This window comes from Uloborus diversus, chromosome 6 (assembly GCF_026930045.1).
Source record: "Uloborus diversus isolate 005 chromosome 6, Udiv.v.3.1, whole genome shotgun sequence".
Taxonomy (NCBI): Eukaryota; Metazoa; Arthropoda; class Arachnida; order Araneae; family Uloboridae; genus Uloborus; species Uloborus diversus.
In genome coordinates this window covers 58,685,170-58,803,794 of record NC_072736.1, presented here as the reverse complement: position 1 = coordinate 58,803,794, position 118,625 = coordinate 58,685,170, and the positions used below count along the sequence as shown (strand labels likewise).

At 33.3% G+C, this 118,625-nt stretch overlaps 2 protein-coding genes across 5 annotated transcripts; one reads left to right on the top strand and one right to left on the bottom strand.

The window, feature by feature from the left end:
- Positions 1-4,857: 4,857 nt before the first annotated feature.
- LOC129224671 (general transcription factor IIH subunit 3-like) lies at positions 4,858-66,146 on the bottom strand. Of its 3 annotated transcripts, none has more exons than XM_054859214.1 (13): positions 66,025-66,146; positions 65,417-65,486; positions 58,082-58,155; positions 50,341-50,447; positions 36,957-37,084; positions 35,444-35,506; positions 30,308-30,366; positions 30,130-30,204; positions 27,061-27,114; positions 26,665-26,733; positions 15,559-15,694; positions 12,266-12,302; positions 4,858-5,058 (listed from the first exon to the last, which is right to left on the bottom strand). In XM_054859214.1, the coding sequence occupies exons 2-13, from the start codon at positions 65,427-65,429 to the stop codon at positions 4,983-4,985; spliced, it is 891 nt and encodes a 296-aa protein (XP_054715189.1). In that variant the 5' UTR covers positions 65,430-65,486; positions 66,025-66,146; the 3' UTR covers positions 4,858-4,982. The 3 variants fall into 3 exon arrangements, with proteins under 3 accessions (XP_054715189.1, XP_054715190.1, XP_054715191.1); XM_054859215.1 differs by lacking the exon at positions 66,025-66,146 and adding an exon at positions 65,597-65,864; XM_054859216.1 differs by lacking the exon at positions 66,025-66,146 and adding an exon at positions 65,657-65,864.
- LOC129224666 (uncharacterized) lies at positions 66,064-117,899 on the top strand. 2 transcript variants are annotated; one of them, XM_054859206.1, is made up of 8 exons: positions 66,064-66,298; positions 66,570-66,671; positions 84,570-86,816; positions 93,817-93,989; positions 99,540-99,706; positions 109,123-109,333; positions 112,522-112,665; positions 117,565-117,899. In XM_054859206.1, exons 3-8 carry the CDS (start codon positions 84,617-84,619, stop codon positions 117,724-117,726), a joined length of 3,057 nt encoding a protein of 1,018 aa, XP_054715181.1. In that variant the 5' UTR covers positions 66,064-66,298; positions 66,570-66,671; positions 84,570-84,616; the 3' UTR covers positions 117,727-117,899. The 2 variants fall into 2 exon arrangements, with proteins under 2 accessions (XP_054715181.1, XP_054715182.1); XM_054859207.1 differs by having other exon boundaries at positions 66,095-66,250.
- The last annotated feature ends 726 nt before the right edge of the window (positions 117,900-118,625 follow it).

Here is a 118,625-nt window from a genome sequence, read left to right as displayed (position 1 = left end):
CATAGTGCTATATTTTCAAATTGAAAATACTTATTTTGAGTATTTTCAATAACAAATAAAGATACAAAGAAATACAAAAGTAATTTAGTTTTTTAAAAATAAAATTAAATAATATAATCTGAGGTAGCACATGTGAAAATAGCTTCCAGTTTCCAAAAATATAAAAATAATTCCAAGATGCAAAAGGATTGAAATCTCGAAGACGAGAATCAATTTTTCGCGAAGTACTGGCATGTTTTCCAAAAATAAATTTATTTATTATTTAATAAAATTAAACATGAAATATGCTAGTCTAAAATAGCATATGTAAAAATAACATTCGATTAAAATATTTACAAGATGGAAAAAGATTGAAATCTGAAACACAAGAAGCAATTTTTCGCGAAGTTCGAGGAAATGCAATGTTGCCATGTTCCAAAAATAAGAAAGTTTATTATCTATTAATATTAAACAAAAAATAAGTTAATCTATGGTGGCGTACAACGAAATAACTTCTGATTGCCACATTGTGCGGCGACGCAACCGAACTCGGAGACACCGACGGAGGACCCGGGGAAGAGTTGTCTTGGTTAGTGGTTTGGTTTTAGAGGCTTCAGAATCAAAAAACTAAGTTGGAATGGGGGGCATGGTTTAAGGAGCAGAATTCGAAAGGGTACTAACTATCGGGATTTTAGTAGAAACAGAAATAGGGTGGCTAATAAGAGAAAAGATTTTAACACTTGGGATTCAAACAATCGTGCAGCATTAAATAAAAGTAAGATGGGCTTACTTAAGGTTTTTTATACAAATGCTCGTAGTATTAGGAACAAGATGGAAGAATTGAAAAGCATAATTATAGATGAGAGATTGGATATTATTGGAGTTACCGAGACATGGGCTACCGAAAGTGATGATGATTTATTATCTATTGCTGGGTATAATTTGTTTAGACAAGATAGAGTAGGTAAAAGAGGTGGTGGGGTTTTATTTTATGTCAGAGACACTTTAATTTGCAACGAATTGGTAATTAATGATAAACCTAATGAGATTGATATGATTTGGCTGGAGTTGATTAGTAATAGGGGCAAAAAACTACGTTTGGGGAATATTTATAGGCCACCCAACTTAAGCCAGGGTCAAGACGAACAGATGTTTAGTATTATTAGTGACATTTCTAGCAAGGGGTCAGTCATCATAATGGGAGATTTTAATTTTCCAGGAATTGATTGGAATAATTTTTACCATAGTAATAGCAGAGAAGAGGATTTTTTGAAAGTAATTGGTGACTGTTTCTTAGATCAAATTGTAACTCAGGGTACTCGACAGGACGCGATTTTAGATCTAGTTTTCTGCGACATGGAAGGCTCTGTTCAGGGGTTATGTGTAGGGGAACACATTGAAGATAGTGACCACAACAGTATTAGGTTTGGGATTAAATTTGATATGCACAAAGTAGAGAATTTTAGGTTTGTGCCCAATTTCAGAAATACTGACTTTGTGGCACTTCGGCAGAGTTTGAAAGCAGTTTTTTCTTCTGGATTGGACAATAGCGATGTGAATCTTCAGTGGGCAGAGTTTAAGGAAAATCTAGCGAATACGGTTAGGGATCATGTTCCTTTTAGGAGAAAGGGTGTCAACACTAAAATTTGGCCAATGTGGTTCTCCAGGAAAACTAAAGACGCTCTAAATTACAAGCAAGCTGCTTTTTATAGGTTTAGAGAAACAGGTCACAGTGCAGATAGGCTCCAATATTGTAAGGCAAGGCGTAAATTTAAGTATTTGGTACGGATTCAGAAAAGAGAGTTGGAGCAAAGACTGGCAGATAACATAAACAGGAATCCCAAGAGGTTTTTTGCATACGCTAATTCGGGGAAAGTTCGAATTAGTCATATTGGGTCACTGGTTGATGAGCACGGAATTTTAATTCAGGACGATAGTGATATTGCTAATGTTCTTAATAACTTTTTTTCGAGTGTTTTTAACGATAACTGTATCTCAACAGTTGACACCAACAAGACACAAGCTATAGTACAGCTTGAGGACTTTGTATTTTCCAGGGATGACGTTTTACTTCATTTGAAAAAAATTAAAGAGACTAAGGCTCCGGGGCCAGATAATATTTATCCGAAAATTTTAGTTGAATGTGCAGAGGAATTAGCAGATGTAATCGCAAACATTTTCAATGCTTCTTATAATTCGGGGACAGTGCCAGAGGACTGGAAGCTGGCTAACATTACACCGCTCTTCAAGAAAGGGTCTAAAGGGAGTGCGGAAAATTATAGACCTGTGAGTCTAACTTCGGTGGTTTGCAAAATTTTTGAAACATTGATGAAAATTAAGATAGTAAATTTTCTAGAGACTAATAATCTATTGACTAGTTTTCAGTACGGTTTCAGGAAAGGTAAATCTTGTGCAACTAATTTATTACATTTCTATGACAAAGTTACCATGGCTTTGGACAATAAGAAGCCTGTAGATGTTGTTTACATTGATTTTCAAAAAGCTTTCGATAAGGTACCACATGTTGCTCTACTTAGCAAATTAGCTGATATAGGAATAGGAGGGAAAACTTTCATTTGGGTAAAAAATTGGCTGACCGGAAGGAAACAAAGAGTAGTTGTAAGGGGAAATTATTCTAATTGGAGTGAGGTCTTAAGCGGGGTTCCTCAAGGATCAGTGTTAGGGCCTGTTTTGTTCATTGTCTTTATGAACGATATTCACAAAAATATTTCTGGGAACATGAATTGTTTTGCTGATGATGTCAAAGTTATGGGGACTGTAGAAAATGAAGAACAAGCAAATCAGCTGCAAGAGGATCTAGATAATATTACGGAGTGGGCTGATAAATGGGGTATGGCTGTTAATGTTGGGAAATGTCAAGTGCTACATTTAGGGCATGGAAATAAGTGTACAAGTTATTATTTGCAAGGTTCAGTCATTAGTCAGGCAGACAAAGTTACTGATCTGGGGGTCCTAATAAGTCAGGATTTAAAGTTTAGCCAACAGTGCAGCATTGCTAGCAACAAAGCCAATAAGATGCTTGGGTTTATCAATAGATCTATTTCAAATAAATCTAAAGAAGTTCTTCTGCCCTTATATAGAAGTTTGGTAAAACCCCATTTGGAGTATGCTGTTCAGTTTTGGTCTCCTTATCTTAAGAAAGACATTAATGTATTGGAAAGGGTTCAAAGGCGGGCTACAAGGCTAATAAGTGGACTTTCCCACTTAGATTATGATTCCAGGCTTAGAAGGCTAAAAATGTACAGTCTTGAGCAAAGAAGAGACCGAGGGGACATGATTCAGCTGTTTAAATTTATTAAAACGAAAGATGTTACGGGGCTAAAGTTTAGCACTGAAAACAGGACAAGGGGTCATTGTTTTAAGCTATTTAAATCTCAGGCAAACATGGATATTAGGAAAAATTATTATTTTAGCAGGGTAGTGGAACCTTGGAACAGCTTACCGGAAGAGGTGGTAATGAGCAAAGGAGTAGACAGTTTTAAGAGGGCCATTGATCTTCACTGGGGATTGTAAATTGACTAGGACCAGTCTAGCTGGGCCCAGAGCCTGTTGCTGGTCATCACTTTTGTATTTGTATTTGTATAAATATCAAATTATTTACAAAATGTAAAAAGATTGAAATCTCAAACACGACAAGCAATTTTCCGCAAAGTCCATGTAAGTGCAATGCTGCCAAGGCTCCAAAAAAAGGAAAGTTCATTATCTATTAAAATTAAACATAAATAAGCTAATCTAAGGTGGAGTATGTCAAAATATTTACTAGATGCAAAGAGATTAAAATCTCTCTACAAGCAATTTTCGGCAAAGTCCGCGTAAGTTTGATGTTGCCATGGTTCTGGAAAAAAAAGTACTTTATTATCTATTGAAATTAAGCATGAAATAAGTTACTCTAAGGAAAGGTATGTTAAAATAGCTTTTGATTGTCAAAAATGTCAAAATATTAACAAGATAGAACTCGCAAACATAGGAAGCTATTTTTCGCGATGCTGCATATCGAAGCACTAAAAAAAACTTTCACATTTTTTTAAGCATTCTTCAAGAGCGAAGGAAAGCGTCATAACTCCTCCCCCAACCCTCTCCATTTGCTAGATTTCCATGCTGCAGCTGTTGAAGGAGGAGTAATGCTGTCAATCCGAAGCGAAATAATACAGGAAAGTCAGGTTGAATAGAAACAAGGGGCCGTGGTCGTGTGTTCAGGTGTAAAAAAACATCAGCACACACTATCTTTTAACGTAATGAAAACTTTTAAAATCTGATTTTTAAGAAAAACAATACACAAGCGAACTAAATGGACCAAAATGTTAAAAAGCAGTCGAAAGCGGACTTTACCCTTAAAAACGAGCTTTGGCGGGAAAAGCATTGGGAGCCCTGTCTAACTAATACAATTATTTCATAAAATTGACAATTTACAGAATTTAAATTTCAATTGTTTAATGTTTTGAAAAAAAAATTTAACTTGGGGCAAATATGCGAATTTGCACACTTACCCCGAAAAAAGCTCGACAACTAGCCCCAACTTGCCCTACTGAAATCAAGTTACACTGGTTTAAAAATGGTTTCATAGAATAATCCAAAAAACTGTCATTTGTTGCGTAAACAACTATCTCTTGTGGAACATGTTTGGTTTGGCAGATTTCATTGAAAATACACTGACGGTAGCAAGGCATCTACGTGGTTACGAGACAGCTCACTCAGAGCTGTCAAACCAAAAATGAGAAAATTATTTAACATTCGCACACTTACCCCTTTGCATACTAGCCCTGGTCTCCCCCAATTGATTTCAAAATCCTTGGATTTTTGAAAGCTCAGCAAAATGTGAAAAATGATAGATAAGACAAGATTTTTATCAAGCCTAATTTTAATTTCAAGGCATCTTTAAAAAAATACATTTCATTTTAATACATTGATTTTTTACAATCTTCAAAAGAAAATCTCTTTTATGAAAGACAAATTTATATGTACAACATATAACAGCAAAACAATCAATTTCTCAATGGAACTTGTTTTCTCTTTTTCTTGCCGATTATGTTCGGGAGTGGTCCGAGTTTAAAGGCAGTTCTAAATTGAAATAATAAAAATCTTATTAACAACTTTTAAAAAGAAGGCTAATTTTTAAAAATATTTTGAGTGATCATTCAGTTACTTGTAATAAAGTACACAAATTTATCATAAAGCATTTTTTTTCATCAGAATAAAAGTACAGGGATCTAGTGGGTGCAATTTTACATTTGTTACATTGAAAGCGTCTTCAGAAATTGTAGGCTTTTCAATATCAAATGTGAATGGTTTTCACTGTTTATTACAAGCAGTTTGGTTTCAAAATGATAAGCATTTAATAATGCAATTAATTTTTAGTTCTCATCTAGTAACTCATAAAAGCGTATGCAAACCATAGACACCTTAGAGCACACATACTGAAAAGAAGAACATACTCCAACTCCATAAGAAGATTGAACTATTTGATACATAGTTATTGCTTATCATAAGAGCTGTGTAATTGGAGGGGGAAAAACAATATATATCATTGCATCAGAGCAACAGTAAGATATCTAGTCCCAAGAAATAACACTAAGATATCTTAATATTGCTCTGATGCAATAATATATATATATATTCAGAGGGCAAACCTTTTTTAAAAGGTAAATGTAATGGTTGAGGGATCTTTGTTTGGCCAATAAAAGTCAGTTAAGATTATTTAGCAAGTTTTAATTTAAAAAAAAAATTAATGGAGTTTTAAATCAACTTAGAGTAAACGTGCATTATTTTTTAAATAAAAAACTAAATATTGCAGAGGCTGGTAATATCCCCCCCCCCCCAATACAACACTGCTTATCAGTAGTTTTTCTCAAGTGTGTAAATAAGGTTTAACACATGTTTGAACCTCAAAACATTGTCAATTTTTTAATACAGCAGAGGTTTCACAGCAGTAGTTTTATTCTGCTGATGTTCAGTCAACAGGAAAAATAAATTAATATTGTTTCAAATATAGTTCAATAAAAACACAAGAAAAAAAACTTAATTTTTGAAACAATGATTAAAAAAAAAAATCTTTTTCTAAAACTGTCTCCCCCCCCTCAAAAAAAAAAAAAAGAGAGAGAGAGAGAGAGAGAGACAGCTTGATACCGGGAAATCCAGCTTACTTGGGGCATCAGGATGCTCTTTAACAAAGAGATGATTTTATATTTACTATTAACAAATTTCATAAATAATATTAGTTGAACAGTCAACAGTTAATTCCTTGCATAAAATGAAGTTAGATAGCTTTAACAATAAAATAAAGTATTGAATTTTCCACTGTTTTCTGTCTTAATACGAGGGCAAATTAAAAAGTCTTTGCACCTATTTTTTTAGCCAAAATACAGCTGTGAATACAAAGCAAACATATACATTTCTAGAAGTGACAGTTTCTTGAACCGTACCAGCCGTATCTGGTTTTTGCTCGGAAGTGCGGAGCTGCTATCAGTCATTCAAGATGACAGTTGTTCTTCAGACGTCCACAGCTTATGAGCAGCGAAGTGTTATTCGTTTTGTATAGAGCAAGGGACAAAAGTCCATAGCAATTCACAGGGAAATGAACCTACAGACCTTTCCCCACAGATTTTCACATTTTCGCTCCACTAAAGAAGTTTCTGGCAGGACAGAGATTCACATGTGACGAAGAAGCCAATGACACGGTCTGACGGTGGTTCCACAAGCAGCCGGAAAAAATTTACCACAGGGTCTAATTTAGAGCTGCAATGGGACAAATGTCTGAACTGGTGTGGTGACTATGTGGAGAAGTAATTTAAGGGTCGTAGTACACTATGTATATTTGAAAATACTTGTATGTACCTGTTTTTTGGCGAATAAAAAATAGGCGCAAAGACTTTTTGATTTATCCTCGTATTTAAGTAGTAATGTGAACAGCAGAAAAGAGTATTATATCTAAATAACACCTAAATAAAGTAATCCCGTTTTGGTTCTCGCCAAGCTATACTGTGCATTTAGCATGTAACCCTGATACTGCCCAACTGAAGAATAGTTAAAATAAAAAGAAAAAAAAAACCTTTTTGCTTCTCTATTCTACTGCTAGCATTTATTTTGAGTTTGATATATAATGCACATTATTTTTCTTACACCCGATGCATCCAAGTTGATTAAAATTGATTATAAATCAATTGCAATAAGTTCATTCCATTCACTAACAAGCTTTCCAAGCAAGAAGTTGAATTTCACTGAATTTGCAGACAAGTTTCCCCAAATGTAAAAATTTATTTAAAAAAATTATATAAATTTGAATTTTTGGCACCTTGAATTCAAATTATGTTTTTTGCAATCACAAGCGTGTGTGTATGAATGCGCGTGTGTGTTTGTGTAGGCGCATGCGTGTGGGTGCGTGTGTATGTGTGCATGTTGTGTATGCAGTGCTGTGTGTGTAGGCGTTCGTGTTTGTGTATGTAGGCATATGTGTTTGTGTGCAGGCATGAGTGTGTGTATGTGTATGTGTGTGTTTGTGTCTGTGCGCAGGCATGAGTGTGTATGTGTGTAGGCGTGTGTATGTGTAGGATATGGACCCAACCTGAAGATGGTTTTCGCGAGAGGAGCAGCATCGTGAGGAGCCGGTCGACGGTGGTGCTGGCAGAGGGTGCTGGCGGGAAAATAAAATGATAGGAATTCAAAACAGTCAAATGAGAACAATAAGCAATCGTGATTGCTCAAAAAAAAAAAAAGAGCGTTGATTTTTTAAACATATGTAAAAATTAAAAACCAATAAATTGATTTATTTTTCCAAAGGGAAGACTTATGTTGTAATAATATGAAGTTTTAACAAAATGGTGAAAAAATTTACAATGGTTTCTAGTGATCTTTATACAAATATTTACCAACAGCAATCATGTACAGAAAAAAGGTGACCCAATGTAATACATGTAATTGGATTGTCCTAAAACGTTTTTTTTTCTCCTATAACTGAGCTAATTTTTTTATGGTGGCATGACGATTTATTTATGTATATTTCATCATTTGAATCGATTATTTCAGAAAGGGCATAAGTCACATTTTTTTCAAAATTGAGTTAGCTGTGGTTTTCCCATATTAGTATGTAGAGCAGGGGTCTCCAAACTTTTTCACTTGCGGGCCAGATTGTAAATTTGTGGAGGCTAGGTGGGCCAGTCCAACAAAGTTTTAGCTCAGATAGTCTATTTCCTGCTATCCCCCCCCCTCCACCCATACATTGCGAATATATATATTTTTTAGTTAAGCGCTCAGTGGTGGTTTTTCAAAATTTCTGGGCTTGCTTCTAAATTGCTATATTTCCTTATACGAATTTGCTATTAGTTAAATTAAGTTATTTTTTAAGGGCCCGCAAATCTATAATAATATATCGTTAGGAAGTCTTATAAAATTTAGAATAGTTCAGAAAACTGAAATAAAAAGCATTCATTGTCACAAAATAAATTGAAGTTTTTTTTTAAAAAAAGGCTAATGAGTGAGTGATACAAGACAAAATTATTGCAATGTACTACAAATTTATTTTATTACATTAATGATGATTAAAAACTTGGAAATAAATGAGAACACAACACGTGTATAACATTTAAAATTTTTTAAAAAGTTAAAAAAATAATGAGAAGAGATTACATTTATTTAACGATTAAAATTTCAGTCCATTCAGAGACAAACTTCGTAGTTCCGATCATTAAAAGAGATTTTAAATGTTCGTCTAATAAAAAAGATCTATACTTAGATTTAACGTACTTCAATTTTGAAAACGTCTGTTCACACTTGCAAGTGGATGCAAAAAGAGAAAACATAGCTCTAGCATGATTTTTTAAGTTCTTAAAGTCTTTTTCTGGCAGAGAACTGTGAAATGGAGGTAGATTACCTTCCTTGTGACATTCCTGGAAAGCTGTCTTGAGTAAGTCATTAGTTGTTATTTGTTAACTCGATGACTTCAAGTTGAATTTCAGAAGCCACCTTGCCAATATCACACTTAAAAGGGTTTTGAAAGAGTTCAATTTCGTCTGATGCACGGTCAAAGTCTTCAAAGCGGTTTTCAAAATCATGTCGTAGCTGAAACATGACTTCCAAAACGTAATCCTTGGAAAAGGTAGCAGTGCTTAGTGCACTTAAGTTCTTACATGTTTCAAAATGGTCAAACTTCGTAGATCCCAAATACTTTTCGAAAAGTATGAGTTTTTGTCTGAAAGCTTTGACATGGTAGTATAAGTCACAAACTGAAGAGTTTTCACCTTGCAGTTTCAAACACAGAAAATTAATATGAGTCGGGAGAACAACAACATAAGCCAATTTCCATACAAATACACTGTCAGAAAGTTCAAGTACAGGACGATGCTACTCAGTCATAAAAATGTCAATTACTTCTCGAAGTTCAAAAAACCGCCTCAATACTTTGCCTCTGCTCAACCAGCAAACTTCGCAATGGCACAGAACATTTGGGTAAATACTGTCGATTTAAGGTAAAAAAAAAATGAATTGAAAGTGTTTGAGGGAACTTGATCTGATGAAGTTAACTGTTTTGACAACTACGTTCATTACTTCAGCTACTTTCCAGTGTTTCCCACACAAGGCTTGTTGATGAAAAGTGCAGTAAAAAAACATGGGGTGAACACCCGCAGATCGAACAAAATCTGTTCGCAAGCCGTAGGTTGGAGAGCCCTGATGTAGACCCATCGACTAGTGTAACAGGGAAGTCAATCTTTGTACAACACAGCACTTTTTTTAAGGGTCATGTTTTTCGTTTAGTGCAGAAAGGGCATAACTCCCGGACTTATGCCCTTTTAGCACTAAATGGGAAGGAAGAAATAGTAAGACGCAATGGGCAAGATCATAGAAGAACTAGATTTTTTTGGTGTAATGAAGTAAAAATAAATAACTCCTTTGATCTAGCATAATTTCGGCAATGGTAGGTTTGTCAGTTCAGGGGGTTAAAGGGGAATTCGAAATCACAGAATCGGAATGGAATGCGCTAAAATCTCAGGGGTTTTATTAAAATCACACTAGGAACTGCGAAAAAACTGTATGCTTCCAGTGAGATATATGCTGGTCAAAATAAGAACAACACTGCAGGAGACTTTTTCTTGAAATAACACTGGAGAAATTTAACAAGATTGCCAAAGATTTTCCTCTGAGAGGACATTTGTTTTGTCCTTCATGACTGGGATTTTAGGGCAGTAAAACGAAAGTTTTACTGCCCTAGATTGTAAGATTACTTACAATAAAACCTGTAACTGCTAAGAGGACTTATCCCCTAAATTGAGATTTTGGATAAAGATTCTACTGGGCAACAAATGTTTTCAATTATCAACATTCATGATATTTATGTATTCGATAGAACATCAAAGGAACAGTTTCAGGCTAGCTTTTTTACAGACGATTTTCAAAAGAATATTGCAAAGTAATGTTGCCGGCTGAACTACCTCTGCCAATATTGAGTTTAAAGGGAAAATTTTCATGTTGTTATAACAACTATCAAGATGATTATTCAGTGCAATTTTGAACATAGTCATACAAATATGTACATCAAACTTGGTACACAAAACTAGACAAGAGAAGGATAGAAGAATTCCACGGAGGATGTATTTGATGAATATGAATATAGTTTTATAAGTAATTCGTAAAACTTTTGCTTTTTATCAATTTGTTAGTTTTTGTATTTTTAATTTTTTTACACCAGACTTCATTATTTTACTAAAACAAGATGAGAGAAAGAGGAAAATACACAATACATTTTCATAAGATAATGAATTTATGAATACGGACTTCACTAATTATTTTTGTCGCTTTGTTATGTTATTTTTTATTATCATAAATCAGTTTGAAACAAGTCTGTTTCACCTTATTTACATTTTCATCACTCTAAATTAGTCTTTCAGGATATTTATTGAAGAAAAGGCATAAGTCCAAATCAAAAAAATTTTTACAATCAATTTCAGTGATGAAATGAAACGCAATTTAAGGTGAGATAATGATCCTACTCATGGCTAGATTAGTCATAAAAAGTTTTGCAGAATTTAGTTCATTTTTCAATGAAACAATCACTTTTTATTGATTCCTGAAAAGTTTCATTAGTTAGACTTATGCCCTTTCTGAAATAATCGATTCATTTATTGTAACATACAGTACCCGCAACTAATAAAATCACTGGATTATAAAATCAGCTGCTTTTTAAAATCAAGTCTGGAAAAACAGAATCATTGCAATGCCAAAACATGTTAAAACCATCCTTTAATAAAATCACTATCGCCGTTTTATAAAATCAAAATGTTGGACATCATACAATACGCAAAAAATTGATGAAAAAGCACCCAAAAGTGAAGGAATTGGGTCTCAGAAGATGAGGAAATCTCAGCGTCAAATTTGTCTCTTCAATGGATGTCATAAAAGCGCTTGATGATATACAATGCACTTTAGAGCAAAGAATAAAATATAATGTTGAATGTTACAAAACATTTAGTAAACTTTCAAGCAATACTGAATCTTTACTCTCTAATTCTGTTAATCTAACTGCAATACGCCAATATTTTAAGATCCTTGTGTAAAAAAAAAACTTCTCATGTTTAGTTAAAATGACAACTGTTTTTTGAAGTACTTAAAACAAAAATAAATGACGTAATTCCTTTTGTTTTTTAAAGTATTTAACCTTCAAAATCTTTCATTTCTTTGAATGTAGGTATGCCGCTTTACAAAATCAAATGTCCTGAGAACAATTTAGGTAGTGAGAAGCAAAGGGATGCAAGTGGCAAAATTAAAAATTTGGAGATAATCAGTACAAATAGTAGGGGAATCCCTTCTCTGTCTTGGGGCAAGAGAAAGTACTAGTAGCACTGGTAAATGCTGCTGTACATCATGATTTAGAGAAAAAAAGAATCAATAAAAGCCTACCTAGGATGTTATCCTTAAAGTCGTTTTACTCAAAACTTGAAAATGTCCACTTACATCCCTTTGCTTCTCACTGCCTCAAATGTGATTTTAATAAGCGACAGTTATTGTACTAATTTTTTTAAAAATTAAAGTTCAGATAATCCGCCAAAATAATGATTTAACTTAGAATAAAATTCCTAAATTTCAAGATCTGAATATTTTTCAATAATTTGATAGCAGGTGAAGAATGAAAATATTCAATGTTAGTTAAAGTACAGGATATTTTTAAAAATTGAATAAAAATCCTTCGATAGTGCTAAATCACTGAAGAAAATATTTCAAATATTTTAAATCATGATTTATGTTTCGAACATAATATTGTGATAGTTGAAAAAATACTTACTGGCAAGTAGAGCATATTGGACTGAATGTACAAAAAACTGTAAAAAGATAAATAAAAATTGTCAATGTAATATTTTAATTCAGAATATAATCAGAAATATTATTACATGTTTAGCATAAGCTAAAAATGAAACAGCCAAAGTTAAAACATTTTACAAAAACCAATTGCCTTGCAATATAAAAAACATTTTAGAATATTGAAAGGCAATTAAATAACTTTCTAAACAGACAAATACACAACAGTAAATTTGGGAGCACTCTAGAGAACTGCGCAAATAGAGAACCATTTGACATATGAAGACATATCTCATAAGATGTGTTCATTAATGAGCCTGAAAATTAAAATGGCATTATAACACATATAAGTAGAGTCCTTATTTGTTATACAGTTCATGCAATTAAAAGGATCTAATACATTTGGAGTCTTCATAGGGTGTTTTGTGAAACAATTGATAAGTCTATTAAAATGGACATCAATGTCCGTAGCCTCGTAGGTTTTGTTGTTCTTTGTCACTTTTGAAAGCTCTTCTCCCAGTGGGCTCTGAATTGTTTGAGTTTAATAACTTTACTTCTGGAAATAACTCTAGAACCAATCTCAAAAAATGTTTCTGGTGGCCTAAGCTCACTTATTATCACAACCAAAAGCAGTTTATTATGGGTTGTCTGTAATCTCAGGAATTTGGGTTTTGTAAGACAGGAAAATGTTATCTGTTTGCAATATCACATATGCGTAAAATCAAAACTCATCCATGCAAAATAAAATAAAAGTGTCGAATCTTAAACCCTGTATAATCAAATCCGTGTAACAAAAATCATTGGTTTTTACTTTTTTTCCCTTTCTCATACTCTGTTTGGGAGGGGATTATGATTAATACCTGGCTTTGGAACTTTGAATAAATCATGCCTTGTCATAGAGCAAGACGTTTTTTTCTTCATTGCAGACTACTGTTGGGGTATGGTTTGGGAAATAATAGTGAAGGGGGATGGTTTCCAGACTTTTTTGAGTTAGGGTGCCTCTTTGGAATGAAGATTTACTGACGGTGAACTTCTCTAATTAAAAATATAACTAATCACAGAGAGCTGGGGCAGCTTGTCACTATGGGCTCGGTGGATCAAGCCCACCCAGAAAAATTGTACACAATTAAATAGATTATTTAAAAATAACGTTTTGTATTTCAGCTAATAAGTTTTTAAAAAAACAATGAATAGTGGACATGAAACACATTTTGAATCTCTAGTACCCTGCATATTGCTTCTAAAATATGAGAAGTTTTCCATCTATTAGCATTTGCGCTTGCAAGCTCCGACAATGATTCTTTGGGCATGTCCCGATTGTGCCCCTGCCACACCTCCGCTCTTAATCAATCACGGTGATTCAACCAGACACCAAAACTGCAAGTCCGTGTCACTCCGATTTCTGCTGCGTGGGCACCAGCTCCTCAGTCCTCGGAAAAATAGCTTTACCCAATAGCAGTAGAAGGCAATAGCAGATTGGGAAGAATTTGACACGTCACTTGTACGAAACAACAGCTCTCCAAAGGGCAAAAAACAGCTGGCCCACTGAATAAAAGAAAGTACTCTTATCATTTTCCTCAGTCCCGCTTTTGTCTCTAGTCTTAAACGGCTGTTAATGTCTGGAACTGGCATTTACCATTTTACGGGTTCCCCCCGATTGTATCACATCGCATTGCATGTATATTTTTATTTATTTATTTTTCTGTTCAGAACTAATATGAGCAGAATTATCGGAATTTCAGAATGAAGAGTTTGTTTTTGAATAGCATACAGCACAGATCAGTTGGTTTTGAGTGTGGTGCAAATAAAAGTTCTGAATTGGTCCAAAACTTTTACAAAAAACTTCGATTGGGTGATGTATTCAAATTTCTTTTTTGTTCCGATATTTGGCCGCAATTAATCGTATAATAGGTCTTATTGTTAGGTGTTTTCTGTTCTGTATTATTCTAAGGCGGAACAAACCTAAATTATTTCAACTTGATCCGGTACATTGCCGGTACAGTCCTTAAAGGTGTAGGACCACATTACTTCAAAAATGACCAAACTATTGATTTTTTATTGTTTATTTTAAAACTTCAGATTGTTCCAATTTTTATGAAAAGAGTTTCAACACTCTAGTTTAATTATTTAAAGAGTTATTGGATTCAGGTCACTCACACTAGGTGCGCTTTTTCTCGATTTCGTATTGTTTTTGAGCAATCACGAATTGCTATTTGCTTTACACTTGATGGTTGAATGAAATCTGGCTTTGATTTTATTTTTCTATTCTTATAATGCAGGTGTCCATGTGCCTCGGAATCAAATTATTTATTATCGTCCTTCACAACTTTGCACAATCCTTTTTACGCAAAAATAGTATCTAGCACATAGCATCCAGCCCCTGCCATTCATTTGAATTTTGATGTCATGAATTTGAACTATGGTTGCGATAAAAGTCATTAGTAGAAAAAAGAAATTCCTCCTATCGTAATCCGCGATAGTGAAAACCATAATTTGAACTCAAGATCTCAAAATTTAAACTTTTAAAAATTGAAGTATTTTTCAGTGTTTTGATTTTTGTTTAAAGGATATGAAAATTAATTATTGGTTAGTAAATAAGTGCATACACAGGATCCAAGGAATTACACATTTTATTTAAATGTTTTAAAAAATGCTATGAATGTGGTGTGACCCCTAGGTATTGTGATGTAGTTTCACACAGTAAAAATTGAAGGTAATTCTAATTTTGATATATGAAGAATACACTGGCAATTGAGGAAACTGTTTGTGTTTCCAGAAAAAAATAGTTACCGATTTCGTAATTTGATATAAGGAAGCATGCTAAAATGAAAGTTAATGCTGCTGCGTGATCGTGTTGGCATCAAAAGTGTAATGTAGTAGTTTGATTAATGCTGTGTGTTGTTTATTACTAGTTGCATGGGGTGGGTGTCCTTAAATTTTGGTTGTTTACCTTGAAATTATAAAAAAAAAAAAATGCTCAAGCGGATATTTTTCTAAACAATTTCAACTTTGACGCTAGAAGAGAAGTTTGAAATAAAGAAACTGCAAGTTCAGCATTACTAACTGCAGTTCTCTCCATTTTATCTGTATAAATATTATTGTGAAAATTTTATGCAGAGAGTCCACCCGCTAAATTAAGGTATGAGCCGCCACTGGCTGCATGACACGCTTTGGGAATCACTGGTGCACACAAAGGGACCGACTTTTCTGGCTGAAATGTTATAACAAGCATTTTCAAACTCAGCTATGTTAAATTGAAAACCATATTTCAGTACTCACTGGAAAGACAAACTGAACAAACATAACCAATCTCAATGAGATTTCGATGGCAGAAGCATGCTGCTCGATAATCCACATGAACCCGAGGAGGAAGAATCATCTGTTTGCGGATTTCTGTGCCAGGCAAAAAGATCCACTGGAATAAAAAATATACTTCAATTTTACTAACAAAAACTATGGAAACATGAGAGTTTTAACTTTTTCCCGATAAGACTGTGTAGCAGACAGAATAATGGAGTTTAAAATTATAGAAACAAATAGTTAAATATTATTAACAGCAAAATTTGGAACAAAAAACTTTAATTTTCAGATAAAAATAAAGAACAAAACAAACACTTGGCTTTTACATCAAAAGTGTTGTACATGTGTTATGCTACCTCTAAAATTTCCAAGACACCAAATTTTTGATACATTCAATGAATCTGACTCAACAACTAAAATAAGAAAAGGTGACAAGTCCAAAATCTATCAGTATAAAGAGCAATTTAAAAATATATACATATATATATTTGACGTAATTTAAAAATAAATAGCAAGACCATATTTATTTTAACTGATTTTTCAGGGGATTTGTTACATGGAATCATATTTTACAAATTAATCATTTTTCCTACTTGTTGACTGATAAAATGTTCTGTCAGTCTCAAAATTGTTTTGATCAGATTGTTAATGCAGTGGCGCCCCAATTTTACGCTGTCCATTTCATATGTTATCCTGCTTCTGATGTCATTTATGCTGGTCCCTGAGAAAGGCTGTATTGATAATGCTAAAATATTCCGAATTTTCTGTTACTCCCTTTCAGAAAGTCTACTTAAAATATTCTTCTGTAAAAAGATCAAAATAATTTTTCATCTACAAGACTCATACAAACTTTTTTTCCAGATTTTGATTTTTACAGGATGAATTTGTTTTATACCTGTTTGAAGCTACTCTGGCATTCTATTTGTTCTCTTTGTCCTTTGTCTGTGAGAGGGATTTTCCTCTGGTCCTCTAATTTTCTTTCACAGGGTTGGTAAAAACCCGGTTTTTTTTACAAAAGCCCATGGATCCAGGGTTTTTTAAAAATAAAACCAAAAAAAAAAAACAACTAAAGCTGAGTTTTTTTAAAAAAGAAATGTGGGTTTTTTGTCTTTTTTTAGGGAAAATGTGGGGTACTTGTAGCCTATCGTAGCCTAAGTATATGGACAAAGCGCAAAAATTGTCTTGGGGTAAAAAAAGCTGGAAAACTAGTTAAAACTCAGCGTTTTCTGAAGAAAAGTATAAAAGACTACAAAACCCAAGAATGGTGAAGTTTCAGATTTTTTAGTTTCCATGATTACTAACAGTTAAGGCAAAGTTACTTTTTGAGTGATAAAATCTATTATTCGTTTTTAATTACTACATTTTTATTTTTTGCATTTTACTTTATTGTATTTCATTTTGTTATGCAAAACTACTGTAGAACCTCAAGTAGTTTAAATCCTTTTTTACTGAATTTCAGTTTAATCGAGAAACTTCTTTGAATTTTACGTAGACTGTTTTTGTATACAGAATAACAAATACTAAACTTTTTCGTAAGATAATGAAAATACTGTACATCCTATTCTGCTTTCTGTCTGACCCTTTGTAACAGCTGTTAATTTCTAAAAAAAATACCTTGTTTATTCAAGATTTGTGACATCTTGGTTTGCAGAAAATAATTCAAGTGAAAGCCTTTCAGCTAGAGTAGTTTCCTCTGTACAATCGATAAATATTGAAAAAATCAGACGTGACAGGACTTAGTCAAGATAGTTTGAGTTAGTTGAGAGTTAGTTTGAGTCAGTTAAAGAAAAAAGTTAAATATATTTATTTTAAATCTTTGAAGTATTTTTTAATGCCATTAAGAGTTAAGAAATACTATTAAAGTTCAAAATTCATTTTGTATGTCCATTGTCTGTGGTAAAGAACAAATTTAATTAATTATTTTAAAAAAAAACTTCTCAGAAAATTTTAAAAAAACCCCAAAAATGGGCTGAATAATGGGTATATTCAGAAAAAAATAAATAAATAAAAACCATTGGGTCCAATCCGGCCAACCCTGTTCTTTCATGGTAATTGAGGACAAGATCTGCTGATACTCCCTTTGAAAATTTTAAAAGAAGTTGGTGACAAACCCCCCCCTCCCCTCCCCGAGTAGCATCCACTGTGAACGAGCAGTAGGCTCTTTACCCAGTTAGACTGGTCCTCATCAACTTATCAATCGCCCAGGAAGATTAAGAGCCTTACGAAAGCTATTCTGCACATTGTAAGTAACAGCTGCCTTTGGTAAACTATTCCGAATGCCAGGGCCGATCCCAGGGTGTCGGCCGCCCGTGTGCAAAGACCTAGTGTGCCGCCCCTCAAGAGTAATTTGCATATTTTGACTAAGCTTTAACGTCTATATAAATCTTTCTTTAAATTTCTATGCCAAGTTCGAATTTAAAAAAGGGGGGGGGGAGACAAAAGAATGATCTTATAAAAAGAAAGAAATTTTTTATAGTAAGAAACTCCTTAGGTACAGTTTATATCTTTGAAGAAAGTAATAGATACCAAAATTTACTAGTCGTAAAAACGCATTTTATAGTCTTTCTTCGGTGACATCAGAGAAGGGACGGAGGAAGGGTAAGCGTTGGGGGAGGTGTCAGGGGTTCAGGGGAGGAGGATTGCTCCACGAAAATTATCGAATTGGCGTATGAAAAATATTTTTAGTTAATCTTTAGTTGTGTTTGGCTGCAAGGACAAAAGAGTCAAGTATATTCAAGGTGCATGGAGAAATTTTCAAAATTGACGTGAAAATATCGCAATTTTAGGAACTTTTTCGAGACTTTAGGTGAAAGTAATGTTGCAGTTCTTTCCTAAAATTCTTTCAAAATTGAAATCAAATTGAAGCTATTTTTTAAGACCGTAACTTAGGAAGGATCGGCGTTCTTCCAGAAAAATCTCCGAAACTTAAGTTTTAAACCCGCAGGTTTGGGTTACCTTTGTTGACGTTGCAAGAGGGAGGGACATTCAATCGTCTCCCATCGAAAGATTTCGAAATATAAGTTTAAAACGCAAATTTAGGCCGTCTTTGGTGACGGTAGGGAATCTGGCGGCTATCCTCCGGGGCTATCCTCCGGTAATTTCTCGCCACTATTTTTCCAAAAACCCGTTAGATTTGAAAACAATAGGGGAAACATGAAAATATTCCGAACCAAAATATTTTCGGAACAGAAATCCTTTACAGGCTATTTTTGGGAAGGAAGGATTTTGGGGCTCTTAAGCGGATATATCTAAAATCGCAGTTTTATATCATCTTTGGTGACGTTAACAAAACTGGGAAGCTTATGCGGATCTTTCGGATATTTTTCAACGTTAGTATCTGAAAAAATATAACTATAGACTTTTGTCCACCTCACCTCGACGATTGATGGATATGCCCCAGCGCCGTGAAAAGTTACATAAGCCTGGCAGTTCTCCTCCGGAATTCTTTAGAAATATAAGTCCCAAAGTCGTATTTTAAGCATTGTTTGATAACGATGGGACTAAGAGCGAACGGGGGTTCAGTGTGCTCTCACGAACTGTGTTTTTGAACCTGAAGTCAACTTCAGGCTAGTTTAGGCAGGAAGCTGTGGCTCCACGGAATCGTCTAAAAACGAAATTTTCAGGTATAGTGATTGCGTTGGAGAAAAGAGGGATCCGGGATCTTTCCACAAAAGTTCTTGACTCTGATGTTTGAAAAACGCAATTTTAGTTTGTTTTTCAATACGTTAAGTGAGAAGGGGTGGAATTAGGGGCTTCTCGAAAGACGCTAATTGAGACTGTATTTGGTAGTAATGTTTGCGAATGGATTTCGGGGTCCTCCACTGCAAAAATTTCGAAAAATGCCAAAGCAATTTTATATGACGTTTGATGATAGGAAGGGCTGTCGTCTGTAAACACGTTTTGGATTTTGGAGCCAGCACTTTTAGGCTATGTTTGATTAAGTTAAGGTGGAAGAGGTGAATCAGAAGCTTAATTGGGTCCTTAAGATCGATGGTTCAACCAGCGAAATTTTCCGAAAGTAAAGTCCTAGAAACGCAATTTTAAGCCTTTGTTGCGTAAGAACCTCCTCCAGCTGAGAGTTACTCCGAAAATAACACCTAAGCAACATATTACAAATGAGTGGCAACACTCTAAGTAAGGCGGGGAGAGTAAGAATTACGCAGAACTATGTACGACTACGTTGCTGAACGAGGTTCTCCTTTTAAGTACTACAATAAGGCGTAACAAACAGTACGTTTTCATTTATTTGTGTGGATATGACTTTTGTAAAGCTTCATGTACATTTTTTTAAATAAATAGCCTCAATTGTTTTTGCTCCTGGACTTTTAAAGTACGACACAACATTTATTGGCGAGCCAGCCAGGATGTACGGAAATCAGAAGATTTCAGAGGCTTTGTAAGGATATATAAGTAAGTGTTTGTAAGAATAATTAGTACGTAAATTGATATTCTTTATACGAAAATGGACATTTTGAAGCAGGAGCGTTCAATTTTACGAAGTGCCTTCACAAGAGCTATAAATAATTTTGATAAGTTAACGGAATCAAACGAGACAAGCAGTGAAGAAAAACAAGTAGAATTTGAACTGTTATCTGAGAAATACAAGCAGTTAAAAGAGTGTGACGCCGAAATCTTAGAACTATTACCGACGGAAAAATGCACAGAAAAACAGTACGAAGAGGAATTCGAATCGTGTGAAAGATACGATAGAAACTTTCTTTTTGCGAAAATGAAAGTAAAACGAACATTTTCCGTGCAAGCTCCGAGAAACTACGAAGAAACGCCCCTTCAATCGGTACAGGGTACCGAAACAGTATCCCAGTATCAGCTACCGAAAATTGAGCTCCGGAAGTTTGATGGAAATCCGAGGGAATGGTTAAACTTTTGGTCCCAATTTGAGCAAATTCATCAAAATACGAGAATAGACGAACGGGACAAATTCCAATATTTAATACAGGCGACAGTTGCGGGCTCCAAGGCGAGAGACATCGTAGACAGTTTTCCCCCCACGATTGAAAACTATCCCAAGGCCATCGAGTATTTGAAAGAAAGATTTGGAAAAGAAAGCGTTTTGATTCAAGTGTATATACGAGATCTATTGCAGCTGGTAATGACGAAGAACAAAAGTGATTTATCGACATTGTATGATAAACTCCAGACACAGTTACGTTCGCTTGAATCGCTAGGACTCACAAAAAATAAGTACGCGGATATTTTGTTTCCACTCGTTGAGTCAGCATTGCCAGTGGATATTATTAAGTTATGGGAAAGGCAGCGAAGTACTGCTGCAGATACAGTGGGTAAGACTGATTTAGATTTATTAATTGATTTTGTTAAGAATGAGGTTGATAGTGAATTCAGAGTAAAAATTGCTAGGGAAAGCTTTTATTCTGATAGGGTAAGTCATAAAAAAGATTTAAGTAAATATTCGGAATCTAAATCTCTCGTACCAACTGCTTGTGAATTACTTAGCGCAAATGATAAAACTGCATTTAATGATAATAACAGTAAATTTAAAAGGTATGATAATTGTATTTTTTGTGATAAGTTTCATGCATCTGAGAGTTGTAATGAAGTTACGAATATGACCTTAGATTATAAAAAAGATATTCTTAAGAAAAAGAAAGCTTGTTTTGTGTGTCTTAAGAGAGGCAATCATCGGGCAAATCAATGTAGTTCTAAGCATAAATGTCAGATTTGTAAAAGGCGACATTTCGTGATCTTATGTCCAGATTTGCCTTCGAATAGACCAGATAATCCTTTAAAAGATAATAATAACAAAATTAGTACTTTAAATAATCATGTACAACTCTTGGATGTATATCTTCAAACTTTGGTTGTAAAATTGTGTAATGGTTCGAAAGAAATGCTTCTACGTGCAGTCATTGACATGGGTAGTATGAAATCTTACATAGTTTCTGATGTTGCTCAGAGCATGAACTATTGCCCTACAAATGAAATTAAATTGAAACAATCACTGTTTGGTGGGGTAGAAATTTCTGAAAAAAGTTATAAGAACTATGTTGTTGTTTTAAGTAATGTTGATAACAGTTACAGGTGTAAATTTGATGTTCTTGCACAAAAACGTATTTGTTCTGAGATCAATCAAATCCCATCTGGTCCTTGGTTAGACGAGCTCAAGCAGCACAATATTGAAATTACGGATACAGAAAAAAATAAATTTAAGGTAGATAAGGAGATAAAGTTATTAATTGGTGCTGATGTTGCGGGAAAATTGTTGACGGGAAGAATAATAAATCTTAAGTCTAATTTGACAGCTATACAGACTCGTTTGGGGTGGACTGTGTTAGGGAAATTATGTGAAACAAGGCAAAGCGTAAATAGTAACCATTCTTTAGTGATTACATCGCTGTTAACGCCAACTCAGTGTATCAGTGATCTTTGGAAGTTAGACGTTTTGGGAATTGATGATCCAGCATATCGAAAGAGTAAATTAGAATTGGAAGAAGAAACTAATAAATTCTTTAATAAAACTATTTGCATGAATTCGGAGGGCAGGTACGAAGTTGCGTTGCCTTGGATAGAGGATACCTCCTCCTTACCGGACAATAAGAAATTAGCTGAAAAATGCTTATTAAGCACAAAAAGAAAGCTTGTAAATTTGGGAAAGTTGGAGGAATATACGGAGGTTTTTAACAATTGGGAATCTCTTAACATAATTGAAAAGGTACCGGGAGAAACAAAAAAGCAAGTACACTATTTGCCGCATAGGCCGGTAATTAAAGAAAATAGTACTACAAGTTTAAGACCGGTATTTAACGCAAGTTCTCATTCAGTAGGTTCTCCGTCATTAAATAGTTGTTTATCTGCCGGACCTAACTTAATAGAAATTATTCCAACGATTCTTAATCGATTTCGTAGGAACTACGTAGCAGTTACGTCCGATATAGAAAAAGCGTTTTTGCAAATAGCTATTAGGGAGAAAGATCGAGATTTTTTGCGTTTTCTGTGGTTTGGTAAGGATAACTCAGAGCAGTTAGAGGAGTTCCGGCATCGGATGCTGGTTTTCGGGCTAAGTTGCAGTCCGTATCTCTTGGCTGCTACGCTGCAGTTCCATTTGAATAACGTTCCAGAAAATTTAAGCCACACAGCTGAAATTCTAAAGAGTGCATTTTACGTCGACAACTGTGTGACCAGCCTACATACCGAAACAGAAATGAAACAATTTGTGTTGGAATCGCAAATAATCATGACTTCGGGTAATTTTAATTTACGAGGCTTTGAATCCAATTTAAACAGTGCAGTTTCGGCTGATAACTCCGTTGGGAGTAAAAAAGTTTCAGTCTTGGGTTATGTTTGGCATACGGATTCGGATATGTTATCTTGTAAAATGGATCACAAATTAGACTTAGAAAAGGCTGTTACGAAAAGGTCAGTTTTAGCAGTAGCCAATTCAGTTTTTGATCCAATAGGTTTTACAGCCCCTGTGACGTTGATACCTAAATTAATCTTGCAGGAAGTGTGGAATTTAAAACTTAAGTGGGATGAAATTCTTCCAGAGGATTTAATAAGAAAAATTAAGGCATGGTATCAACAGTTAACGAAACTACTAAAATTGAAAATACCTCGGTGGTTAGGCATTTCCCTTGAATACGAGTCGATGAGTTTGCATCTCTTTTGCGATGCCAGTCAACGAGCTTACGCCGCGTGTGTTTATATAAGAGTAGTTCGAAAAAATGAAGTAGTAATTAATTTAGCACATGCAAGAAGTAGAGTTGCACCATTAAAACATATAACTATACCTCGTCTAGAGCTACTCTCCTGTTTAATAGGGACCAGATTACTCTCATCTGTAATTGAAGATCTTAAGCTTTCCGGAATTAATGTTCATTGTTGGACAGATTCCACTACCGCTTTGTGTTGGATTGTAAGAGAGGGAAACTGGGGTACCTTTATACAAAACCGTGTGCGAGAAATACGTTCCTTGACATCTCCTAAAGTATGGGGACACGTTCCCGGAATCCATAATATAGCCGACGTAGCGTCCCGCGGATGTTCCGTAGAGCAGTTAGCGCAGCTAAAATGGTGGGAGGGGCCAAAGTGGTTGTATGACAAAGAAGAAAATTGGCCGAAGTGTGAGGGTAAGCCAGATGAGGAATTGGTGAACTCTGAACTGCGTAAGACTATTATAACTACATTGACAACAAATAAGGTTGATGACAATTGGTACTACAGGTATTTTTCATCGGTAAGAAAAATCGTGCGCATGATAGCTTGGATCTTTAGATTTTATTGTAAGTTAAGAAAATCAGTAACTGGGTTCACAGGTATTTTGTCTGTTTCTGAGCTAGAAAGGGCTGAATTAGCTCTTATGAGGTTGATTCAAAAAGAGTCATTTAAAGGTGTAAACGATGATAAATTGAAAAACCTCAGACCGCTACAGGACTCCAATGGTTTAATAAGAGCTAAAACTAATGTTGCTTATCGTGATGATACTAATGACTTTAAGTTTCCTATCATCTTACCATCTGACCACCCCGTGGTTAAATTATTAATAATGGATGCTCATAACCGTCTTTTACATGCTGGTACTTCTATGTTGATGTCTCATCTACGGGAAAAATACTGGATTATTAAGTCTCGTAAAACTATACGTAATTGCATTAGAAAGTGCGTGAAATGTCAGAGATTTAAGGCAGAAAGGTGTGATGTCAGTTCAGGCATTATGCCAAATGATAGAGTACGTGATGCAGCTATTTTTGAAATAGTGGGTGTTGATCTCGCTGGTCCACTATACCTAAAAAATGGCCAAAAGGCTTATATTGCACTTTATACTTGCGCGGTCTATAGAGCCATTCATCTCGAACTTATTACGTCTTTAAGCACAGAAGTATTTTTTCAGTCCCTGAGGCGCTTTATTGCTCGGCGTGGTAGGCCAACCATCATATATTCTGATAATGGCTCGAATTTTAAGGGAGCAGAAAGACTTTTGCACGAGCTGGATTTGGAGAGTTTACGTTCTAAAGTTGCGGAAGAAAAAATTCAGTGGAAGTTTAACCCTCCATCCGCCGCTTGGTGGGGCGGATGGTGGGAGCGCTTAGTGCAAATGGTGAAGCAAATTTTAAGGAAAATTTTGGGTCGTGCTGCTCTTGATTATGAAGAGTTAACTACAGTACTTTGTGACTGTGAAAGAATTATCAATTCGAGGCCACTTACGTACGTTTCCGAAGACGTCGACGATATGTCACCCCTAACACCAGAAATGTTTCTACAAGAAATTTCTAACGCCGGAGTTTCTGATATTGATATTGTCGATAGAGAAAAGTTAGGTAAGCGAGCTAATTATCTTCAGAAAATAAGAGAACAACTCCGTAAAAGGTTCCGTTCTGAATACCTAGGACAATTACGTCAACAATCTGCTAAGAACTTCAAACTTGAGCCTTTAAAAGTGGACGAAATAGTTCTTTTGGAGGATATTAACAAAACACGTGCTTATTGGAATTTAGCTCGTGTGAAAAAACTAATTCCAGGACGTGATGGGCAGGTTAGACTTGCTGTTGTTAGAACTGAAACATCTGAATTCTTAAGGCCAGTTCAAAGATTATTTCGACTGGAGCTAGAAAACCCAGCATTAAATACGATTGAGGAAGCTGTACCTCTAACTACCAGTAGTGGTAGAATTGTCAAGCCACCAGTGCGTTTGTAAATAGTTATTGTTCATGATTTATGTTTTGATTGTTTTCTGGTTCATTTTTCTTTGTTAAGATTGTGTTTTTTGTATATTGCTTGATGTTATATTATGTAAGTTTTTGTAATTTTTGATTTAACCTAAGTCATTTTGAGTGTTTAGTAGATTATCCACTCAAAAGGTGGGAGGAAATGTTGCGTAAGAACCTCCTCCAGCTGAGAGTTACTCCGAAAATAACACCTAAGCAACATATTACGAATGAGTGGCAACACTCTAAGTAAGGCGGGGAGAGTAAGAATTACGCAGAACTATGTACGACTACGTTGCTGAACGAGGTTCTCCTTTTAAGTACTACAATAAGGCGTAACAAACAGTACGTTTTCATTTATTTGTGTGGATATGACTTTTGTAAAGCTTCATGTACATTTTTGTAAATAAATAGCCTCAATTGTTTTTGCTCCTGGACTTTTAAAGTACGACACAACAGCCTTCTTTAGTTTCATCAAGGAGGATAGGGCATCTTTTTGTATCTTCGTTTTGGAGCCACATTTTAATTTTCTTCCCGGGGCAAGGGCCCTGTCCTCCTACCTGATCTGAAACCGGGCAGCTCATTCAAGATTTTAATCAGAAAATTTTTCATAAAGGGGGAAAAGTACAACATTTTAGTTCGTCATTCATATATGTTACTCTCAAGGGAGTCGCAGTTTTACACTTTCTCTCCACGCATCACGATTGTTAAACACAGAGTTTGTTACATAGTTTGTTGTTTGAAATGCTAAAATATGTCTTCATTGTTTAGGTCTGTAAAAGCTTGGGGGGTAAACGGCCGCCCTCGGTGCTCCTTTTAAACGGCACCATTTCATGGTTCAGAAGGGGACCTTTCCCCTCCCCTGTATCCATGCCTGATTACCGGTTCTGTCACAAACTTTGCAACCAAATGAAGCATGTGTGTTAAGTGTAGATATTAATGAACAATGAACCAACAAAATGTTCCCTAACATTCTATTTTTCTTAAACTATGCTATGTTGTCGGGAAAACGACACATACTTTGACAATTGAACATTTAAAAATCAGCATATTTATTCTACTTATTATAAGTTATCTTGAGAGAAATTCTTGAGGAATTTTGCTTGATTATAAGAACCATATGATGCGGCCTGCGGCCGCCCCTTGCTTTGGCCGCCCTTGTGCGGCGCACACTCTGCACACCTGCTAGGATCGGCCCTGCCGAATGCCTTACTGAAGTTATAATTGAAAGATTTACAGTGTAGGTGCCATAAATATAAGATGTCTTATTCAAACAATGCTTTCCATAAATTTTGCAAAAACGGCATTCATAATTAGGCAGGAAATTATGTTATGATTTTCGTAGAAGACACTTACTAATAAGTATTGTAGAAGACACTTACTAATAAGTATTGTAGAAGACACTTACTAATAAGTATTGTAGAAGAGCAGAAATATTTTGAACCTTCAAATACATTCCTCCAGTGATGTCGCAACCCTGCAATGGGGGAAAACACAATAATATGCAGAATTTTTGTGAAATGTATACTAAAAGAGTAAATCAAAATACAGCTAGAAAACGCTTAGTTTTTTTTTTTTGAGACCTGTAAACTAAAAGCAAATAGCTTTTTCGTCTTTCCTATATATGTTATTTTATTTTTGCATATTGTTGAAAAATAAAAAATTCAACTTATGCAAATTTAAAAGCAAAACTCTAGCTAAATGATAAATAAATAAATTAAGTATCGCCCATTTTTCAAATTCATTGCAACTAGCTACTTGTAAGAAAAAGGAATTAAAATGTTTAGCAAACAAAAATTCTTACCTGCTGCAACAAGCCTGAATCCTTCTCCACAACACAAGCATCAATTAGAACACCCTAGGAAAAATCACAACAGTTTAAAAACATTTTAATAAACAACAAAATTCTACAATCATGAATTAAAACAACACATTTCAGTATTGTATAATCATGTACTAAAATGTAATTTCTGTTTCAGTTATTGGATTATGGAAAAAAATGCTGCTTATAAAAATTTCTTAGAATAGAATTCAAAGCATGTTGATAGGTACATTACAGAAAGAGTCTTTACTATAACATTGCTGAGAGTAATATTATAAATGCTCATTTACCCTGTTATCATAATAGAGATTTGTAAAATTAGTTTCAAATATCTAATATTGAAAAAATATACCAGTTTTAAAACAAATTTATTCTCAAAATCTTCCTTGTGCAAGCAAATTAAACTAGTATCATTAATTCCAAAAACTTATGGTAAAATTGGTTCAGACAGAAAAAAATAATAAAGCATGTAAAAAACATTTCAGGTTAATGAATATTTGTAGTAATAATAAAAAGAAATATATTAAAATTTGCTTTGGTATCAACTTAATGAATGACTTTACTTCTAAGAGCTTACATACTCACTTCTTTACCAAAAGTCAGTTGAAAAATTAGGCATTTGCCTAACTCTACAAAACTGGAATCTAATGGCAGGGAATGAAATCAAAAAAGTTCAATTTTTTTTGTGTATTTCACTTTTGTTGGATTATACACATGAAAGTAAGGAACAATATTATGAGCTTAAATTAAGGCTAACAAGAAGTAGTTTTTAGACCCCCCCTCCCCCAGCTGATGTACCTCACCAACCTTTCAGTTCAAATATTATTAAATATCCTTATGGAGGTGGGGATATGTTTGTATTTTTATGAACAAAAATCAACAAACACTAGTGGATACTATTAATAAAAAGAAAAGGCTAAAAAGTATCAATAGGACAATCGCTGTCGCTACTAAAAAAATAGAATTTTCAGAAACAAAAATTTGCTGTTTCATACAATCAGATTGCGATGACAAGTTCACTGGAGTGACATCATACCACACTCTCTTGTTAGACAAGTTATTACAACCACATATATAACTAACTGCACATGGGCTGCAATCAGAATTGTAAAAAGTCAACAAGACTTAGTAGGAAAATATCAAATTTAAGTGAAACATTCTTTACTTCCGCAAAAATGTGACGTAAAATACTGAAAGTCTTAAGAGAGTTTATGAAAAAGTTTAAAATCTTAGGGCATTTTAGGATAGTTTTAAAAAAATGGAGAATTTTAGGAAAATTTGGACAACTCTGACATTAGCTACAATATTTCTTTTTCACTGTAGAGGTTTCAAAATTGTCCGACGTTTGCATTAAAAGAATCCTTTCAGAGTTTTGGGTAAGGCTGATGCCTTAACAGTAACTTTTATTGCTTGTAAGAATGCTTATTGTCTAAGTAAGCATATAGACAACAAAATAATGTAATGATTTTTTAAGGATTTTAGACATTGGTTTGATATTAATAAGTTAAAGAACTTTATAACTTGTAAAGCTGTAGTGAGCATCAATGTCATCGCTTTTTCTACAAAAATCAAGACAGGGACTTTAAAATATATTATTGAGAAAGCATAATCTCAAATTTAAGTAAATGACGAGGTTTCTGCTAACTTTTAAAACTAGGAAAGCCCATATCAGTCAACCAGAGGCAGATCCAGAAAATTTTCTAAGGGGGGTCAAGTTTCAATTGACAACGTTATTCCTACAAAGCTAAAAAGTATCAGTTTGGCAGGGCTGCCTATCTCCCCAAGGAGGGTGGCGCATCTCCTCAAATGCTACGGAGCCCTCCCTCCCCCCAAATGAGATTAAAACCCATTCAAAAATTACCCTTCCCCTCAATTTTCAATTCCACTCTGCGCCATGGATCAAAATCCCTAAAATTTTCTTCAAAAGTCAGATTTCTTTAGGCATAGAAGCTGGTCAAGCTACCATAAGCTTTGAAGACAAAGTTACTGATCTGGGGGTCCTAATAAGTCAGGATTTAAAGTTTAGCCAACAGTGCAGCATTGCTAGCAACAAAGCCAATAAGATGCTTGGGTTTATCAATAGATCTATTTCAAATAAATCTAAAGAAGTTCTTCTGCCCTTATATAGAAGTTTGGTAAGACCCCATTTGGAGTATGCTGTTCAGTTTTGGTCTCCTTATCTTAAGAAAGACATTAATGTATTGGAAAGGGTTCAAATTCTAAGGGCTACAAGGCTAATAAGCGGACTTTCCCACTTAGATTATGATTCCAGGCTTAGAAGGCTAAAAATGTACAGTCTTGAGCAAAGAAGAGACCGAGGGGACATGATTCAGCTGTTTAAATTTATTAAAACGAAAGATGTTACGGGGTTAAAGTTTAGCACTGAAAACAGGACAAGGGGTCATTGTTTTAAGCTATTTAGATCTCAGGCTAACATGGATATTAGGAAAAATTATTATTTTAGCAGGGTAGTGGAACCTTGGAACAGCTTACCGGAAGAGGTGGTAATGAGCAAAGGAGTAGACAGTTTTAAGAGGGCCATTGATCTTCGCTGGGGATTGTAAATTGACTAGGACCAGTCTAGCTGGGCCCAGAGCCTGTTGCTGGTCGTCACTTTTGTATTTGTATTTGTATTGTATTTGAATATATGAGATTACAGTTTTAAAATACGTAGTTGGAAAACACATGCACATACAAAACATACACAATGTGTGCTTTGAGGTGGCAGAGTGCTCTGAAAAACATTGAGCTCATTAAAGATAATTGTTCTTTTGAAAAATATTTTTTTCGGATCTCAAAAATTAAATTTTAATAATAATCATAACAAAATCCTTGTCACAGGGGGATCAGCTGACCCTTTGACCCTCCCCTGAATCTGCCCTTGCAGTCAACACTGAATAAAAAATGAGCCAGTAAAATTGTTTATTTATTTCCTATAGGTCTTAGGACTGAATGTTTTTATTTTTGTTCCTAAACAAAATCATAACAGAAAAAAAAATTGGTTCCATCAAAAACAAAGCATTTTAAAATGATGCTTGGTTGCAATATTACTTCTTTCTGAGAAGTGAAGAAAACATTCATGAAATTCATATATTGAGATGCACTATCACCAGAAGCTGTAATGACCTGTAAGATACAAGAAACATTTTTACATGAAAAGAAACTGAAAAATGTGAAATTGTTTATTTAAATCAAACTATATCTATGTTTGAGACGCAAAAATAATTACTAAAATCCTGGATGGAATCTTTGTCTCCACAATCTGTTGTTTCTGTACACGGTGAATATCTAAATAAAGTCAAGTTCAAAGCATGAAAGACAGAAATGTTTTAAAAGTTACATTAGGAATGAATTTTTGAAAAGCCAGAATGCAAAGGTACTGAAGTATTAAGTTCAAATTTAAAAATAATAATAATAAAATCAATAAATACCTAAATCTTGCTACCATAAAAAGAGAAAACTTTGAACATTCAACTAAAGCATAATTTGCAAAATAAAATAGCAGTGTGGAAAGAGGTTAATTAGAGGACCATGTTTGATGTTGAAAAAAATGAAGAAATTGAGTTAATTTCAATATTTGAAGTATGTCTAGTGATTTTTAATGCCTGGGGAAATGATGTTTCTCAAAAAAGGATTGCTAATAGCTCTGAAAATTGCAAAAATTTTACATCAAGTGACAATGTTGCGGTTAACAATGATGAATGTTTGAATGATGAAATTCTAGTGAATATTTTTCTTCCAATATTATTTTGCCTTGAGCATTTCTGAGAAATGTACATTGAGGTTTCTTGTTCAATCAAGCATTTTCTGGAAAGTGATCTTTGAAATATTCTTCCTTGTGCTTTAGGGAGTTAACTTCTACACTCTGAGTCACTAGGGCAATCATAAGAAAGGGGTTGCAGGCAAAAGGTATCCCAGGGACATTACACTCTAACATCTCTCAAACCTACCACTATAACCTGGTTTAACTGGTTTGACGATAGAAGAACCCGAAAACAGCTCTTTTTTTGATCCAGACCAGGAGTAGAGCAATCCCTGATCCAGCATCCTTAGAGGTATTGATTTTGAATGGGAACTTGAAGAACTTTGTGACCACGAAAATATTTAACAACGCATCCTAGTTACCGTTAATAAACATGGAGGACCTTCTACCACCTGGCATCGAACCCGGAACCCTCCAAATACAAGTCTGACATTCAGGGTTGCCACTGAGTTATAGTCCTAAAAATATTCGTTTTAGTAGCTTCTTAAATGAAAAATTGTCTGCAAAAAAGTCACCAAAAAAGGAAAATAGTATCTTAAATAGTCTCCCATCATTTTTAAATAGTATTAATTAGGGATGTGCCGATTGATTGGTCATAATCGGCCACATTGTTGAACATTTACAATTGGCTAATTTCTGTCAAATGATTGGAGGAAAAAATATCTTCCAAAATAATTTCTTAAGCATACCTTCAACAAGAAACTATGATGAATACATTTGTTGACAAGAAATAACTAATTTTCTGAAAACATCACTATAGCATGCAGTATGAACGCCCCAGCTTTTGATGACATTTTTTTTTAAATGTAATTTTGTTCCTTCTAATTATTGGAACATATGATTACATCATACATTTTTACTCCTTTAAGTTATTAATTTTTGATTCAACAAAAAATGAATTATTATTGAATATCATTTGATTAAAATAACAAATGTGTACATTCCTATTCAGAGTCACAACTGACTACAACTGTATTTATGTCGAGGACTGCATACTAAGTGCCTTGCCTCCATTATTTTATATACCGATATATGGCAGCACCATCACCGGATCGAACAGTTAATGAGAATTTAGAACTAGTCCAGGAGCTAATAGCTACCCAGCCCTAAAGCAGAATACTTGACGATGTTCTGCAACGTAAAATCATTTAACCGAAATTATTCTGCAAGTACTTTAAGCATTGTATACACAAGCAACCAGCGTGACCTTTTCCACAAATCGGGAGCCCTAAATCAAAATCGTTTCATACAGGAGGGTTTTTTCCCCCCGTTTTCTAAAACTTTACTGTAGCTATACATTTATGTGGAACCTAAACCAATTGAGTCTTCAAAAGTATTTTATATTCTTTTTAAAATGCATAGAAAGAGCAAAGATACAAAATTTTATGAAAATCCGAACCTAGGCGTCAAGTCACGTTTCTTTTTGGTTAATTTTTCATGGCATGAAGGTGAAATTAAATTAATGTTAATAAATAAATAAATTACAAAAATAATAAATAAAATGAGTCGAGTTAAGGTAGCAAATAATAAAAAGCTTCAAAACTTTCTAAACAATTAGAATATTTTCAGAATGCAAAAGGATTGAAATCTCAAATAAGACACGCAGTTTTCGGCGATGGACGTGTTTCAATGTTGACGTGTATCCAAAACGTACGCTTATGGAGGAAATTGCAGTGGATGAAGGTCGATTGGGAAAAATAAGGAGTGGGGGAAACACAAAAAGGCTAGAAAAATCAGAATCATTTCAGATTTAGAACATGAAATTTCTGCCGAAAATCTCCAGAAACTGCCGATTTTGCACAAATATCGTCCAACTCAAGATAGAACTTTGCAGAAGTTGCAGATTTCTTTGAGTTCAAAGTAAATCTAAAGTTCCGGCAGATGACTTTTTGAATTCAACACTTTTCGCGAGCTTTCCGCCGAATTATCGTATTTTCGAGAATTTTTGATTTTCTTCTAATTTTAAGAGCTCTGCAGAATTTTATGATGAGTTGGAAGATATTTGCAGAAAACCTGCAGTTTCTGCAGAAATTTCACAGAAATCTGTAGAATTTCTGCGGAAAATTTGTCTGAGTTTTCCTCTCACATTTGAACAGAATTGTTCTGCAGCTCAGGTTTCTGTTCTGCGACGTACGTCGCAAATTTAGTAGTATTCTGCTTTGGGGCTACCCAGTACTAGCACCCCCAGAGGTATCGTTTCACTTGGAGGACATTGAGACCACGAGCATATTTAACGTCGCCCAGTCCCCTTTAATGACAACGGTGGGTCTTCGACCATCGAGGTTCGAACCCAGGACCCTCCGGCCCCGAATCCGACACTCCACCGATCGGGCTACCATGGCCCCAAATGTGTACATACTTAATTGTTATTTTTATTATTATTTTACAAACTGATGGTTGAAGTAATGTTTTTTTTTTTTTTTTTTTTGAATAACCACAGACATGTGAACAACGTTGCAACATTTTTCAATTGTGCTGATGTTTTTCTTCTTTAGCATAGTGCTTTAAATAATCTTAAAATTTTATAAAAAATAAAAGGGTTTATAAAAAATAAAAGTTTTATAAAGAATAAAGACTAAATGGCTACTAATAATTAAAAATTATTTGAAATTAAAAGTGTTTCTAAATCATCCTGTTGTCCTCAGGCTAAACCCTAATATTTTTAAATTTTCATGTCTTGTTAACATAATGTAATTTAGTGAACAATAATATGAAAAGTCACTCAAAGCAATTGGATGAAATTTTGAAATTATTTAGGGAAAATCAAGAAACTGGAGAAAAATAAATATTTTCTCAGAAATAAACTATTAACTATTTCTGAAGTTTGAATATTGAAGAACTTCGTGAAAGCTATGAACAAAGACAGTTTTACAATACCTTAGAGGAACATTTCTAAGTTATATTGAAACTAAAGTCAAGGAGAGAATTTTTAACAGCCTTTCAAATACACGCAGTAATCAAAATCACCGACTTCGAAAAAAAATTGCAAGGGGAGGGAAAAAAACACCCACGAAGCCTTTAAGGGTGTATTACAAGTTTTTATAAGCAGCAGAAAAGACGGTCAAACATTTGGTCAAACAATCCCTACGGAAGTTCTGTGACCATTGATGAATGCTGTGTCTCTGAAACTCTTTTTGTTCACTTCTTCCAGGATATTTTGTTTAAAAGCTAAAGCTATAAGCAGAGAGCATAAGAAAATGCTTCACCAAGATATCTTTACAATAGAACACAAATACTATCAGGGTTATTGAGCTGAGTTAGTGATCAACAAATGCTGATGAACTATTACAAGAGATGGTCCTTCTTTGACGCACCAAAAGCAATCGAAAATGAAGCATTTACAGCAATAAGCCTAAAGCAACCTCTGCTTTCGAAAAATAATCATTGTGAAATAAAACAGGGCCTATTTAATAACATTTATTGTACAGGGCTTTTTTTTTTCTTTTTATCATTACCTTTAAATCAATGTGTGGTTGCTATGCATCTTCTCCAGTGGGCTTTTATGTATCTTGAAAACAACAGCTAATAAAAAATATCCACTAACATATTCGTTTGTCTCAACCCAAAATTAGTAGGAATTGACTATTTAAAACCAGGATGCAAACAAAAAGTTATTTTTTGTTGAATAGTGTTATCAACAGCCGATTAATCTGTATTCAGATCCCAAATTAGCATCTATATAATTGTAATGGTTATTAATTAGCGACTTTTCCCGTAATTTGGCAGACCTGAATGAGTTTGAAGTAAGATAAGTTCAGCAGATGATACTTGAAGCTACAGCTTTTTTTTTTAAATTTCTATTTTTTTTACATCAGTCATATTTTTTTACATTTTAGTCACTTTTCTGCTGAAATAGTAGCAGTTTTTTACAAAATAGTCGTTTTTGTCTTAGTTTAGGCTAAAATAGTTGTCATAGTCTGCAACTCTTCAAAATAGTCGCTTTTTTAGTCGGCAGTGGCAGCCCTGGACACTTTGCCGATCAGGCCACACATAGTTGTATTATAGGGTCAAAAGTCCGGGTAAGAAAGAAGGCATCATGTCTTGACACATATATTCACAGGGGTTTTCATTTAAATAGACATAAAGGACAAGGCACTTTCATTTTTTCTTGAAAATTAGTATTATTCCTCCAATCATTAAGTATTCCAATTTGATACTTGTAATTATTAGGTAACTTTTCAATATAAAATTCTCTTACTGAAATTAGTAGAATTTGAAAGGCAAATATTCATAAATAACCGATACAGAAAAGTCTGTAAGAGTTTAAATTATGGAACCTCGGTAGGTTGACACTTGCTTAATTCAATGTGTTTCCATGTTCCTTCACGGTGTGTTGTGTTATCAAGGTTTAACGCAAATGTTGAAAAATACAAGCAAGTATAAAGCTATATCTAGTACCAAAAGTGTAAAAGAATTACATTTTTTTCAAATTATTTATGTTATTGAATCATTATGACAGCAGTGACTTAACAATTTTGCTATCTTCCAGGAAGAAAATGATTTTTTAAAAACACTTTCAGTGTATTTTTGTGTTTCTTTGAAAAATCAACAGTCAATTGTATGCACTAACAGTTGTATGCACAATTACATTTCAAAGGATACAACACAATGCCATAGTCATGGCACCTGCTATTAAAGATTCAGTATAAACATCAGTATCTGAATCTAAATGGAGGAAAAAATATTTCAGTCAGCACTCTTAAAAAATCATTTCTAAAATCAAATAGACTAAAAAGGCATAAGAATTTTTAAAAATTGAATTAAATTTTGGAAACTTTCAAAATTGAAAAAAAATAGTATAAACTTGAAAAAAGTCACCAACTTTACGTAAGTGACCATATAACCATATTATCTAATAACTGATTCATACACATTCGTCATTAAATAATCATGTAAATAAATAGATAATTCTTTGTAAAACTTAAATGTTTAAAAATATTTATTTAGTTGGTTAAAATATTTTTACCAAATTGAACCAATTAAAATGAACAAACTCAAAAAAAAAAAAAAAAAAAAAAAAACACAGTGGAATACAGACAATTTCAAACAAAATACTGATGTACTGTACAACTAACTTTGATTAAACTACTTCAGAATACACAATTTACTGACATTTGAGAGAACGGTTTAATTCTTTTGGGCAATGTTTTCTAAGTTTTGTACTTTCTAAATGTGTTCTTCAGCTTCGTCAATATGAGGAAAAACTCTGTATCAGGGCTCCCACTAAGAATGTGGTGCAAAAAAAAAGTGACTTTTTTTTTTTAAAGTGATCAAATAAGTGACCTATTAGAGAAAAAAGGGACCAACCGGCTGCGTGTTAGCTCCCCGTCATTTGCACACCTATGGAATTTGAGAATAAATTCAAATTGAAACTTTCAACATTAACAAACAAAAAAAAAGGTCTGGGAGTGTCGTTGGAATAATCAAATGGTTGTTTTGGACCTTCAGCAAAATTTTGCTGCTACCAAGTTTTGGCTATTAAACAGACAGGATTGCCTAAATGCCCTGCCCATCTATCTAAAAGTCTGTTGTTCTGGACTCTAAATGAACAGCTGCCATTTAGATAAGTGCATTGCACTTAAAGATTTTAATTGTATTGTCTAAATGTATTGGGAAGACAAGAAAAACAACTTAAGCATTATTACTTGGCATTTGTATAAATAAATGAATTTGCACACCTTATTACTGCTAAGCAGGGGCGTGCACAGGGTAGAAGGGACACCTGTTGACCCGGTATTGAATGGGGCCCCAAAATTTTTTAAATGAGGTGTGAAATATATGTAGGAACATAGGGGTAAACAATATAGAGGGAGCCCGTAAAAGTCATTTGTGACGAGTGCCAAAATTCCTGTGCACACCCCTGCCTCCAGAATTGGCAGCCATTCCTTCATTTGGTTCAATGAAGGATTCAATTTATTAACATGCTGCATAATCATTCAGCATTGAGACTTATTAGTTTCTGTATAGTGAAAAACTCCATTGACAAGTTTGAGCCCAGACCATTAAGGCGCAAAAGGTCAATGCCAAAACCATTACTCCACCATAGCCAACATACAATAATGGATTTATCACTGATCAAAATCCACATCAATTAAAATAAGAGAAATTGACTAACTTTGAAAAACAAGTTTTTTTGTATTTTTCAGGATTGAATTCTTGATGTCAGCAAATAGTTCATACTGCCCATCAGCTGGCCTGAAGTCTTCTGCTTCAGAAGAAGTAGGAGTAGGAAATAAAAAACAACTGAAAAGATATTTTTTGACAATAAAACAGATTTTCAATATTTCCAATTTATCAAACAAAATATTAATTTAAAACTGTAGAAAATAGTACAACTGATAACAAATTTATAAAATAATCACAGTAAAAAAGAAGCATACAATATTTAAAATACACAGAGGCATTTGTGGGCATTGTTTGGATGTAGAAGGATAATATCCCCCAATGTTGTTTTTCCCTGGCATTCTCCAACTTTTTCAAAGTTTAACACAAGCACAACCCCACTTTATGAATTCATTAACTAATGTTCGAATCTGAAAGCGTCCTCCAGCCTTTTCTTTAGGCCATGGTGGCCTGATGAGTAAGGCATCCGACTTGTGGGTCCTGGGTTCGATCCTAGTCGGTTGGAGATCCACTGTCCTCATTGATGGTGACTGGTGGACATTAAATATGCTCATGGTCACAAAGTCCCCTCCCCCTCCCCCCCCCCGCTCTTCCCCCTAGACCTGTATAGAAAACTTTTATTTCTACATGTTTCATCAAGCATAGAAAAAAAGGTAACAGACATGTAACATGGCAATTAACGAAAATTATAATAAAACATTTACTTAAAATACTTCATTTTGGAAAACGATTAATAGGAGTGAATTTTTAAACAAATTTTTGGTTCCAGGAACTTTTATTCAATACAAAAACAGTTCAACAATAATCGAGTTCAATCATTTCATGCGAGAGCCAGTTCTGACAATCATGTTTGAGACATTATTCGAAAATAATTCTTGCTTTCCTTTACTTTGCATCCTACCCGCAAGCCAATACTTATTGGAAGAGTTTGTAAAATTCTAAGAGCATAGCTTAATTTTAGCTCTAAATGTATTTCTATAATCAATTTTGAAACTCCCTTAAGATGTTAAATTTCCTACTATGAAAAATTCAATGAATGTCATCACAAAATTCCAGCATACCTACACCCGAAAAAGGTAGAGCCGACACTCACAAGCAAAAATAATGTATGCTTGTGTGCGTAGGGGGGGGGGGGGGGGAGGAGAAGAGAGAAACTGATTGAAGCCATCTTTAGTACATTTCTCGATGGATTCAGAGACTCTGCAATGGAAATTTTTTAAAATTTAATTTCCAAAAATGTACTTTTTCGGCGATCTAAGATGATGTTAGGGCAGCGATTCCCAACCTTTTTAGTTGTGTGGCCCACATTTTCGTAGAAAACAGCATTGAGGCCCACTAACTACGAAAAAATTACTTGCACAGCCGAAATTTACTTTCGAGGGGGGGGGAGGCATCTGCTTATAGCTGTCCCTAAGTGCAAATAATATACCGCATTAGGATTGAAAGCAAGTTAAACACAAGAATTCTGGATATTTTAATCACCTTCTCCCCTCATGCTGCACCACTGATATAAGTACACTATAAGAACAATTTTCAAAATAATTTTTAAGAAAGAAAATAACTTCATTGCATTTACTTATCTGGCAAGCTGTAAGAAAATTCAAAAACAAGTCATCAAAGATGGGGGAGTTTTGACGCTGTTTTTCCTCTACGAGGGAGTTGATATCTGGGTTGAAATTAGATAATTTTAGTCTCAAATAACTCGCAACATTCAATGCATTTCTATAATATTTTTTTTAAAAAAACTGCCACGAAAAAGTCTCATTCAAATAGGTAGGTTGTCGAAAAGCCGCTCAAGTGTCTCAATTCACTGGATGGTCATGCCAGTTCAACAAAGGAGGAGCATTTTTAACTTGAAGTTTGAAATTAATACTATTGAACTATAGAGATTTCTTCTGGTTCAATGATTAAGACTAAGTTTGGCAATTTCTATTTAAGGTGTTTCCAATTCATTAGATTTTATCTTCAATTACATGGGAAAGTACCAAAAAAAAAATGAAATTCTTAATTTTTAAATTCCTTAGTGTCTATGAGCCAGAGAGAACTTTTGAATGACGGTACATCTAATAAGTGAATTTTCATAAATAATGGAAATTGAGACTCCAAGATTCATCTTGGTTCAGATTCTCGACCAGTGTCCGCAGCCCACTTGTTAGCCGCAGCCAATGGGTTGGGAACGCTGTGTTAGGGAATGAAGTTTGTGGACTTTTCTCTGGAGACTTTCGAAAGTGAAGTCCTGAAAACGGAATTCCCTTAACTTTTAACAATCTTGAATGATATTCAGAGGATAGGATCCAGAGACCCTCCTTCCGAAAATTCTCAATTTTGAAGTATTAAATTGGCAATTGTAGGTCATTTGTGATGACGTTAAATCAAAAGTGGGTGTTTGAGGACTTTTCCCTGGAATTTTTTCAAAATTCGAGGTCCTCAAAAACCATTGTAGGTTCTCTTTGAGGATGTCTGGAGAGGCATCACTAATCGAGGGCTGTCTTCAGAAATTTGTTGTTTTTTATACTTTAAATACTTAATATTAGTTTGTGTTTTGAAACATTAAGGGAGGCATCTGTTACGAAAATTTCTCAATATTGAAGGCTTAAAAATTCCATACTCCGCTTTGTGAGGTTAGGGGATGGAAAAGGGTTTGGTGATGTTCCTAGGAAATTTTTGAATTTGAAGTTCTAAAAATGCAAGTTTCAACAATCTTTGATGACGTTATAAGAAACGCGTGGTGCGGGAGAGCTCTGCCCCAGAATTTTTTGAAATTGATATGCTAACTAAGCAACTGTTGGTCACCTTTAATGACATTTTGGGAGGGAGAGTAGGGACTTTTTTCAAGAAGATTTTTGAAGTTTAGTTCCAAAAAATGTAACTTTAGGCGATTTCCGATGATGTTAGGTACAGGCAGGGGTGATTGTGAGTTCATCAAAAAATACCTGAAAGTTTCGAAGCGAGAACGGGGGGGGGGGGGTAATCTTTGGCTCTTATTACTTAAGTGTACCTATGTCATAGTATTAAATAGTTCAATAGTCAGAATCAAAATAGTGTGTGTACATTTGATTAAAATTTTAATGGGTTACAAAGTTACTTTTGAGCTGGTGTTATACAAAATTATCTTGACATTTGTCCATCTTAAGGCTCTTGCAGGTATATTTGATGAGTATTATATAATTTTTGAAAAATTGCGGAGGTAGGGAGATAAAAGCATAACAAAAAAAACATAATTCCGATATTTTTGGACATAAAAACACCGGAAATACGTCCGAAAATACCGGAAATTCGGTAAAATACCAGAACACAATCACCCCTGGGTACAGGAGGTTTGAGGACTTTCTTCTGCAAAAATATTTTGAAATTGAAGTTCCGAAAGGCAGTATTAGGCTGTCTTTGGTGCTTGAAAGGAATGAATTAGGATTAGCGACACCCTTCTTCTCCCTTCTAGGATACTCTCCTATATTCCTTTACTTATCTTAAATCAAAACTGTTGAAGGAACCCTCCCCTAGTTTTCAATTATGAAATTTTTTAGAATTTCACCCTTATATTTTTATTTTTTTCAAATATAAACATCTGTGGCCCAAGTAAGAAGATTGGTGCTCACTATGAAGCAATCATGTTAATTTTATCCATTCTCCATTTTATTAAAAAAATTGAGGAATGCCATTGTTTTCTATAATGAACCAAATATTTTTTTTTTCCATAAAAAAGGTTTGAAATGTGTAGCTAGGTTATATTAATAGCATACGTATATTTTCAGATGTTCTTAAATAACATTAAATTTGATTTTTACTGCTATTATTATAAAAATTATTATTTATTTTTTTAAAATTTCAATGAAAAAAATATTTTATCAGTTTAACTCATTAGATGTGTTTTTTTTCTTACATTTTAAACATTGTGAAGGTTTTCACTTTACCATCACTAAAAAGAAATAGACGGCCCCTTTCATCAAAAGTTAGTCTCGGGGTAGAGGTGGGGAACTATTAAAATATTTTTTTAAATGATGTTCAAGTTCCGCCATTATTCAAAGTTACAATAGAGCTACAAGAGCAAATGAAAAAGTCTTTGCGCCTATTTTTTATTTGCCAAAAAAATATACCTACAGGTATTTACAATATACGCAGTAAACTATGCCAGTTACATTATTTCTCCACATAGTCACCACACCGGTTCGGACAATTGTCCCATCGCAGCACCAAATTAGAGATCCCCATGTCGTAGAATTCTTCCGGCTGTCTGTGGAATCCACCTCGGACCGCATTCTTGGCTTCTGTCTGAAAGAAACTTCTTCAGTAAGGTCTGGACTGCAGGTGCATTTCCCTGTGAATTGCTATGGGCTTTTGTCCGTTGCTCCATACAAAACAAATAACACTTTGCTGCTCTAAAGCTGTGGATGTCTAAAAAACAACCGCCATCTTAAATGACTGATAGCAGCTCCACTCATTGGAGCAAAAGGCAGATATGGCTGGTACGGTTCAAGGAACGGTGACTCTTGGGAATGTATATGTTCACTTTGCATTCGCAGCTGTATTTTGGCCAAAAAAAAAAAAAAAAAAATGGCACAAAGACTTTTTGATTTGCCCTCGTAATTTTGTACTTCATATGCTATAGACTGACAACTGGGAGATTTTGTGGCACCTCTTTTTCATATATGTAGAGAAAACACGTCCTTTAGCATTAAAAGAAAATGCTTTGGAAATATAGAGCTTTTGAGGATATAAAAAAGCAGTTTTGAATGGAGATTTATTTCAGATGTTTCTTCTCTTCAAAAACATTTTGTGATATTTTTGTAAAATAAAAAAAATTGTCCCCACGTATTACTCATGTAACATATTGAAAAAAGTTTGATTATTAATTGGATTTATTTAGAATTTTGTCATTTTTTCACAAAATGTTCTTGTTTTCTTTTCTTTTCTTTCTTTTCAGAAACTTGTCTGCGATATTTTAATTTTGATTTGGCATTTTTGTGCCTCTCAAAAGTCTTTACTTTGTGCCGGGGAATGAACTCGCTGAGTGTTAGTCCGCCCTGATCCAACCAGTTAAACCACGAATAGTGGTAGGTACAGGGGACCCTGGAGTGAAAAAAAAAGCCTTTTTTTAGGTCTATACTATTGGTACAAGGGTAAGGGTTACCTATACTTTATCATTACTTAGACTTACTTTAGACTTACTTATAAGTCTATTCAAGAATTAGAAAAAAAAGGCCATTTCATGTGACGAAAAGGGACATTTGGAGTAGTTTTATCACTAGATTTTGTTTCATAAACAGAAATAATACAAGATAGAAATTTTATTTTTGATAGCAACAGTGAAAATTTGTTATAAGAACTATGCAGAACATCAAAAGTTTGTCAGTTTGAAGAAAATAATTGAACAACATGCAATATAATGCCATCACGAGCATTATATTGCATGTTGTTCAATTATTTTATTTGAAAACAATAAATTTTAATGCTCTACGATAGTAACCGGTTTGGGATGGCAATTCACAGAAGATAGTGCTCTCTCAGGACGGCAGCTGTTTACACATGGACTGTGCTCACAGGCCGGGGCAATTTCTCCCGCTAAGCCTAATACGCAATTTCGGAAAGTACGCATATGGATAAAATGTATACTTTAAGCAGAAATGAAACCATTTTTTAATATATGATAAAATATATCAAAATTTCAATCATAACAAAAAATTGGATGAAAATAATTGATATTTAACAATAAAAATGCAAAATATATTGTTTTTTACAATAACTAAAAGTACCAAAAGTAAACAATATATTTTCTACAAAACAGGAAAAATATTTGCGCTTAATATTATGAAATACTTGAAGAATATTGTAACAATTAATATTTTAAAGCCGCGTGAAAAATTTCAAAGCACAGATAAATGCCATTGAGCATTTTACACTCATACGTAGTGTTACGTCTTTTATTCTGCTTTGAGCAAATTACACATCTCCGTCTAAGTTCTTTGCCTTCTTTTTCAGCGTATGGTTTTCAAAAATAACTACTGTATGAAGAGCTCCAACAAAAATAATTTATAATTGTTTCAATGTGGCCCAAAAGATCTCTAGATGGATCAGTCATAAATTAAGGTATTTCCTCCTTGGAAAGATAACGTGTTCACCATGGCTACCAAATGAACCTAAAAGTAAAACCCCTTGCTAGAATATCTCCCCTCCAATCCCATTATAAATGGAACCAAAACTAGAAAGAGCCACTTCAAAATGAGTATACGTTTCCCTTCTCACTTGCAAACACATGTTTATATTTTCTTTTACGAAATCCAATAATTCACAGACACTTGACAGACCCCATTCTGACGTCAGAGAGAGAAATACAAATATACATATGGATAAGTAATGCCATCTAATAGTAAACATTTCGTTCCAAATCCAAAACGCAGATAAGCGTCGTTAGGCCGGCTGCATACTACTTAGCGTAACTCACGGATGCGTTTTTCGTCTCTGAAGAACCACCTAGCACTGACGCAAAGACGCGTTGTTTGTCCCGAACGATTTAAGAAAATTCCTTACTGCCGCTATCAAAAATAAAATTTCTAGCTTGGTTTATTTGTATTTATGGAACAAAATCTAGTGACAAAACTACTCCAAATGTCCCGTTCCGTCACATGGAATGTCCGGTGTTCTTAACAATAACTCTCAAAAGTTGTCACTAGCAAGACACAAGCTATTATACAGTTTGAGATTTTGTGTTTTTCTGGGAGGTTTTATTTTATTTGAAAAAAATTAAAGAAACTAAAGCTCCGGACCTGATAATATTTATCCAAAAATTTTAGTTGAATGTGCAGAGGAATAAGATAATGACATTTTAAATATTTTTTTTAACTCAGCCACAGTGCCAGAGGACTGAAAGTTGGCTAACATAATGTCGCTCTTCAAGAAAGGGTCTAAAGGTAATACAGGGAATTATAGACCTGCAAGTCTGACTTCAGTGGTTTGTAAGATTTGAATATCTAAACTAATAACTTAATAATAATAACTTATTAAATTAATAAGTTAAAGTGGGAACTAGCCAATTGTTGAATATTTAAATTTGTTTACAGTAAACTCCCGATTATCCGCGGAATAAGGTGGCACGATAAACCTGGATAAGCAAAAATCGTGGATAATAGGTATAAAAAAAAACACTACTGTATACAATAGCTAAAAAATAGGAATAACACTCACACATACATTTAAATTATAGCTAAAAACATTGCTTCACTAACATTAAATGTAAAAGATATGCATATGTAAAAGCTAAAAACGAACAATAACACAATCATAAGTTTAAAAAACATTTAATGATAGTTAAAAAAATTAATAAATTGTGAAAAGACCCGCAGATAATCTGACCGGCGATAATTGGGAGTTTACTGTACTACTTGGTTGCCGAATATTGAAGTATTCTGCCAAACAGAATATTCAATTTGTTTGCCGATCATGCAGTACACTGAATACCAACTGAACATTCGGTGCATCTCCATAATGCATGTAAAGGAAATATTTTCGAAAATCTCTTTTTAAAAGCTTTTTTGTTTTCTTTCTTTCATGATGCTTACAAAGCATTTTAACACTTAAACTTACTTTTTGTTTTGGATATTGTAGCTTTCTCACAATTGAGAACTTTTCCACAATTTTAAGATAAGTGCCTCCCGCTTCCTTTGCAAGCAGGAGTCATAATAAGATGTTTTTCACAAAACCTTTAGGAATAGAATTTTCGTGATGTTTGAAAATAGATAAATGTTAAGCAGTATTAGCTATCTTCATCACCTTTGAAGCGAAACTTATGGTTTCTTTTTATTGAATGATTTGATTCGCTTTCCTTTTATTTTTTGTATTACGTCATTTTAAGCCACTCCCCTTTGAAGTCAGTTGTATGTTTGCTTTGGAAGTGTGAAGATCGCCTATGTTCGTTGAGGCATATGCCTAACCCTTTTGTTTTGATATGTTTCGATAGTAATTAGCTTTAGACTTCATTAATAAACTTATTCTAATTTTAATGGCTTGACTTCATTGCCCATTTGAACCACATTCGTTTTCATGGTGCATCGGCCAAAAATCGAAAGTTCCTTCGTTAATTTGAACATGAACGTTGAATATTATTGTTGAAGAATTCTTAGAAAAAATAAACAGTTGCGATTTTCATCAAGTTTGTTAAATAGAATATAAGTTCTTCAAAAAAACAGAACTATGAACATTCTGAATGCATTGGAATGCCGTGGATTATTTTGTGGATTTCGAACAAAGAAGTGAGACATAACGGCGCCTAAGACTCTCCATGCATATTCATCCATTCTTCTTGGTAACGGATATAGTTTTTTCCCCTTCTCCTTTTTTTGCTGTTATTGAAGATTTTAGGTAAGCGAAGAATTTTGTTTCTTTTTGATATGAAAATGTCTGATAACGAACAGTGTGATAAACTTGAAAAGTATAAGAAAAACAGAACTGTTTTGAGATCATCCTGTACCAGATTAAGTAATCATATTGATAGCTGTTTGAAGAGTGAAAATTTTGATTTCGATACTTTAGAAGAAAACATTGATCAGCTGAACATTAAATATGAATCTTTAATGAAGATTGACGATAAAATTGAACCGTTGGTAAAAGCTGAAGAGTATGATTCTGAAGTGTCTTCCAGTGGCGTACCGAAGGGGGGGGGGGGGGGCGGAGGGGGCGGTCCGCCCCAGGCCCCGCTTTGACACAGGCCCCCAAATTTCAATTTTTGGTTTTCACCAATATTGTCGCATATCTTGGTTTGAATGCTTAAACAAGTTGGCTTAATAAATCATAATTTTTTTAAAGACCAAATATTTGTTCAGGGATACAATTAATTACCTTTTCGGGATCAACGGAGGGTTTATGATACCCAGGCCCCGCTTTGACATAGGCCCCAAAATTTTAATTCGTTTTCTTTTTCGCCAGACGTGCCTTATGTCATGGTTTAGATATATAAAAAGTTGACTTTTTATGTATAATGAACATTTTCTCAGTGACTCTTGCCTAAACAAAGAGAGGGCAAATTATGTCCCACAGGCCCCGCTTTGACATAAACCCCGAAATTGTATCTTATTTTTTCCAGTAGATCTGTCATATACATCATGATTAGAAATATTAATCAGTTACCTATATATGCGAGTATATATCGTAAATTTTGTTAAATATGACTTTTTTTCATAGTGACCCCTCCTAGTGTACAAAGGCACATGAGAGCTTGGGCCACGAATTTAATGGGGGCCCCAAATTTTTAAATTAACTAAACCTATAAAAATCATTTGCTTTTATTTTGTTAAGTGCTTTCATACGCAAAAATTTTTTGTCTTAATTTCTGTCGAACATTAAATATTTTTAATTCCACCAGCGAAGCCGCGCGGAGCGTTTTCTCCACTTCAACCAAACGCGCCAGGCAAGTACAGGGTCACACCAGAGTTTTTTTTTTTTTTTGGTGAGTGAGTGAGACTAGCAGAAAAGTTTTATTTAGACTGTGAACGTGTGAATTTCATCCTTATTTAGGTAAGCATGTTTTAAAAATATTTTTCTCTGAGATTAGGTGATGTTATCAGGTAAATAGTTCCCTGGTGTGTCTTACTCAAAGGAATAGTAAAGGGTTTTTTTTTCTGTAAAAGCCAATTTTTATCCTAAAATTAATTAAATCTGGAATGCCTAAACGTTTCTGTTCACTGTACTTGGATGTTCAGATGCAATAAATTTTTAAGATACAATATAATTTTAGGACTTTTTTTCCGTTTTTGATATTTTCTGGCAAAGCACAATTTTATTAAAAATATAGTATTTACTAAATTTTACTTAAAACCATATGTTTTACTGTGGTATTTACAATAGTGTTCGAAATCAAACCAACACTACTGAAATATGTAAAAATGTACCACTTAAAATAATTACTGTAATATATGGTACGTACACATAGTCTGAGAAACTTCAGTTTTAATACCAGGTAGGCCCCCATTTCGAGTAGCGCCCCAGGCCCCCATCTGTCTTGGTACGCCACTGGTGTCTTCTGTTTATGAATATCGTGATAAAATTACTTTGATGCTTTTTCGCGGTCGTAAAAAGTTAAAAGATAACGAAAAGAGAAGTACATCTTTTAGTAATGATAGTAGTAATATTTCAGAATGATCTTCGCTTTTTCATTCCAAATCAGAACTTGTTTCTGAAAATAAATTTGTCAAACTACCTAAACTTACTATTCCGAAATATTTTGGTCAAATTACTCAGTATTTAAATTTTTGGAATACTTTTAAAGCTTCGATTCATGATAATCCTGGTCTTTCAAAAATTCAGAAATTTAATTATCTTCGAAGTTATTTAGGTGGACCAGCCGCTATGACAATAGAAGGATTTGAGATTACCGATGACACATTATGACGCAGCGTTGAAAATTCTCGAGGAGCGTTTTGGATCGAAAGATCTTATAATTCAAGAACATTTTGACAAATTGTTAAATTTGACTCCTGTTTATAAATTGAATGACATTTCCAAATTAAGAAACAAATGTAAGAAGTCTATCATCTTTGGGAATTAAAGCGGAAACGTATAGTCCAATGCTTACCGCAGTTATACTTAAAAATATTCCTAGTGTTCTGACTTTGGAATTTAAACGAAAAAATGTGAATAATTCGAATACTGATGTTTTTGAATTGCTGGATTTCATTCAAACTGAAATCAAAGTTCGAGAGCGTAGTTTTTTTCATCATAATAGCGGATCTAAAGAACCAGATTGCTCTGGAAATAAACCCTTTTGGAAGAACCCGAAGTCAGTTCCCTCCACACATGAATTTGTCGCAGTTGCAGAAGAAAAATCGAAACCGAATAGTAAGTGCATTTTTTGTAATTCGTTTCATGATTCGTCCTTTTGTCATGCTTTAAGTACTGAGGAGAAAAGGGATAATTTGAAGGATCAAAATAGGTGTTATCTTTGTTTAGGGCTAAAACATAAAATCAAAGACTAGATTTGCAAAGTCAGTTTGTGAAATTTGCAAAGGGAAACACAGTGAAAATATTTGCTATAAATTTAACGATTTGGCTAAAGATAAACCTAATGAAGAATCTTTTGTGGACGATGGAACGGATAATGTAATTTCTGCCGTATCACATTTGGGAAATAAAAATAGGACTCTTTTGCAAACGAGCTATGTGTTAGCAAAAAATGGAAACTTAGATTCGAACTGTGGCACGCGGGTTTTACTGGACTGTGGTTCGATGCGTAGCTTTACCACGCAAAACATAGCTAATAAATTAAAATGCCAAGTACTAAGGAAAGAAAAATTATCTGTGTACACATTTGGAAGTAAAATCCCGATCGAGAAACAGTATGATGTCATCAAACTTACGTTAATCAACAGAAACTCCCCCGACTTAAAAATAGAAATTGAAGCGTTGGTTACAGACGAAATATCTGGATCAAATATTCCCCCTCCCGAAGTTGAAGACTTTAAGGGTATGAAACAGCTAAAAAATATGACACTCGCGGATTTTCCAGAGAGTAAAGAGCCCATCACAATTTTAATTGGTGCTGATTATTATTATAACGTTGTCACGGGAAATATAAAGCATTTGAGCAAATCACTAGTTGCAGTTGAAACAATTTTTGGTTGGTGTTTGCAAGGGAAAAAGAGTGAAAATAACATTTCTTTAATGATGAACGTAGTCGTCAAAGATAGCGTGATTTCAGAGCAAAATCAGAAGTTTTGGGACTTGGAGACTTCAGGTCTTGTTGATTCGAAGCAAGATACTGATAAACCTTTTAGAATTTTGTTGGATTTAACGGACTTGCATGTCGAAGGGTTTAAATATGTTTGGATTAATGCATCGCCTCGTGAACTGAAAACAATATCCGACTTAAAATCTGATTTTTTAAAAAAACTGAATTTGAAAAGACATGATATTAAGCTGTTCGTCCGAGATGGCTTACTTCTGGATGAAGAAACAATTATTGTACTTCGAGAGGATGACACTGAAAGTACAGTATGAAGAACAGTCTGTCTATTCTCATGCTAGTGAAAATTGTTTGATGAAGAGCAAGTCACAAAAAACATTCCAAAAGCGAAGTCGTATTGAATGTTGTGAAGATAGTTCGCCTTTTCCTAAATCGAAGAAGTATAAACGTAGTTATGCCTCAACTTTGGTTGAAAAGGAATACCTTGAATTAGAGAACAAAAGGAAAAAAGAAATAGAAGATTTATCAAAAGTTACCTCTAACAAATTACTTTCGCAATTTCTAACTAAAGAAAGAATAGTTTGGAAAAATATTATAGAGAGATCCCCATGGTGGGGAGGCTTTTACGAGCGTCTTGTTCGATCTATTAAGGAGTGCTTGCGTAAAATACTTTCTAAAAAAATTTCTCTTTTGAAAAGAAAGAGATATCAACAGTTATTCTTGAAACAGCAGTGGAAAAGATGGAAAAAGCAGTACTTATTGGATCTACGTACTGCTCATTTTGTAAAGGACCCGAACACACACATTGGATTCAAAGTAGAGGATGTAGTGTTAAACGAAGAAAACACCAAAAATGAGCTTCTATGGAAACTAGGTAAAGATGAAAGAGTGCTTCCTGATCGTGACAAAAAAAAATTTTTTTTTGAAATGAAAACCAGCAATGGACCATTGAAGCGTACCGTCCAGCATTTATGTCCTTTTGAACTATATTCAAGAACCACCAAACCAAGAACACCAAAAATGAGCTTCTATGGAAACTAGGTAAAGATGAAAGAGTGCTTCCTGATCGTGACAAAAAAAAAAAAATTTTTTTTTTGAAATGAAAACCAGCAATGGACCATTGAAGCGTACCGTCCAGCATTTATGTCCTTTTGAACTATATTCAAGAACTGTACTTTTAAACTTTGATTATTGAAATGGAACTTTAAAATTTGAACTTTTAATTATTTTATGATTGCTTTTTTAACTGAAAACTTCTTAAACTTTTGCATTTTATTTTTCATGATTACTTTAATTTTTTTGATCACATGACTTCATTGAATTTTTGAAATGTTATATTTTAATTGGTATATCAATTTAGCAATGTCTTGTATAACAATGATATAATTAGTAAAATTTGTTAGTGAACTCGTTAAAGAGTTCAGGTGGGGAGTGTGAAGCGAAACTTATGGTTTCTTTTTATTGAATGATTTGATTCGCTTTCCTTTTATTTTTTGTATTACGTCATTTTAAGCCACTCCCCTTTGAAGTCAGTTGTATGTTTGCTTTGGAAGTGTGAAGATCGCCTATGTTCGTTGAGGCGTATGCCTAACCCTTTTGTTTTGATATGCTTCGATATTAATTAGCTTTAGACTTCATTAATAAACTTATTCTAATTTTAATGGCTTGACTTCATTGCCCATTTGAACCACATTCGTTTTCACCTTACCTCTGTTTAGTATGACATCCTATAACAGCAATCTTGTTCAGGGGGCTTAGCATCATGTGAGCATTACAGAATGCTGCCACAGCATCCAAACATCTGGGCATGATACACTGCAAAAAACAAAAGAATTTGATTCACAAACTCGAAAAAAATCTGGAGCCACATATGATTGGAGGCAGGCTTGGATTCAATTACAAGGCAACCTAATTGATTAGGATTATGATTACAAGCACGAAAAAAAGGGGGATTACACACACACAATTACGATTATAATCCTCTAACAAAACGTAATTACCATTACAGCAACCATTTGATTATGTAGAAAATCACAATTACGATTATAATCCTCCAACAAAACGTAATTACGATTACAGCAACGATTTGATTATGTAGAAAATAATCGATTACGATTATAATATGCTGATTATGATTTTGATTACTATTACAGACTCACAATGTAATGTTTACACATAGTGATGTAAAATACCCGGGTATTTATTTTTAGGGGTAAATACCCAGGGTATATACCCGGGTAAATACCCAAAATGGGTAAATACCCGGGTATTTATTTCAAAAATTTATATTCATCTAAAATACTTTTCTGTATGTATTCCATTATGTATATATACAACCAACCATATACAAAACAATAAATTTTTGCCCAAAAATTGTATTTTGATCACATATTTAAAGAATTATTGTGTGAAACAGCTTAGCAATCTAATATGATATTCACATTAAATGTGTTGGATATGCCTAATCAATGTTGATAGCCAAATTTCAGATATAAAAAGCCATTCTACAAAAGAAAAAAGCTTAACTGGTTACAAAAAAAGCAAACATCAATTTTTTAAGGTCCTAGTCTTTTATAACCCAGTAATATGTCCCTGCATGACATCAAAATGTAACGAAATGTCGCTCAATTTATTATTACAATTTATTCACGTATATCTTATGCAGAAATTTCCTCCAAACTTAGTTCAATTGTTCAGGTGTATTCTGTATCACACACATATATATATACACACACACATAATATACATAAACATTTAAAATTCATTTAAAATTTTTAATCTTTTATTTTAGGGTTTATGTTTAAAAAAGATAATAGTCACCTTTTAATACTACCTAAAAATTTTTTGCAAAATGCGCAATTACTAGGGGATTTACCCTGCCTTCGGATAAATACCAAAAAAGATATTTACCTTCCCCCCTACAGGGGAGCAAATGCAAATGAGCAAGGCAACAGAAAAGAAAATTTTGCTTTTTTTTGTTTATTAATGTGAAAACTGTTTCTATACTTTCCATGATATCACTTAAATATCAATAAAATAAATAACACCATAGTTTCTTAATAACTTCTCAGTTTATTCTTCCAAACATCCCTCATGCTTCCTTTTTTTTTCATTTTGGATATGACTAACCTAGATTGTGATTTTGAAATCCTGAAATTCATAATGAATTGCTTATACTTCTCCAATTATGACATTGAAAAGAAAGGTTCTTTGTTTCACGATATGTTTCTTTCATGATTTCATCAAGTCTTCCAATAAAAAATATTATAAACTGTGTAATACATATGTATATATCAGTTTTACCAATTATTTCATATTTAGATTTAAAAAAAAAAAAATTCTCATTCGCTTTTTTTGCATTTTTTATTAAATACCCAGTTTTTGGGTATTTACCCAGGCCATGGGTAAATACCTGGGTAAATACCCAAAAAATATTTACCTACCCGCTGGGTATTTACCCGATCCACATCACTATTTACACATCACTCATTTGTATCAAAAACGTGACAGTACATTACACAATTCTACAATGACTGAACATTGTATACAGGTATAGGCACACTCTTATTCAAAAGTACTGCTAAACTGCTCAACATTTTAGAGCTTATAATTTCCGAAAATTGCGAGGTATACTATTTCAGCATTGTATTCTCAACTATTTACTATAACATCAGTTAATTTAATACGTTGCTATTTAAAAAAAACAGAGCCTCCTATGGTTTTTTACGCAGAAAAACTACAATGTAATAAAATATGCAGAAAGTGTAAATAAAAGATATGTAACTAAACAGTTGAAAATTAAAATTAAAAAAAAAAGGAATCAAAGGCATTTAAGTGTAATTAACAGAGTTCATTCTCTGTTCAGATGAAAAAATTCCATGACTTTTCCAAGACTTTTTCATGACTTAATAAAAAATTTCATGACCTTGTAACACTAAGAGAATAGTACTATTTAATATCAAACTTGCCAATATTTGGAAATGTGAATAAGCTAAACTTCTATGTGAATGCCACTACTTCATCAAAGCACCAGTTTGTTTGACACTCTTGGCTTCCTTAAAAGGTTTTCCACCTCCAGCTCAGTCACTTCCTATGCCAGACTGATGAGTGCTAATAAGCACAAAACTGCAGTCCTCGGCGGCTGGAATGACTGAGCTGGAGGTGTATTTCATGTATTCTTATTTGTCTTCTTCACATAAATTTAAGTAAAGTAAAAATGCAGTGAATGCAATATAATGATTCTTAAGTATCTAATTTATTTTTTCATAAAAGGGCAGAATAATAAAGAATGGGACAAAGGTTAAGCGAATCATTCCTAAGTATCAATAAATTTGCTTTAAAAGTTACCTTTTAGTGTAAACAGTGCATCTAATCATGCATATAACCTGTCAGTATTTTGGTTCTTTAAAGTAAAGCCATTCTTCAGGAAATTCATGTTTCCAAAACAGATATTTACAAAAAATCATTCGGTAGTAAATAAGTCTTCTGATTCAAATATACTTGTTTACTAATTTATATATTTTCAAATGTATATAAATTAATAGGTTTAGAAATTCCCGACCATAGTGTGTTAGATTCCCGACATTGAACATAACATTTGACCGCATGGATCAGTTTCGCGGGCCGTATGTTGGGCACTACTGTTTTAGAGTATTAGAATTCCCCTATTTCTACATTCTATCGCCTCATTAAAGATTTTTATTTTCTAAAACCTACAACAAACTAAGATAAACTCTGTTAAATTTAATAATAAAGTTTTTACGAGTGATTGAAACGTTCTCGGATGCAACTGAATTGCATTTTTTAAATGGGCGTGGCAAAATCAAGAACGTGTAAGTTCGTTACTACAAAATATAAAATATAAGAAGTGTTGAAAACAATGATAAATTCAAAACTAGTGATGTCTAAGCAGTAAAATTATATTGCAAAAGAAGAAGGGTGGCTGCTACAAAAGTGGATGCAATGGGATTTCAAAAAATTCAGATGTGTTTTTAGGGTCATTCAATTTTCAAGTTTTAACAGCTTTTATATACAATGCTGTTTAATCATTCAAGATTTCTAATGCTCTTTAAGTTACTGTTACTTTCTCCTTATCCAGGACATTTTTCCATGACTTCAAAAAAATTTCAATGACTTTTAACGAAAATATTTATTTTCCATGACTTTTCCAGGTATGAAATTGTCCCCCCTCACCCAATGACTTTCCAGAATTTCCATGACCCGTAAGAACCCTGAATTAATACTTTAAAGATGGCTGCCTTCTTTCTCATTCTTCGAGAAGTGAAAAAATTTCCAGCAATGCTAAACAATCATTGAAGTGGAGCAGATGACATAGAAATTGAAAAATACTTCAGTAGTATTATTTTTAGCAAAAGGGTACATATGAGTGTTAGAGTTAGATCCCTACAACTCTACAGGATCAATTTCATGATCATTTGATAAGCTATTTGCATATTCTTTGATTTCATTCTTGAATCAATCACTAGCTAAAGAAATTGCACTTTTACAAGTGGGCAGTTCTCAAAAGGTGGGAACAAAAAAGTTAACTTTGAGCAATTTAAAAAATTTTCAAATTTGACATAAATTTTGCTTTTATTCTATAGTATGCATACCTAGAACACAATATATGAACATGAAAAGACAGCAGGTATTTGTAAAAACTGTTAATTAGCAAATTAAATCAGCATTCTGTAGGTAACAGATTTTGGACATTGTTGTCCTGTAGGTAACGGATTTTGGACATCATCATAATGTAAGTTTCACTATTTTTGACAATTGTTAATCTGATTTTTAACTTTTCCAATGAAAATTTTATTTACTACTTTTTGAATTTTGCAATTTAATAATAAAGAGGCTATTAATGAAGTACTTGAATGGCTATACATGCTGCTCTTTACATGTAATAAAGTTTTGGAATGATTTTGAAGAAGTTGATGAAAGGTAAAAAAAAAGCTTCGAATTAAAAATAATACAAATGTAAAAAGTGACATCATTTTTAATAATGAATATTTTTTCTAATGTCATAAGAAATAAAACGATGTCTAAAAAAATTATTGCAAAAAGAAATTCGTATTTCTATTTGGAGATCGTTAAATTATGTTTCCAAAAGAAAGAAGAGAAAAAGAATTCTAAAATAATAAAATCGGGGGAAAAAAAATTGCTAGCGCAGGTGATAATGTCGCCAAAACTGGTACAGCTAACGATAACTACATTTGTCAAACTGGAATTCCCCTCTGGTAACCTTTAGCTTATCGTATACTGTGTTGTCGCCAACGGAGGTTTGCTTGGCGATTTTAGCGCAAAATGGCTTTCGTTTGATCATAACCAGCCATGTTTCTACTATAATTTATGTATTGTTCAATGTGTAACACATTAATTATGCAAAATAACAATGGATTACAGAAGATAACATTATAATAACCTTTTTTATTGAGGTTAGAAGACAGTAGATCATCAAAAAATTATGAATAAATGGACAGAATTATCGTCATCAAGATCGTAACGCCATTTGGACATCTCACATGTACGTTTAGGAAAAATTATTTTTCTTCTATGATACTGCATAAAAGCTTATGAAAACACTTTTAAACAGTTAAAAATTGATTCTGAGGCTCGATAAACACCTTTAAAACGAAAACATCATATACTTAGTTCTCAATAAATAGCATTGTAAAGATCGTAACTTTTGGACATGCATCAAATTTCAAACTTACTTTTTTCTAAAATCGGTTACAAAGTAAATAATCTATCTTTACTTTTGTTATTTTTGTAAAATATTAACAAAAAATTATTCAGTGTAAGATTCATACCTTTAATTTTTTTTTTGAAACGTATGGAAATAATTTTAAAAATTTTTTTTAAATGGTACATTTGCTCAGTTAACATTTTGGTATGTCCAAAATTGCGCCTTTTAGCAAAGAAAATATTTTTTAAGGGCATTTAAAGAGCATTTTTTCCATAATTTATGTCAATTCTTGTCTCTATACAGTATTATAATTTAACTCAAAAATTTTTGAGTTAATTAAAATGAAAGTTATTTGGTGTTGAAGCTTCAAAGTTGAGGTCTGTGTTTGCTCCCACCTTTTGAGAACTGCCCAAGTGCTAAAAGGTTTCAACTTAACACTCATAAAAAATAAGATTGGGCATAACACGTTTTGCTATGATTTCCACTTTTTAGTCATAAAGCTTTTTTTTTGTTGCATAAATGAGCATTTTATAATGGTATTTATACATCACAGTTTTGATGCAGCAGTAAAATGCAATTATTCTTACTTTTAAAAAGGAGCATAAAACGATAGTTAAGTTTCATCGATACAATAAAACGTAAACAATTATAAAATCTATCAATGTAAACTTACTTATTAACTAGACTTATTAAATAGAGATAATATCAGTTATAAACATATAAAACATACATTTAAGATCAAACTATGTTGGTGAAACAAAACGAGAAATTATTTTGAAAACATACAAAAAAAACCATATTTACCGGGGTTTAGATTAGATGTCACGTAGCAAAAAATAAAGGCAATACATACATAAGGGTGTTTAAAAAATCACTGAAACACAATTGCAAATTCGTTTTCTTTTTTTTTTGACAAAATATTTTCAGTCATTCACCACTTTGTCATGAAAGTATATATAAAAAAAACCCAAAAGCTTTTTGTTGTGCAAAACTTAGCTGTACTTTTTTATATCATTGTACTTTTTCTGCTGAAATATGATTTTGAGACGGCAATGTGCTTCACTTGTTTACCTAACATTGACAAATGAAAAAGGAAATTGATGAATGAGACCAATTGTAAGTATTTGGGAAGACGTTCTCAAGAGGGCCTGTGTGGCCCTGAGACGTTCCCGACAAAGGCGCCCACAGCGTATTGATCTTACTTAACACTTAAGATAGTTCTTGATTTATGACTCTCATTTGCAAACAGGGATGAGCACTGAAAAGCTTGAAGTTGTTTTCTATGTTGCTATTGAACTATGTTATCTTTCCATACAGATGTAATAGGGCGGCTTAAATTTTTTCACTTTCAGAAAGTCAAGATTACACAATTACAAGGCTGTATTACATTTATTTTACTAAGATTACAGTTACGATTATGCATGAAAAGCCTGATTATGATTTTGATTACAATTATGGAAGTATCCCATCGACAGATTACGATTATGATTGCACAAATATGTAATTGATTACTCAGATTACGATTAAGTAATCTGCGATTACTCCAAGCCTGATTGGAGGTATGCGCAAGATGCAATTAGTATACTGTCACCGCCGATGGATCCATGTTGTCACATGACCTGACAAAAGATAAAGTTACTGACTCATCAAAACTATTTTCTCATAATCGAAAACAAAGTGGAGATTTTGAAGAGACTTGATAGGGGAAAAGTGGATCCTTTTTTGCAAAAGTGTACCAAGTGGGGAAGGCTACAACTTCGGGCTCAAGTGTTTGAAAATAAAAACAACAGGGAAAGTGATGATGATAACTTGGCAGATGGCGTTAACTCTAATGCCAGCACCCTTTCTCATACTCAAGCATTCAGAGTTAGAGGCTGTACTTGTTTTGTTCAAAACCCAGTAAGAAAGTAATTAAGCTTAACTTTTACTTACAAATACAAATGTGACGACCAGCAACAGGTTCTGGGCCTAGCCATGCTGGTACTAGTCAGTTTATTACTCCCCAATGAAAATCAATGGCCCTCTTAGAGCTATCCCCCCCCCCCCCCCCGCTCATTACCGCTTCTTCCCGTAAAGCTGTTCCAAGTGCCTACGAACCTACTAAAGAAATAATTTTTCCTAATTTCCAGGTTAGCCTGAGATTTGAATAGCTTAAAACAATTTGTTTTAAGCCCTCATCCTGCTTTCCGAGAAAAAATTTAACCCGTTAACATCTTTCACTTTGCTGATTGAGAAAGAAAGACTTGGCAGGTACAAAAAGAATTTTAAAGCCCTTTCGGAGAAAAATTTGTGTTTTATCTTTAAAAATGAGTTAGAGTCTGTTTTTGCTTTCAGAAATTAAATCATTTTTCTTTGTGTAAAGTTGGTGCACTCGTCAGAAGTTTTTTTTTTTTGGTTAGTTACTGTATAATAGTTCCTCACTGATACATACCTACAGCACTGTAACATTTTTTATTTATGTTCAGTAAACATTGAGAACTAATTTTTGTTAAAATTTTTACATTATTGTATGTTATGCATATAATGTACAACCACTTGACTAAATGGCATACTATTTCTCTAAATGGTATTTTCTTTTGTTATTTTCAAAAACTCGAACTACCTAAGGTCCTAATTAGTTTGGATTTTTGACATTCTCCAGTATATTTAAATATTTATAGCTTGTTTAAACAAGTTAAGTTTTTAGAGCTTGTAATAATAACTCAGGATTTTGCAAAGTTAGATCATAAGCTAACTTTGCCAGTTTTGAATACAACATACTAACCTCGCCATCTTTAATAAGATAAGGTGAAGGATTGAGATCAACTACAACCGTAATAAGAGAGCCTTCATCTTCACCTAAAAAGAAAGAAAAAAATAAACAAACCAAGAATCATTTATAATACAAATCAAGTTAGGCACACTTTAGTCTTTAAAATAGTTCAGAAAAAAATGACTTAAGTGATAAGTGAACTCTTCATATATTTCAAATAAAAACAGATGTGAAAACAACAATAAGTACTTTTATATAAATTTTACCACAGTTTATATAAAATTTAAATTTTTATTTACAGTCGACTCGGGATAACTTGAAGCCTTCTAACTTGAATATTCCTTTATCTCAAAGTTTTCATTCGCCCCAAAATAATTTAGTGTTTTTAAAATAAAGTTGTCTCTATAGGTATTTGGAGTGTACTCCTTTTAAGTCCAAGTTTTTGTAAAGTTTCGTTCTCATTTTATGCATAAAAAGTGTAGTAACCAAACTAAGAATTTTTTTTTCTCTTTAACACATTGCATTGCTTTTCAGCTCGCATGATTTATTTACAATAGGGGTAGGTCATAGTTAAAGCTGTAGAACACTTTCATCATTACTTCTACAGCCAAAAATTTCTGCTTCGAACAGATCATGCCTCGTTAACTTGGCTTTTAAACTTCAAAAATTCGGAATGCCAGATAGCTAGGTGGAAACAGCGGCTCCAGAAATATAACATGGAGATCAAGCACTAAAAAGGGCTGTCTCACGGTAATGCAGACGCTTTATCAAGGAGACCCTGTCCTGAGAACTGCCACTATTATTCTCGAATTGAGAAACAGTATGGAACGACTAGTCCTACTGCCTATCAGATGACTTCAACATCATCAGAACCCGATCCATGGAGTGACGACCAAGTTCGAAAAGATCATCTTGAAGACCCAGACATAAAACCAATTTTAGAGTTCATGGAAAATGACAGTCGGCGACCTAGCTGGCAGGACGCTTCCATCTTCAGTCCTGCAGCAAAAAGATACTAGGCTTTATGGAACTCACTCCATTCACGGAACGGCGTACTATACCCAAAATGGGAATCTGACGATGGTAAAACATCCAGATGGCAGTTACTACTTCCCCGATGAAGGATTTCAGATGTTCTGAAGGAACTACATAGTAGTGCGACTGGGGGACATTTTGGTATCATGAAAACCCTCAATAAAGTTTGAGAGTGCTTCTTCTGGAGCAAGGCTAAGGATGACGTGGAGAAGTGGTGCCATTTTTGTAAAGCCTGTGCTGCCTGTAAAGGACCGAAGAAAAGAAGCCGAGGGAAGCTACATCTGTACAACATTAGAGCTCTTTTCGAACAAATCAAGATCGACATCCTGGGTCCTCTACCAAGAACTGCTGAAAAGAATAAATACATCCCTGTTTCCATTGAATATTTCTCCAAATGGCCTGAAACATATCCTATTCCAGATCAAGAAGCTACCACCATAGCAGAAACTCTAGTTCAGTATTGGATCTCGAGATATGGAACACCTTTGCAGATTCATTACAACCAAGGGAGGAATTTCATCTCTTCTGTGTTTAAGGGCCTATGTCAAATTCTCGGAAATGAGAAAGCTAGGACAACACCACTACACCCACAATTGGAAGGCATGGTGGAGAGATTTAACCGAACAATCCTGAATAATCTCTCACTTATGGTCTCCAGAAATTAACAGGATTGGGACAAGAAGCTACTGTTGTTCCTGCTGGCCTACCGCAGTGCTGTCCACAAGACTACCGGATATGCCCCATCTCAGATGCTCTTCGGATGAGAGCTTCAGCTACCTTGTGATCTTGTCTTCGGTCGTCCTACGGATGAGCCTTTATCGCCTGAGGAGTACATCCAGGGTCTCCAGGCTCGGTTGGAAGACGTTCATAATTTCACACGGGAGCGAATCAACATCGGGGCAGAGAAGATGAAGACCCGATACGACACAAGGTCTACTGGACATGAATTCAACGAAGGTGACAAGGTTTGGTTATGGAATCCCATCCAACGGAAAGGTCTTTCGCCCAAATTGCAGTCGCATTGGGATGGATCCTATAAAGTCCTTAACCGACTGAATGACGTTGTAGTGAGGATTCAAAAATTCTTGTTATGATTGTGTTTTCTGTGTCTGATTAGTTATTATTTAATGTGTGTATTTTTAAACTTTTGATAAAAGTTTGGCATCCTTTCTGGGGATTGTACTGCCAGGGACGTGCAGGCCTTAGGAAGGGGTCAATGTTACAAATTCTGTAAATAGTAATTGGTTTTGTGATTAATTTGTTGTAATCTGGCTAAATTAGACGTTTGTTCCATTATTTTGCATCTAAAATTATTTTAGTAATGTAACCTGTAAATAACTTCTTGTAATGTAAATACAATCCCCAGGGCCGGATTTAGGGGAGGGTAGGCGGGGCTACTGCCCTGGGGCCTCCACAACAAAGAGGCCCCCACAATAAAATTTTTACAAAATATGCTAACTTTCACAGGTCAGCAAATTTTACCTTTTTTCTCCCAGACATTTTTTTTTTTGTATTTCTACAAAGAATGCTTGCACAAAAATAATATTATTATCAATATATCAGAAAGCCCTGATTGCAAGTATCCATTTACTATCAATTTTTTATTTGATTGAGCATTTCAGTGGCAATATATATATTTTTTTATTCATTTAATTTGTAATTTGTACCTATGAGTTAACACTAGAAAGACAGCATTTTGCGTATACCTAGAAAGAATAGCAGCGGTCACTTTGACCGCCATACTTAAACGATTACAAATTTCCCCCTTTTATGATTTTTAACCATAGAAAAGATTTGTTTCAACATGTCAGAGTTTAATTGAACAATTTAATCATAGTATAGTCTGTAAATAAGTCTCAGATATTTTTTTTAATTTTATGTTTAATCAAGGGAAATACACATGCTTTACACAATTGGCATTGAGAAAGAGCAAATTTGTACAAAAAGAGGAAATTTTCTTAGCATGTAATAACTAACAAGTACTATAATCAACCATTGCATGTGTTTGGTTCAAAAAATATCTAAATATCGCAAGATACTGTAAATTACTATCTTTTACAGTATTTCAAAATACTTATTCTGTCATGAAACCTGTATATTAGCCATTAACAGTTTTTTTTTTCTTTCTGGAAATCAGAACAAATACTCGTAGATTTATTTCCGCATAGTTTAATTTTACACTATTTTAACCTTTTTCCTGAGGTAGTACTTATTTATATGCAGCAAAATTGATCAGTGGAGGTGACTTAGAGGAAATTGGAGAAATAGGAGTTCTGTTTTTGAAATTTTCCCCTTTTTTCGGCGTCGGATCCTTTTTCCTTTTTCTTTCACTGCTTTTTATATTTTGAGCATCAGTTTTTATTAGCGAGGTTTCTTCTGATTCTAACTCAGAAGAACAATCCTTTTCTGTGAATCTAGGCTCCGAAAAATATTCGCAATAATCTCATGAAATCAAACTATTCTCATCGCTAGGAATATATTTCTCTTCAGATAAGTCAGACTGTTCATTCGAACAATAATCTGTTTTAGATAAATCTTCAACAGTTTCAGGAATTAATGTTCCTATAAGTTATGCTTGTCAACGGTTCTTCTCGACATCATGAAGATAATTATGTGACTGAGTACTTCATTATCATCGAAGAAAATAAACGTCAATGCTTCAAGCAAAGCACATGTTTTGGTGCACAAAAGAATTCCAGAAAACATTTTTGGAATTTACCTGTTTATATTTACTTCTTTTCAGATAAAAAATAATTTCATGTGCCCAGTCATATGCTTTTTCAAATTTACCTTTCTCAACTTTGCCTCCTGTGCAGATAGCAGAAAACTGAAACCATGCAACCAGCAGGTATTTCGCATTTTCTTAATAGTTCAAAGAATTAAACCTGAGCAGCAGGTGCTACTCAAGCTCAAAAGAACATTACTCACCCTGACAACTAACAATAGTTCATAGTACACACAACTGATAAGAGAAAAAAGAAGAAAACGGATGCATAAAGAAAGGTTCACTTAGCGGTCAAAATGACCGCAGTCAGTTTTTCTAGGTATAAACATTTATAGTGACTATAATAATAATCCTAAAGAAAAAAAAATACTGTTGAAAGATCTTAATAAGTAGTTAGAAAAAGTCAATGAAGGAAAAAGAGTTTGAAAATTAAACGCAGCAAATATGAGCATTTGAAAATCGTTTGCGGTCAAAATGACCGCTTCCGTCTTTCTAGTGTTAAAGAGAAATTAAGTATGTAAAAAAAAAAATCCGAAAAATGGTTAACTTTGCAGGTCATCCTTACAACTTCTCGCTTCTGGAGCTCAAAAATTATTTGAAGACATGACTTGAATGGAAATTTTTTAAATCAAAAATATCGGATATATACATATACAGGGTGAGTTCGATCGAATCTGCCATACGAAAGGGGCTGATAGATGAGCCCAAGCAGAGCATAGAACCACCATTATTGTATCCAATCCTTAACCGTAACCGAGTTATGGTTAATTTAAGAAAAATGAGTAAAAAAACAAAATTCTGTGAAAACGACCGATTTCTGAAATTCCTGTAAGACCTACAAGGAAAATAAGTACATATTTGGAAAGAGCAGACTAAATAATACAAAATGATACTTTTCGCATTAAGATAGTCGCATTTTACCGAGAGCTACAAGCTTTGAAACATTGGACACACTCAGAATTAAAATGGTGCCAACGTTTTTAATCGGCATTTTCAAAAACAACTGTAAGAGCTACAATCGGGCAAATCTACCAAAAACTGGCCCATTTTATTAGCTTTCAGATGATACAACAATAAATCATATTGGGCATCAAGTTCAGCTGAAAGTCAGGCTTTTGTTTGAAACAGTGTAAAAATCTGCATTCGTTAAAAAAGGAAAACCAGCAAAGAGTCACACTTTTCTATTTGCGATTGAAAAACTCAGACAAGTCCACCACAAATACAGTACAATTCTAAAGGTTTACAAATGAAAAAAAGATAATCTCAACTACCAACGGAGAGTAACTCTGCCGTGTGAGGGTAAACGGCAGTATCTGCAGAAATGAGTTTTCAAGATATTTGAAGAAACGCATTTTGGATTCAATGCTAACAACAGGGAAATGTTAGAATTAGACGTCCTTTTCGCGCCTTTTTTTCAGCAGAAGCCAAATAAGCGAGCTTGCAAAATAAGGACAACGTACAATAGATGACAAAAATGCAAAAAGAGGAAAAATGAAAAATTTGCAGTTACTGTCCTTTACCTGCACACGGCAGAACTGACTTCAGTAACAAAGTCAACAGCCTATTTTATATCAAATGTAAGTGCTTTGACATGATTTCAAATCTCAAGTGCTTGAGAGAATTCAAAGTTCCAGCCCCAAAATGATGAACAGACTGATCAAGCTCCATTGTGACATAGAGGGAATATATTTTGATAGTCGAAAGGATCAAACTTTAACATCAGCAAAGATAACAAGTCCCACAGAAAATCCCTTACCGAAGAACATGTAAGTATCATCGCAGAGTCAGGTTCTTCTTACTTCTGCCACAGTACAAATACAAATACAAAAGTGACGACCAGCAACAGGCTCTGGGACCAGCTAGACTGGTCCTAGTCAATTTACAATCCCCAGTGAAGATCAATGGCCCTCTTAAAACTATCTACTCCCTTGCTCATTACCACCTCTTCCGGTAAACTGTTCCAAGGTTCCACTACCCTGCTATAATAATAATTTTTCCTAATCCGGGGTAAATTCCCTGGTACTCCTATATCAAATTCCAGCGAAGACATTACTGAGACAATTGTCTCTAGTTCAATAGAGCAGAATGAGCAAATGGAGAACATTATTAACATTTGGGTGTTTTGGCACAAATATGAACACAGGCCCCACAGAGCAGGCGTTATACGACAGATAGAGGGAAAGTTAAAGGCTAGTATGTCTGCTCCACGCTAATGAGCTGTCTTAATGCCATCTTTTCCATGCGATGGATGGCAGAACTACTCGACCAAGGGGGCTTTCTGGTGATATTGGAAAGCGGTTTGCTATGTGTACCAATCATCCTGTTATTTCTTTCGAACCCATGCAGTTAACCAAGGAACTGTCTAATGTGGACCCGAAGAAATTAAGTAAAGATCAATGCTAATTTCTGGAAAAATGCAATAGCATCAGGAAAGGTCAATACAGACTTACTATAGCAAATCGAAACCCTGGTTGCTGAAATTACTCGTGATGGCTCATTACAGTCGATTGAATTTTTAGATTAGATGTTAGCCACCTGGAACCGTCGGAAAATTTGAAAACGGTTGTTAAATTCATCATTCGTGTGTATGCCCCAACAAGGTTTGCCGTAAAAGCCCACTGTTCAAGTGGCCATCAAAGATGGAGATAGGCAGCTTCATCAGATGCTCTTCAGGTCACGGTACCTTAGTCTAAAAAAAAACAACATTGACCCTGTCATTCATTGCAATGCCTTCTTTGTTCACCCTGAGAATATTATAGCGATGATGACGGATCATTGGTCACACGTTCTGTGAACTGAGCCTGCGATGGGTTATGGAAGCTAGAGCTTCTATAAACCCCAGCTGACCAATAGAGAGTTTTAAAAGTTCCTGAAAAGTTGAACTTCGACACTTTCGAATATTTCAACGTGATTAATTGGGATGTATGCTATACCTCATCACTTCCCATAGTCAAAGATATTACAGCCCCTGAACTCTGTTATCTTGTCACAACAGAGGTGACTTCAAACATCATCTTGCACAAGTTTGAGAAAAAACATGAATTTTCGCATTTCACTTCGTAAATATTCGTGATATTTTATTGTATTTTTAGCATTTGTAATATTTTATTGTATTTAATATTTGTGATATTTTGTTGTGTTTAAAGATGATTAAACTGAAAAAGAGTTTGCCTGATGCATTGTCAATTTTTTACATAATGTCACTCAATATTGTAAAATAAAAGGTTGCAAAGGGAGATCCAAATATTTTTCAAAACTCTTAAAAATTTCACACATTGTTTTAGTGATCAAATGGCACTTTTTGATATATAAGCTATTTAAAATTTAAAAAAAAAATCCGTCATTTTCACTCCACCCTAGAGCACACCGCACCCCCTTTCCCCTTGGTCGAAAGCAATTTTGTAACAAATTACAAGGTTGGTACTATAGACATGGGACGGCAACAGACACAATTCCTTTAACAAAACACTTTTTTAAATAATATTATATATTATTTAAAAAAAATGATTTCTGAATTGTAAAATTAGAACAGTGATGTTAAATTATTTAAAATTAAAAAGTATTTTGGAAGAAAAAAAAATGCAAACCTATTTCTGCCATGCCTTTAAATACAAATGAACACTTTCACTTTTTCAAGTTTCGATTATGTAAAAGATCCTGGAAGAAAATTGATAAAAATTTATTAGAACATAATAATCACTGCTAGAGGTTCTAAATTTTCTCATTCAACAATGCATATGCAATACAAAATGTGTACTAAGTTTTACTTTAATTTCTATTTTATTAAGACATCATCCTTCAAAATAAATAAGAACATCAAAATGTACCGCTTTCGGTATCGCAAAAGGAGAAAATATTATTTAAACTTTTCTGCGAATTGTTCACAGTTTTGGTGTCATTATTGCTCAAATATATTTTTTTTTTAGTTCAGCTTTAAAAAAAATTTCAATCAAACAGAGTAATTGTCTTTATTTAAAATTTAATTATCTTGCTTTGAAAATAAATAGCAAGATTGTTGTAATGTAACATTTTACTCAACTTCAAAGGGTCATCAATTTTTAACCCTGGATCACGCTGTAATCAATGAAAACCTGCAATAGCATACGAAAAACGATTGTACATTTCCTAATAAAAGAAATTAAACATGGAAAAGCTATGATTAAAAAAGAAATATAATATTAATTTTGCTGTTTACTTCATAGGACGCGTCAGTGTTTACATTTTCCTGGTAGTAAAGCTCTAGGTTGGCAACGGTCATTTTTGTTATACAAAATGTTTCTCAAATTGTATTGCAAATGACAAATCGTTCATCAGATACATTTTGAATTACGTTTAGGTGTAAATAGTTGAAGAAGAGAATGTTGATGTTCGGTTAGCACCGCTTTTAAGTTTTCTTGTTTTACAGTTAAAAGTCTCTTTGAGTAAGTGCGTTGTGAATATTGGCCTTTTCTAAACGATATGGATTCATGGTAAAAGTAATGCCAAACTAAGTTTGGTTTTTAATTCTGATTCTATTTCATCGATTTTTTGTGTGATATTTCCCATCAATATTAAAATATGTGTCTCTATGTGTTACTTTTGTTTATATATGTTGAAATATTTGCTAATATGTAGGTGTGTAATATTTAGAGGTGAAAATATTAAGTATTGTATTGAAATCCAAAATCTTATGTTATATACTATCAGTATTTCTTTGTTGTCATTATACTTTTATTTACAATGGTTTTATCAATATTCTAGGTCTTTGTTATTTAATTGAAGGATGTCTGTTTTGTTATTTCATTGAAGCATTAAACCATCATTCTGCTTACAAAAGTTCATTTAATACTGATGTAGTAATTGGTGAGTATAATTTTTCTTTCAATAACATGCACGTAATCTCATATAAACTTTACATATTGTTTCCTAATACACAATTATATATAATGAAAAGGGAATTGCGCATATAACACAAATTAGCCGTCACAACATGACACAAAAAGCATGTTGCATGTAATCTACCAGTGAAAAGAATGGTTGTGTTACAGTTGTTCTACATTGTAGCCGTCCCGTAAACTTACTTGGTGACAGGGGTGGGTCCAGCTTCTGGTTTAAGAATGATACATTACTAAATCATAGCAAATCATAAGAAGGTGGTGTAAGTGTAGTTCAGTTTTGGTCGCCTTATCTGAAGAAAGATATTTCTATATTGGAAAGGGTTCAAAGAAAGGTAACTAGACTAGTAAGGGGACTTTCAGATTTAAATTATGATACCAGATTTAATAGACTTAATATGTATAGCCTGGAGCAGAGGAGAGTCAGAGGGGGACATGATTCAGTTATTTAAATTTATCAAAATGAAAGATGTTAATGGATTAAATTTTTGCACAGAAAACAGGATGAGGGGTCATTGTTTTAAGTAGGGCCGGATTAACATATATTTACACCCAAAGCCAAACTTGGAGGTTACGTCTCACCTCACACATCCGAACTCTATCGAATCGTATATCTCCCCCCCCCCCCACCCAGCCATTACCAGAGGTGTAGTAGCGTCCAGTGACAGTTGAAGATTTCTCACTTCCCCCCTGTTTGACAGAATGACGGATGAGTTTCTTACTTTGTTTTCCTTCGATGATGTTCAAAAAAAGGGGGGTTTGGGGGTGCTCCTCCAGAAATTTTTTGAAATTGAAGCATTAGAAATGCAATTTTAGGCCATCTAAGGCTATTTAACGGGAAGTAATGGCCTTCGGAGCTTGCTCAGGAAAGTTTTCGTAACTGAAGTGCTACATTCGTATTTGTATGTTATCTTTGATGATGTTAAAGAAAGGGATAAGTTCGGGAATCCCCCCCCCCTTACCCCCATATAAATTAAGTTTTTAAAATGAAATTTTCGACGATCTTTTATTAATGATGCTGTGGAACGATGGGAGTCGGGAGAGTCCTGAATTTGTTTTGAAATTGAGGCCCTACAGCGCAACTTTTAATGTTTTTTTTTTTTTTTTTTTTTTTTTTGTGCAGGGTGATTGGTGACTCTAGCGAGGAAACTTTTCGAAACTGAAAACCAAAAAATTGTAGGACATCTTCTATGACGTGCTGACATAGATAAGGTTTAACCGTTCTTCCCCAGAAAGGTTTTGAAATTGACCTTACCTAACTTAAATACCTAATTGGAAACCGTCTCTGATGACATTGCGAGAAGGAACAGGCTTCAGTAACTCACTTTTGTAGTTCAAAATTGAAGTAGTAAAAACAAAATTCAGTAAATTACCGCCCATTAGCGGTAATTTACTGAATATACCATGCCTTGCCTTCAATTTTCGAGTCGAACCATTGCTTCGGTCACATGGCTGGTCTGTGCTAATTCTGCATTAGCTACCAGTTTTGTTTGGCCCTCTTGGCTTCCATAAGAGGTTTTCCATCTCCAGCTCAGTCACTTTCCTATACCTGACTGATGAGTGCTAATAAGCACGAAACTGCAGTCCTCGGCTGGAAATGACTGAGCTGGCGGTGTATTTCATGCATCTTCAAAATGTTGGGAACAGAACTGGGGACGTGGGGTTCGAGGGCACTCCTGCACAGATGTTTAGAGTTGAGGTCCTATAAATGAAATTGTTTGCTTTCTTTGATGGTGTTAGGGAGAGAATTAGTTTTTAGGATCCTCCCCCCCCCCCCCATCCCGGAAATTTTGGTTATTTAAGTCCTAAATGCGTAGTTGTCTTTGATGTCAGGGCTGGACTAATACTCCGTCAGTCCATGCCCCGGCACGGAGTAAAGCATTTGAGGGGCGCAAAATTGCCAAATCAAAATTGAGAAAAATATTGCGACCAAGCATCTGAAAAAAAAAAAATTCTGGCACCATCTACCAATGAAGAAGGCGCACCGTGATATCCCCTGTTCTATTCTATAATCGTAGTCTGCAAAAGTTGCAAGTAAAAGGTGTTAGTTTTTGCATAACTTTAACTAACTACAGAGCCTTTAAAATAATTTAAAATGAAGGAGAATCATCAGTAGGATCATCACCAACAGGAGCACCCCAAACTGTGAATTTTTTGGGAGATCTCAGTGACCTCCCACGGCGTGTTCCAAGTCAGAGGGGGTGGGCAGTGGGGTAAGCATTGATTTTAGTAAATCGGCAATTTTATTTTAGTAATGTAACGACAGGAACGCAGCGTTAAAGATTTAAAAAAGAATGATGTAAATGAATTTCTTTTCTGTAAAAATTGAGAAGAAAATGCGAATTAAAAAAAAATGTTAGAAAAAATCAGAGAACATCTGTACTATTCAAGTATACCAACTAAGAGCCGCTGAGATGAAGGTTTAGATCTTTTTAAACAGGAACAGAAAGCTACTTAGGGGCCATTCATTAATTACGTAAGGATCCCGAGGGGGAGGGGGGTTGAAAAAATCTCTACATACCCTTACTGGGGTGGGGGAGTCAGACCCATTCTTTCGTAATATTTTCCCAAGTTGATATTTTATATTAGAAATCGCGCGGTCAAGTGGTTTAGCAGGGATCCTATTTCATTTGCTTCAGGAAGGTAAAAAATGTATTTGAATGAGCAGTTTTTTACTTGTTTTTCTCAAAGAATGAATAGTGTAAAAAAAAACAGAATTGCCTTGCGTATGGCATGTTTTTTTTAAAATTAGTATCACATCGTATACAAAAAATATTTGTAGATAAAACATGCAGTCTAGATTTCTTTTAGTAAATGTTTCTTTGCACAAAAAGGTTTTTAAAGAATAATTATTAATAGTGAATCTAACATAACGCCAGTAAATATTTGTAGATAAAACATGCAGTCTAGATTTCTTTTAGTAAATGTTTCTTTGCACAAAAAGGTTTTTGAAGAATAATTATTAATAGTGAATCTAACATAACGCCACTCTTCAAGAAGGGGTCTAAAGGTATTGCTGGGAATTATAGACCTGTAAGTTTGACTTCGGTGATTTGTAAGATTTTCGAAACTTTGATCAAAATTAAGATCATGAAGTTCTTAGAGACTAATAGTCTGTTGACTAGTTTGCAGTATGGTTTCAGGAAAGGTAGATCCTGTACTACTAATTTATTGCATTTCTACGACAAGGTTACCTCAGCTTTGGATAACAAAAAATGTGTGGATGTTGTTTATATTGATTTTCAAAAAGCTTTTGACAAGGTACCGCATGTTGCTCTTCTCAGCAAGTTAGCTGACATAGGAATAGGAGGAAAAACTTTACTTTGGGTTAGAAATTGGCTTACTAGTAGGAAGCAAAGAGTAGTTGTGAGAGGAAATCATTCTAATTGGAGTGATGTTTTAAGTGGGGTTCCTCAGGGATCAGTGTTAGGGCCTCTTTTGTTTATTATATTTATGAATGACATCAATGAAAATATTTCTGGAAGTAAGAATTGTTTTGCTGACGATGTAAAAGTTATGGGGATTGTCGAAAATGAAGAACAAGTAAAACAGCTGCAAGAGGATTTAGATCATATTACTAAGTGGGCAGATAAATGGGGTATGGCAGTTAATGTAGGGAAATGTCAAGTGCTACACTTAGGTCATGGAAATAAACGTATGAGATATCGTTTACAGGGTTCAGTCATAAATCAGGCAGAAAATGTTATGGATCTGGGTATCTTTATTAATCAGGACTTCAAGTTTAGTCAACAGTGCAGTATTGCTAGTAACAAAGCGAACAAAATGCTTGGGTTTATCAATAGATCTATTTCAAACAAATCTAAGAAAGTTCTTCTGCCTTTATATAGGAGTTTAGTAAGACCTCATTTGGAGTATGCTGTTCAGTTTTGGTCGCCTTATCTGAAGAAAGATATTTTTGTATTGGAAAGGGTTCAAAGAAGGGTAACTAAATTAGTAAGGGGACTCTCAGATTTAGATTATGATACCAGACTTAATAGGCTTAACATGTATAGCCTGGAGCAAAGGAGAGTCAGAGGGGACATGATTCAGTTATTTAAATTTATCAAAATGAAAGATGTAAATGGATTAAATTTTTGCGGGGAAAGCAGGACAAGGGGTCATTGTTTTAAGCTATTTAAATCTCAGGCTAACTTGGAAATCAGGAAAAACTACTACTTTAGCAGGGTCGTGGGCACTTGGAATAGCTTACCGGAAGAGGCGGTAATGAGCAAGGGAGTGGATAGCTTTAAGAGGGCCATTGTTCTTCATTGGGGACTAATTAATTGACTAGGACCAGCCTAGCTGGACCCAGAGCCTGTTGCTGGTCGTCACATTTGTATTTGTATTTGTATTATTTTGAAAATGGAAGTGGAATCTTACGTAAGATGGGGGGGGGAGGTGTAAAATCTTACCTACCCCTACATGGGGGAAGGAGGAGGATCGAAAATTGCCAAAATCATCCTTACGTAATTAATGAATGGCCTCTTACAGTAGCTTTTCACGATTACGTAATTCTCGCGAAAATGAAGATAACAGTGATTTCACGAGCTGAAAATTTCGAGAATTTTATATAAATAGAATTGAAAGTTGAAATATTCGACTCAAAAAGATATTTCGCGAGGTTTAAATTTTCGCGATTATGAGGGGGTTTGCAAAAATTAAAGCCTTCATTTTCGCGAAAATAAGTGCTTTTACAGTACTTAGTGTATTGAAACTCATGGCAAGGTTTAGACTAAAAAAATGTATAAATTTATAAATAAACAAGATAATTTCTGGGGAGCTGATGTTTTTCTGTTCCTGTTTTTCTTAACTTCCTTTTTTTTCTCAACATGAAAATCTCACAGCTAAATGGTGAAAAATGTATGAGCCTCCGAAATATGGTTCAAACAGTTGAAAAGTCAAAAAAGAGAGAGAGATAATTTAAATGATTGTAATGAAATGTTGCACCAGAAGTTGTTAAATGGTTGAAGGGTAAAAAACGAAGGTTAAAACAAGAATTCTGCTGGAGATTCAGTCTAAAACAATGAAATATTTGACTGGGGTTGTAGGCTCTTGAATTTTCAAACATGTTAAAATTTAAGGTAAGGGTAAAAATTAAAATTTTTAGATATTTGTGTTTTTAGGACTCTAATTTCAAACGAGTTCATAGGAAAAGCCCTAGAAACCTGATCCCTATAACATCATCGAAAATTGTCTACAATTGCGTTTTAAAAACTTTAATTTTGAAAAATTTCCGAAAAAGGATCCCTGAATCTCACTCCTTCTTATAACGTCATCAAAGATTGCTTACAATTGCGTAGTTGTGATTTCAATTTTCAAACGTTTCTGCAGTAGCGCTTCCGAACCTTCCTTCCCCATCATTAAAGTTCAACTTTTGTTTAAACGATTTCAATTTCGAAAAATTCCGAGGGAAGGAGAGCCACTTAACTTTCCTCATCCTCACATTCCGAAGATCATCTAAAACTACGATTTTGGAAATTAAATTTCTGACAATATCCGATAGAGACCCCAATGCCATTCATTCTTTTAAGGTGATCAAAGAAGACCTACAATTACGTATTTTGGACGAAAAATGTATGGGGGATGATCTCCGACCCCATTCCGTTCCCTTACTTCAACAAAGTTTACCCGCCAACCAAATAGTGTACTGGTTAGGTGTTGGCATCTTACGCCTAAAGACGCAGGCTGTATCCTGGCCCCTATCGATGGATTTTCAAGATGCAGAAAATAGACAGTGCCCAAGTCGTATGATTTTGCGGCATGTAAAAGATCCCTCGATTATTCGTTTCGTTGGAAATACTCTTGTAAAAATTAAATTCCTAGCTCAGTTTCGCATCGTAAGAGCCCAGGTGCCTCAGTCTGATAAGGAAACTGGGTGTCCACCGATATTCTCGTGGCAGTGGCATCTGCCGATAACGATGCTACATGAAAGAATGGATGCTATATCGCACTTGGGGGATCGTGCTTGGTCTACAGCAGGTCAAGCACTGCAACTAAAGCAATCTACAACAGGTATAAACGCAGCCTCTTTAGAAAGGAATAAAATTATACAAGTAACTAAAATTAAAAATTAAAAAAAGAAACCCCAACTGAGTCGCGACTGTAGCATCAAAAGAGGGAAAATTGAAAATCCTTTTAAAAACCTTACATTATTAAAAATCAATGTCAAGTATTTTATTTGCTAACAAATAGAAACTGGCAACAGATAAAAATTTAAATCATTGCGTTTGTTTTCAATTGTTGGCCAACAATGAATTTGGAGATCAATTGCGTGAATAAAAGCTTAGCCGTTATTAAAATCTGCTTTTAAAAAAAGGTTATAATTAGAATTCTATGCAACATGGAAGTTCCACACTTATTCCATCAAACGCGAAAAAAATTCTCTTTATTTTGGTATTAAATTTTAAAATTTGTTTTCCCTGAAAAAAATCGTGAAAAGTCTTTTAGAGGTTTTTAATTAATATCTTCGTTAATTAATCCCATCCAAAGATGCAACCTAGCTAAGAACACTCTCCATCAACTCTCCTTTCGAACAAAAAAAAGTTTTTCATAATCGGTCCATCCGTTTAGGCGCTAGAGTGCCACAGACAGATACACAAACGCACAGACACTTATAACCAGCCCCCTTCCTTTGTGTGTCGGGGGTTAAAAAAGACAAAAACTGCTAACAACTGCAAGTTTTTTTTGTTTTTTTTTTTTTGGAAAATTTTCCTGTCCCTTTCTGAAAATTCCCTTTGGACAATCCCTACTTCTCTTTTTCCCTTTTTCAAATTTTGTTCACAAAACTAAAATTTCGAGTCATTTAAAATTTCTTTTTGAGCCTTCAATTTTCGAAAACTTCTGAAGTAAGGTCCTTTTAACATTCCTTCTCTTTTCTAATATCCTCAAAGATTGCCTAAAACAGCATATTTAGAACTTCAATTTAGAAAACTTTCTAGGGTGTAACCCCTGGACCCCGTATTTATGCGCAAAATTTACCCATAAAGAAATGCTCACATTGCTCTCTTTTTTCTTTCTTTTTGAGCAAGCACGAATTGCTTATAGTTTTAACTTGACCGTTGAACGACATCTGTCCCTTGATTATATTTTTCATGCTTGTAATACAGGCATTCACGTGCCTCGAATCAAATTTTTTATAAAGGACCATCTCAACTTTACACAATCTTTTTTATGCGAAAACAGTATCCTGCGCACAGCATTCATCATATAACTTCCAGCATCCAACCCCTGGCATTCATTTGAATTTCAACGTCTTGAATTCAAATTACAGTTGCGATAAAAGCCATTAGAAGAAACAAGAAACCCAACGAGTAGGGTCCTATCACAATTCGTGATTGCAAAAAACATAATCTGATTTCAAGAGCTCAAAATTCAAACTATTTTATTTATTCCTTTTTTTTCTTTGCACATAGAGATTAGTTATAAGATTAGTTATATGCATGTAACATGTAACACATAAGCATAATTCTAATAATTCCAGATTCAACATAAACAACCCAAGTCTCCTAATTTGTGTGCTCATATTCTAGTAAGGAAGGACCTACTCTTAAACCAGATGCTAGATCCACTCCCTCTCAATCCCCTGTCTTAAGAACTTAGAACTAGCTTGGTAACTGTTCTGCTATTTTTGAAATCACCAGAATCAAATCTGTTATCCTTTTTACAAAATGAAGTACTTCTAATGAAAATAATTATCTTTGACACATTTTGTGCGTTTACTAAGAAATGGAAAAAAAAAATAGTATGCATTTATTTACTTCTTAGGGGGAGGGGGCCTATGCATGCAGTTCAAAAGGGGCGCAATTTTTCACTTTTGCACGGAGTGGTTGAAAAACTAAATCCGGCCCTGATGATGTTATGGGAAGGGATGTGGTTCGTTGAGTCTCACTCGGAAACGTTTTGAAATCGATGTTTCATTTTAAAAAAAAGGTTTAGCTAATCTTTGAAGATGACAGTGGAGGCGTGTTCGTGGAATCTCCTCAGAAGTTTTTCTTTTAAAGTTATAAAAATGCAATTTTAGTCTTTTGGTGACATAAAAGATGGGAATAGACTTGGAAAACTCCTCCCTCCCCCTATTTTGCTTTGTCCATAATCTTTTTTTTTATTTTCAAAAATGCGTTGCAAAACATCCTGACCCACTTTTTCTTTTCTAAAAACATTTAACTGTTTTAGTTTTTCCATAATGGAATATTCAAAAGTTTGTCTGTTTGAAAAACAAACACTTTTAGCCCCCGAAAAAATTTTTTTTTGACACTTTGACCCGAGGTGATAATAAGCAGTGATATCTTCTATAATTTTTTCCTTTTTATTTAATTTGAAATACCTGGGCTCTTGAATTTCTTAATGCACTTTTGTTTTCCATTCATTTTTTTACCTAAGAAAAATTTAGAACTGCTGATATCTCTACCTTACAATGTTCTGAATCACTCTTTCTCTCTCTACATGTATTTTAATTTTTCTTCTATTTAAAACATATTTCGGGTCATCCCATGTTATTTTTATCTAATTTGTTGTGATCTTCGTGGTGAAATTTTGAGTAAAAATATTTATAAAAATAATATGTTGGAAGCAAACCCCGATAACTTACAACATTATGCATCATTGTTTTTTTTTTTTTTGCCTTCGAACCTGTGCGCCCTTTGAGAGTCAATTTTGACTTGGAGGACCCAGTCCGCCTCTGGGCAAAGCTATTTTTTAAAAGAAATTATTGTTCAAATCAAAGATATTGAAAATTATCTGCTTTGACCAGAAAAGGAACTCGACTCAATCATTACGCCCCTTCCCTATCCTCCAATTGTTTTTTTGTAATGCCAAACGGGCTGGTTGCAATCTATTCTAGTTGAACTTTGCTTTCTTTATATATACTAGCACACCACATTTTTTTTTCAACAAGCTGTTTAATATTCATTTTTTCACTGTGATGTGCGCCCTTTTCGGCTTGCGCCCCTAGGCCAGGGCCTAGGGTGGCTTATTGGATAATTTTGGCCTGGTTTTAAGCTATTTAAATCCCAGACTAACTTGGAAATTAGGAAAAACTACTACTTTAGTATGGTCATTAGGGTGGAACGAAAAAAACAAAGTTTTTATTTTCGAATCGTAATAGTGCGGAAAAGTTGCGATTGGTAAAGACTTACAAAATAAAACAAAAATTTTAAAAATCGAATAATATCTTCCGATCCCGCAACAAGCCTAAATATTTGAAAAAATGGAAAATTTCGTGTTTTCTTAGTGATTTTTCAAAAATTTTGTTTTAATGCTTCTTTTTAAGGCTCTAAGATGGAAAAGTTACGATTGGTAAAGCCTTCAGAAATAAAAAAAAAAAATTGAAATCGAATAATACCTTCTGATCCGGAAACAAGCCTAAAAAATCGAAAAAGTTGAGAATTTCAGGTTTTTTCCGAATTTTTAACATTTTTGGTTCAATGTACTTTTTCAGGCTGCAGAACGGAGAAGTTACGTTTAGTGAAGACTTCAAAGCAAAAAAAAAATATCTTTTTGAAATAAAACAATATCTTCCGATCGCGCAACGAACCTACATGTTTGAAAAAATGTAAACTTTAAGCCTTTTTTCAGCTTTTTTTTAAATTTTAGTTTAACGATCCTCATAAGTTAGGTATGAAATACTAATGGAAGAACGTTTGTTTATAAAACAAATGTGATAGTTTAGTATTAGCCTCCCTGTGAAATTGTCCACATGGCCCTTTAATCCCGCGAGACTCATATTTGTTTATGCCGCTTAGTACAGTGTATGCGTCTAATATACCCCATTAGCGCCTCACGATCTTGAATTTATGAGCTTTTTAGTTGGCTTGTGTCTATAGGTATCTTACTTAAATGAATAAAGCAGTCGTGCTGGAATCAGTATTTCTAAATGTTTCTAATGTGCGTGTGAAGTCGATTTGCTCTGCTAAACGTGTTTCAATCATGAATCCATCTTTGCAGAAAAGAATTACGAGAAAGTCCTTTCAGTGCCCTATATTTGGCCACCCGAGAGATTTGCCAACAAACAAGCTCCCTACTTATAAAAATGTACTTCAAAGTTGCTTTCAAGAGAGATTTGAGTTAGCTAGAAAAGTCAATAACACGAAAGTGAGTTTTTCCATTGTTAAGGACATAGTGGCGCAAAAAGTTTAAATGTATCTTTGATAAGGCCTCGATTCCTACAGTTTCCCTGAAAAGAATTGCTCAGCTCATTGATATCTTCTACAAAAATTTCTCAATTTCATGAGATCTTACAACCGAGACAAGGATAAACCAATGTTTAAAGAAAGGATTGATAAATTTAAAAGTGAAGCAAGGAAACTCTTTGACGTCTCTGTGTGTAAGTGCGTAATGAATGTTATTTGCACTTGTAAAAAGACCCTAGACATTTGTGAATGTCCAATTTACATGAAATGTACGTGTGAAAAATCTAGAAAGATACCGATCTCTGAACATAGATTTCTCTATCTTCAGAGGAAACATGGCATAGGAAAAACTGGAACTTTGGAAAACTGGAACCAAAAGGAAACAAAAAGGTTGAAAAAAAGATTTCAAAGAAAAGCCTATGCCTTAAAACGAAAAGTTACTGAGTGCGTTTCAGTCATAAAGATGAATCTGATCTTTCAAATGAAGAACAACCAAGTGACATTTATTTTGAGATGTTACATGTCGGTCTGGTTTGAAATAAAGAACCGCAAAAATTTCACAGACGGTGCCATTCATGTTTACAGAACAGTTCAAACCTGTCGATACTTACTTGACAATCTAAAACAAGTTGTTTACTCTGTCATTGAAAGAAACTCTTTCTTTGCGCATCCCGAAAACTTATTAATGGCAATGGTGTTTGATGAAAGGAGGCACATAAGAGAACTAGCGTTTAAAAACGTCTTAAAAGCCAGGGAGTCTGTTTCTAAAGGCAAAAGCATTAGAAACTTTGTCATTCCATCTCTAAATTTCGAAGCAGAAGATGACACAGAGATTATTGATTGGAACACGACAAAGCTATTTTCTCCACCTTTTCTTCGAAAAATTCCTAACAAAGACATTGAAAATCTTATTGCAACAGGCACTATACCCGACTGGGATATAAAACTATTCCCCTGCCATACGCAAGCTGTCGAAAGATGTGTGAAGCTAGTGACGGAGGCTTCACTCAAAGTGTGGATTTAAATCAAGAGATGGCTACAAAAGAGCAACATTGAAATCTGGATCAATTATGCCCGAATTTTCCAAAAAATCTGATTATAAATTAGCTTCAACAAGTAACACGCAAAACAATAAGACTTGTATACTGGATTGTAAATTTGGTAAATATTTTATAACTTTCTATTATTTGAAAATGTTTCATTGTTGTAAAGAATGGAAGATTTGCATGTTTAGAAGATACCTCAAAAGTCAAGGAATAAATTTATGTTTATGTGTAATATAGGGTTTTTTAAAAAGACTTTTTCCTGTAACACCGGGAAAAAAACAAGAAGAACAATTTTATTTTTAATCACTAAGAAAAGATGAAATTCTTCCTTTTTTTTTTTTACTTTTCATGCTTGTTCCTGGATCAAAAGGTATTATTTGATTTCAATATGTTTTTTTAAATTTCTGAAGGCTTCAGCAATCGTAACTTTTCCGTCTTAGAGTATTAAAAAGAAACGTTGGAGCAAAGTTTTCAAAAAATCGCTAAAAACACATGAAATTTTCCATTTTTTCAAATTTTTAGGCTCGTTGCGGGATCGGAAGATATTATCCTATTTTAAAAATTTTTGTTTTGTTTTGTAAGTCTTCACCAATCGCAACTTTTCTGCACTATTACAATTCGAAAATAAAAACTTTGTTTTTTTCGTTCCACCCTAATGGTCATGGACACTTGGAACAGCTTACCGGAAGAGGCGATAATGAACAAGGAGGTGGATAACTTTAAGAGGTTTATTGAGGTCCTAGCTGGGCCCAGAGCCTGTTGTTTGTCGTCACATCTGTATTTGTAATATTCAAGAAAACATATGGAGCATAGGGCTCATGTATGTGACGCCGTCACCCCTATCCCTTTCCTTAATGTCACTGCAAGCTTAAAATTTCATTTTTAGCCATTTTTGCTGGAAAGAGCCAATTATTTCTTCTTAAAGATAGCCTCATTTTGACTTCAATTATAAAAACAGGAACTCTTCCCATTTTCTGCACTACAACCAAGCATAGCCTAAAATTTCATCTTAAATAAAAACTTCAATTTTGAAAATTTTCCAAAAGAGCTCAAGGAACCTCTCTGCCGTTTCAGAATTTATCCTAAAATATTACCAGGCAACAAACATTCCCATCCTATTAACGTTACCTAACGCAGCTTACAGAAATGTTTTTTTAAAAAAAATTATTTTGGAAGGGGCCCAAACCAAATATGAGAAATTTCAAAACTTAAATTTTAAAACTTTAAATCCTTATTTACAATGAACAGCTTTAAGTTTACTTTGGGAGGGGCCAGAAAACCTTCAACTGCCCATTATATGTGCCATTGGCAGCTTAAAACAATGTTTTTAGAGCTTCAATTTCAAAACACTTCTGGCTTCTGGCAGGATTCCCTTACCCCCTCTAATCTCCTTATGTCATTAATGAAAGCCTAAAATTGATTTTCCTTTTGAAGCAACTTTGGGAGGGGGCCATCCTCCTTTACTTACCAAACATTGTTTAAAATGTTGACTGTTGCAGGGGTTTCTATGTTGTATTTTATGGGAGGGGGGAGGTGCACCCTTGATCTTGGAAAGACTTACACCTCTTCCCTTTTAACAGCAATTTTATATAAAATTCTCCAGGGAGAGACCTTTATCCAACACCACCAAAGATACACTATAATTTTTTTAGCAAGTAAATTTTGAAGAAGAAATTGAAAGAGAAGTTCTCCCAATCTCCAGTTCAGTCTTTCCTGCATTGTTACTAATAACCATCAAAAATTAAGCTGTTACACCACTTTTACCTTTTGGTTTATCACCTTCCTTCATAGCAATAAATTGTTCACGAAGAATTTTTATAATTCTTCTTACCATAAATTAGCCATTTTTGTTTTTCTCTTCTCCCCCCCCCCTTTTTTTTGAATAATCAAAACTTTAATATTTAAACACTTGAAGGTAGATAGGGCATGGTAGCAGTTTTAAGTCCGACATTGCATTATCCAATGTTGCACGATTTACCTTGAAAATAAAAGTTTCCTCTAGTGACACATAATTAACAATCAGGTTTAAAAAAGAAAGAAAAAAAATAGCACAAACATTTCCTGTCAATTTAAAGAAAGCGCAATCTTATGACTCAAAATTTAAATTTAGACATCATTGGATGGTTTCGTAATCATTCTGGATTTTCTGGCGAAATTCCTCAAGGTAGTCCCTAGTGGATTTGTATAAAGAAATCCCCTGTGGGAGGGAGAGTGGCCCCCCATTGTGAACAAAAACTACCCTAAGTGAATTATTGAGCATCAAAGGACCTGTCTGCAAAATTTTTGCAACAATCCAACGTAAACTGAATTTGCATAGGGAAAACCTCCGTGGGGTGTTTTCGCTCCCCCCCCCCCCCCCCCCCCCCGTCATCGGTAGGCGAAAAACTCCCGATTAAAATCTCTAAGCATCAAAGAATCGCTGATCCAAATTTGGCAAAAATCGAATGAAAACTGTGGATTCCTGAAAGGAAACCCCCGGCGGGAGGGGTTAGATTTGATTGCAAACGAAAACTGCCCTATATGTGAATTCTTGAGTATCAAGGAACCTCTATGGAAAATTTTGCAAAAATCCAATATAAACGGGATTTGCATTAGAAAACCTCCGTGGCGCGTTTTCGTTCCCCCCCCCCCCTGTTTACTCATCGATAGGTGAAAAACTCCCTATGAAAATTCCTAAGTATCAAAGAACCGCTGTGCTAAATTTGGCAAAGATCCAACGAAAACTGGATCTGTATAAAGAAATCCCTTGTGGGAGGAAGGGTGGCCCCCATTTCGAATGAAAACTACCCTAAATAAATTCGTGAGCATCAAAGAACCTGTCTGCAAAATTTTTGCAAAAATCTGACGTAAACTGGATTTGCATAGGAAAAAACCTCCATGGGGTGTTCCCCCCCCCCCCCCCCCCGCCCCGCTACTCCCTCATTGGTAGGCAAAAAACTCCCTATGAAAATCCCTAAGCATCCAAGAATCGCTGATCCAAATTTGGCAAAGATCCGACGAAAACTGTAAATTCCTAAAAGGAAACCCCCGATGGGAGGGGGGAGGTCCGATTGCGACAGAAAACTGCCCTATATGTGAATCCTTGAGTATCAAGGGACCTCTATGGAAAATTTTGCAAAAATTCGACGTAAACTGGATTTGCAAAAAGAAAACCTCCGTGGGGTGTTTTCACACCCCACCCCCTCCTTCATAGGTAGGCGAAAAACTCCCTATGAAAATTCCTAAGCATCAAAGAACCGCTGTGCCAAATTTGGTAAAGATCCGACGAAAACTGGATTCGTAAAAGGAAACCCTGGGTGGAGGGGGGGGGGGATTTCCCCGGTTCCGATTGCGAACGAAAACTGCACAATATGAATTCTTGAGCATCAAAGGACCTCTCTGCCATATTTGGCAAAAATCTGACGTAAACTGAATTTGCATCAATAAAATCATTATTTGGTTAATTAAAATATATAATACATCTAAAACTATTATTTTTTAACGATACACATATTTTAAAATTGATTTTAAAAATGCAATTTTTCTTCAGCAGATCCAATCTAAAATCCATATTATTAGGTAAATCAATTATCTCATGAATGTCATTATTTCACGAGCAATTTAACCAAAAAATAAATACGAAAATTTCTTCACTTTTTTGATTCCAGTATTTGATGACGACTCTTAAACTGAATACAAAAATTATGAAACATAAGGGCTGCAATGAACTGCCGAAGTAACGTAAAACGGGGTTCTTTTATGCGGTGACGTACTTACGCAGTTTATGCTTGTACTTACATAAAAACCCTATTTTTGCGCATTCATGGCTGAAGTTCCATCAGTCAAAAGTTCGCAGATGTACGTAATTTGTATTCTATCTGAGTATCTGAATGCAATGAGTGAATTCTCTTACAGCAACCCTGTTGGCTTTAAACCAGTTTTGGGTTTTGGACTGTCCAAAACTGGTTTAGGACAGGACAGGTGGTTTTTGCAGTCCAAAACTGTCTAAAACTGTCCTAAACTGTCTTAAACTGACCAAAACTATGCTAAAGCTAAAGCAGTGTAAACTAATCAATTATTATTTACTTCACTATTCTTAATGCATAAATATAGATATTAATGAGGTTTAATTATATATAATGAGTATTTGATAATATTTTTCTCCAAAATGTTTTTACTTAAAAAAATTGCCAATAACTGAATTACATAAAATCTTCCTTATGTAACAGTTTGTAGAGTTATGAAAGGAAATTCACAACACTACCAAGACAACTAATTTCAGTTCTATTTATAACTCAAAGGAATGTTATTAAATGTGCAATGTTTAGGTGCAAAAAAAAAAAAGCTTGATTTTTTTTTTAATGGTTTTTGCAAATAAGTTTTACATGATGCTTTATAGAAAATTATTTTTTTAAATCATAGATTAAAGAACAAGAAATTGATGATTAAACGCTTCTGTTATAAAACTTATGAATTAAAAAAAGAATAGCACATTTTTAATATAATACATTCTGTAACTATAAAAAATTGTAATTTATTGCATTTAAGTCAATTATTGCACTATATTTTGAACACTTTCTTTTGCACACATGCAAAAATGTCAAAAAATTTGGTTTATAGAAGAAAAACAAAAAAAAAAAAAAAAAAACTCCTGCATACAAATTGAAATTTTTAATTAAGAATTTAATTTCTATGTAACTAGATTAAAATCAGCCGCATAAATAAGTTACATATATATTCATACTTGAATGTTCACATTGAATAAATATATTAAGTAGTCAAAAAAAAAAAAAAAATGACACATTTCGTTCTGTTTCTGATATTTTCTTACAGAATATAGTTTCTCAAAAAGTAGTTTTGGACACTTTTGGACAAAAGGATTTTGAACAGAACTTGTTTACCCTGCTTTCATTTGCATGCATGCATAAACATAAGGAAATTTGGTTACTAATGTTCAAAAAAAAAAAACTAAATTAACTCATGCATACCAATTGAAATTTTAATCAAGAATTCAACTTCTATGTAACTAGATTAAAATCAGCTGCATAAATAAGTTGAATGTTCTCATTGAATAAATGTTCAATATAAAACATTACCTACTTTGATACATTTTATTGTTTTTTATGTTTTATCACAGAATTCATATTTTCTAAAAATATAATTTTGGACAGTTTTGGACACAAGGGTTTTGGACAGGACGGTAAAAACCAGGGTTTTTACCGTAGTGTCCAAAACCTTGCCAACCCTGCTTTAAACATGATTCTGCGATCCATAAAACGCTCCTAGCACAAAAATTGGCGAGATACATTTTTTTTTTTTTGTTCTGCAAAGCACAAAAATACTCAAATTTTGCTTGTGATCAGGTATCAGCACAAAGAATTATAGATGAATATGTATTTTTAAGTCATTTCAATTAGTTCTTAATTAAGTCCAGTTCTTTGATATATCAGACAGATAGAAATCTGAATATCCTTACCGCAGTAATAAATATATATCGATAATATATATAACATTACGATAGATCGCCCAGCCCTAGTTTTGACATTTAAAAAACATCTTTGATTTTTGATTTTCCAATCATCAGTAATGGAAACTTCTTACTGCCGTCCATGTTTGCTCGCACAAGTAGGGTTATTTGGTCTTTACTGTATTTTCCACCGCTACATTTTTCACCTTTAAAAGCCAAAGCCTTTGCAGGGTTACATTTGAAAAAGTGTCCAGTAAAGATTTCTCTGTCGTGTGTATGCTCAGTGATTGGTCAACTTTTAATTTCCACTCATTTGCTGCATTTTGGTCCACACTTGCATTTCCATCACACAGACTTGAAGGAAATTCCATTTCTCCCCTTAAATCCGTCTAACCTTCAGGAGCTTGCTTTAAAGTTTTGGTTTCTTAAGCCAGCGGCAAAGTCTTCAGCTTTTGCACAAACAAGAGTTCTTCTGGAAGGGATGTTTTTATCCTGCTCTTACTTAAACCACTTCCATACACACCCATCTACATCAGAATTATCAAGTTCTTCAGCTTGTTTGTGATTTCCATTAGGTTTCTAAATTTTATCTTTATTTTTCGAAAAGTTTGAAAAAGTTTTAGGTGCTATTCCATACAATGATGAATTTCATCTTTGCATCCTTTTCTAGCTCGTAAATCACAGCAATTTTATTATTGAAAGTTAAGATTTTTTACGGGACACGGGGACTCAATGACATGCTTTTACTGAATTCACACCACTAAACCTAAAAGCACACTGAAGAAAACTTAAGTGATATCTACTGTAGTCATGGTTCTTGCAAGTACCCTTCTCTGCCCAACAGAATTTTACATAATAGCTGAAAATAACCCAGCCACTTTTTAAATTACTACATTGAAACTAGATTTTGACATTATTGAAAGAATAAAAACTTTGAATTAAAGAAGTTGAACTTCAAAATAATCAATATTTTGTAGCATTAGTTAACTGAATACAAGTTTCAAGGGACAGACAAAAACTTTGAATTATCCGCAAATTCGAACTAAAGACATATGAATTTTCGAAGTTCGACTGTATCAATGAAATTCATCAAAAATTGGGATTATAGTAAAGCTTGAGGATGTTTTTATGATTTACTTCATTACATTTAATGTAATGCACTGTAGTCTATTTCATGTAATAGGTATCAGATGTTCTGTACATCATTATATTTCATTCTGAATGATTGTAATTATTCTGTTTTTCAGGGAGTTATTAGTCATTCCGCATGTCAAGATGAGATTGAGTGTTCAAAATGACTTTTATAATCACAACTTGTAACTGGATATTCTTCCCACATTTGAATTATTTGTCTCTGAGAATGGAGAAAAGGATTAAGTTATCCAAAAGATCTCCAAACTCATTGTCAATAAAAGTTGAAAGACGTCCATCAAGGTGGAACCAGAGCGATTCTTTTTCATCGTGCTCAGACGACTCGGCAGTCTTTTGCAATAATTATGATGTCAGAAAGCGTCTGTCTGATGATAAACAATCTCCCCTGCTGGGCAATCGCAACCGACACTCATCCGGCTCCTCAGCATCTAGCAACTTGTCGTGCATCAGTGACAAAAATGGTCACAAGCCGCCCTTAACATTATCGTCCTCTACTGCCAATCATAGTATAAGTAGTTCAGTTAGAAATAAAAAAATAATTTGCTCAGATACAAGTTCCAGAAGTGTGGAATTTAATCAAACAATCATCCACGATAGGCTACCTTGCAATAATGAAACTGAATCGCCTTATCGTCACAATCTACGGAGAAATATTCGGAAAAAGACCTGTAGCTGCGACTGCACTGCCACTTGTGCAACCTTGGTGGTAAGGCGATTCCATGAGATCAGCAAAGATAAAGTGGAATCAAAGACTTTGATATCTAAGACGAAGATCAATAGTTTTACGCCAAATCATTCTGAGAATTCTAGTCAACAGTCTCCAAAACCAGAAGCAGGGCGTAAGAGGAGGTCTGAGGTAGAGAAATTGTATGCGTCTTTGCATGAAATAGAGTGGGCTAAAAATTTTTCTCCTGACAATATACTCAATCAATTTAATATCAGGCAAGCGGCATCATGCTCAGTTTTTGGCCGCAGCTTGAATTGTAGTAGTAGGGGCAATAAGAAAAATGAAAATGTAAAAAATAAAATAATGAAACCAAATTCCCCACAGAAACAAGTTGTTAATTGTAAAACATTTGGAAAGTTTAAGTCTGATTATTGTAAAAGTGAATATTCCTCTGAACCATCTGAAAAGTGTTCGGAATCTTTTGACAGAGATACAAAACCAAATAATATTGAAATATTTAGCGTTTCAACAAATTTTCAACAGTATGAGGAAGTAGAAACATCACTTGAACAGACATCTGAGGAGAATTTTGATCCTCAGAAAGTAAATTCTGAATCTATCGTTCAAACTTTTGTACATTCTCCAAAAGCAGAAGAAAATGAATCTGAGGAAGTCGTAGATTCAACCGAGGACATAGATGCAATGGAGTCATGCAACTCACAGGAGACCTTGTCGGTGATATCTATTGGTGCTTCGGACCCATCAATAAATGATTTTCAGAGCTACAATGGGGAATGCCTACCCAGTACTGAGCTTGTCCGATCTGAGGATGAGATGGAATTTACATTGATTCCATCGTTCTTTGATTTGGCGGAACAAGGCATTAGGACTGTGGATGCTTGTGTTCGTGAGTTGGGAGCAGAAGTGGTGGTGTCCACTTGCTATGAAGAGACTGATGATTTGCCGCTCCTATCTGCCGTCAAGGAAAATGAAACATGTGATAGTTCTACAAGTGATACCCCACCGGTTCTGGAGCCATTTGTGGATATTGCTGAGCCACCCATTCCTAGAATGATGACTCGGTCTGCCACCACCGAACTCCTCAAAGAGTCGTCAACTAATCATATCTCGACTCTTCCACACAAACAGGATCAAAAGAAACATCTTTGCTTTTACAAGCAAAAGTTAAGAACTAAGCACCTTGCAAAAGAAAAACACTCTGTGTCTAGCATTGTGAAAGGAAAACAAATTTTTAATAAATATTCTAAATACGTACATAGTAAAAGAAAATTTAAAAGCATGCCTTTAGTAATAAAAAATAGCTTTGAGATGAATAAAAATCATACAAGTAGGACTTCATGTGATGGTGCGGTTAAGCTTGAAACTTCAAATCAAAAAGAAGATTTAATGTCCATAACAACACAGCCTTTAACTTTCGAAAGTAGTGAAGTACTATATCAAACTGATTCCGAGAACAACCAGACAATTGTGAAAAGTGTGAACCAAAACTTTTCGATCTACAGCTATTCTAACAAGATGATGGTAGATTACGTGACGAAAGATACTACTCTGGTTGGCACACAGAACGAAATTGCTAGTTGCTCGAGTACTACCCTATCTCTTGCTCAAAGGGTCCAGCACAGTGCACAAGCAATTGTATTGCCCAAAAAGGAAGGTATGTTGGTGTAGTATCTTTTTGTTCTTAAGAATTACAAAATGTTATGCATGTGGGTTAGAGGCCTTACCTATCCCAGAAAAAAATCGAATTTTAAAAACTCTGCGTGTTTTTTAATTTTTGTTAAACAGTCTTGTTCTCAGAGCCCAATTAGTATGTGAAGAGGCCCTAGACCAAATGCTTTTCTGGGGCCCTAATGTAGTTATACCTTACAATTTTAGCCATTGCATAAAAACAATTTTAGCCATTCGGGGCTCCTAAAGAGCAGGGGCCCTAGGCCATGACCTAGTTGGTCTATTCAGTAGTCAGGCCTTGCCTATTCCGCAAACTCAAAAGTACTTTTCATTGTCTTTAACAACTGTCTAGTCCATTATTCTATTCTTGGAAATATATTATAAAGTTGTCTGTCTTTTCTTTCTTCTCTCTTCTACTCTTCTTAATTATAGAATCACAATCATTTTATGTTCTTTTTAATTCCAGAAAAAAAAAGTTGTGTATGTAAAGCAAGAATATGTAAGATCTATAGGGCAGTTTTTGCCAAAAAGATGGTCTGAGAAAGATGTGAGGGGTACAAAATTTGAAACAGCTCTTTTCTTCAGAATTAGTTTAGCAGTTTTTAAACATTTGGATGTACCATAATCCGGCAAAGTTCTATCCAAGATCAATTTCCTACGTTATGTCTTTACATTGCCAATCACAATTGAGAATTCCAATTATAGCCTATCTAATTTAATTTAAACTTTCACTATTTCAACTTTATAAAAGAAGTTTCGGACTTTTTGATTTTTATGTACTACAGTGGTGGCCGGTTAATTGAATCAACCGCTTTAATGAATAAAATTGTCAAAAACAATAAAACCCAGCTTTATTGAATCAGCCGCTTTATGGAATCAAAAATGTTTAGAACAAACGTGATTCATATAAGCGGCAGCCACTGTAGTTTCTTTTTCATGGATTACAATTTGAAAGGGAAGACTTATTTTCAACAAAAGCTTTTCATTTCATGTTTTTTTCTTGCCTTTATTATTATTTTCTTTTTTTTAAGTCTTGTAAATTAGCCTTTTTCCTAAATTTTGTATCCTTTTCTGTTAGAGATTTTCTGCTTTGATTGTGCTAGATTTCTTTTGTTTAAAATCAAATAAAAATCTAAAGCTACTGCTTAAACTGCAGAAAATACAAATGAGTAGAAAACATCTAGGTTTTGTTCATTGGTTCAAAAAAGATTTTCTTGAGAAATCTGCAATATGCCCAGTAGCAGAAACTTTCCAGTCTGTCTGCGACACTATTTTCCGTAGTTGAAAATAATCTGCAGCATTATTATTAGTTTTATTTTAAGTTTTGATAAAATACACAAGTCCTTTGTGAAGGTCAAGACTTGGACAATTTTCCAACTGGCCAGTGACCACTAGACCCGAAGAACATAGTGGCCACCACTGTCGCTGAGTTTTAAAGCATTAACAGGGGGGGGGGCAACAGCCTGCACCACTTTCACAAAAAGAATAAGAACTCTACACACTTTGAAAAACAATTATTCGAGACATATTAATTTTAATATGGAAAATTTGCGTTGAAATAGGTTTTTAAATTTTTTCAATTAGTAAATGAGAAGTTGGCAGGAAACTGCTCTTTAGATGAAATATTTAGCTTATAGCAAAGCCTTCAAATCAATGAAGAACAAATACAACTGTGCATATAATAATTCGCATTTTTCAAAAAACTATTTTATAAAAAGAAAGAAAAATGATTTATTGAACATTTTTTGTTATCTTCAATAGTTTGTGTTGAGGTAAATATCCAATTCTGTTTTTGGAAACTTGAGTAAGTAATAGTATCGTTTATTTCCATCTTGCGAATGACCAAACATGGCGTCTACACGAAAAATTCATGGTTATAAATAGATATTTGAATTTGTTACATAAAAGTAGTAATAAATTCAAAATCCTTAAAAAACTACAATTAGGTGAAATAGTCAGTTTTTAGCACATTAGCCTCTAAAGAAATGAAGATAAGATAATATTCAGAAGATAAAATTTTGCATTTTTAAAGACAATAATTAAGAATTATCCGAAAAAAATGGCACATTTTGCATAATTTTCAACAGTTTGCATTGCAATAAACATTCAATTCCTTTTTGAAAACATAGGCACTTCATGAGTCTTGCGTACCAACATCTTGGGAATGACCAAACATGGCGACTCCGTTAAAAATTTAGACATAAATTTCTGAATTTGCTGCAAAAAAATATTTTAAAAATAAAAATCCTCATGAGACTAAACTTTAGTTGAAAAGTTTTAGCGCTTTTGAGTCCAAAGAAATGAGGATAAAGTGAAATTTTCACATAAAATTTTTCATTTCTCAAGAAAATTATTTTAAAAAATATAAAAAAAAAAGATTTGCTGCACATTTTAAGTTATATTCGTTTCGTGGCAGAAAAATAAAACATCCAATTCATCTTTGTTTTTGAAAACTTTTGCACTTTTCTACTTCGATTTTGTGAATGACCAAATATGGCGACTATGTTTCTAGCTGAAATACTGAATCATCCATCGCTCAAAAAGCGATCTCCAAACGATCTTTCCCAAGTTGTATTTCTTTTTTTTTCTTTCTTTTTCCCTTTTATTTATTTATTTTTTCTTTCTTTCTTTTTGTTCTTTGGTAAAATTATCTGCATTCCGCCGAAAAATCTGAGACTGAGAGGTACATCTCGCATCTCGCAGTTTCTGCTACTGGGGCAATATGTTACTTCAGTGACCTCAAATTAAAAGGAAATCTTTTTTGGCCTTTTATTTGTCAATAGACAGAGAGGAGGAGCAATGAATCTAAATAATGGGTGAAAAATTAGAAATAACTGTATTAAAAAAAAACAATTTTATTTAAAGAAAAGAATGCAATGTTAAGAATAGCTATTAGAATATGAGACCACATAAAAGGGAGGTGCAATCAAGTAATAAGCTGTAAGTTACCTTCCAAGAACTGCAACCATGTACTAGCAGTTCTATTACAATATTTGAACACTTCAGTTCCGCTCCTATTAGATATAATCAGTCTGGAATAACTATTAACAAGCTGGAGGCTCTAATTTTACCTACCAGTGTGAAGGTAATCTCTACTTCAATGAGAGGACATCGGCCCAAGCTTGTTTATGGACTATAAAAGACTGTTAATCCTTAATATGAATGAAAGTAGTCTTGATTGAGCTGTTCATATATGCTCACAATCCAAATAATATTGCTACGTCCACTCCCTAAAAGTTATTCTGATACCACTACACTTTAAGCTTGAAATTCTATCCTTTGAAAATTTGAAATCTTCCAGCTGAGCATTTTTATTGTTTTATAAAAATATACCTTATTCATTTAAACGACAATCAAAGGATAAAATGTGTTTATTTCTGAAATTCTTGTAATGTTGTAAGTTTTGGTCCTAGATATTTGAAAAAGAAAATTTAATTACTTGCTGCAGTATAATTAGGAGTAACAGGGGTGCCTGCCTGGGGGAGGGGGGGTCGTGGCTCAGACTACGGCATTGAATTTTTTAAAGGGGTCCTTTTGAGAAGTATTTTTCTCTTTTTTATGAGGGTCTTTGCAATATTTAGCGGGATGTGCCCTTTCTCTTAGGGGAGGGGGGGCACCCCCGGAAATAACACCCCATATTGTCATACATTTTGAGGACAATGTTTTGGAGTAAAATTAACTTTCAACTTATTAAGATTTCAAGCCAATTATTATTATTGTATGTTTTTTTTTAAATATCAGTACTAGCGAAAGAAATTGATTCCTTTCAAAAAGTGGTTAATATTATTGGATGTTGTAATTAATAAAAGTGGTTTTTTTTTTTTTCAATTATTATTTTTATTATTTTTTTACTTTTTTTTATTCCTTGAAAGTAAATACTAACCATTGGAAAACACACTTACAAAGAAAAGACAATAATTTTCTGTTTTGAGCTTTAATTTTGATTCTAATTAAGAATAGGGGTACAGGTTCATCTATGTGTGTTACAAGAATACTTCTCCTTTATTGCTATAGTACACCCACCACAAAAAAAAGTCAGATTATAAAGAGTTTTCAAGTTAAATAGTGCTTAATATTTTAACTTTGACCTAAGTTCTGCATTGTACAGGGTGGTGATATAATCAGGGAAATCAGGAAAAATTCAAGGAACTTTATTAATCAGGGAAATATCAGGGAATTTCGAAAAAATAACAAAAATTCAGGGAAAATTAATTAAATGACTAAAAAAATTTTTTTTTTTTCCTGTACAAAATTAAGTACCCTAATTCCCTTTGCATCTCCTGTCAATTGTCTGTTTAGAAAAAAGTAAAATTAATGAGACGTGATTATACGTTGCCACATATTAGTGCATCTTTTTTTCTCAATGTCAAAGTATTGAATCTTAACGAATGAAACACAGGATGAACTTCCTATGATTGCTTCTGTGTCTGTGAAGTTGTTTATTTTATGTAGCTGAAATGTACCTTTTACGCGTTCCATGTTACATAAAATAAACAATTCTACAGGCAAAGAGAAAGCTGTCATTAATACCTTAGTTCGCTTCCCTTTACTCATTGTATTAAAGTAATTAGCGTACTGTAATCACAATTTCAAGAAAAATCTTTTTTTTAAAATTAATACAGATAAAAGCTTTAAAATTATTTCATCTTCGCATTTTTAATTTAATTGCTAAAATTGAATGAAAATCAACTTTTTTTTGCTATCGTATTATTCACTGTTGCCTCAGATTATACGAAGTTTTTTTAAATAATTATTACAAACTTTAAAATTCTTTTATTTTAAAACCAGGTTATATGTGCGATATATTTTGAAATTAATTGATTGTTCTTAGAGACATACCGAGTAGCACTTTGGCCGAGTACCGAGTACTCAGCCTTTCACAACTCGGCCGAGTTACCAAGTACCAATTATGTTTTAAGAAGAACCACTGACACACATGTGATGAATTTTGAACTTATTGGAATAGTAGTATAGACCTCCTTGTCCATATAATAGTTTTTAAAATTAAATTCCTGCTGAAGTTAATTACGCATTATATAAACAATTTTGTTTGTGTAAAAAATTTTACCAAAAAATTATTCTTAAAATTAAAAATAAATAAAAGGTATGATTAATCAAGTTGGAATTAAAACAAATTACAGTAAAATCCCTCTAATGCGGACACTAACAGGACAATTTTTTTTGTCCGCAATAGAGAGGTGTCCGCAGGACAGGGGTTTAATAATGTTATTTGCATTGGAACTGGGGAATTAAAAATTGTCCGCATAAGAGGGGTGTCCGTTAGGAGGGGTTTCACTATATACCAGTCAATTATAGTTCTAGTCCGCCAAACATAAATATTTTTTAAAAGCAGATAAAACAAATGTGCAAGAACCCAGCAGACACGTGTTTCTGCCCCCCCCCCCCCCCCCGTTACAAGGAACGTCTTTTTCAGTGCATAGCATGTGAGTTAAAGAATGTAAAGACATTCGACAAAAAAATCCGACTTTTGTCGAATGCCTTTAAATCCACGAGCTCCCATTTTGTGCATTGAAAAAGGAATTCTTTGTAACGCCAAAACACGTGTCTGCAGTGTTCCTGCACTGCTTTTAACGTTGTTTTATTTCCTTTAATTTTTTATGCAAAGGTATTTTTATATTTTTTCTAACTCATTGTAGTAGCAAAAATCCATTTTTAATATAAAAATTACATATTTTCTATACTTACGTTTTTTGCATAATTATTAATGAACAAGTTTTATTAACTTTGGAGACATTAAAATAAAGATTTATTCCATTGAAGCATTACAAACTTCATTATTCTCAAAATTTAAATTTGACTTATAAATTTTAATTGTAAATGATTGCAGAATATAATGCTTGCTCTTTTTCTTTTTTATAAATTTTAGTATCTGTCTTGGACAATATTCAATTCTTTGCAACTACTCGGTTTTGGCCGAGTATCTGATCAGAATTTGGCCGAGTACTGAGTAGTTACCGAGCTCTCGGTACGTCTCTAATTGTTCTTTGCATTTCAATGTTGTTTGTTACAAAAGTAATCTAAGAAATTTTTTCCCCCAACAAGTAAGGAAATCATTTGAAATTGGGTTACCTTGTGTACATAAGTAAATATTTTTATTATTTCTTAAAAGTTAAAATGCTGTATTCATTCATTGAAACCTAAGTTCTTGATTAGAGAATAGCTCAATATGACTGTTTGTTTAAAGGTTTCAATTTGTTTTACATAAATATGTATTATTTATGTAAGTAAAACTACATTACTTCTATACTTCCACTATTACTTGTTATTCTTGCAGCAATAATTATACTGCTTGAAAATTTAGTTCAAAATTATTTCCATATAAGCTTTTAAGTTTTATCATGATTAGATATTTCTTTAAGAGTGTTTGTAATAATTTCTTAGAATTCTTATGTTAACTGGTTATTGGAAGTGAAGTATTTGTTTTAGATTTCCTATAATATTTCCCTGTAGATAATTTAATGTGCTTTTTTTACAAAAAAAAAAAAAAAAGGAGCATTTTTTCAAAATATATTTTCAACAGCTTAAAACGTTTTAAACACTGCATTCTATTTAAAATGTAAAGGTTTTCAAGTAGAGCAAAGCAAGGAAACCATTATCATTGGTAATGTAAATCAGGGAAATTTGGTGAACTTAATTAGGGAAATCAGGGAAAAGTCGGAGAACTTTTTTTTACAGTTTCTGTGGCCATCCTGTTGTAGCTGTGTAAAACTAAGTATGCAATGGGGGTTAAAGGTACCCTAATTTTCGGGGAAGTGGGCTGAGTAGACTAATATCTAATTAAGTCACAAAAAATAGTTATAAATTTTGTTCAATTAGATGCTTTGAAAATTGTGCTATGAAGATTGTTTTCCTGCAATGTTATATTTTCTAACATCCTCACATGATTTGAGTCCCTGTAAAAGGTATACATATACTACATTTTCAATGACTGAAATTAATTTTGAAATAATTTTTCCTTATTTCAGGTGGTCCGAGCAACAGTTTAGAAAGAGGAAGGAGAGAGATTCAGAAATTTATACCAACAAAGTTTGTTGGATTTACAACACATTACAAGAGCTTAGTTGTGACTAAAAATGCAAACTATGTCCAAGTCATGTTGAAATATACACGATCAAATACAATACTTTTTACTCTGGAGGTATGTTTTATCCATTTTTTCGCTGAAATTTCCTCACAAAGTACGATAAAACAAAAGTTTCCATTAAAAAAGTATTATTTATTTGAGAGTTATGTAATTTTGCTATTTTTGGGATAAAATAATTTGCACACCTTTGGATTCATTAATTTTAAAACTTGAGCCATTTAGTCATATAATAAGCAGGGTTGTTTGGTTTAAACCAATTGGTTTTTTTAAAAAAAACCATGCATTTTTATTAAAAAAAATTAAAAAAAAAAAAGCCAAAAAAAAAATCCATTTTACAGGTTTACATTGATTTCCCCACACATATTGAAAAATGTAAAATTCCATTTATGCTAAGTTCCTAGCTAAGTTGCAGAGATAAATACTAAAATTGCAAAGTTGCTTCTTCAAAATGTATTACAAGCTTTAATCGAAAAAAAATATTAACATATTTTTTATTTCATATATGTGCCGTAAAGCAGATTTCATTCAACTTCCATCATTATGCTTAATTTGCATGATTAGTTAAGATTTACTAAGGATTGAATCTTTTATTGTAGATGCAATCCATTATATTGCACACTCCTGTTGCAGGGGTGTGACATTTTTGCCCATTTATTTGCACTTTCCTGGAATTTTAACTTTGACTTGTAAGGTAATCAACAGTCTAACTTAATTGTTTGCACCTAAAAATTAAGATTTGTTCTGCAGGTGAACACAAATAATATTTTTTGAATCAAATTTAAAAAAAAAAGTTTATACTTCATATTATGATACATAATAGTTCCTTATATTATAATGTAGGAAGATTAAAAGACAAATTTTTAAATTCCCAGAGCAAAATGCAAATGTATGTGTAAAAATTGATTGAGAAATATATAAATCTTCACATATAAACTACACTCTCCATTTGTGTTTTTTTTTTTTTTTTTTTTGGATTCTGTGTGCTCAAAAGATTTTGATTGGCTATACACCTATGCTGCTTTATGACTATTGGGTGCAGATAATTCTTAGTTTTTTCCCCCCTTTTGTTCATTGGAATTGGGATTTTGGTATTTGCTTTGCCTTAGCTAACTTGTGCAGTTTACAAAAGTTACTTACTCATATTGTTTTAAAAAGAATGTCTAATTCTGGTAGAAAAAAAGACCTAATCTGGCTTTCATTTAATGAAATCAAAAATGAAGCCAGTATTTCGTATCATAAAGGATCTATATATACATGCATACTAATATGTTAATCAAGTCAAACATTTCAATCAATATTTTCCCGCAGAAAGCTATTTTAATTATTTAATTTAGTTACAAGATTTTGTTCTAATCTCTTTAATTAATCAAGAAATTAGGTATAATGTGACTATTGAATAACTGTTAATTACATGGAACCTTAATTACCTTCCGAAAATTGTTTTTCTCGCAATCGTTAACCAAAAAAACCCGGTTTAAACCAAAAAAACCTGGTTTAAACCAAAAAAATACGGTTTTTTGGTTTTTTTGAAAAAAAAAAAACGGTTTTTTTTACCAACCCTGATAATAAGGTGTCTGACCTTAGGCTGAAGAAAAAAACTGGCATCATATCTGGAGCATTGGAAACCTTATCACTCTCAAAGTAGCCTCTTTGGGACTAAACATTTCTCTCAGCAGTGCCCTCATTGTCAGAAGCATTTTTAAAAGGCCTCTTTCAGAATGGTGTTTACCTTGGCTGTCTTTGCAACCATAATGTCCTTGCTTATCTGTAATTATGTTCCTTTCAAAGGCTCTTGAGTTTAGCAAACAGCCAGAAGTCAAAAAGGGCCATACCAGAAGAATAAGAATTGAACCACAAGAGTCTGGTTTTTCACCGTAAAGTCTGTAACATGTGTAAAATATGCTGGAGCATTGTCACCAAAAACTTTCTGCATCTTTTGAGTAGTTTCCTCTTGACTGTCATCAAGTTAGTGGCAAAATTTGTTGCAGTAGTCGTGATCTAGTTGTTCTGTCATTTTCCTTGCAATAGAAAAGGGACGTAACTGCTATGCTCACATAAAATCTGCTTGCCACCTACTGACATTACAGATAGATGGAAAAAAATCAATGCATGTGCACAAAGGTTCAAGCATCAGCTTATACAAGTGCTCTTGATTCATATCTATCCAGTTTTCACAAAAGAAATGAGCTGATGTGTGCCTCACATGACTTCCTTTTACTCCAATTTAATGTCATTTTACCATTATTGATAATTTTAATGTGATTCAACAGTTTACTCTCTAAATATCACCACCAGTGGCCAAATTGAAACCAGATTTAAAAGAAAAAAAAATCGCCAAATTTGTCGCCAACGTGGCAACCAAAAGACTGGCGATATATCGCTAAGTGTCCGCCAAATTGTTACACCACTTGAGTTTACATCGAAATTAACAATGATTTCCTCCCAAAAAGGGGCAAAAGACCCCCTTAGAAACACTCGAGTGCAACCAAAAGGGGAGGTGCACAATAGGGTGCGTCTTATTTTTGAAGGTGTTATTTTTTCATGAGGCACCCTCTCATTTTGTTCCTTTGGATGAAAAAAAAAATCATATATCATAAAAATAAAAATTGAATAAAATTTAGTGGTTGCTACCATTGCTGCAAAATTTGAAAAAAAAATTTTTTTTTGCATCTTTTATTATAATATTTATTTATGTTATCTTTTTGTCATTAATTTTAATTAGTAATAAATTAGATTGTTACTGACTGAAATTATTTTATATTTTATTAAATCATGTTAATTAACTGTAGCTACAATCAACTCTCAACCTCTTTACTATCTGTTGGTTAGCAACTCAAAGAAACACAAGTTGTCAGTTAGGAATTCAAAAAGAAAATTAAGAGTTCTATTTCAATAATAAAAAACAACATTATTGGAATCCATCATTAGATTATTTGCTTGATCTTGCTCTTGCTGACGATACTTTACGCAAGATTTTACTTCCAGGCGAGAAATTACTTCTAACTGAAAGAAAACTAGGAGAACAAGGCGAAATTGGTAACAAATTAATCTCTTTTAAAATGGCAACAGAACTTGCGTGAAAAGAAGAAATTTTGAAACAAAGAAAATCATGAAGACTGAATCAACTGTAGTGAAATTATTATTATTATTATTTTTTTTTTTTTTTTGCCTCTATTGTAACTGAATGTACTTTGACTGATTCTGAAGAACAAGAATGTGCAATAAAGTTCATCTAGATTTGATCTTTTGTTGTTGAAAAGCATTTTCACTTACAAGAAAGAAACTGTTGCTTCAAGTAATTTTATTTGACATCTACGTGTCATTTCTGAAGAGACAAACTCCAAATTGGTCTCTTTCTTAAGAGACCTAAAAGAACAACTCCTCCAATGAAGCACTAAACATCAGATGTTGTAGAACAAAAACCAAAGGAAAAAAAAATAGAGGATTTCATTACTAACATTCAGATTTTTCACCATTAAGGTCTTTTCATCAAGTTTTTTTGAAGAGATATCATCAAATAGTTTGGATGATAAGTAGCAATCAGAAAAAGGCTTGTATATTTCACATTACTAGAAACAAAGGGGAAAAAATTACAATATTGGTAAATAAAAGAGTGAAATTGTAAACCAATGATATAAATGGTGTAGTGGAACTTTTGCATGATTTTTGTTTGACATTGTTACACAGCATAGCAACCATGAAGTGATTATTATTTTTTTGTATGCATAGGAAATAAGTACTTGGGTTATGTTTCTACCTTAACCAACCCAAATTCATGTTGATGTCAAATATTGCAATAGAAAATTGGGAATATATTTTTACCCTATTTTTTCACAATGAATGTAATTTTAATCGCTGGTAGCAACCTCTAAATTTTGTTCAAATTCTATGAAACTTTTAAGTGAGTGTTTTTTCATCAAAAGGAAGCAATTAAAGGGGTGCCTCATAAGAAATTCAAAATTTTTTCAAAAAGTGCATTATAAGACGCACCCTAGTGCACAACTAGACCCCACTAGGAGTCTACGTACCAAATTTCAACTTTCTAGGACATACCCTTCTTGAGTTATGCGATATACATATGAACATATGCGCATACATACATACATACAGACGTCATGAGAAAACTCGTTACTAAATCGGCAATAGTCAAAGTGGATATTTCGCTTGTCTATATGTTCGTAGGCACTTATCCACATGTTGTCGAGTCGAAAAAAAAAATCAACATTCATTTGGGGTTGAGCAAAATGGAAATTAAGGTCGATTTTTGAGTGAAAATTTTTTCCCGAATACAATACTTCCTTTTTTGTAAAAGGAAGTAAAGAAGGTTAGATATTTTTCTAAGACCTCGTATTTCCTTTGAAACTTTCTAGCAGGAATTGGACAGCGTAGGAAAAAGAGGTATCTTATTGCAATTCGTGATTCAAAGCGTATGAAAGATGACACAATATCATAAATTGCATCAAAATTTTGCTATCAGAAAAAAAAGCTGAATATTTTTGAAATGTGAATGACAAAACTACTTGTTGATGCAATAGAATTGACACATCATACTTGATGATTTTAGATGACTATTTTTATTAATAAACATAAAAAATGTAAGTGATTTTAATTTTTTAATGATATGAATTTAATATTTTGAAATTTTCATACCTTAAATATTCCTGTATTTGTAGAACCACCCATTTCACCAGTAATTCTACTTTGTAAAAGATAAGGAGTAAAAGTTAGTAACTGAAGTCATTGTTGAAAACGTTTTAAATTCACACATTAAATATTACATTTCTTAAAACTTGTTTATTTTCCTGTTGAAATTGTAAATGTTGTAAAACTGCTCCTCAACTTTATAGAACTGCTCCTCAACGCAAAATACTTATTTCCCACACTGGAATTGGAAACAATAAACACACATTTAGTAATTAAGTCTGACCGCAAAGAGTTGACCCTTCGCTCCGCCTTGTTTCAGAATTGGCAAGTGCATTATTGGTTTTAGAACTTGAATATGTCACCTTGAAATTTAAGAAATTACCCAAAGAGGTGAAGCAGTTCGATTTTGTGCGGTCAAAGTAGGTGTCTCATTGGATAGGTAACCTCCTATGTAAGTGGGTGGGTCTTGATTTAACCTCTTTTAGTTGCCATTGGTCAGAGGAGAAAACAACTCCTTTATAATTAATTTGAATTGAAAACTGGAGAGAAGGATTGCAATAAAGAATGAAAAGCTTGTCCTTTTTGTTTTTTTGCCAACTCAATGCAGTTATTGCTAAAACTTAAACCTTTCAGGTTCAAATAATCACATAACGAAAATATACTAGGAGTACATTTCTTTTTCATATTGCCAAAATGTTGCTAAACTTCAAAATATGGCACACATCATTTCTTCCTTCATTAACTATTTTAAGGAATGGAGTCGTTTTCTCAAATGATTGATAAGGGTCAATTGTTCGTGGTCAAACTATACCAATGTGAAATTGCATGTGCCTTTTTAAAATTTCTTGGAAGTTGAAGCTGTTTTGCAATTGAGATTACTCTTAATCATAATCGGAAATTCTTTAGAAAATAAAGATTGTAGACCTCAAAGCTTAGTTAGTTGCACTTTTTTACTTACAGGGCCTGAATGAATTGACTGATGTCATAACACAAGTGGCATCAGACCCTAGCTGTAATGTTATGATTATACATGGTACAGCTGACTGTTTTTGCAAGGGCCTTGATCTAAAACCTCTGATTGGACCTGACAAAAACAAGGTGTCTACTGAACTTGCAATTGCCATTAAGTAAGTGCAACACTATCAGTCTGCTTATTTATGCACAATTAGTTTTCTTTCATTTCAGGAAAGTTTCTAATTTGTGTACTTTTTCGTAAAAAGTTAGGTATGCCAGACAAAATTGAGCGAACAAGAAATCCTGTGCATTGTCGCATGATTAAATATAAAGTTATTGCTATGCTTGTATACAGTTGTTATGTAATTCTATTTAATAATATAATGTTATTACTTTGTTAATAATAAAAGGTTTCTTAAAGACTCATTTAATTAGAATAAACTGAGCCCTAATGTAGTGAATCATAAATCCTCTTGTGGTGTTTTATGTTAAAATTTATGCCAGACAAATGCTTACTTGATTAGCATTATTAGAGACTTTGGTAAGCTTATCCAGCAATAGTGGGTTGTGTTGACTTTTGATCCCTTTTAAATTGTTTTTTATTTCATGACATTTTAGTAGCTTTTTGAAATTTTGTTGCCAAACTGTTCTGCTTAGGTGTAATTTAAAAAACATACTGCTTAAACAGTGCAACCAACTGCTAAATGTTACGATAGGTATATATTTGATACAAAGTATTAAAAACATCAGTCTTATTGACAAAACTTCGGGTAAAAAAGTTTTAAAAAAAAAGTTATTAAAAAACAATTTCTATAACAAACTTTTAAAATTTGGCTTTGATATTAACGTGTGTGCGTAAGTATTGTTTTCATTATTGAAATAAGGTATGAAAAAATTGTCTTCACCACCAAAATTATAAATCTCAGCTAATTTTTTTTATAAAATTACATGCTAAAAATGACAACTGGATGTAAAACCTCAGCAGTCCAAATAAAATGTTTGTTTGTAAATTACGACTAACAACCCCTAATTTTGATCTCTGCGCATACACACATTTTTTTCTTTTTCATTTGTTTTAGTTTCCATGAATTTTATAACACTACCATAGTATTTATGTAAATAGCTAGAGTTAATGGGTGGATGAATGAACATGTAATTAGTTCAGTATATCTTGAAATGTGTGCCTTTTGCTTTGAAATATTGTATTTCATTAAATTCTAAATTGCATTGCATTGTCCTCATAATTGAAAAAAAAATTTTGGATAATTTTTAAAGGGTATTTGGTAATGTTCTGAGGGTAAGTTTATAATACATTAATTTATCTTTCATGACAATTTTGGTTAAATTTGTATAGCAGAACATTAAAGTACAGTTAACTCCCGATTATCCGCGAGTTCATCATAATCAGGATCATGTATTAAAACAAATTCAATCTTCTGCCCTTATATAGAATTTTGGTAAGACCTCATTTGGAGTAGGCTGTTCAGATTTGGTCTCCTCATCTTAAGAAAGATATTAATGTATTGGAAAAGGTTCAATGGCGGGCTACAAAGCTAATAAATGGACTTTCTCATTTAGACTATGATTCCAGGCTTATAATGCTAAAAATGTTCAGTCTTGAGTAGTGATGTAAATTACCCGGGTATTTATTTTTTGGGATAAATACCCACTGTATATACCCAGGTAAATACCCAAAATGGGTATTTACCCAGGTATTTATTTCAAAAATTTATATTCAACTGAAATACTTTTCTGTATGTATTCCACAATGTATCTATATAACCAACCATATACAAAACAATAAATTTTTGCCCAAAAATTGTATTTTGATCACATATTTAAAGAATTATTATGTGAAACAACTTAGCAATCTAATATGATATTCACATTAAATGTGTTGGATATGCCTAATCAATGTTGGTTGCCAAATTTCAGATATAAAAAGTCATTCTACAAGAAGTAAAAAGCTTAACTGGTTACAAAAAAAAAAGCAAACATCAATTTTTTAAGGTCCTAGTCTTTTATATCCCAGTAATATATCCCTGCATGACATCAAAATGTAACGAAATGTCGCTCAATTTATTATTATTATTTATTTACCTACATCTTTCTCAGAAATTTCCTCCAAACCTATAGTTCAAGTGTTCAGGCCTATTCTGCATCTCATATATATATGTAATTATTATTATTATTAAAACTTTGAAGTGAAATATTTTACCTTTAGACATCGCAAATGCAGCTAAAGTTTCAAATGTTTACTACATATTTTATACAATCTAATGTCACACTCGTAGGTAGCACATGGCAAATGTACTAAACAACAACAAGAAACCCAAAAGAATATTAACAATGTAAATTGAAAGCCATGTAAATAGGAAAAATTGAACAATATGAACATTAAGATAATTGATGGAATCGGCAGTAACTGCTACGTTTTCAAAGAGCTGAAGCAGTTGGCATATTATAATAATTTGCAGGTTTCTATAGAGGTCGGTAACGCACAAGTCAGCTAGTAATTACATTTTTATCAAATTCGCGAGAATTTGCTTGTTTATTTCAACTGCGTGGTAGGCTTTGTATTGGTCGACATTAAACGAGTACCTATTGTAAAAGGTGACAAGTTTTTTGATAATGCTGACATTTACTATCCAACCCTCTGGAGGCTGGATAACTTCTCAGTTTATTCTTCCAAACATCCCTCATACTTCCTTTATTTTATTTATTTATTTATTTATTTTTTCATTTTGGATATGACTAACCTAGATTGTGATTTTGAAATCCTGAAATTCATCATTGAATTACTTATACTTCTCCAATTATGACATTGAAAAGAAAGATTCTTTGGTTCACACGAAATGTGTCTGTTATTATTTTATCAAGTCTTTCAATAAAATATATTATAAACTGTAGAAATACATGTGTATGTATCAGTTTTACCATTATTTCATTTTTAGATTTAGGAAAAAAAAATTTTGCATTCACTTTTTGCATTTTTTTGCTAAAATACCCACTTTTTGGGTATTTACCCAGGCTCTGGGTATATACCCAAGTAAATACCCAAAAAATATTTACCTACCTGCAGGGTATTTACCCGATCCACATCACTAGTCTTGAGCAAAGAAGAGGCCGAGGGCACATGATTCAGGTGTTTAAATTTATTAAAATGAAAGATGTTACGAGGCTAAAGTTAAGCACTAAAAACAGGATAAGGGGTCATTGTTTTAAGCTATTTAAATCTCAGGCTAACATGGAAACTAGGAAAAATTATTAATTTAGCAGGGTAGTGAAACCTTGGAACAGCTTACCGGAAGAGGTGGTAATGAGCAAGGAAGTAGATAGTTTTAAGAGGGCCATTGATCTTCACTGGGGATTGTATTTCTATTTGTAAATACTGATTGATGTTTTTTGCCAAAAAATTGCAAATTTGCGAAACATTTTTACTTTACTGTATATATTTTCACTGTTTGAAGAAAGTATTACGCATCAATACAGCTAAGTTTTTAAGGAAGGACAATTTTTACCTTATTTGTCCCTCATTGAAGTCTTTTTGAGGTTTATCCACGATCTTTACTATCCGTGGCACTCGTGGATAATCGGAAGTTTGCTGTATTCTGCTTTAGTGGTAAAAAGAATTCGTATGATGCTTTTCATTTTTATTTATTTATTTATTGTATTTTTTTTCTTGATATCATTTTGTGGTCTTTTACTCACATTTTGACTTGAAGCAAGTTCTCATTTTATTTTTTTTCCCAAGAATAATTCCAGGGTGAGGAGAAATCAGAGAAAAGTCAGGGAACTTTATTTGTCAGGGAATTTCGAAAAAAAAAAACAAAAATTCAGGGAAAATTGATTAAATGAAGAAAAAAAAATTTTTTTTTTTTGCTTTGCAAAATTAAGTACCCTAATTTCCTATGCGTCTTCCGCCAATTATCTTTTGCGGAAAAAGTAAAATCAATGAAGTGCGATTATACACTGCCGCATATTTGTGCATCTTTTTTTTTCTCAAGGTCAAAATATTGAATCATAACTTATTAACCCATTCCATAATCAGCCCCGAACCCCTTAACGCGCATGCCGCAGAGAACGAACGGAGTTCCTTCTTGCTGTGTTGTTATAGCATTTTTCTCCCCATTTTGCATTCGAATTTTAATGTTGTTTTTGCTGTTCAGCTTGAATTCGAAAATCGCTTCGCTTTATTAGTTTTTCGGAGCTGAATCAAATAGTGCAATCAAGTACTAGGTTGGTAATAGGTGCTGAAATATTCATTAAATATACACAGTACATAACGGGAAAATAATAAACGATAGAGGATAGGACGAAAAGCAATTATTTTTATAATACTAATTTTTTATTAATTTACTTTTCTTTTTGCTTTTATCTCAGTATATCATTTTTTTTTCTTTTTATGCACTTAAAAAATCAAAACTGTTAAATGTAAGATGATCTATCTTTCAAAAGGGCTCAACAAAACATTCTTCAAACAATTGACTGATCGATCCAACCTGTGAGCAAGGGAATTGAATGGACAAAAACACTTTAACTATGGGAATGCTTTTCTAAAAGGGTAAAAAGTATTCTTTGGTGCCTTTTGATACATTGTGACCCTTCAAAACGACCAATAAACACAGAGACATACCTTTTCTGATCGGTTCTTTTATCGTTATTTCCGATGACTTTTAAATCCCTTCTGAGTGCCCAGATATCAGTTGCTCAAGCGTGGGAAGTATTTTAAAAATAAATGATTACAAAAGATCAAAACTTGCGGCTAATCCCCTATTTCCCTAAAGGATACTTTTGTGCATGCAACTAAAAGCCCCCAGCTGAGAGGGGAATAACAGACAGCCTGGGAGAGGTTGATTCCCTAGGGAGGTGTCCCCCTTGGTTTTTGTGGTCAACTCTTCCACATTATTTTCTTACAACAAAACATTTTGAATCCGAAAGGAATTTCAAAGCAAGTTTTACTGCTTGTGTTTGGGAACATGTCTTCAGAAGAAGAAAAAAGAAAGAAAATATTGCTTGAAATAGAGTCGGATTGTTTTTTTTTTTAAACATACTTCGATAAATTTTAGTTTCATAGGATTATTTACTAATTAAAATAATTTGATTATTGAAAAGAAGCCAAATATTTTATTTCTATTTTTAAAATCTTATAAAAGAAGGTGCAATTAAAACATTGGAGCTATTTAAAAAAAAAAAAAAAAATTTGAAAAAGAAAGGGAGAAAAGGAATGTTTTGTTTCTTATTATTAAAGCGAAAAGAGCTCAAGATATTATCATTTCTCATTTCATTTGTACTGTCGTATCTATTTTATGTTTTGCATGGTTAACTTTTACGTGTAGTCAATGCGGTCGTCATAATTTTTGTTTGTGAAATTAAAATATTCAAAACCGTATCACTAAAAATCCATCAAAGGGTGCCGCGAATATAAAAAGTTATAACTTACGTTTGAAAATATCATGATTTAAAAATAAATACATAATTAAAAATAATAATAGTATACAAATAAATAAAAAGCGTAGTAAACACATTATAATTAAAAAAAAAAACATACTTGTACAAAATTAAGATATGTAAGATAATTAAAAATAATAATATTGTGTAAAATAAATTATAAAATTTGAGGATTATGAACAATTTAGTGAAGGATGCTTGTGTAAGAAGGTGGATTTTTGATAACAAGAAAAAAATATTTCTGTTTATTTGCTTTATTCAGGCATAGAAATATTGGGAAATGTGTAAGGAAATATTTTCCCACTTGTTCATCAGGAGTTCAAGTGCCAGAATGCTAAGAAACAAAGCTTCCCCGAAAAGATAAAAATATAATGCCTGATTATTTGAAGCATTATAAGTGTCCTATCCAAGAGTACTTGAAAGGTTAATATCTTAGTAAAATAAAATAAATTACAACAAGTTTCGTGAAATTCTATAAGTTACATCCCTTTTGTCTAAGGAAAGGAGCTTGATTACTACTCCCCTAAAAGCACCAGAACCCAACAGAGAAGCACAATAACAGGGTTCTGCCCCTGGAAGGATCGCCGACACATATTCGGCCGAAGCAAAAATTTCTAGAAACGCCGTGACCCAGGTTCGTCGAAGGCAGTTAGGAACCATTTTCTTGCGACGAGCCTGAATCGGCCGGGGCAGTTTTAACACAAACTGCGCGGCCGATCCTGTATCGTCTGGAGCAAGGAATGGGTTAAACACAGGATGAACTTCCTATGGTTGCTTCTGTGTCTGTAAAGTTGTTTATTTTACGTAGCTTGAATTTACCTTTCACAAGTTCCATGCTATGTAAAATAAACAACCTTACAGACAAAGAGGAAGCCGTCATTAATGCCTTAGCTCCCTTGCCTTTACTCACTGTCTTGAAATAATTATCATACTATAATCACAATTTCAAGAAAAAAGTTTGCTTTTAAAATTGATACAGATAAAATCTTAAAAATTATTACTTCTTCACGTTTTTATTTAATTGCTAAAATTGAATGCTGAATGAAAATCAACCTTGTTTTTTGCTTATTATTCATTGTCTCCTCAGATTATACAAAACGTGTTTTTTTTTTTCAGACTTTAAATTTTTTTAATTTTAAAATCAACTTATATATACATATATATTTTGAAATTAATTGATTGTTTTTTGCGTTTCAATGTTGTTTGTTATGAAAGTAATCTAAGATTTCTTTTTCTTTGACAAATAAGGAAATCATTTGAAATTGATTGAATGAATTGATTGAATTGATTGATCATGAACCTTGTGTACATGAATAAATTTTTTGTTATGCTTGCAGCTCTAATCGTACTGCTTGAAAATTCAGTCCAAAATTACCTATATGGGAACTTTTCAGTTTTATCATGACTAGATATTTCTTTAAGAGTGTTTGTAATAATTTCTTCTTAACTTGTTACTAGAAGTAAAGTATTTGCTTTAGATTTCCTGTAATATTTCCCTGCAAATAATTTAATGTACTATTTTTACTAAAAAAAAGGAGCATCTTTACAAAATATATTTTTAATTAACAGCTTAAAACGTTTTAAACACTGCATTCTATTTAATTTGCAGTGGTTTTCAAATAGGGCAAAGCAAGGAAACCATTATCATTGATAACGTAAATCAAGGAAGTTTGATGAGCTAAATCAGGGAAGTCGGGGAACTTTTTTTCACAGTTTCTGTGGCCACCCTGAATTCCTCTTCTTTAAACACAAAAATCATATTTTGCTGCAGCCTTTATTCAAACTAAATGTCTCAAAACCTGACAGTGTTCATTATTTTCTAAATTTATGAGAAAATCAGGATTTAAACCTTAGTACCTGGACGACCGAACCTCGCTCGGCTTTAAAAGAATTATTTTTTGTCAGCTTGTTTTTTTCTAAAGTTCGATACTTTTTCAAATATATTGAAAAGCATCACATTAACGAAATATTAAGGTTCTTGCCAGTCGTTGGATATGCTTCCGAGAAACAAGAGATATACATACATGTAAACACTTCATCAGCATTATAATCATTTCAGCTATAAGAAGCCTACTACTAAATATAGGCCTCCTCTCTCCCACAGACATCCACCAAGGGAATCTCTGAGCTGGTTGCGTATAAATATTTAACGCACGGTATTGACAAAAAAGTAGTTTCTAAGCCCAAACATAGCGACAATAAATATGAAAAATTGGATTGAAAATGCGCTGCAACCTTCTTATAACATTAAAGTACCAAACAAAGAAGATTCTGAATGCAATTAAATCAACATTTTGCTTTAAGCTATCTGTTACATTTTTGTTTCCACTATCCAATTTTCCTGTCATTTATCAAAAGAGTTGCGTTTCACGATTTTATCCCAATCGCGATTTTTATTTGGAAAAAGTACTTTTAGAGTAGTTGGTCACTTTACGCCAGCAAATGGTATATACAGCATGTTATCCATAAAAACCGATGATCCACAAACCACTCCAACAAATTATAACAACAAAATATAAAGTCTGAAGACATTCCTTTTTTCAAAATTAAATTTTAGATGCGTGATTTAAAAATAATAATAATAATAATATATATAAAACTATTTGAAATGTAAAAAAGAAAAATAAGTAAATAAAATAAGACGGTCAAGCAATAGTTTTGCTGAAAAAAAAGCCTTACATCGACTTACACAATGCCTTTGAATTTGTTTTTAGCCAAGTATGATTGAAATTAGCCAAAGTGGCTAATATCAGCCAAGCCTGGCAACCCTAAGCAAGTTTTAAATTTTAAAGCGAGAAGAGACAAATTTTCATTGTTATGGTTGCAAATCGTTGGCCTGATGTGTCAGTTCAAGGCTTAACTTAATTAGACTTTATATTAAAAAACTTTTTTGTAAAAAATCGCGTTTTTACAGAAAAAACACTGATGTAGATGAACTTGGAATGCAAAACTACAATTAAATCCAGAATTTCATCCAAATCGTTAGAGCGGTTTCTGAGATAAGAAATATAAATACATATACATACCCACAAGAATTGCTCGTTTAAAGATATAAGATGAAATAAGGCTGAAAACAAGTCTTGAACAATGTTTATTCCCAGTTCATTTTGCTACATATGTGGTACATCCAAAACACAATGTTAAAAGTTCGCTTACAAGATGAATATATACTGTTAGAAAAAAGTACATATTTTTTACCTATAATGTTCCAATACCGATCACAAACTGATCAATTTCCAAAATATTTTTTTAGTGATTCTGTCTTTAGTAGATTAACATATGTATCATAATGATTTTTCAATAAAGATATATGTTGTTCTAAAATTTTGAGAAGCTGAAATTCAATCATAATCATGTATGGTTTAATCAGCATGTGTAGAACATTTTCAACCTTTAGGTTTATCCTTGTCTAAAGTAGAAATTTTCAGGTAATGAACAATCCAGCCAACTAATTGTTACAAAATGCTTAACTCTAAAACCTGTATTGCTGGAAATTAAGAAATAAATGACTCTTTGTATTTGATTTAATGACCTTTTGTGTCAAATTTGTTTTTTCCTGATATTTTGTGGTTGAAGAAAATCAAAAAGCCAGGTGGTTGAAAGCAAGTGAAACACTTTGAATAGACCAGTTTTCAGTAGTTTAAACCTAGTTGATTCAAACCATTTTAACCGTAAGTAGCCGATGAGTCTATTGAATCCAGTGGCTGTTTGACAAGCTTACCCGTTTGAGTTTTGGCCATTAGCCCAGGCCCCCTACAGGAATTCAAGGTTGGTAGCCTATTAAAGATCACAATCCACCCATTTGAGTTGCATGCAAGCTAATGGAAGAAATATGTGTGTTTAAAAATGTTACATTTCCAAATATTTCTTTAAACTTAAGCTGTACTTAAAAGTTAAGCCATTGATTAAATTATTCACTTGTTGACTGTCAAAGCAATTGGGTTGCTATGGATATAAATGTAATTTCACATAGCAAATTCCCCCCCCCCCCCCCAAGAAAAAGGAGGGGGGAGTTTTTATGAAACGCATTTGCTAAAAAAAAATGCTTATTTTGTGAAATATTACTACAAATGATTGCAGCACAAATTTCCTATTTAATGTCACTGATTTTTTTCTGAACGGACAATTCTCTTTTCAGGAGAATGATCAAAGCTTTGGCCGATCTTCGCAAACCCCTGGTTGCAGTTATCAATGGGCCAGCCTACGGCCTGGGTATGACCCTCCTACACCATGCTGATGTAAAAATTGCCAGTGTCAATGCAGAATTTTGTATGCCTCATTCTAGGCTTGGTTATATGCCGGAAGGTGGTGCATCCCTCACGCTGCCACAAGTGGTTGGTCCCACAGTGGTAAGGAAATTTACTTCTATGTTCAAATTGCTTTGTAATAAGACATATGACCCTTTTAACTCGAACCTCTATAATAAGTTATAGTAATAGTTCTCTCTGAAAATTTCCATACATATACTTGGAACAATAATTGCAGTATTTGTTTTACAGCTGTAAAAAAATTCTAGCTTCTTTTATGTACAAAAAAAAAACTATGTAAGTCAGTATACTGCCGTTCTTCACACAGATTTGATATCTACACATTTTATCAAATTTGAGTTATTGTCATCAGGTGGTCATTAATAATTTAGTTCACCTAAATCTCAAGTTTTTTAGTATGAGTGCGAGATATTGAAAAAAGCTTTAGGTTAAAGTAGTATCTGTGGAATTTGTGTAGTTTTCTAAGGATATTCGTAAGTAAGTGACAAATATACTAAGCCAAATATCTGCACAATTACCCCTTTTTTTCCTTCGTAATTATGTAGTTACAACTTCTATACTTTTGTAATGCAGCATTTAATAATATAGCAGTTTATTGAAACAGAGTACTAAAATTTAGTTTACCTATTAATTGAATAGGTGATATAGGTCTGTAATAAAAACTATTATGACCTTGCATAAATGTTCATGTAAATATTCAACTTTTTCTTTTTAAATGTTTATTTAAAATGCAAATTCTGAAAAATTAACTATATTTAAAATATTAATATCTAATTCTTTTCTACAAAAAAAAGCATTTCATTCTACAGCCAATTATTTTTTTGTTTTAAGTGTCGTCTGCTGTCAAAATTGTGCTAGTAAATGAATCTAGAAAATAAAATATTATTGTTTAATATAAATGATCACATAAAAGTTCAACTTATTCTATTTATTCATGTTTGTTTTAAAATTATTAACTATTGTCTGCTGTCCAAACTAACCAACATGCTCAGTAATTGAATACAGAGAACATAAAATTATTAGGATTTACACAGTTCGAAATGTTCTGAGATTTTGAAAAAGTTATATTTTTCAAAAGACAGTCTGTTAGATTTGTATTAACAAAAGAAAAAAGCAAAATCTTATAGACCGAATAAAGATGGTTTCAGTATTATTATATATAATAATATATTAAGCGTGTTTTACTAAGCTATTTTAATTGTATCTGTGCAGATACACCTAAACATGACTAGTAATAGTCACTTACGGTGAAATTAACCTAGTATATGAAAACGTTATTGAAGAGAAAGTTTGTTGTAACTACATTTAATTAATTTTAAATAAAGACCTTTACAAAAATATACACTTGCATAGGTTGTATCATTTACTTTCAAAATGACTACCAAAAGCTAAACATTAAATTAAGTCTCAAATCAAAGAAATGAGTTGTAAAACTCTAATTATGAATTTCTCATTTTGAGTTCCACTACAGGTAACACATTTGTTCTTAGCATGGCAGTATATAACTTATTACTTTATTATTTATAAAGTAGTAGCTAATTCTTCAGGTTCAAGGTTTTTATAGTCTTAAAATACTCATAAAATCTATATTTTATTTCTTATCTTTAAGATTGTATTTTAAGTTCAAGTCAATCCGTTAATACCATGGAAAGAGAATCCTTAAAAAACAAAACAAAAAATCATGATCTTGGTTAAGTTTATAATTTTTAATAATGGCTCAAGTCTTTTCTCTCTTGAAATACAACATTGTGTGTTTGTGTGTGTGTGTGTACGCAAGTAAGCAGAATAAAGTTCATGAAAAAAATAAAGATCTTGATTCAAGCAATTTTCTTAATTTGGTTCTGGTATTATTTTTAAGAAAGGCAGTTTAAAATGCAACTGATTATAAATGTTACTACCTAACATTTAGTTTTAACAAGTTTTCAGGGTAAGTACTCCTATCTTATTATTTGTTTGATTTTGAAATTATGCTGCGAGAACTGATTCATATCAGTTTTCTTTGGATAATTTCAAACAATGGCACACTTAATTGTTCTTGAAAAAGTTTCTCAAACATTTGAAAGTAGGTTTATTTTCACAAGATTTTCTCAAAACTGAATTTGCAAAATCTCTTAAATTTTTTGAAAAACAAATAAAGAACAATTGCTCTCTCTAACAATAGGCAAGCTTGTCATTGTATTGAGATCCAGGTTTTATGTCCTCTAAATTTTTATTTTTTCTCTTTAAAAAAAAATTGTCTACTTGAAAAGTATATTGATTCTTCTTTTTTACATATAGTAATTTCTGGAAGAATAAATCTCTGTTGCATTTACATGCTTAAAAGTTAAGTTTTCAGAAGTACTTTTAATGCAGTGCTTATGATCACTTTCTTTTATCCCCCCCCTCTCAAAATTTGTCCAACCCTTTTAACTAAATGTTAAGAGAAATTGATATTTACATACTGGGATATAATATTATTTTATCTAATCTTTAACAACTTGAATTATAAGTAAAAGGCACCGTACAAAAAATGAGCCATATTTTCTATTTGCAAGTTTTTCATCTTTTTTATTGGAAGTAAATTTGAGCTTGTTGTGACAAAAAACGAAAACTTTTATTTTGTTGATGATAGTTCAGAATAAAAGCAAATTCAACAAAATCCTTTTTGCGAAACCGAACCCACTATGAAATTCGCAATCGTGAGAACAAAAATCACGATTACTAGTTTTATGTATGAAAATTTTTTCATACACAAATATGAACATTTCACATTTTAGATTGTACACATGTTCCTGAATTTTATTTTCTTTCTTTGTTGAGAGCTTATTTGCAGAAAAATGTTTCAAAATGTTCCCGATTTTCCCCTAATGTTTGGGAATTGATATAAACCCGGGTTTCCAGTTTTTTCCTAATTTCTAGGGATTTATTCTATGGGTTTAAGGAGGATCAACCCCTACGTGAGTATAGTGCGGTTCTATTATTTCATTTTAATACGCTTATTTATCGTGTATTTGGGTACCCTATGAGTTATTCATTTTTAATTTTGAGGTCTTTGAACATAAAAAAAATTTTGACCCCTTTTTGGTGGTGCAGGTTTTCTACTAGAAATTACTATATATAATCTTAATGAACTTTCTTGATGAGTAAAGTTTCTCTACCAAACTAAAATTTTCACTAAAGAGGGAAGAAAAAGAACAACAATCCGAGAGCTGATTTAGATATAATCTCATTTAAAATTCATGATGTTCTCATTCTTGATTTGGAAGTAAAAATATGTTCTTGGTGTACAGGCAATGGATCTATTAATGAGGGGTCGTACACTGACAGCACGGGAAGCTTGTGATGTGGGTTTGATTTCTGAAGTTCTTGAAGCCAGACATCTTCCTCAAGATCTGGTTAGAAGGGTCAGAACTCTGGCACAGAATTCATATTCGGTAAGTAACATTTTTTAGTTCTCCTTCAACTACATTCAAGCAGTCTTTGGTTAGTTGCAGTTATTGATTCATGTTTTCATCACTTCCAATGCATCCTAAGCTGGCACTCACAAAAACAGGAAAGTCACTTCTGCCTGTCAGACAGAATTGTTGATACAGAACATTCCACTCGCTGACGGCAAGCATGCTTCTTTTTTTGTAGACTAGTCCTTTTTAGACTCCAGGAACCATTTCGTTCATAGAAGAACTCTCCATTAGAACAGGGGTTATGCCTGGAGCACCTAGCTCAAACCTTCAACGACCCTGTCAAGCCTATCTTAAAATCTAATCAACTTTAATACTAAGCTTTCATAAAATAAAACTTTGAAACACTCAAGGTAAGGTTTAGATCTTCCTCACTCTTATAGCAGGGTAAAACAAACTGCCTTACATATCTTTTAAAGCTAAAACATCCACATTCCCAGCGTGGAGAAAACAAGAGCACCAAGCTCCTAGGTGCAATCTCAGCAGCAAATCAACTGACAAACTGCAGCCGTGGTACGGAAGAGAAGAGGGAGATTGATTGATTTTTTTTTATTTCTATTAATACTGTTACAGTTACCACATGCAATGGCGTGACATACATCGAATTTTGCATCAATTAATGTGCATAGACATCTCCACACAGTGAACCTGTTAACTGGATCTTTTTAGTTATTTTCACTATGCATCAGTCAATGTTACTCAACACATCAGTACATTGCGTCACACCGTCGGGATAGGAAAACAACACATGAATCACTGTTGTATATTTGTTCGGAGGAATTTCACTCACTGTTTAGCTTACAGGATAAATTTTCTTACAGTTCGAATCGAAAAAGTAAGTCCTCTTACACGGGGTTCGTACGGGTCATGAAAATCCTGGAAAGTGATGGAAAAAAAATAAACAAATTTCAGACCTGGAAAAGTCATGGAAAAATGTCTTGGGCAGTAAGAAAGCAACAATTACTAAAAGAGCGCTAGAAATATTGAGTGATTTAGTAATATTGCATATAAATTGAACGATCTCAAAAACAAATCCGAGTTTTGGAATCCAATTTCATCCGCTTCTGTAACAGCCGCTCACCTTTTCTTATGATGCGATTTTACTACTGGGGCATTACTAATTTTGAACCCACCATTATTTTCCATACTTCTTATATTTTATATTCTGTAGTAGTGGATTCGCACTTTCTTGATTTTGCCACGCTCCCTAAAAAAGTAATTGAATTGCATCCAAGTTCATTTCAACTACTTGTAAAAAGTTCATTATTAAATTTTTCAGAGTTAATCTTGATATGTTGAAGGTTTTAAAATGAAGACTTTAGTCAGGCAATAGAACATAGAAGTAGGGAAATTCTAATACTCTAAAACAGTAGTGCCCAACATATAGCTCACAAAACTGATCCTTCTAGCCAGCTGAAATATCTGGTTTAGAAAAATGAATTTACTGTAAAAAGTGGCTTTACTTTAATGAATGAATAGGCTGTCCAGTTACATGAGTGATTAGATGCACTATTGACATCAAAGGGCAGTGATTTTATGAAGTAAATTTATTATTTTAAACTTATTCAATTTTTATCCCATTCATTACTATTCTGTCCTATTTATTAAATATTTATTAGACATGAGTTGTGTTGCATTTACTATATTTTTATTTTACTTGAATTTATGTGACGAAGACAAATAAGAATAGTTTATTACATTTAGCAGTATGCACTGATATCTTTTCAGTCACAAGAAAGTGTTCCAATGATGTAGTGGCACTCGCGTAAAAGTTTTTCTAATGCCCATTTCCCAAAAAATTGGCAAGTTTGACATTAAATAATAATATTCTCTTCGTGTAACAAGGTCATGAAAATTTTTATGAAGTCATGAAAAAGTCTTGGAAAAGTCATGGAATTTTTTTATCCAAATTGAGTATGAACCCTGTACTTATAAAACATTATAGAATTTTAGGAATTGTCTTGAAGAACATAAAAAAAAAGGCTTTAGCCAACAGTAGCATGATATGTCATCTCTTTAGTTTCAGAATAAAATATGTGGTTATGATGGTGTGGTATTTAACCCCATGAATGCAATAAATTTCTTTAAATATCAACTGAACTTAATTTTGCATCCCCAAATTTGCAATTGGCTTCGGGAAGTATAGGGATGATATGATACTTTCGGCCCCACGGCTTATAGCCATGAGACAGTTGACTCCTTGGTCCCCATGTTTGTCAGTGCTTATGCTTGTACAGCAATTGGAACAGCTATGCCCACCTTGTCCCGTTTTGTTTTGCTTCATGGTTTCAAGGGAAAATGCAGTCAACTTTCTGATTAGGAGCTTTTCTTCTTGGAGCAATCATGAATGGCTTATTCAGGGGTCTGTCCAGGATTTTTCACAGGGTCCGTTTTTTGTGAAAAATCAAATAATTTTGTGAAAAATGAATTAATTTTGTGAAAAATCAAAGAATTTCGCAAAAAGAAAAAAAAAATTTTTTTTTTTTTGTTAAAACGAAATTTTAGAATTTAGAGATGGCACAAACTGCATCAGTTAAACTTTAAGTTGAGTGTTTTCCTCTTCTATGACGAGAAAATCATTCTGGATTTTTTTTTTTTGATATTTGGCGGGGGGGGGGGGGGGCATCGTTCTTTCAAGTATCAATATTTATCTACCATTCTGAATTATGTTAAATTATACTAGATATATTTCTGTACAGTATTTAAAATAATTGTAACAAAAATATAAATAAATAAAACAAAATTCAGAATAGGGTTCAGCATTCAACTTTTTGACCCAAGACACTCTTAAAAAGCACAGAATTTGGTTTAAAACATAAATTCCGTGATTTTAACAAAAATAAAAAGGCATTTCAATTGTTTACCTCTTAACAAAGCGTAATAATCATCAAAAATTCGAAAAATCGGATTCCCATAGCGGATGCAGAGAGATCGCAATTCTTAAAGTGAAGGCATCAAAAGTATAAAAACGGCTTGTAAAAGAAATATTTTTGATAAAATTATTTTAAAATTGCATTTTAGCGTCCTATGATAACATATCATCAATATCTATGAACACAGTTGACCCCCCCCCCCCCTCAAAAAAAAAAAATAAATAAATAAACCATCTCTTCAGCATTTTAATTTTTGACTCATAACAGAAAATGGAATTTTGCTTTAAAAACTTGAAATGAAAGTTCTAACTGAAATAAAGAGACTTTTCATTTATTTGAATCCTAATAAAGCGAAGTTAGCTTGAAAAAAGAACAAAATATGATTCTCATATCGGATGTTAAAAGATTGCATTTTTAAAAATGTAGACATCTAAAGAAAAAAAAAACGGTAATTAAAAGAGTTTATTTAAAGTTAATCATCCTTGTTAGCATCGAAAAATCAAAACCCATATAATTTTCTCCCAAAATAACAATTAAATATCGCTTCGCACCGCACCGTAAAAACGCAAATATTGACAAGCCGACAAAATGATGAGAATATTTTCTAATCAAGTCATTATAAAGGTTCAACGCCAGACGCTAAGTGGTGAAAGCTTTGAAGTTGGTAACCCTATCTGAAGCGATCATATTTTTTCCGCACCCTTAGTATCCCTTTGCAGTTTTAAGTTCATTTCGCAGATATATATTAGTATTGTTTATTAAATCATGAGCGGAGAAAAGTGCTTACCAATGCCTTTTCAGAAAAGTTTACAACAACACCGCTGCTAATTAGCTGTGATAAAACAAACAACCATTATATTTATTTGGCAGTAGCAATTATTTATCGCTTGCAGGAACATCGCAAGAGTGCCGATTTTTTCTTTCAAAATTAGCCGATTTTGTATAAGCTGATCCCTCTAATTTGACTTCAAAAAAGGTTCCCAAAATTATCGGTTTATACACAGAAATATTTTGCTTTCAGATTTGCTCTTTCAATAAACAATTTGTGACAGATCCAATCTTGTTTATCAGAATTTTGTGAAAGGTCTGTTTTGTTTGATCAGAATTTTGTGAAAGGTCCGTTTTGGTTGATCGGATTTTTGTGAAGGGTCCGTTAACGGACCCAAATATCCTCTGGCCAGACCCCTGTTATTATCCTCACTTGTCTAAAGTTGATATTTCTCTAATTTTTCAAATTACCATGACAGTGGTTGCTTTGAATATTTATTTAGAGAGCAAAGTTTTTGGTGTCATAGATACAAATCGTCTGTGGTTTGGTTTTATTCATATTTTGTTAAAGACTTTACATCCAAAAAAAGTTTTTTTTTTTTTGTTTTTTAAATCTAAAATTTTACATTTTTTCAGGGAAGAGCACCTATTAGGTGAACTTAAACAGCAAAACTTCATCTAAATATAAAATTTCCAAAGTACTAATTCCCATCATCATTTAAGATCGATAAGAAAAAAAATACATAACATTATACAGTATAAGTAATTTTTATGATAAGTGTATTAGTGGATATCAGCCATAAGTTCTTCATCTTTGTTACAGCATCCCAATCACCATTTTTTTTAAATATGCCTCTTATTACCTATTCTAAAAAATCAATCATAATATGACAGGTGCACATTTCTTGGCCATTTCCATTCCATTCGTAGCTACGAGAAACCCAACAAGTAGGGTCCCATCGCAATTTGGTTGCAAAAAACATAATTTGAATTCAAGACATCAAAATTCAAGTTTTTTTTTTTTTTGGAATGTAATAAAGGGAGGAGAAAGAGGGAAGGAAAGGAAAATGAGCTATGCATGTAACAATGTTATTTTACCTGGGCAAATTTCGGATTTTAAAATTCTCGTTGCAATCACCCCTATATATGTAAAACACCTCATTGTCATTTTCTTTCTATTTAACTGAATACCAGTTGTGTCATTTATTTTATAGTTCATTCAATTTATTTGCAGGCAATGGAGGCAACCAAAGCCATGATACAGATGTCATTGCATGTCAACCTGCCACTGATTTTAGAAAATGAGGTGAAGTTGCTTCCGCGCATGTGGTTAACTCAACCTTGCCAGGATGCCATACAGAGTGCATTCGCCAGTGGCTTCTTACCACATGATTAACAGTATATGAAACTATAATCATCCAAAATCCTGATGTATCAAATCAATAAACTTTATTTTTCAAATTAAGAGACATTTATTTTTTGACATCTCCATGCTAATGTATTTTCAATTTGTTTGCAGTTACTGATTGTTTTGTTATAGTATATGAAATAAAAGTTGTTTATTAAGTATCAATTCTATTTTCAATCCGTAAGTTGAGATTTCTTTACTAGATGTTTGTTTCAATAATTAAATTGTGTGTCCAGCTTGTATTCTTATTTTTGAAAACTTTTTCAATTTTTTGAAATCCTATGGATTTTAAAGTTATCAAGGAGACTTCTAACTAAATTTTGTCTCTTTTTTATTATTTATAAACTTTGTTTTAAAAAATTTCACTTTTTTCATTGCACATACATTAATTTACCTTAGATGATTATGCTCTGATTTAGGCTTTTCTGCATTGCAATAAAAGTAGGTGAAAAAAAAATCAATGTTAAAGTAGGAAGTAAATTTTAAAGTTCAAAGTTGTCATTAATTTCATTTTCTTTCAATATAAATTGATTTTTTTTTTTTTTTTTTTTTGGAAATTGTACAAGAGGCCAATCCTGTAGTGCATAAATGGCAAAAAAAAAAAAAAAAAAAATCTCTACATATATTTTGGGATTACACGGACCCTCTTTTTTTTCAAGGAAAAAGTTTTTCTTTGCCATAGTCCCCAGTTTCGCTGACATTTCAAATTTCCTCCCCCCTTCAGTATATCAAAATGTATGATTGAAACAGTAAAACGGAAGGGGGGGGGGGGGTAGGAATTAGTGTCGTCAAAACTGGGGAAACACCCAAGAAGCTGTAATAATTCAGCTTAATATATTTTATTTTTATTCCTGAAGTTCATTGTTCGTTAAAACGTTTTTAGCGCA

Coding starts and splice junctions, on each gene's coding strand:
- LOC129224671 (XM_054859214.1), bottom strand. Junction 30,205..30,307: donor AGATTCCATCCAGGATTTTA/GTAATTATTTTT, acceptor TGTATCTTACAG/GTCATTACAGCTTCTGGTGA. Junction 12,303..15,558: donor TTGTTCAGTTTGTCTTTCCA/GTGAGTACTGAA, acceptor ATCTTTTTACAG/TTTTTTGTACATTCAGTCCA.
- LOC129224666 (XM_054859206.1), top strand. CDS start 84,617: ATGACTTTTATAATCACAACTTGTAACTGGATATTCTTCCCACATTTG. Junction 86,817..93,816: donor TGTATTGCCCAAAAAGGAAG/GTATGTTGGTGT, acceptor TCCTTATTTCAG/GTGGTCCGAGCAACAGTTTA. Junction 99,707..109,122: donor GAACTTGCAATTGCCATTAA/GTAAGTGCAACA, acceptor TTCTCTTTTCAG/GAGAATGATCAAAGCTTTGG.